Source organism: Microtus oregoni, unplaced genomic scaffold (genome assembly GCF_018167655.1).
Source record: "Microtus oregoni isolate MIOR12 unplaced genomic scaffold, Mior012 000008F_ref0000371, whole genome shotgun sequence".
NCBI lineage: Eukaryota > Metazoa > Chordata > Mammalia > Rodentia > Cricetidae > Microtus > Microtus oregoni.
Genome location: NW_024543067.1, coordinates 31,936,743 through 32,080,921, shown reverse-complemented (window position 1 = coordinate 32,080,921; position 144,179 = coordinate 31,936,743). Strand labels below are relative to the sequence as shown.

General features: G+C 44.1%; 4 protein-coding genes across 7 annotated transcripts; 2 read left to right on the top strand and 2 right to left on the bottom strand.

The window, feature by feature from the left end:
- Positions 1-3,089: 3,089 nt before the first annotated feature.
- Positions 3,090-14,632, bottom strand: Gpr83 (G protein-coupled receptor 83). Its single transcript, XM_041656731.1, has 4 exons — positions 13,484-14,632; positions 8,742-8,867; positions 6,988-7,121; positions 3,090-5,657 (listed from the first exon to the last, which is right to left on the bottom strand). The coding sequence occupies exons 1-4, from the start codon at positions 13,865-13,867 to the stop codon at positions 5,033-5,035; spliced, it is 1,269 nt and encodes a 422-aa protein (XP_041512665.1). The 5' UTR covers positions 13,868-14,632; the 3' UTR covers positions 3,090-5,032.
- Positions 14,633-49,302: 34,670 nt separating this feature from the next.
- Mre11 (MRE11 homolog, double strand break repair nuclease) lies at positions 49,303-105,486 on the bottom strand. Of its 3 annotated transcripts, none has more exons than XM_041657716.1 (20): positions 105,357-105,486; positions 104,622-104,734; positions 103,078-103,210; positions 99,306-99,466; positions 94,219-94,306; positions 92,869-93,010; positions 90,091-90,205; positions 86,574-86,759; positions 85,280-85,451; positions 82,006-82,086; positions 81,285-81,411; positions 79,163-79,266; positions 77,885-78,058; positions 75,711-75,773; positions 68,861-69,080; positions 67,510-67,575; positions 64,812-64,870; positions 63,110-63,174; positions 53,338-53,413; positions 49,303-50,328 (listed from the first exon to the last, which is right to left on the bottom strand). In XM_041657716.1, exons 2-20 carry the CDS (start codon positions 104,639-104,641, stop codon positions 50,272-50,274), a joined length of 2,109 nt encoding a protein of 702 aa, XP_041513650.1. In that variant the 5' UTR covers positions 104,642-104,734; positions 105,357-105,486; the 3' UTR covers positions 49,303-50,271. The 3 variants fall into 3 exon arrangements, with proteins under 3 accessions (XP_041513650.1, XP_041513649.1, XP_041513651.1); XM_041657715.1 differs by having other exon boundaries at positions 105,351-105,483; XM_041657717.1 differs by lacking the exons at positions 104,622-104,734; positions 105,357-105,486 and having other exon boundaries at positions 99,306-99,447.
- A 120-nt stretch (positions 105,487-105,606) lies between these two features.
- Ankrd49 (ankyrin repeat domain 49) lies at positions 105,607-110,756 on the top strand. 2 transcript variants are annotated; one of them, XM_041657269.1, is made up of 3 exons: positions 105,607-105,641; positions 107,271-107,617; positions 108,587-110,756. In XM_041657269.1, exons 2-3 carry the CDS (start codon positions 107,360-107,362, stop codon positions 109,046-109,048), a joined length of 720 nt encoding a protein of 239 aa, XP_041513203.1. In that variant the 5' UTR covers positions 105,607-105,641; positions 107,271-107,359; the 3' UTR covers positions 109,049-110,756. The 2 variants fall into 2 exon arrangements, with proteins under 2 accessions (XP_041513203.1, XP_041513204.1); XM_041657270.1 differs by lacking the exon at positions 105,607-105,641 and adding an exon at positions 105,695-105,994.
- Positions 110,757-120,001: 9,245 nt separating this feature from the next.
- Positions 120,002-137,552, top strand: CUNH11orf97 (chromosome unknown C11orf97 homolog). Its single transcript, XM_041657864.1, has 4 exons — positions 120,002-120,185; positions 123,828-123,932; positions 135,136-135,261; positions 137,368-137,552. The coding sequence occupies exons 1-4, from the start codon at positions 120,062-120,064 to the stop codon at positions 137,370-137,372; spliced, it is 360 nt and encodes a 119-aa protein (XP_041513798.1). The 5' UTR covers positions 120,002-120,061; the 3' UTR covers positions 137,373-137,552.
- Positions 137,553-144,179: the final 6,627 nt, after the last annotated feature.

Sequence of the window (144,179 nt, the reverse complement as noted above, 5' to 3'; positions counted from 1 at the left end):
GGCACAACATAGGCCGGGGGGGAGACTTGGCATAACTCTCATGAAGCTCACATCACACAGTGGGATTTTAACATTGTGAAAGTTTGGGGGAGAGTTAGCCACAGTGGCACAGAAGTCAAGAGCAGAGGCAAACTTCAACTCCAAGTGAGGAGGCTGCCCTGAGAAGAAAAAGATGATTGCCTATCCTTGTCGTCCTGACAGCGAGCTCTCCTTGCCTATGAAAAACAGTTTTACTAATTCTCCCTACACCTCCCTCTAACTTTTTCTGTAAACCATCGAATCCAGTTTGTAGTTCCCAGGTACTCCCGGATACGGGGCCATGCCTGGAGCAGGATCGACCAACAAGGGCTCACTCTCCCTCACCAGCTGTCAGTCACCAACAACTTCTCAGCTAGGGGTGGGACTCCCTGACTCCCTCCTCCTCCTCACGGGGATTCTGTCTGGCCAGGTCCTGCACAGGGCTTGTGCAGAATTTCATCTGAACAGCTGCCCCACTGAGCCTGTTCCTATGCAGCCCTCTGCCACCTCCGCCTCTTCCAACCTCTCAGGCTTCTCTTCTGAGGAGATCCCTGGGCTTTAGGAGAAAGGGCGAGGTTGATCTAAATATTGTAATGATCCAGATATGGGTGTAACCTGATTGGAAAGAACAGGGTAGAAAAGTGAAGGCCTGGGCTGTTGGAGGAGGAGGCTGCTTGTTAGTTCCCAGCCACACAGCTAGCTTAGACCTGAAATAATCACACAGAAACTATATTAATTAAATCACTGCTTGGTCCATTAGCTCTAGATTCTTATTGGCTAACTCTTACATTTTAATTTAACCCATTTCTATTAATTGGTGTATTGCCACGTGGCAGTGGCTTACCAGGCAAAGTTTCAGCATGTCTGTCTCCTGCAGCTCCATGGCATCTCCCTGGCTCTGCCCTCTTTCTCCCAGCATACAGCCTAGCTTTCCCTGCCTAGTTCTGTTCGTCCCTGCCATAGGCTCAAAGCAGTTCTTTATCCATTAACCAATAAAAGCAACACATAGACAGAAGTACCTCCCACACCACTGGGCCTCTAACTCTCCATTTTCATCAGCTTGCTGTTTGGGCCTTTTATTGGTGGGTGGGTTTAATGGTGTGCAAGCCGCAGGGTCCTAACTAGATTTATTGCAGTCCTTGGTCTACAGCACACTCTAAGCAGGAGTCCAGTGTGATCTGCTCTTGGCTATCTGGTAAATGATTTAATTAATTACTTTTAATACTATGATACCCTACTACCCTAAACCAGTGCAAAAACCTGTAGAAGAACCCGTATCTAACACCTGACATCAGCTCTTCACCCCAACTGTGATACTCAATGTCATGAGTCTCGTGTCTCTAGTGCCTTTACTGTCTCCTCATATGCAAACGGAGCATCTTAATTCTTGACCAGTCTGACAATGATCCCTGTTGGACTGGAAGCAGGCGTATTGTAGAGGTTGTTGAAACCAACCACTTTGTCCCTTCATAGCTGTCTGTGAGACTGTTTCCAACAACCCAGAAAGAGACTCAGCCCAGGCTTTTCTCATATTAAATACCACTGCTTTGCACCATTTTTCCTCTCTTCCCTAACTACTGCTTGAAATTGGCCCCAGAGGGTACATGGAGATGCTAAAGATGTTAATGACTGGTCTCTGATAGTATGAGTCTGCTACCTTCAGGCTCACTCTGAGACAGGCCTGCATCCTCAGTGAGCCTTCTTCTCAGATTCCTGGGGGCCAGGCAGCCATGGTGGACTCTGCATCAGTTACTTGGTTACTTTGCTTGTTGATGTTGCCAGATGCTTGAGGAAGGGTTTGTTTGGCTTCATGGTTTCAGGATACAGCCCACCATGCAGAGAAGGCAGGGTGGCATATCACTCCATATGGTGGTGAGAGGGGCTTGCTCATATCTCAGCGGACCAGGAAGCAGAGAAGCGGATGCTGGCCCTCCACTAGCTTCCCCTTTCTTCTCTTTAATTGGTCCAGCCCACCCTCCCCGGCCCACACAATGGATTACACTGCTCACCTCAGAGTGAGTTTTCCTTCCACGGTAAATTCTCTCTGAAAGACCCTCATAGACACACCGAGAGATCCAGGATGGTTATTGACCTTGGCAGCTTACCAGAGTCTTATGGGTACCGGCAGCATGGGGATGACTTTTGCCAGGTCTGTGCCCTAGAGGCAGCCATGCCATGTTGCCTGACCCCTGACCCAATGACCCCTGATCCGTGGAGGCTTTAGCCTCACTCAAGTATTTCCCAAACCATGTAAATCAAGCCCTAGTTTTTAGGGATGCTAACATATTTTGCACCCCACCCCCGGATAAAACCTTGCCATTAAAACACTGGGGAATATGAGATCAAAATAAAAACACAGGCTTCTTTGCTATACTTTCACAGAACTTGACCTCCTAGATGGTGATACTTTTCAGTTTAGACTGTTGTCTTCAGAAAGTTATCTACGTTTGCTGGGCCTCAGTTTCTTCTCTGAGACACAGAAATACTGATGCCCAGCCCATAGAATGCAGGGAGCGAGCAACCATGAGTTTAAAGTCCCTGCCATCCGCTGCCTGAGAAAGCATCCACACATCCAAGTTCCTATCTCTTTTTTCTTTGGCTTTTCTTTTCTAGGTCATCAGGTCCCCGTCATTGACCTCTGTCTTTAAAACTGACCGTAACAGTCACATGAGATGGCACCAGGGTGTTTCTCTATAGTGGAACCCCAGGCCTAGTACAGCGTCAGTCACAGCACGCCCAGGGGAGGCAGTCTACTGGTGCTGCCACTGGGAGCAGGCTCCTGCAGCAGCTCTGTGTCCTTCTCAGTTACCAGAGACAAACGTTGCTTGGGGTCCAAGCGTACATCACAGATGTGTCACCCCCAAAGAGGGCAGGGCAGCTCCTGCCAAAGAGTCAGAGTCTCTCTACTCTCTCCGCTGTCTCTGGGCCCAGACTTCCTAAGCTAAAGGTCTGCGCTTTGCATTGAGAATCTCCTTGTACTCTTCATGTAATCCATGCCGATCCCTGTTTTTAAGGTCACCAACTGTTGTGACACGGTCACCCATCCAAGAAACACAGCCAGCACACGGAGGAGAGATTTTACTGAGCCTAGAGATTTACAATGAAGCACACTTTACAGCAGATTGGAAAAACTCAGGCTTCACAAAGACAGCGCTCACGATTACCAGGCACATTTGCTCAGAAGCACGCAGGGGCCGAGGACAGGGAGCAGATGGGTGCCAAGAGGAGACCCAGACCTCAGGGCTGACTCTGCGACGTGGCGCTAGCTCTAACTGCCTGCAGGGAGGTGTGACTAAAGTTTTTCCCACAGTTCCCAGGGGAAGACACACTGTACGTCCCTGCAATCTGTCCTCTCCTGACTCTCTAAGCTCACAGTTACTAGATGACATCACAGGGATCAGGACAGACATGGAAGCTGTAGCCCCCTAACCCACTTTAAATTTAGAAGTCTTTTGCTGCCCTCCCCAAGTCATTTAAAAAAACTGTGTGTATATATATATATATATATATATATATATATATATATATATATAATCTTGGAAATTTTCTAGCATTCTCATGAATAGACTAGTTTAAAAAATTCCCCTCACTCACTACAGGGAAGCAGCTACAACCAAGTTGTGCTTCAGTTAGCAACTGAGAGATCTAAATGAGTCTTGGATGAGACCCTCCTCCCTCAGACCTCAGTCCCCCACTCAGCGCCACAAAGGTGGAGCTTTCGCTTGTCTCTGAGACCTCTCTGAAATGAGACAAGAATCTGAACTAAGCACAGATGCCACAAAGCTGCCCTGAGCCTGGGGGGCGGGGTAGATTCTGTCCCACCCGACACGTCACTCTCTGGGTGACGCTGAGAGCCACTGAGAACACATGCAAGATGAGAAAACTGGCTCTCTGGAATGAGATTTCTCTGACAAATGGGCCCTTAAGGAATAGAGCCGCTTTAAGAAGCCTGTAGGTTTGGGAAAATGACACATGAATTTTTCAGGTGCTGTTGACAGGGAATCTTGTTTCAGGAATTGGTGTGAAAAAAATCTCATCTTTCAGACAACAAAGAGAAATGTCCTGTCTAGACGGCTCGGGCAGACGAGGTGTCAAAGCACAATTATTCCAGCTCATTGGAAAGCAGGTTCCCTCACTGCCCGTGAAAGCGGAACCCTCTCTCATTTCCGGGGGCTGGGGGAGGGGGGGTCGTACCTCCCAGCCCCTTGTACTGCTCCTTTTGATGGCTACCGCCTAGGGGAGGACCAGGCCCCACCCACCATTGGCTGCAAGATGGAGCCAGCCTTTAACTTGCCCTCCCCACTTCTCTTCGGTTATGCTGAGGGACCCCACTGATGATTATGGGGGGTTCAGGAGTACTGTGACGTACCTCCATTTCTTGCTAATTATTACAATCTAAATGAACACATGGAATTCAGAATTTTAAAGCTACAAACATGTACACACACACAGTGGTCAAAGTTACAAATTCACGGCACACTAATAGGCATTTTACAGATTGATGGGCTAACAGGGTGATCTTAATTCATTTCTGTACTTTTCTGAAAATTTTTTCCTGAAAATAGTAATGATAAATAATTTCTCTTTATTTTAAGAAGCCAAAATGGGTCCTGTCTGGTCATGGATAGAGTCACAGCCATAGAAGATGTGTGATTACGCTTGGTCCAGTGACTTCTGAAAGCTTTTGTGCCGTTCTTTCTGGCTAGTGAAGCTGTTTTCTGGGCACGTGGTCGCCTGTGGGTGTTCAGTAGTGGCAGGGCAAGGTGGCAGGTGCCGGGCACCTGGGGGTGGACTGAGTCAGCTCCCATTGGAGCTGAGGGGGCTCTCAAAGATCTGGGCACAACACCTGTGGCACCTTCTAGGTGGTTTGCATATCAGATTGCAGGGGAGCAGGGGGGCACTGGACAGGTTTCTAGGAACCCGAGCATCTCACTGCTTCTGTAGGACTTTCCAACACTGAGTATCAAGTCAGTTGTGAGCGGACAGAGCCCTTCCCCACCTCATCCTGCTTCCCCTAACTCATGGCCACAATGGGCTCCACGGAGGACAGATCTGTCTTCTCAGACTGGATCTGGGTAGAGGGCAGGTGGTGACTGGCTAGCGGAGCCCTCCGGCCCTGGCTCTTCTCTGTCCATGCCACCCTGAAGGAAGGAACTGGGGAGGGCAGTCTCTCTTCCTGAGGCTTGGGTGGCCTCTGGCACATGCTCAGCAGGGCCTTGAGCTCCACCCGGAAGTTTTCATTGAGCCAGCAGTAGATGAAGGGGTTGTAGCAAGTGCTGCTCATGGCAAACCAGTGGAAGGCAAAGTATAGGGCGTTGTTGGTGTGGATGGCCTTGCTGGAGAGCAGGAGGACGTAGCAGTTGAGGGGGAACCAGCAGAGGGCAAAGAGGACCACCACGAGCACCAGCATCTTCACGGTTGTCTTCTTCTTGCGCCGCAGGGCCAGGTACTGCTCTGTGGTCACGTCGCCAATGGTGTTGCACAGCCACAGCTTCTTGGCCACACGGGCATAGGCCACCGAGATGATGAAGAGGGGGAGGAGGTAGAGCAAGATGAAGGTGGCCAGGTCCAGGTACTTCCAGAAGAGGTCAGCCGGCTCTGGGAAGTCCGGCAGGCAGAGGGAGCGCACAATGTCCTCGCTGGACCAAGAGGGAGGGAAAGCATAAGACGGGGTTGGGGCAGACTGTGAGTGGGGAAACCAGTATTTCCACTTTGTCCCTACCCTGGGCTGAGCACATCTGCTACAGATGTTTTGACACTGTGGTCTAATCATCCCATCATGCTTCGGTCTCCCCACAAAGTAGGGCCTTTAATAGAGGTAGGAAGACTCCAGACTCCACATTTCCTGAACCTAACATCATGCCTTGCACACAGTGGGCCCCGCAGAATGAATGAATGAATCAATCAATCAATCAATGGATGCAGAAGGCAGGAAGGCAGGAAGGCAGGAAGGCAGGAAGGAAGGAAGGAAGGGAGGGAGGGAGGGAGGGAACAGTGTTTCTGCACAGAAAGTCAGCTCTTTCTTGAGGAAATCTTAGAGTCCCCTTTGTACTCAGTTCTCATCCCAAAGGGAAACCCATGAATCTTTAAAACAGATGGAGGTAGGGAGACAATGTGGGAAGCAGGCCTCTAGCATCTCTGTGACTTCTTAGTTTTTCACATAGGCTAGGAAGAAACTGAAGGAGGGAGCAGCTGATTCCCAGGGAACTAGCTGAGTCCAATCAAAGCCCCACCCCACCCCACCCCACCCCTGAGCTCCCGGTCTGCGCCTATGAACTGCAGGGGTGCGGTGTGGAGGTAGTGAGTTAGGTGTTCAACTCAGATCTCAAATGCTAGCTCCCTTCCACTGAGTCTGCATGGAGGAAGTAGATCGTAGTTTTTAGAGAGTATGGGAAAGAAGGAGTTTCTGGTGAGGACCAAGCTGGGTCTTGGCGGAGACACTTGTCTCAGAATCCTGCCTTAGAAGCTGATGCTCGTGCTTGTTTTGTTTCTAAGTTCTGTGAGACTTGGAATCTTGCTCATTTAAAACAAGGCAGAAGGAGACCCATCTCTGCCTTTGTGAGCCCGTGCTTCCTGGTGACAGAGTGGAGACCATCTCTGTCTGTGTGAACCAATGCCTCCTGGTGACAGAGTGGAAACCATCTCTGCCTGTGTGAACCAGTGCCTCCTGTTGGCAGAAGCTGATAACAGCTGCCTTCTCCTCACAAACAGGCTAAAGAGTAAGGCAGAGCTAAAGTTGAAAAGAGCACAGGGAAAACAACAGAGAGACTAGGCATGGGCTGAGAGATGGTAAGAACGATTCAGTGAGGCCGTAGGCAGTGAGGAGGTGTACCTATAGCTACCAGGAAGAGTCATATCCAAGGGGGTTCCAGCTGACTCCCTGTGACTGTGGTCTAGGTCCATTCTGGAGAAGGTCAGTAGGTTACAACCTCCCCTGAGCCCCAGGCTGGTCCCACTGACACGTCTCACCTGTACTTGAAGGTAAACAGTTTCTGGCAGATGGCATGTGGCAGTGAAAAGAAGGTGGCCATGACCCAGATGACAGCAATATAGATGACACCCTTGGTGATGGAGATCCGAGGCTTCAGGGGATGCATGATGACCTGGAACACAAGCAAAGGGTGTCTTCACTGAAGTCGGAAGCAGGTAAGAATCCAGGCGGCCCCTGAGCTGCACTCGGCAGCTGAGCATCGAAGGGAGCGCACCCTGACCTCAGCTCAGCTCCAGAGGGTCACGTGGACTCTGTGACTGCTGGCAGTCCCAGGGCCTCTTGTGAGTGAGGAGAGCATGGTAGGGGTGAGAAGAGGGTACAAACCTGGTAGAAGGTTCTAACCATGAGGGGTAATCTCCTGTCACCCACTGCAGAAGTGGATTTGACAGAACCTATTAAAGCCATTACTAAATTCCAACACAGACTGGCTTCCATGCATCTTGGAACTGATATTGTGTGGCAGCCAATCAACTCTTCGAAGAGGCTTAAATAAAAATAGATGTTAACAGCGTTTCCATTTGTGATTGGGCCCTGTGGCAGAGGTACCCCAGTGCTCTGATGGAATTAGTAGGGGTTGACTAGAGGTAGCTGTGTGCAGACTTTTCTCAGCTGACTTTGATGCCTTTGTACTGCATGAAGATTTGATTCTATCATGATCATGGCATTTTGGAAATAGAGATATCTCAAATTTGGACAGTCCGTGTCTCTTCTGATGTGCAAACCTCTTCAAGAACATCCTTATAAAGCTGTCATCCAGAGGCACTTAGATGTGGCTGGTGACATGAGACACTGTGGGCCATTTATTCCTCTGAGACAATCATTTTTCACAGCGTACGATGCTTTTAGTGTGGGTCTTTGAAATCATTTTTCTGTTGGCCCTTATGCTTCTCAGACCATCTCAAAACAAACCCTGATTATCTGTGTCCTAAAGATACTTGTCTCGTGAGTCTGCTTAAATTATCACAGAGCAGGACAGTCTAGCGGTCAGAGCATGGCTTGGAGCCAGACAGATGTTGATTCTCATTTTAGTTTTGTCATATGATCATGGGAAAGCTGTGTATGTGCATTTAACATGAAGAAGAAGAAGAAAGAGGGGGAGGAAAAGTAGAAGAGGCAGCAAAAAATAATTTGATGGTTGGGGTCACCACGACAGGAGGAACAGCATTAGGAAGGTTGAGAACCACTGAATAGTCAGCAATATGTGCTCATGAATCGCAGAGTTAACAAGTACCTGGCCCTTCCTAAATGGATGTCCTTAGGTCCTCTTTGAGTGCCTACCACCCGTGGGTATTACCCCACATGCTCACTCCTGTGCTACTACATCCAACCTGCTCCTGCCATCGGGACACCCTGGCTTGTGTTCCTCCTACACAGTCTGGGCCAGAGACTCCATCTCCCACTTGAAAGCTTTCTCCGACCTGTAGTTGCTTGCTTCTTCCTTTCCATCTGTAATTTTCTGGGTTTGATTTTCTACCATCAAAATAATTCATTAAATTTAGAGATGGGAAATGCCAGCAGTGAGTCTTCACTTTGACAACAAAGGGGAAATAACCTTTTGCAACTACCAAAGGGTTTAGTATCCCTTGTGTCCTTGCCGGAATTGATCAACAAGGAGACAAGTGCACAGGCTGACAGCTGGGCTGAATGAGTCACTGTCGTGAGAGCTTTCCCTACAGACACCAGGCAGGCATAGTCAGAGAGGGAGGATGGTGCCAGGAGTGGGTGCCCTCACCTGGTGACGGTCCACAGCAATGGCTGTCAGTGTCAGTGCTGAGACATGCAGAGAACAGTACTGGGCAAAGCGGCTGACATGGCACATTCCCTTCCCAAACACCCATGTGCTGTTTACAAAGCGAACCTGTGGATAGAATACCGACATCAGGGGTGAATAGGGTGGATATAGGCATCAGGGGTGGGCAGGATGGATACAGGCATCAGGGGTGGACAGGGTGGATACAGGCAGTAGGGGTGGGCAGGATGGGTACAGGCAGCAGGGGTGGGCAGGACGGTTACAGATGTCAGGGGTGAACAGGATGGATACAGGCAGCAGGGATGGACAGGATGGATAGAACACAGACGTCAGGGATAGACAGAGTGGATAAAATACAGATGTTGAGGTGGACAGGATGGGTAGATTACAGACATTAGAAGTGGACAGGATGGATAGGATACAGATGTCAGGGGAGGACAGGGTGGATACAGGCATCAGGGATGGACAGGATTCATACAGACATCAGGGACAGACAGGATGGACACAGACATCAGGGATGGACAGGATTCATACAGACATAAGGGACAGACAGGATGAGTACAGATGTCAGGGGTGGACAGGATGGGTACAGTTGTCGGAGTGGACAGGATAGATACAGACATCGGGGTGAACAGGGTAGATACAGGCATCAGGGATGGACAGGACGGTTACAGATGTCAGGGGTGGACAGGATGGATAAGACAGGTGTCAGGGATAGACAGAGTGGATAGAATACAGATATTGAGGTGGACAGGATGGGTAGATTACAGACATTCAGACGTTAGAGGTGGAAAGGATGGATAGGATATAGATGTCAGGGGTGGACAGAGTGGATAGAATACAAATGTTGAGGTGGACAGGATGGGTACAGACGTCAGGGACAGACAGGATTCATACAAACATCAGGGCTGGACATGATGGATACAGACATCAGGGGTGGACAGGTTGGGTAGGATACAGATGTCAGGGATGAACAGGATGGATAGAATGCAGGCATCAAGGATGGACAGATTAGCTGCAGATGCCAGGATGGATAGATCTTGACTGATACCCAGCTCGAATTCTCAGTGGTCTCTGAAGAGCATCTCTTCTGGAGGCCTCTTAGCTCTCCCAGTCAAGGAATCTTCCAGCTACTGTGCTGTAGCACACAGCACATGGCTTTCCCCAACATAACCCATTCTTGGTCATTGAGTTGACCAAACCCCAATCATGGCCCTGGACCATCAGGATCAGAAGAGCTTGGGAAAAGTGCGGGCTCGGGAGGCTAACCTTTCCACAACTATTCATTGCTGTGCAGCCTTAGCCGATAAACTCTGTTAACCTCAGTTTTCCCTTTTGCAAAAAAAAAAAAAAAAATGGCTTCAGAATACTTACCTGAAAGGCTTATTGCAAAATCTGTAAAGATGGGAGAAATTGCCCAGCAAATTGTTAGGAGGTGATGATGAGAAATTGGAAGCTGACATTTTGAAGTGTAATAAAATTCTTGGCTGAATGGAAGCTGGTCTAACAGGGAAACATCTCCAAAAAGTCACAATATAGCATTTTGACTGTGCTTAGAAGGGGTGTGTGCATGCGCACATGTGTGTGTGTGTGTATGTGTGTGTGTAAAGGATCCAACACAGAGTAACACAGTGTGCAAGCGATCCACCACTGAGCTACATTCAGCCTCATGTGCCTGACGATCTTGCAGCTGACCACCTGAGCAGAGACACTGGAAAGGTGAAGGTTAGGGTGGGGAGAAATGGGACCCTGGGGGGAGACAAGGTCCTCCTTCTGCAGCATGGAAGGCTGTGTGCTCACTCAGGCCTGGAGCAGCTCCTGTGAGGAGGAATGTCTTGTCCAGGAGAGATGGAGCATCAGTTCTGACCAAGGCACACCTGATCTGGGAGGGGACTGAATGTAGAGTGTACCCCATAAAGGGTCAGACACAGCACAAATGGGTCACTCGGTGGGAGTGGAGTGGGCAAGGGAAGAGATCGACAGCAGAGACAGGCGTTCTCTCACGACTTGGATTGACAGAGTGTACCACTTGCTGCGGTCACCTTAGTGGACTGGTAGGTGTAAGGCAGATCCGAGAATGGGCCAACCTTGACAGATACACAGGTATGCCTCTAATTGGTATCTGAGGAGCATCCTCTCCGGAGGCTTCTTAGCCCTCCCAGCCAAGGAATATTACAGGCACTGTGCTGAAGTATGGGCCACTGGGCTTTCCCCAGCATAGCTGATTCGTTCCCACTCTGGGGTCTCCGAGTATTCTCTCCTGCACCTGTGAAGCAGGCTCATGCTTTCTCATATGGTTATGAAAATCATGCTTGGTAGCAAGCAGGTGTAGAGTGTGTACAACATGCCATACTTAGCCAGCACCTTAGCCTCTGAACTGCCGTTCGGACTACACAGGACTACATAGGTGAGCGAGGACTCACACACGTGGAGCCTAGGACAGCAGCCAACAACTCTGGATCCGGGTCTGTTGGGAAATGAGGAGTGGGGTGTTTGCCTGGCCTGTGTACAGGACAGTAGGGTCGAGTTTGGCTACCTCTCCTCAGGGAGACAGAAGGCCCAAGGCTTTGCCCTATGCCCTGGAGGAGCCATTGAGGTTACAAAGCAGGCCATCTTCAGCCCCTCTGCCTCCCACCCACAATCAGTAAGTGAGCAAACCTAAACTTCTGGTGGGACACCACCCCTTCCCAGCTCCCAGAAACTCCCCGCTCTTGACCTTGCCCCCATGGATTCAGGCGGAACACGGCTGCTGGCATGTGGGACTCATCCAGACGAAGACAGATGCTTCAGGAGGCCCCAGGCCTGACACACTTGGCCCAGCCTCTCTTTCTGGCCCACCCCACCTTCCCCGGCCCACTCTGATGTGTCTTTGGTTTCTGCACCTCCACCTTCACTCAGTCACTCGGCGTTCTCGCAGCACAAGGTGCGCTTCGGTGGCTCCTCCTTCCGGCTTTTCCTGCTCCCTCTGCACTGTGTGCTGGTCATTCATTTCCACCCAGGAGACCGGGCTCTTGTACAGCTGTTGAATTGTCACAGCCTTTGCAGAGTCTCCTTTGACCTCTGCTGAATCAGGATGAAGGCCCACCTCCTCCAGACCCCACTGCACTGTCTGCATGCCTCTATCTTGGGAATTACAAGCAAATGTTTATTATTGTCTCAGTATCAGAGAACCAGTCTTCATGCTGGCTGCAGTAAAACAGGGGCAGGGAAGAGGGGCCCAGGAGGAGGTTACTGTCACCAAGCAGTCAAAGGCGATGCTTCCATCCAGTGAGAAGGCAGAGGGATTTGAACAACAGCGACGAGGCCCTGGAACCTTGCAGCTCTCATCCGAGACCCACCCCAGCTTGCCCTTTCTCTGATAAGAAGGCAAGGGAGGAACCACAGAGAGCCAAGGTGCAGGGTTTCTAAGAATCAGCAAGGCACAGAGCATTATTGGGATGCCTTCATGTCCTTGGTCAGTGCCTAGGGGACCCTGAGTGGCCACCAATCAAGCGACTGGTTAGTATAGGCTGAGGGAAGTTGGTGTCTTGGAGCAGTGGAAGCAGAACATGAGTCAGGAGCCCCCACTCCCACTGGCGACTTAGTGCACACACCAGAGAACGTGAGTGAAAGGAATCAGTTCTCCTGGCTCTGCAGGTGGCCGGGGACAAGACTTGGGTTTCTGTGCCTTAGTTTCCTTTTCATATTATGCCAATATGCTCTCAGAAGGGAGAGTGGGAGAGAGAATGGGAATGTTTTGAAGATGGAAAATTTGGAAGGACATCACATGGACCAGTGGCTGCAAAGATCCATCATTTTCTGTCTTCTTTTGTATGTGAGGTAATAGATAGATAGATAGATAGATAGATAGATAGATAGATAGATAGATAGATAGATATTCTGCTGCTTGGCTAATAACCCTAATAACACATTATTCCATACACTGAAAGGGACGCAGCTCTGCTGTAGAGATGAGCTGTCTGTCACTGGGATTGCTCAGCCACACCCTCACTATTTCAAACCGTCCATAAACTCCCTGGTCACTAAGGGACAGAGCAGCACCTCTGCTGAAGAGCAGAGGCTCAGAGAGGGAGCCGCTTGCTTACCCTGTGCAAACGTCCCACACCCCAGGCTCCAGGCCACCTCCATGCTATTCCCTCCCAGAACAAGCGTCCAACAGGGCCTCCCCATCAGCCACCAGCATCCAGAAAGATGCTTCGGACTCCATCAGCAATCGACAGCTGCTGTTCAGACAACCCACCCAGCAGCACTGGGAATGGGTAGGAGGCAGGCTCTGCACAGACTGACTTGAGGGACAAGAAGTGACCGAATAGCCTCTGCTAACATTTCAGGGACCCGATTTACTGTTCGCTCATTTCCAAACGCCTGTGACCAGGGAAGTCACACAGTGAATGGGCAATCCTTTAGAGCCAGCTGCAGACACTCGGCTCATCAAATCAGCGCTAACAGCTGCAGAAACTCTGGCCTGGAAAGGAAGAGGGAAAAGAAAGAAGGGGAGACAGAGGAGAAAGGAATATTGAGGAGTGACAAGAAAGAAAGGACTCTCAAAGATTAGGACATGAAGACAAAATAAAATAGGTGACCGAGGCTAGGAGGTGGAAGGAGGAGGGTGAGGACTTGGAGGTGGTGAGGACCTGGAAGAGACAGAGAGATAGGAGGAGAGAGAGGAGAGAAAATAGACCCATGTGTCAGGAAGAGAGAAGCCCGGGAGGGCCTATCCTTACCAAAGTGAATGGCGTGTTGAGCAACGTGATCATGATGTCTGCCACTGCCAGGTTGACGATGAAGAGGCTGGTGGCAGAATGCATGCGCTGGTTCTTGAAGATGACATGACAGACTAGGACATTGCCGAAGAGCGAGAAGATGATGATGAACGAGTAAGCCACGATGAGAAGGGCTTTCACCGTGGGGTTCTGGGACTCGGCCCCGTAGCGTCTCCTGCCCACGAAGTTCTGCCAGTCAGAGAAAGTGTAGTTGGTCCAGAAGTGCGAAGCATTGGTCCCGGTCAGGGATGCCTCCATACTCGGATGCTCAGTGACGACCGGCGGCTGCTCGGTGCCTAGCACCGAGGACAGGAGAAAGAGCAGCAGAACAGGAGGGACCATCATGCCCAGCCACTGCGGTTCTGGATGCAAGGGTTAGACTCCCCGCCGGCTCGGTGCGTGAAGGCTGGGCGCGGGGTGCTCAGCACACCGGGCTACAGGGGTGCGCAAGGCAGAAGGAACCAGGGCGCGATGGGGCGCGGAGCACAGAAGGAGCCCCGACCTCGGAGAAACCTGGACCACGCCGGAGAAACCTGGACCACGCCGGGTCCCGACTGGAAAGGCCACCGAGATCCGCAGGGAGTCGGGACCGCAGAGGGAACTCCGGAATGCAGAGGGACTCGGATCCTGCTGACTGCCAGCCGCCTCTGTCACCCCAGCCCTTGGTGGCGCTCGCCCGTTCTCGCAGCACTTTTATACCTCTGCTCCCGCAGCGGCCAGTGCGCCTCCGCCTATAAGGCTGTGCAGCGTCTCTTCACTCCCGTGACGCGCTCAGCTCCAGCCGCCTCTCTCCAGGCTTGCGGCACCGCAGTCCCCAGCGCAGCCTGCGCCGGCCCCTGAGCACTGCAGCCCGGACTCGGACCGCCCCCACTCACGCTCGCCAGCTTTCTTTCTGTACAGTAAATCAGGGAACAGGTGTAAGCAGCCTTGGAGACTATTTGGGGTCACACTGCAAGGCCGGGTTTGTACAGTCCAAGGATCTACCACGTTGATTTCCACCTGATCTGTAACCTTGGCACATTCCCAATACTGAGGTTGTTCCTGAACCAGGTGGATCCTGGGATGCAGCAAATCCTGAAATAGACCTGGAATATTTCCTCTCTAGCTAAACCTTAGACTCACTGCGGGCCTAGTCAAGGCCTGTTGGGAATGTGATATGCTGATGTCTTTAAAGGAAACTTCAAACACTTCTTGATACACCCAAGAAGCAGAAGGAATAGCGTTTGGCTCTATGTCCACTCCTCTCGAAAATAGTTGCTTCGCTACCGTAGAGTTCCGGAAGCTGCCCTCTCTCAACCACCTTCCTGCTTCTCCAGTGAGATTTTTTAAATTTTGTTAAAAAAAATTATAGTTAGCACACAAAGTAGCAGTTCGCTGTGTGGTTCGCGTGGGTATACATTGTTATACTTCAGTCCTATTCTTTTCCTGGCTTCTCACCCCTTTCCAGTCCCCTTCCTCTGGCAAAATACTTCTTCCCGCTTTCAGGCTACACATGCTTTGATTGGCTCTCTTGTTCCTCACTGTCCCTCCATGAGCTACCCAAACTTGATAGACAACCCTTAGTTCCTCATTCTGTCAGTGAACCCCTGGAGATTTTATAGTGTTGTCTAACTCTGGTGAGCAACCTTCAGGTTGAGACTGGAATACAGATTTCTCCAACACAGGCGCCCTCGGGGTTTTCACTTGGACCTGAAAAGCAGGCCCCTCCCACCAAGACTTCAGCCTCTTTTGGGTGGATCTTTTCCAGGGGCAGTGAGGGTTACCCTGTGCACTCACTGCGGCTGCAGGGACACAGACCAAACTCTCTTGCTGAAAAGCAATTTGAAATGGGTCTATTAAATGTCACCATCGTAAAATACAAGACGCACTTCCCTGGGTTGGAGAGAGTCCGGGAAGTCTTTCCGTGGTGACCAACACCTAGGAGACAGTGGCAGCAGAGACAGAAGTGGCAGGATGGAGTTCTCCATGGGAACCATGCCCTCCCAGACATGGAGGAGATCAGCACTGTGATACAGGTGACTGCAGCAACTAAGAGAGGGCAGGGACCCAGACTTAAGGGTGTGCTAGGACAGGGACAATTTTCTTGAGAGTGATCGCAACAAGTATAGAACGTGACATGATCTGATCGCATTTTGTAAAGGGCACTTCAGCAAGTGGGGCATGCGTGTGGCTTGAAGCAAGTCTGGAAGTTGTCCAAGTGACCTGGGAGTGGAGTCATCATTTGGCCCCCAAGGTGCTGGCAGGGGGACAAAAAAGGATGACAGATTGAGGGAGGAATCAGGATGACTGTCAGATTTTCAATTTGGTTGAAGCCCAACACAAAACCCATCAAGGAGGGGTAGAAAGATGGCTTAGTGGTTAAGAGCTTTATTCCAGAGGACTTGAGTTCAATTCCCAGCAACCACATGGTAGCTCACACCACCTATAATGGGACTCAATGCCCTCTTCCGGCACAAAGTCGAACATGCAGATAGAGTACCCATATACATAAGCTGATAAATAAATCTTTAAAGAAAAAATAGTAAAGATGTTTAAAAGAAAATAAAGACGCCTCCTTTGATCTCAGGCTTCCTTGGAATTTTAGCCCACATTTCTCCATTATTTTATCAGAAAGTTCCAGAAAATGTCCTCATTTTCACACTGCATTCACCTTTTAAGCCACTGCATTTGGGAGTAGCATGGTGAGAAGAGGGGTCTCCCAGCTCTGCTGATGAAGATTGTAGGTCCTACAGGGTTAGCAGGTTAGAACAGGGGGATTGTGTATTTGATCACAAGGGAAAGCATCAGACAGAATAAGTAACAAATGCTTGGTCAAGGGGGTTTGAGAAGCAGAAGGCCCTGGGTAAGTCAGTTTGGGTGCTGGGAGCCAGAAGCTGCACTCTTGTGCTCCAGAGAGATAGGACATATTGAGGATGCCAAGAGCAGGCGTGCAGTCCAAGCCATTTCCTCTTCCTTAAGTAGACAGTCTGCACACAGGTAGGCGGGGACTCGGAGCACTCCAGGGTCCCTAGCACAGCAGCACACTTTACCCTGGCCTTTACCAAAGTGAGAGCTTCCCTCGCCTAACTCCACACTAAGGCTGAATTACTCCATCTTTCTTCAAAGGCTTATTTGCTAATCTGTAAATTACCATCATATTGAGATTAGGGGGAGACAGGAACTGTTCTTACAGAAGGAGCCAACTCTGTGCATTCTGAATAAAGAAAGTCGAGGATGTGTGTGTGTGTGCAGTCATAATGTGAAAAGGGCCCTTAGACTGTTACGTCTCTAGTCATAATTACGCAATCAAACATGCCCAAGTGCAGAGTCTAGGGTTTATTTCAAGCTGTCTTGAAGAGTCATAGCCATCACTTTGCACGCATGTTTCAACAAAAACTTATATGACACCATACAATGGTTCAAAGAGGTGTTTCTAAATTATAACAATAAAAACATTAGAAAGTGAAAATAATAAAAAAATTTAAAAAATATGGTTTCTGGAGAATCACATTGTGGTGGTTTGAATAAGAATGGCCCCCAATTCAAAATATGTTTGAATAGCTGGTCATCAGCTGGTACTGCTTGAGAGGGATTAGGAGGTGTGGCCTTGTTGGAATAGGTATGTCACTGTTGAAGGAAGAATGTTGCTAAGGGTGGGCTTTGAGGTTTCAAAAGCCCAAGCCAACCCCAGTGTCTCTCTTCCTGCTGTTTGCAGGCCCAGATGTAGAACTCTCAGCTCCTGCTCCAGAACCATGTCTCCACCACGATGGCAATGAACTAAATGTCTGAAACTGTAAACATGAACCAAGTAAATGCTCCCCTTTGTATGAATTACTGTGTTCATAGTGTCTCTTCACAGCAATATAACCTGAAGACTAAAGTTGGTATTAGGAGTGGGGCTGGCAAGCTTGCTGTGACAAGCTTGACCATGCTGCTTGTTGGTAGAATGTGGACTTTGGATTAGGAAAGCTATTGGAAGCTTTAAGCAGAGCTAAATGGGCCACACTAGTAGGAGTGTGGAAGATAGTGGTGCTGAGAGAAATGTGGATTATGATGATCCACATAACTCAAGGGGTTCCAGAGAATACTAGGAAGTGGTTTGCAGACTATTCTTATAATATTTTGGCAAAGAAAATGGCTGTTTCTCTCTCTTGTCCTAAAAATCTTCCTGAGTCTAAACTGAGAAGTTTTGGGTTATTGATATTGGTAGAGGAGATTTCAAGACAGCCTAGCATTGGCTCTTTCATGTGGTTATTAGTGATCTGTTATGCAGATGTATAATGACAAGGAGCAAGCCGAGCAAGGAAAAATACAAAATACACAGTTTGGGGAGAAAAGAAGCACCAGGAAATGTAATAGAGCTAAGTCTAGAGCTCAAAGAGGTAAAGTTTAAAGAAAAGCCTGATACCAAATGGAATAAAGAGAGTGGTAACCTCAGGGCAAGACTCCACCCAGTTGGTTTCCCACTTCCAAAAGGAATTTTAAAAAGCTTAAACACTGAGGGAAATGATTAACAACAGAAAACTTATGCTGATGAAATTCACAGAGTGGGGGCCACATTCCAGCCCCAGCAAGCACCAGAACTTGTCAGCTTCAGACGTGTAGTTCTGGCTTTTAGAATCAAGAATACAAGGAAGGGACTGTGGAATCTCCCTTTAAGGCTAAGGAAAGCTACTGAGGCCAGGCATCTGTCAGGGGTGCCCCTGCACAAAGGCCTAGAGAGGCCATTGCCTGAAGCTGGGAAAGTGAAGCCTGGATTGTGTTGGAGACTCCAGGATGTTGGAGATGCCAGAGCTGTGAATGCCTGCCAAAGAGAGCTGCCAGCAGGGAGCAGAACGAGCCCAGGAGAAGCATGCTGTATCCAGCACAGTTGAAAGGAGTTAGAGACCCAAAGATCTCTTTGGCATCAGATATGAGATGCAGACTTTGGAGTTTGCGTGACTGGTTTTCAGTCTTGTTTTTGTTCATTATTCCCTCACTATGCTCCCTTTTGGAATGGTAATATATATTCTATACCATTGTATGTCAAAGTATGTGATTTTTTTATTTTGACTTTATTGGGAGTTACAGTTAAGAGATTGCCATGAGCCTCAGAAAAGACTTTGAACTTCAAACTTTTAAACAGTGTTGAGACAGTTATAGACTAGGGGGACTTCTGAAGTTGGACTGAATATATTTTTGCATAACGATATGGTTACAAGCCTATGGAGAACAGGGGGAAGAATGTGGTAGTTTGAATAAGAATGGCCATCATAGGCTCATATGTTTGAATGCTTCGTCATCAGGAAGTGATACTACTTGAGAGGGATTAGGAGGTGGGGCTTGTTGGAGTAGATGTGGAGTAGGTGTGGCCTTGTTGGAGGAAGTATGTCACTGAGGGAGGCTTGAGGGTTTTAAAAGCCCATGTCAGATCCAGTGACTCTTTCCTCCTGATGTAGAACTCTCAGCTATTTTCCAACACCATGCCTGCCTACACACCACCATGTTCCCCGTCATAATAACAGTGGACTAAATCTCTGAAATTGTAAGCAAGCCCCAATTGAATGCTTTCCTTTATAAGAATTGCATAATGTCTTTTCACTGACTAAGACACACATCAGTACCCCCAAGGATATCATGATACCTCTTCAACATCAATGCCTTACTAAAAAACTCAGGTTTAAACTAATAACACTATTTCCAGATCTATCCCATATCAATTGGTGGCAGAGGAAAGAACAAACAATCAGCATGGTTCTAGGTGTGTGACAGTGACTTGGTTTGTCTGTGTTGATGGATTAGAATCCACTAGAGGGACAAAATCATCATGGTGTCTGTGTCTTTGTACATATGTGTGGATATGAAAGGATATGTCTTAGGTACTTGTCTATTGCTGTGATAAAGCATTACGGCCAAGGCGATTTATGTAAGAAACTTTTAATTTGGCTTCATTTCAGAGGGTTAGAGTCCATGATGGTGGAGCAATAGCTGGAGCTCACATCTTGATGCACAGCCACAAGGCAGAGAAACATACTTCAATGCCTGCCCCAGTGATACACCCATTTCTTCCCAAACAGTTCCACCAACTGGAGACTAATTATTCAAATATATGAGTCTATAGGAATCATTCACACCCAAACCACCACAGGAGACTTACTGTATTGGCTCCCATGACTAGAGGTGAAGCAAGAACCTAAATAGCTGCTTAGTCCAAGAAGCTAGACGCCTCAAAATACAGGAACCAATGGTATAGCTCAGTACGAAGCTGAAGACCTAGGACGGTCTGAAGATGTACTGTCTGGAGTCTGCAGTGAAAGGCTGAAGGAGTCTGATGGCTGTGAACCAGACACACTCACTCAGGAAGAGTCGAGTTACACCTGCTGCCTGAGATCTTATTGTAGTTCTATCCATCTGGGTGGTCCAGCCTAATGAATGGCCCAACTCACATGCAGGCCTTTCCACATCAGGTCAGCGGCCATTTCAGTCTTCCCTGGAAACACCACCACAGATACACTCACCAGTGTGCATCTTCTGATCCAATCAAGCTGACAATCATGATTACCCGCCACAGGTGATAACATTCTTGAAAAGGAACCAAATAAGCCTGAAATACCAAGTTCTGCTGATTAAATGCTCAAATATATGCAAAAAAGTTAAATAACCCCCTGACAAGCAAGACACTGGGGCAAGATTATAAGAGTATACCTAGCATATGGAAAAGGAGCTAGACCTAAGGCCTGCCTATAGTTTGTGAATCCAAACTGAACTGGTTGTGGTTAGAACATTTCACTTGGGGTGAGTCTTAATTGGCATGGAGATTGCTCCACAGACCAAACTGGTCTCACACGTGTGGGGGATGCTTCTGCCTCGGCCTCCTGAGTGTTATAATTACATATGTGTGCCATCACACTCAGCATTAATCTGTGATATAGTAATATGTAAAACGTTGTAGGTGTATGAATGGTGCATGTGGGAGGGGGTTCAGGGTGCCGTGGCATATGTGTACAGGGCAAAGGACAACCCTGAAGAGTTGGTGCCATCCTTCCACCTTTACTTGGGTCCTAGGGATAGCACTCAAATCACCAGGGTTGCATGACAGGCATCTTTACACACTCAGTCACCTCACAAGCCCACTCTCCACTTGTATGTGTAAGTTTTATAAATGGTGGCACGACTCCTGGGCCAACTTCCATCAAACTACCTACTCGGTAAAGGAGCATAAGCTGTATACATCCACAGCATGGGCTGGTAGTTTCCAGGGTACCATCATCCATGACCTGTAGTAGGAGTCTGCTTGTTCATTCCCGGCTGTTCAGCCCCAAAATAATCACACAGGAACCATATTATTTGCAATACTGTTTGGCCAATAGCTTAAGCTTATTTCTGGCTAACTCATATCTTAAATTAATCCATCTCTATTAATCTGTGTATCACCACGAGGCTGTGGCTTACTGAGTAAAATTCTGGTGTCTGTCTCTGGCGGGGCTACATGGTGTCCCACTAACTCTGTCTTCTTTCTCCCAGCATTTAGCTTAGTTTTCCCCATCTAGCCTAAGTTCTGCCTTGCTATAGGTCCAAAGCATTTCTTATTAATCAATGGTAATCACAGAATACAGAGGAGAATCCCACATGATTGACTTCTCTTGATTCAAACCTATCTTTGGGTAACCCCAGGCACCTCTATTGATTTAGCATTCCACCACTCACCAAGACTCAAAACCTGTATCTCATTGGCCATCTCTGCAAAGCCCAGACCTGTATTTCACACTGATGGCTGACTGGCCATTTTCCCCTGAAATACTTGTTCTCTTAGCAAGAAGCTGCAAACTAGACTCATCCTCTCCATCCTTCCCTTACTTTCTAATAACTCTCTCTTCTCCAATCTAACCGAGTGAGAATTTAGGGTGAATGGCGTCTCATCTGTTTCCTCATGTACTTGAAAATGCCGTTTCTACCCCATGACCATTGCCTCTGACACTCAAGAGACAGAAACAACCTTGTTCATTTTGCATGTGTGCAAGCGTGTGTGCATATTTGTATACATATGAGCACATGTATGGGGGCCAGAAGACAACCTTAGGTGTCATTCTTCTGGCTCTATTCACCTTGGTTTTTGAGACGACCATCTTTCTCTGGGACCTGGAACTCACCAAATGGGCTACTTGGACAACAAGTCTCCAGGTCTCCTGTGGTGAGAATCAAACCAACCTTTCTATGTGAGTTCTGGGGCGCTCACGTCCCCACACTTCCATGAGCACTTTGCCAACTGAGTCATCTCTGTGACCCAATTCCTCTCTTCTTCAAGACCAATTCTAATGTGGCCTCTTCACTGAAACCCCTTTCCCACCAGATCCGAAGGATAGTAGGGGAGGGCCCCCAATCACCCTGTATGATAATGCTAACACAAGATCGTCTCTTAGTTCCTTCCCTGTTGTTATCTTGCTGTTGCTACACATCTGTCTTCCCACTACACAGTTAGTTTCCTGAGGACAAGAACTGCCTTATTCCTAATACCACATTCAGTGCAGAACCCAGGTGGAGCATATCCTGAGGCAGGGTGGGTACCAGGATGCAAACTATCATTTCTGATACTTCGTCTGTCATGAAGGATCCTGTACATTAAGGACTCAGTAGTTAAGAGAACTTGCTGCCTATGTAAGAGGAGCAGAATTCAAATCAAGCACCTATAAAAGCTATGGATGTCTGGCACCCCAGAATGGGAGGATGGAGACAGGAGGATGGCTGGGAAGCTGGGAATTACTGGCTGCCAGCTTAGCCAAAACAAACAAACAATCAAACAAGAAGTTAACCATGGGGGGCTGGAGAGATGGCTTAGTGGTTAAGAGCATTGCCTGCCCTTCCAAAGGTCCTGAGTTCAATTCCCAGCAACCACATGGTGGCTTACAACCATATGTAATGAGGTCTGGTGCCCTCTTCTGGCCTGCAGGCATACACACAGACAGAATATTGTATACATAATAAATAAATAAATAAATATTTTTTTTTTTTAAAAAAAGAAGTTAACCATGAGTTCCAGGTTCAGTGAAAGACACTGCTTCAAAGGAGTAAGGTAGAATGGCAGAGGACGTCTGGCTTCCTGTTGAAGCCTCCATGATTATGTATGAATGTGCGCATTTGCCATATACATGTACACTCCATACATGCATACACCACATGCATATACCTCACAATACATCATAAACACACACACACTTGTACATAAAAAAGTTAAGAGCTCATAAACTTCCACTTTCTATAAATGACAATTTTCGGATTTTGTTGCTAGCTAATGCTGGGCATGTCTTCACTAGATCTTGGATGGAGCAAAGACACAGTCCCTCTAAGGCCATGAAACTGGGGTTGCAGGGAACTAGAAATTTCAAGCTGACTGAATATTTTTTCAGCATACGCTTTAATTTTATGCTAATTGCCACTGAGCTATTTTTCTGCTTCAGTTATTCCTGCTGTGTGCTTTGTTTCAAATAAAACCTTCTGAGTGTGAAAGAGGATAATTAACCAGGATTTTTAAGCTACTTGAGTAATATTGCGTTTTTCAGAGGAAGAATAGCGATTAAAGTGTTTTTAAAAATGCCAAATCAAAATTTTGTTAAAGCTCTTTCTAGGTGGGGCTAGGATGAGTCAGTGGGTAAAGTCAGTTGCTATCAATTCCAAGACCTATGTTCAGCCAGGGGTTCTATTCCTACAAGTTGTTATCTGACCTTCCTGTGGCGATCTCTCTCTCTCTCTCTCTCTCTCTCTCACACACACACACACACACACACACACACTGAACAAACGGAATTTTAAAAATAAAACGTTTTAAGAAGATGTTCTAGAAATCACCAGTGGATTGGGAGACGTGCAGCCACCCCTGAAGATGAAGCTATAACTGTCATCCAAACGTTGCTTTTGAAAAAATGCTTTAATAAGATTTTTAAAAACTACCATTTGGGGGCATTAATTCTGAGTTCCAGGGAGCAAAACTTGTCTTTTTTTCACATTCATTTTTATAAGACTCATGCTATGACAAAGACTAATTCCAACAATTAGAACCCTGCTCGCAGGCAGTGGACTGGCAGTGGCCACTATGGGCTTGGAGTCTAATGACCGTGGTTCAGAGTTAGGAAAGGCTCACCACACAGCAAACGTGCAGATCAGAATGTGAGTCAGATTCTGGCCCACCAGACAGACTATTCCAAAAATTCACTTGACATTTTGAAATACTGTGATTAAGGGTAGAGTAATGAAATATAATTTAAATTATGTGAGAAAAACAACAATACCATTTATATGACACCTAGTGGCTTAATTGCTAAATAAAAATTCTGAACATCAAGTGAGTTCCACAAAGCTCCTGGACCTCGGGCTGGGCTCACCCCACCCTCTGGGACCCGGCTGGATGCACTCTGCCCTCTCCTCCTGGACCCCCGGCTGGGTTCACCCTGCCCTCTCCTCCTGGACCCCCAGCTGGACTTACCCTGCCCTCTCCTCCTGGATCCAGCTGGGCTCACCCTGCCCTCTCCTCCTGGACCCGGCTGGGCTCACCCTGCCCTCTCCTCCTGGATCCAGCTGGGCGCACCCTGCCCTCTCCTCCTGGACCGGCTGGATTCACTCTGCCCTCTCCTGGACCCGGCTGGGCTCACCCTGCCCTCTCCTCCTGGACCCGGCTGGGCTCACCCTGCCCTCTCCTCCACACCAGCCTTGTTACATAGTGTAGCAGCTGGCTCTATGTGGCTTCTCTCACAGCTTTCTTAAGGGCAGGCACCCGCTCCTGCCTTTTATACCATAACTTGGCTTGATGCCCGGCACGGAGTCAGCTCTCACTAAACACTTAATGTAAGAATACAAGAAAACACAGATGCTGTTAAAAGAAAAGCAAGCAAAGTGTCCAGAGAAACTCAGCAGAGCCGCTAACTTCACTCTCCCTTGAGAGCAGACGGTGTTCAGCAGGAAGTACTGGAATAGACTAGAATCCTCTCTGCAAGCCTCTGTTGTCTGTGTACTAAAAGCCTCTTTTTCCTACATATAAATGGAATTTATGAAAAAAAGAAAACCCCAAGAAATACCACCAAAGTTCATAAAACAATCCCAGGGTTGGAGAGATGGCCCAGTGGCTGCACTGGGGAAGTCAAGTCCACTCTCCAGCATCCATTCCTCTGTAACTCAGCTCCAGGGGACAGTGATGCCCCCTTGTGTCCTCCGCAGGCACCTACACTCAGGCGCATACTTTATTTCTTTAAGTCACCAGTCTTATCACTAATATCTGGTGCTCTTTTCATGTTTTTTTTTTACATATACTAGAAATGTAATTTTATCAGTTTTCTATCAGAGTTAAATTATTCTTAAGCATTCTCCCCATTATCAAGTTTCTCTCAAAGGTTTTAATTAAAAAATTAAAAGAAATTAAAATTTTCTTTTAAATGGCTGGATAAGCAGGCAGTGCACACCTCTAATCCCAGCACTTGGGAGGTAGAGGTAGGTGTATCTTTGCAAGTTCAAGGCCAGTCTGGTCTACAGGGCTAGCTCCAGGACAGCCAAGGCTACTCAGGGAAACCCTGTGTCAAAAAAAAAAAAAATGGCTAGACAGTATTTTTATCTTATGAAATACTGCAGCATAATGTAGTTGTCACTGTAATGAATAATCACTGGTAATGTTTCTATATATCTCTCTAGACTGGTTATATGAAGACATACATTTTTCTTCCAGTTTCATTGATTCTAGATTAGAGGACGGGATAAAGTCCAAAACACAGAATTCTAGGTAAGGGAAATGAAATGTTCTACAGCTATGATAACTTGTTCAGTTGCCTGGTAGGAGGATATATATTTCCTTTCATACTCCCAGCAATAGCAGTGTAGGAAGGGGGAGGCTGCTCACCCACGAAATAACCACACAGAAACTGTATTAATTAAATCACTGCTTGGCCCGTTAGCTCTAGCTTCTTATTGACTAACTCTTACATATTTAACCCATCTCCATTATTTTATTATGAGACTCATGGCCTACTGGCAAGATTTCAGCATGTCTGTCTCTGGTAGCAGCTCCATGGCTTCTCCTTTGACTCTGCCTTCTTTCTCCCAGCATTCAATTTAGTTTTCCCTGCCTACCTAAGTTTTGCCCTATCACAGGCTCAAGACAGTTTCTTTATTAACCAATGGTATTCACAGCATACAGAGGGGAATCCCACGTCATTCACTTACCCTACCCAATACTTCATCATTGCCTGATTCAGCGAAATGCATTGTAACAGGATGCTTTTATTGATTCCAGGCTCTAAAATCCTTCCGCACCCATAAGCTGATGGTGAGATAGCTAGTCAGTGAGACCTGGGTGTTCGCCTTCCGGTAATTAGAGTTGTGTGATTCATCCAAGTCAGTTTTGGAGTACTATTTCCCCTTAGTCAATAAAAATATCCACCTTAGTGAGCTTTGTGGTGATCTAGGGCAGGCCTGGCTCAGAGGAAAAACACAGAAAGGGTTTTAATTGTTTAGACTAAAAGCTGAGGCTCACTGATGGGTATTTTCCTAGTGCTTGGGGCACAGCTGGTATTCAATACTGAAGAACAAAACTGTACATTCATTTTTCTTAGTCACAGTTTCTATTGCTGTGAAGAGACACCATTGACCATGGCAACTCTTATAAAAGAAAACATTTCATTAGGGCTGGCTTATACTTCAGAGTTGTAATTCATACTCATCATAGTGGAATACGATGGCATTTAGGCAGACTTGGTGCTACAGAAGGAGCTCAGAGCTCTGCATGATTCTCAGGCAACAGGAAGTAAACTATTACATTGGGCATAGCTTGAACATAGAAGACCTCAAAGCCCAGCCTACAGTGACTGACACACTTCCTCCAATGAGGCTATACCTACTCCAACAAAGCACACCTCCAAATACTGCCACTCATTTCGGGGGTCATTTTCTTTCAAACTACCACATTCATGCTATGGTTTGCATGTGAAATGCCTCCCAGAAGAAGCTCCTGTGTGGAAGGCACACAGTAATGCAACATGTGACCCAAGGTGAGTTTCTAGGGATTGGGAGAGATCCATCTTCATCAATGGAATAACCACTGGTGGCTTCAGATCTCCATGAGAGATGGTAGAAATTCTAAGAGGTGGGGCTTGGTTACAGGAGGCAGGCCCCTGAGGGACAGGCCCCTGGAGGATATATTTTGTCCCTAGCCTTTTCAGTCACCATGAAATAAGAATTTCCCTATCATACAAATGTCCATGTTTTGCCTCTAAAGAGGCCTAAAACTATGGGGCCAATGGGTTACAGGCTCTGAAACTATGAGGGAAAATAAACTTTTCTTCCTTCATATTTTGTCAGTGGTGGGATGCTCACAGACAAGCAAAGCTGATGTGCTAAAGTTGAATTTCACTGCTGACAAAGTCCTAGGCTGGTTAGCTATTTGCATTTCCAGTCTTGTTTCACCTTCATACCCTTTTGTTATTCAGCCAAGCAATGTGACAAGTTGTTACTAAGTCTTTGAATAGAACCTCAAACCAAGACTAATACTTCATATCCAAGAGTTTGATCTAAAGGAATGAGGTAGCCCTCTACAAACACACACATTTACTGTTAATCCCAAAGATAGGAGGGAAAGGAGCACTGACCCAAATCATCATGGCCAAACTAATTTGAGCAAGTGATTAATTAAAGCAAGCCTTTAATTAATGTGCACAGGCTTCCTCGCCCTAAGGTAGGGTTCAAGAGGTCAGCACTGGATATGAGGAAGACAAGGTTTTTATAGCTCAGGGATAAAGGGGTTTCCAATGGAAGATTTGGTGGGCAAAACAAGTGAGGTTACAGGAGCAGAATCACAATAATTAGTTAGTCCTAATGATCTCCTGAAACAAAGACATAGGTGCAAGATGGGCATAACAAGGTAGTCATAACAACAGGTAGTCATAGCAACCTTTTGAAACTAAGGTATGATTGCAAAATGATTATAAACAACTTTTTGAAACAAAGACATGTTTGCCATTTCTGGAACAGGCAGTTCAGAACCATTTGTGGTTAAGGTTACAGGTGGGAGATAGGCCAATTCTTGAGAAACAGAGGTTTAACATATACAATAATGAACCTAGTTTGTCTTTACTTGAAGATGGCTTTTAAGCCTAAGATGGAGACAGGCTGGTTCTTCAGAATCCTACATGCTTCTAGCTCTTTTTAGGTCATGTAGAATATCACACATTTTTAATATTTAGGGGAAAACCAATAAATGTAATTTCAGGAGAACAAATCACAGAAATATCCTGTGGAAAAATTACCATTAAATACATTTTTAGTGGACAAGCACATGAAGTAATCTCAAGAATCTCTCAGACCTTACCAATTACATACTCTAAACCAGCTGGACACTGCTTACATCTTCAACGCTTGTAAGAACTCGAAGAGATAACCAGTGGTTCCAGTTCAGTGTTTAATATGAAGCCCATCTGAAACATCTGAAACACCTCTCTCCAAGTCACAGCCCTCTCCTTATTCACCTTAAATGGGCCAGGCTCTGCCTTTAGACAGGACTCAAAGGAGCTTTGATTTTCTTTTCTGTTCAAATTTACTTTTGGATTTGAGGCTAATGTTTTCTGTTATAAGTCATGATAGGTTATGGTACAAACCTCAGTGGACTGGAGGAAGTGCAGCCATATGGGAAGAATGGAACTGGTGTGGTAGCTTATGTCTGTAGCAAAGTTTTTGGTCTAAGGCTGGCCTGGGCTGCACCATGAGACTTTGTTCCAAAAGTGGGATGGGGATATGGAAAAAGTGAGCTGAGGAGCAGCATGCATCTGAGTCCTGACTACACAAACAATGTGACCATCAGCCTCTAGTTCTTGCCCTTATGCTTCTTCTGCCATGATGGACTGTAGATACTCTCAAAAATGGGTCACACTAAACCCTTCCATCTTCAAGATGCCTTGAGTCAGGTATTTGATCAGAGATAAAAGTAACTGATATATCAAAGTCTCAAAAGAACAGGGGAGGATGCAATGCTTCACACAAATGGAGGGAGGGAAGGAGAGCAATGCTTCACACAGCTGGAGGGAGGGAAGGACAGCAATGCTTCACACAGCTGGAGGGAGGGAAGAACAGCAATGCTTCGCACAGCTGGAGGGGAGGATGCAATGCTTCACACAGCTGGAGGGGAGGATGCAATGCTTCACACAGCTGGAGGGGGCGAAGAACAGCAATGCTTCGCACAGCTGGAGGGAAGGGCAGCAATGCTTCACACAGCTGGAGGGGAGGGAAGATGCAGTGCTTCACACAGCTGGAGGGGAGGACAGCAATGCTTCACACAGCTGGAGGGAGGGAAGATGCAATGTTTCACACAGATGGAGGGAGGGGAGATGCAATGCTTCACACAGCTGGAGGGAGGGAGGATGCAATGCTTCACACAGCTGGAGGGAGGGAAGATGCAATGTTTCACACAGATGGAGGGAGGGGAGATGCAATGCTTCACACAGCTGGAGGGAGAGAGGATGCAATGCTTCACACAGCTGGAGGGGGGAGAATGCAATGTTTCACACAGCTGGAGGGAGGGAAGCCAGGCAAGATGTGGCTATGAGAAACTACATAATTCTCTCACCTGGGCTGTGTTGCTAACAAGCAAATGAACATTCGCTGGTCATGGGCCAGGCATAACCAGGCAGCGTTTCAGAGGGAAATGGATAGAGCTCAGTCGGGAAGGAATGCTGCTAAGCCCACATTGTCAGCTTTAGCCCTGAAAACACACTATGTTCTCTGTCAAAAGAGATGTCTAGTAAACCCTGGGAACAAAACCAAGGCTTAAATTAAGCCAACTGCAATTGTCAATAGCTATGAACCATAATAAAACTGAAATACATGAGATTTTGTTAAAACCTTGTATTCGGTCACAGTAGCACAGTAATTATTAAATGTATTTGAAAATGTAATGTCTAGAAGTCCCAAAGTAGCTTTTAAGAATAAAAACAAAAGTAGCAAAGAGTAGTCTGTTGCGGGAGGTCCTCCCGCTCCTCCAACCTATAGCTGCTGAGATACCAGCCCATTGGGGCATGGTCTCTCTCCCTTTAAAAAAGCGGCCACTTCCCTCTCCTCTCTCTCTTCACTTCCTGCTCCGATGGCGACTAGACTCCCTTCCTGGTTGCGCAGAGGGCTGACGGTGATCTGTAAGTTTTTTCCCCTTTAAATAAATACCACCCTATTAATCATAATTCCAAACTGGTGTGTCATTGTTTATGACTTACGCCTTCAGTTGGCACCCACCGTTTGGTGTTAGGACCTCTCCTTCCCCCGCTCGGCTGCCGGCCGCGAGTTCGGCTTGGTGCGAGCCTCCCTTCCTCAGCCGCGGCCTGTTGGCGGCGGCCTTGTGGCCTGTGTCTTGTGCGTGGAGCCGCACCCTACCGTCTGCCTCCCCACGTGGATTTAAACTCCACAGGCCTGCGTAGTCTCCGCCCGCGTGGTTTGCTCTTTTCTGAGTCATTTTTAAATCTCCCTTGCAAGCACAGCTCTTAAGTGGCGCGAACCAGAGCACGCGGTTGCTGAAAGTTGCAACCCCTCAGGGTGACTCTGTCACATGGAGGCATAAGCGGCTTCCAGGTTGCTCTTCTCTATCTCTGGATTCTGGGTTTCTGGTTCCGTCTCTGGAATTGATTTAATTACATTTACTTTGTTGAGCAACTTACATTTTCCAGTATTTAACAAATACTAGGCAGACTCTGAAACAGGACCCTGTTTTCGTAGCGACTTGGCAAGAGCGCCACCTGCTGGATAATAGGTAATATGGCAGTTTTCGTTTCCAACGCGAGTTACCAATACAATGGGTTATACCATGCAAGGTTTATATGACTATGGGGATAACTTAATTTACTGGTTACTAGGTTTCAGTATTCTTTTGCATATTCTATCATTTAGGAAGAATATGGCACTCCTAAGAACCATACAATCTTTACTAGAAACTCATGCAGGTCAGGAGATTCAGGATTCAAAAGAGACAATAATAAAGACAATAATAAAAAGACTTGAAATGATTGAAGAAATGATTGGAGCTGGTGAACAGAATAATAAGGCAAAAGGACAGGATACAATGCCAACACCAGCTATTAGAACCGGCTTACCCAAGGTTTTAGCGACATACCCTAAATTCTGACAAAGCGTCAACTTCTAAAGGCTCAAAGGGAGTCAGAGAAGCTAGATGGACGCCAATAGCAATGAATGATCTAAAAGAAATTAAGCAAGCTATTGTTAATTTTGGCTTGCACTCTGCATATGTAAAGGAAATGATAAGGACTTGGGCTTATAATGCTAGAGCTACCCCCCATGATTTCCATCAGTTAGTGTCTGCGGTTTTAGATAATGGACCTTCCTTGATGTTTGGAATTTATTTCAGAGAAGAATACAAACATATGGAACAGCAAGGAAGAGCAAAAGGTGTCGAGGTTTCCCAAGATCAAATTCTTGGTGCAGGAGAATATGCTGATCCACAGGTCCAAGCTCTTTATGACGATGAAGTATTGTGTCTATGTCACCAAGCAGCTTTAAATGCTTGGAATAGGATACAAGATCCAGCAAAAAGGGTTGAATCATATACCAGAATTAGGCAGGGACAGAGAGAACCCTTTATTGACTTTTTGCAAAGATTAATTAAGGCTCTGGACATAGGGGTAACAGACCCAGAAGCTAAACGAATACTTCTTGAATCTCTAGCTTTTGAGAATGCAAACATAGAATACAAAAAGATAATTGGGCCTATAGATCAGCACCTATGGATGAATGGATTCAGCATACGATGAAAGTTGAGACGTTTAGCTATACAGATGAATCTTGGGTAGGAGAAGCGATTTCCACAGCAATGAGGAGACATCAAACTGCCAGATGTTTTAATTGTGGTAAATCAGGACATCTGAAAAGGGATTGCAGGCACAGAATTTCTAGGAATAATATCTCCTCTGGGAATGACAAAAATAGGAGACCTAGGACTTCCGGTATATGTAGGAGATGCGGTAAAGGCCGACATTGGTCCAACAAATGCAGGTCAACAACAGACAAACAAGGCAACCCGATACCGTCAGGAAACTCCTTGAGGGGCCTCTTGCAGGCCCCCAAGCCAACAGTGGCAAAGTCATTCCCAGTCACAGTGGAGAACGTGCCTCACCAAGAAAATTAAAAGCTCCAGTTTCTGCTGTAAAAAGTAATACTGCTCTAAATGATGAATTACGTGTGGAGGATGAGTCAAAAAACCCAGTAGGACAGAGTAAACATATATTTTGGCAGACTTCTATTAACGATCAAAGACCAAAGCTAAGAGTCTGTATAAATGGCACTTTTATTAAAGGCTTATTAGACACAGGTGCGGAAGTAAGTATCATTACCCCAGAATCTTGGCATCCAAATTGGCCTCTTCAAGAGGTAGATGTTCAGTTCCTGGGAATTGGAACCCTATCTCGTGTAAAACAAAGCACAAGATGGGTTGAATGCATAGGGCCCTAAGGACAAATAGGAAGACTAAGGCCATATATAGCCAATATTGCCATAAATTTATGGGGCCGTGACCTGCTACAGCAATGGAATACCAGATTAACATCCCTGTAGTTCCAGGAACTCATAATACTGGGAAGGATATGATGAGGTATTATGGAAAAAGGTCACCAGCCATTCAGGCTGTACAATAACATATCAAATACCAAACCTTTAGAGGTACCAACAGCCCTACCTTTAAAATGGCTAACTGAGAAGCCAATATGGATCAAACAGTGGCCTCTAGCTAAAGATAAACTACAGGCATTAGAACAGCTGGTGCAAGAGCAACTAGATGCTCACCATATTGAAGAATCAACCAGCCCTTGGAATTCTCCTGTGTTTGTTGTAAAAAAGAAATCTGGTAAATGGAGAATGGTGACAGATCTAAGAGCTATCAACAAAGTAATTCAACCTATGGGCCCACTACAATCTGGAATTCCTTTGCCTTCTCTGTTACCAAAAGGATGGCCTCTTATAGTTATTGATTTGAAAGACTGTTTTTTCACTATACCGTTACAAGAAAAGGATAGAGAAAAATTTGCCTTCACAGTGCCTACTTATAATAATTCTCAGCCTAATAGGAGATATCAATAGACTGTCCTCCCACAGGATATGCTCAATAGTCCTACATTGTGCCAATATTTTGTAAGTAAGCCATTGGAAATAATCCGTAAACAATTCCCCAAGTCCATCATTTATCATTACATGGATGACATCTTGTTATCTGATTCAAATAAAGATACTTTAAAAAGGATGTTTGAATAAGTAAAGAAAGTCTTGCCTAGGTGGGGATTACAAATTGCCCCTGAAAAGATTCAAAGAGAAAATTCTATTAATTACCTAGGTTACAGAATAGGGTTAGAGAAAATTAAAACGCAAAAGGCACAGATTAGGAGAGACCGGTTAAAGACTCTTAATGACTTCCAAAGATTGTTAGGAGACATTTCCAGTCTACGACCAGCTGTTGGGATAACACCTGATCTAATAGTTCATTTAAACAAAACCTTAGATGGTGATAAAGATTTGAATAGTCCAAGAGAACTGACAGCTGAAGCAGAAAAGGAACTGACAATGATTGAGGAAAAATTACAGGAGGCACATGTGGATAGGGTGAACCCAAATCTTAGCTGCATCCTAGTCATATTGCCTTCCAGAATTTCTCCTACAGGGATTCTAATGCAGAGGGAAGATATTATTTTAGAGTGGATATTTATACCTAATAAACCAAGTAAAAAATTAAAAACTTATGTGGAAAAAGTCTCTGAATTAATTATAAAAGGTAAGCTGAGACTTTGTCAACTAGCAGGTATAGACCCAGCAGAAATTATAGTGCCTTTTACTACTGAAGAAATAAAAAAGTTATGGGAAGACAATGAACCGTGGCAAAGAGCTTGTGCTAATTTTTTGGGAGAAATTAATAGCAACTACCCCAAAAGTGGTAGACTTAAACTCATAAAAAGAACTTCTTGGATTCTTCCTATAATTGTACATGATGCTCCAATAACTGGAGCCCGTACATTCTATACTGATGCAAATAAATCAGGGAAAGCAGGTTACAAGTCAGATGAATTGAGTAAGGTGGAACAAAGCCCTTATAATTCTATCCAGAAGGCAGAATTATATGCCATTCTTATGGTGCTAAGGGATTTTAAAGAACCTCTTAACATAGTTACAGATTCACAATATGCAGAAAGAGTTATCTTGCATATTGAAACCGCTAAATTTATACCAGATGACACAGAGTTGACTTCATTGTTTATCCAGGTACAAGACATAATCAGGAACAGGCTTTGTCCGATGTACATAACACACATCCGGTCCCATACAGGTCTGCCTGGTCCTCTAGCCGAAGGCAACGCTGAGATTGATCAATTATTGATTGGAAGTGTTTTGCAGGCCTCAGAATTTCATAAGAAGCATCATGTCAATAGTAAAGGCCTAAAGAAAGAATTTTCCATTACTTGGCAACAAGCTAAGGACATTATAAAGAGATGTCCTACTTGTTCTTTCTATAATCAAACACCGTTGCCTGCAGGGAGTAACCCAAAGGGTACTAAGAGAAATGAAATCTGGCACATGGATGTGTTCCACCTTATGGAATTTGGTAAATTAAAATATGTACACCATACCATAGACACGTATTCAGGTTTTCAATGGGCTACTGCCCAGAGCTCAGAAAAGGCTGATTCAGTAATCACACATTTATTGGAAGTTATGGCCATCATGGCTATACCTGCACAAATAAAGACAGATAATGGTCCAGCATATGTATCTAAGAAAATGAAACGCTTTTTTGATTATTATAATATAAAACACATTACAGGTATACCAAATAATCCTACAGGTCAGGCAGTTATAGAAAGATCAAATCGTACTATAAAGGATATGCTGAACAAACAGAAAGGGACTGAAAATACCCCCAGAAATAGATTACATAATGCTTTATTAACCTTGAATTTTCTTAACGCTAATGAGAAAGGAACGACAGCAGCAGAAAGACATTGGATAATGGAAAAGTCTGCTGAACTAAATCAACCGATTTATTTCAAAGATGTGCTGACCTCTCAGTGGAAGCCAGGAGATGTGCTACGTTGGGAAAGGGGTTTTGCTCTTGTTTCCACAGGAGAAGAAAAATTGTGGATACCATCAAATTTAATAAAGTTTCGATTTAAAGAGGAGAAACCTCTTGGAAAGGAGAAATGACAACTCATCCACAATGATGATATTCATACAGGTGGTAAGAAAAACATATAGAATGGGGGCAGGGTTCTGTTCTTATCTCCACAGGAAAACACTCATCTTTGAAAAATTCAAGAGATCCTGGATGTTTGGATACTGACAGATGGAAAAATACCTGCCCAATAGGAAATATCAAGAAAACTGAATGGGTTGTGTAAGTAATATTAAACCATATTTCTAAATTTATAAAGCTGGTTTTGAAGTTGGACTCTGGCTCAGTCCCTCTCCAATTCCAAGCCTGTTAGTAAGAGAAAAACCCAGAGTTTCTGGAGTTTCTGTCTCATGTCAAGAGCCATGATATGGGACAGAAAGAAATATGAGTTTAGAAAACATCTTTGCTTTTCTTCATATCTATCATACTTTTCATTGAATATATCTATCATGCCTTTCAGTGAATATATACATATATGTCGATATGATTAATGTTTAAGTTTTTCACAATGAACAAAGAGTTTTTCCTGAAGTGACATTTGAAGTTTCCAGGAAGAAGATGGGGCCCCATAAGAACAACTCCACCTGGTTGATATGACGTCATGATACTGATAGCACTACTACAAGACCTGCTTTGGGTACCAGCTGCACAAGACATTGATCTTGAAATTTAACCATCATTTTACTTTCACAGGATCCCCCAAAAAGAACGTCGCCCCCATGACAGCTGGAAGTAATTCTAGAGGACGACGTCCCCTCTCCCAGTAAAGTTTCCCCTTGGGTTTAGGGACATCATTTAGGGGTTGATTATAATTAGTATACGATTGAGGGTTGGGGGAGGAATTTTATAAGCTCAGGGATCATTTTGAAAAAAAAAAAGAGGAATGATGGGATAATAGATTTGTAATTGTGAGTTACTGTTTTAAACAAATATATTTCTATCGATTCTTGTATATTGATACAAAGTTAAATTATACTGACTATTGTATGAATGCATGTTTCTATCTCTGTTTAAAGCATTTTTTATGTATTGACATATATTGTATTGATATATATATATTGTATATATTTACCATATTGCAGTGTACATTTCTACCTCTGATTAAGATACTTATATATTGTTTGTGTATTGATATATATTTACCATACTGCAATGTATATTTGAACATTGTTTATAATGGAGGTCATTGTCCTCATTTTTCACACAGTTGTTTATTGTCTTAGTCTTTAAGTTAGACAGGTATTAAGAATTATATAGATCAATAGTATTCTAAGTTTGTCATTTATAATTAGACTAATCACGTTCTTTAGATACATAGAGATTATATTCAGTATAGATAGATAATCTTCAACCTCTTCAAAGAGCTGTAGAAAATGTCCTTTAATCTAACTCAGAGTTTTGTGGTAGTGAGACACAATTGCTCCTGGCAACAACACTCTATTCCCGAGAGAACGTTGAGCACCAAAGACACTCCACCTGGAGCCTTTCTTTTTGGCAGAACTGGCCTTGGGGCAAAGAAATGCCCATACCTCAACCACTGACAAAGATACAGAGCGTGCATCAATGGATAAAACAGGACTGTCATATCCTGCCAAGACAGGGTAAGATAGTTTTGAAAAGTTGCTTGCCTTTGAAAATGGTATATCAGTTATGTTAGGCCTTAGCCAAAGTTGGTTGCTTCAACGCTGCTAACGTGACTTTGGGTGATTGCCCAGGTAGCTAGTTGTCTCTGTGATTTGTTGCATGTTTTGGAAGTTGTTTTACTGAACTTCCTAATTACCCAGGTAACATTATTTCCCTTCTCAGATCTTTGATGGGGTTGAAAACTATATACATGTAGTTACTTTCTCTCATGACTTGGCCAAGTTATTTATTATATAAGACCTAAGCTTGTTAGAATAGGATATTTGTAATTATTGTATATAATTTCATAGTAGGTTTAGAACTCTCTTATTTAAACAAAAGGGGGAGGTGTTGCGGGAGGTCCTCCCGCTCCTCCAACCTATAGCTGCTGAGATACCAGCCCACTGGGGCGTGGTCTCTCTCCCTTTAAAAAAGCGGCCACTTCCCTCTCCTCTCTCTCTTCACTTCCTGCTCCGATGGCGACTAGACTCCCTTCCTGGTTGCGCAGAGGGCTGACGGTGATCTGTAAGTTTTTTCCCCTTTAAATAAATACCACTCTATTAATCATAATTCCAAACTGGTGTGGCATTGTTTATGACTTACGCCTTCAGTAGTCTTTCAGTTAAGCACTCATTATAAAACCACATCAGTTAAATGTAATTAATTTCCAACAGCCTGTGAAGAAGGAATAGCATTTCCAAGCATCAGTGTATATAGGCACTCAATAATAACTGAGACAGGCCAGGAGCACACAGGAAAGTGTGGCCCTCTCAACACACGGCGCCGGTGACCCATCTCTATGTGGAATAGAATGAATGAAACAAGATCCCTACTTCACACCACACATAAAAACCAATTCCCAGTTAAACAACAGAATGTAAAAAGCAAACTTTAGATAGACTCCTAGAAGGCAAATAAAAGAATCATGGCTTTATGGCAGGGAGGGTCTCCTAAAATAGAATGTAACAACATCATTAATAAACTAAAATGCAACTATGAAGTTAAATTGTAAAGAAGTAGGAACAAGAGATAAATCTGATTATATTAAACATGAATTATTAGGGGCTGCTGAGATGGGTCGCCAGGTAACAAGCCTGGGTTCAATGTCCAGGACTGTCACGTAGGAGAACCAACCCCTGAAAGTTGTGCTCGGTGAAAGACCCCCACTCACTAAGCAGCAGTAACGCCATTTTGCAAGGCTTAAACTTTGGAGCAACGCAAGTAATTAGAGCAGGGAAGTTCGACTTGAAAACAAGGGCGGAGAAGCCAGGCAAGATATCTGCGGTCAGCCGGTCAGCCATCTGGCCCCAAGCGATAACCCGCAGCTGGCCTGCTCTAATGAGAACATCCCGTTTGCTTAGGGAAACGGGATGCCTATAGTCAGCACATGTGCCCAACTTAGAATATCAGTAATTCACAGAAGAGACAACTCCCCCTATGAAAGATCCCAGCTTATCTGCTGTAACGTCATTTCACAAAGCTTTTGACGAACGACTGTAAGTGCAGAGTAAGGTCAGGGTCCCTGGCTGCAAAACAGGATCTTTATATCCATAGATTAGGACAGGACATCAATTAACAGGATATCTGTTCCCATACATCTGTGCTGGGAGAGGAAAAACCACCTGTGCCCCTTGCCCCATTCCAACTGACCACTAACGATGCATTTGCTTCTGTAATCTGCTTCTGCTGCCCTCTTTCCTATAAAAAGACCTTCCCCCAGTCTGCAGGCGCGCTTGTCTTCCGAAAGACTAAGTCGCCCCAGGTACCTGTGTACTTAAGTACTTAATAAAGCCTCTTGCTATTTGCATCCGAAGAGTGACTCGCTGCTCCTTGGGAGGGTCTCCTCAGCCTGAAAGACTGCCCACCACTGGGGTCTTTCACTCGGCCTTCTGTGCACATAGGGATAGGCCAGAGCTTTCTGAAAAGGCTCTTAGAGCATAGCCTGAGATATTCCCAAGACTCATAAATGTGATTATAAGAAAATGTAATACTTTAAAACATGTTTGGCATCTTTAGCCATCAAGGAAATACAGACTAAAAGGGCCTTCTGATTCCATCTCAACCAGTCACAACGGCCACTACCAAGACAAGAAACGTGGATGAGCCTGTGGGAAAGGGAGCCCTCGCTCATGGCTGGCGGAGTGCGGACTGCGGACTGCGGCACTGCAGTGCTCACGGCTGGCGGAGTGCGGACTGCGGCACTGCAGCGCTCACAGCTGGCTGAGTGCGGACTGCGGCACTGCAGCGCTCATGGCTGGCGGAGTGCGGACTGCGGCACTGCAGCGCTCATGGCTGGCGGAGTGCGGACTGCGGCACTGCAGCGCTCACAGCTGGCTGAGTGCGGACTGCGGCACTGCAGCGCTCACGGCTGCGGAGTGCGGACTGCGGCACTGCAGCGCTCAGCGGACGACTCTCAAGAACTGAAATCCAAATATTGCATGGCCAGCTGTGGTCTAGAGCCTCCTGAACATTAGTGTCCATTGGTCCAGTGATAGTAACCAGGGAAGAAATCAGCCCGGGGTCTATCAGCAGATGAACAGAAAACAAAATATTTTATCAGCTGTAATTTTTTCAGCTGTAAAAAAAAAAAACGATTATGACATTTATAGAAAAATGATGTAACTGGAAACTACTGTTGAGTGAAATAGGTCAGAAAGACAGCTGCATTTTCTCTCATGATGAAGCTATATTGAAAGGTGTGAGGCACGGGCATATTTGCGTATCTGTTTATACATGTGTGTATGCATGTGTGTAGACCATGCCTAGACAGGATATTAGAAGGGAGGAAGAAATCTTCAGGGAAGAGAAATCGGGCAATGCAATACACATGCTAAGAAGGCTTTAGGGACTAAACAGGGAAGGAGGGGAACAGTGGGGAAGAACAAATGAGAATGCAGGCTAACAACATATATGAAATGCCATGATGAAATTCCTTACCCTGCAATCTAGAAAAAACAATAAACTATAGAGTAAGCAGAGTGTGGAGCTCAGGGACAGAGCAGCTGCATGGCACGCACGGCCTAGGGTCCGCACTGAAGAGAAGCGGCCGACACTGATGACACCTTCACTCCTTTAGAGTCAAGTGAGGTGGGGGGCTGACATACAGACTCACTGAAACATACACCCTTGCAATTGGCAACTCTGTGAGGGGAATTCAAGAGACATCAAAAGCTCTTGGACTACTGCCATTTCAAAAAATAAATATGAAAAATCAGGAAAACATAAGATGATCAACAATATTAATACACTTTGATATCAAATGGAAACTAAGATCTCCCCTAAATGGACAAAAATATGACTGAGCAAACTCCTAAGAAAAGCAGAAATGGGCCAGACACTTAGCATGCTCACTCATGAGAATCAAGACAAGGCTGTACCAAGAGCTGTTCGCCACTGTTAGATAGGTTAGGAACTAAGAACATTGTTAAAGACTGGGAAGCAAAGTGCACACACAGCCGCACACAGCTGCTGTAGCCTCTGTAATGGGAATTTGGCAATACGGGGCGAAACAGTACCTGCATTTATTCTTCGATTAAGGGACCGAATTTCTAAGAACTTTCGCTAAAGAAGTAACTTCAAAACCTGTGGATACGCTAACACAACACTGAGAATCAGAGCTATCAAAAAGCACAAACCGAGGACAATAAAATAAACTAGTGGTATTTAAAACTAAGTGTATAGCCAAAGCTATAAAAGTAAGGAAGATCTGTATAAGATAAGAAGCAATTTTCAGGGCACAATACTCAGACCAAAAAAAGGTTTCGGTTATAGCAAAAATCTTCTGTGTACCAAAGGAAAAAAAATAAAATGACTCTAATTATTTTGGAAAAAATACAGAAAAGGCAAACTATAATGGAGCTAGTTAATGACAGGTCACAGGTCAGCAGAAAGGGGTGAGGAAGACCTGAGTATATATTCAGTGGTTCAGAAGTTGAGAAGTATGCTAATGTTTTATAAAGCCAAAAAATAAAATGAAACCATAGAGAGAAGTACGCTGTGAGGGAGCTACAGGGGGCAGCTGCTATGAGCAGTGTGCAGACTGTAGAGCCCATGCCACTGTCACACAGGGGAGAAAGCCTTGCTTCCTGAGAGAACCCCAATGGAGGGGACCGGAAAGTAAGTGGAGAGCTACAACCAACTCCGCAAATATCAAAGTCCACACACATGGATCTACCTGTAGATAAATCATACACGCACCTGTGTAAGAATATATCTGTAACACTCACATAGATAATAAAATAAAAAATTTAAATTAAACCTCAATGAGGGATTAAATCCATAATTCTCACCAACTTTTTATAAAATAAATATTTCAAAAAATTTTAGGGGGATAAAGTATAACTCAGTGGTAGTCTGTAGCAGACCCTGAGCTCCAACCTGAACAAAACCACAGTATTAATGTTTTAAAACTATCGTGTGGCAGGGCTGGAGAGATGGCTCAGGGGTTAAGAGCATTTCCTGCTCTTCCAAAGGTCCTGAGTTCAATTCCCAGCAACCACATGGTGGCTCACAACCATCTGTAATGGGGTCTGGTGCCCTCTTCTGGCATACACACAGACAGAATATTGTATACATAATAAATAAATAAATATTTTTTAAAATATTAAAAAAAACAAAACTATCGTGTGGGATTAAGCACAGAACAGAGAAGAAGTGGAAAAAATTGACTTTATGAAAGCAATAGAGTCCCTTAAACCACATGTGAATAAATGCCCTTATAGAAATGGATGAGAAGTATAACCAAAAATTTGAAGAAATGAGTAAAAACGTACATAATACCCTGGAAAACCAAGAAAGAACAATCAAACAGGTAATGGTAACAGTTCAAGAATTGAAAACTGAAATGGAAGCAAGGAAGAAAACACAAACTGAGGACCAGCTGGATATGGAAAATCTAGGTCAACGAGCAGAGCCTACAGAAACAAGCATAATCAATAGAATACAAGAAATAGAAGAAAGAATCTCAGATTCTGAGGACACCATAGAGAAAATAAACGCACTGATCAAAGAAAACTGCAAAGCCAACAAATTCTCATCACAAAACATTCAGGAATTATGGGACACAATAAAAAGACCAAACATAAGAATAATAGGAATAGAAGAAGGAGAAGAGTCACAGCTCAAAGGCCCAGAAAATATTTTTAACAAAATTATGGAAGAAAACTTTCCCAACATAAAGAAAGATATTCCTTTGAATATTCAAGAAGCATACAGAACACCAAACAGACTGGATAAAGAAAAACATCCCCTCGCCATATAATAATCAAAACACAAAATATACAGGTTAAAGAAAGAACACAAAGAGCTGCAAAGGAAAAAGGCCAAGTAACTTATAAAGGTAAACCAATCAGACTTACACCTGATTTCTCTATGGAAACAATGAAAGCCAGAAGGTCCTGGATAGAAGTACTGCAGAAGCTAAGAGACCATGGATGCAAGCCCTGACTACTATACCCAGCCAAGCTTTCGTTCACTATAAATAAAGAAAACAAGACATTCCAGGATAAAAACAAATTTAAACAATACGTAGCCACAAATACAGCCCTACAGAAAGTAATAGATGGAAAATCGCAACCGAAGGAATCCAACATTGCCAACACTGCCTACAATAATTGAGGCATCTAGCGACCCTTCACTAGCACAACTCAAAGAAGGGAGACACACAAATTCTACTTCCAAAAACAGTAAGAATATCCGGAGTAAACAACCACTGGTCATTAATATCACCTAATATTAATGGTCTCAATTCACCTATAAAAAGGCACAGGCTAAGAGATTGGATACGAAAACAGGATCCAACATTCTGCTGTTTGCAAGAAACACACCTCAACCACAAAGACAGGCATCTACTCAGAGTAAAGGGTTGGGAAAAGGTCTTTCAAGCAAATGGTCCTAAGAAAAAAGCAGGTGTGGCCATATTAATTTCTAACAAAACTGACTTCAAACTAAAATCAATCAGAAGAGATCGAGATGGACACTTTATACTCATAACAGGAACAATTCATCAGGATGACGTCTCAATCCTGAATATTTACGCCCCTAATATAAAAGCACCCACTTATGTAAAAGAAATATTACTAAAACTCAAGGCAGACATCAAACCACACACACTAGTAGTAGGAGACTTCAATACACCTCTCTCAGCAATGGACAGGTCAATCAGACAGAAAACTAATAGACAAGTAAGAGAACTGCTGGAGGTAATGAATCAAATGGACTTAACAGACATCTATAGAACATTCCACCCAAATAGGAAAGAATATACCTTCTTCTCTGCAGCTCATGGAACTTTCTCGAAAATTGACCACATACTCGGAAACAAAGGAAACCTCCACAGATACAAAAAAATATCAGTGTCCTCCTATGTCAGATCACCATGGATTAAAGTTAGAATTCAACAACAATCCTACCTCTAGAAAGCCGACAAACTCATGGAAACTGAACAGTCAACTACTGAACCACAACTGGGTCAAGGAAGAAATCAAGAAAGAAATTAAAGTCTTCCTTGAATTTAATGAAAATAAAGAGACAACATACTCAAACCTATGGGACACTATGAAAGCAGTGCTAAGAGGAAAGTTCATATCATTAAGCGCCCACTTAAAGAAAACAGAGAAAGCATACATCAGAGACTTAACAGCACACCTGAAAGCTTTAGAAAAAAAAAGAAGCAGACGCGCCCAGGAGGAGTAGAAGACTGGAAATAATCAAACTGAGGGCAGAAATCAACAAAATAGAAACACAGAAAACAGTCCAAAGAATCAATGAAACAAAAGTTGGTTCTTGGAGAAAATCAACAAGATCGACAAACCCCTATCCAAACTAATTAAACGACAGAGAGAGAACACGCAAATAAATAAGATCAGAAATGAAAAGGGGGACATAAAACCACAGACACAGAGGAAATTCAGAGACTCATTAGATCTTACTACAAAAGCCTGTATGCCACAAAACTAGAAAATGCAAAAGAAATGGACATTTTTTTAGATAAGTATCATATACCAAAGCTAAACCAAGACCAGGTGAACGATCTAAATAGACCTGTTAGTCGCGAAGAACTAGAAACCATTATCAAAAATCTCCCTTCCAAAAAAAACCCAGGACCAGATGGTTTCAATGCAGAATTCTACCAGAACTTCCAAGAAGAGCTAATACCTATACTCCTTAATGTATTTCACAATATAGAAACAGAAGAGTCATTGCCAAATTCCTTTTATGAAGCTACAGTTACCCTGATACCAAAACCACACAAAGACCCAACCAAGAAAGAGAATTACAGGCCTATCTCACTCATGAATATTGATGCAAAAATTCTCAATAAAATACTGGCAAACCGAATCCAAGAACACATTAGAAAAATTATCCATCATGATCAAGTAGGCTTCATCCCAGAGATGCAGGGCTGGTTCAACATACGCAAATCTATCAATGTAATCCACCATATAAATAAACTGAAAGAAAAAAAAAACATATGATCATTTCATTAGATGCTGAAAAAGCATTTGACAAAATTCAACACCCCTTTATGATAAAAGTCTTGGAGAGATTAGGGATACAAGGGTCATACCTAAATATAATAAAAGCTATTTACAGCAAGCCGACAGCTAACATTAAATTAAACGGAGAAAAACTCAAAGCCATCCCACTAAAATCAGGAACACGACAAGGATGTCCACTCTCTCCATACCTCTTCAATATAGTGCTTGAAGTTCTAGCAATAAGACAACATAAGGGGATCAAGGGGATTCGTATTGGAAAGGAAGAAGTTAAGCTTTCGTTATTTGCAGATGATATGATAGTATACATAAGCGACCCCAAAAACTGTACCAAAGAACTCCTACAGCTGATAAACACCTTTAGTAATGTGGCAGGATACAAGATCAACTCCAAAAAATCAGTGGCCTTCCTATACACTAAGGATAAGGAAACAGAGAGGGAAATTAGAGAAGCATCACCTTTCACGATAGCCACAAATAGCATAAAATATCTTGGGGTAACACTGACCAAGGATGTGAAAGATCTATTTAACAAGAACTTTAAGTCTTTGAAGAAAGAAATTGAAGAGGACACCAGAAAATGGAAGGATTTCCCTTGCTCCTGGATTGGGAGGATCAACATAGTAAAAATGGCAATTCTACCAAAAGCAATCTATAGATTCAATGCAATCCCCATCAAAATCCCATCAAAATTCTTCACAGATCTGGAGAGGACAATAATCAACTTTATATGGAAAAACAAAAAACCCAGGATAGCCAAAACAATCTCATACAACAAAGTATCATCTGGAGGCATTACCGTCCCTGACTTCAAACTCTACTACAGAGCTACAGTATTGAAAACAGCTTGGTATTGGCATAAAAACAGAGAAGTCGACCAATGGAATCGAATAGAAGACCCTGACATTAACCCACAAACCTATGAATACCTGATTTTCGATAAAGGAGCTAAAAGTATACAATGGAAAAAAGAGAGCATCTTCAACAAATTGTGCTGGCAAAACTGGATGTCAACCTGTAGAAGAATGAAAATAGATCCATATCTATCACCATGCACAAAACTCCAGTCCAAATGGATTAAAGACCTCAATAGCAGTCCGAACACACTGAACCTGATAGAAGAGAAAGTGGGAAGTACTCTACAACACATGGGCACAGGAGACCACTTCCTATGTATAACCCCAGCAGCACAGACATTAAGGACCTCATTGAATAAATGGGACCTCCTGAGACTGAGAAGCTTCTCTAAAGCAAAGGACACTGCCGCTAAGACACAAAGGCAACCCACTGACTGGGAGAAGATCTTCACCAACCCCGCAACTGACAAAGGTCTGATCTCCAAAATATATAAAGATCTCAAGAAACTAGACCGTAAAAGGCTAATCAACCCAATTATAAAATGGGGCACTGAGCTTAACAGAGAATTCTCAACAGAAGAAGTTCAAATGGCCAAAACACACTTAAGGTCATGCTCAACTTCCTTAGTGATCAGGGAAATGCAAATCAAGACAACTTTAAGATACCATCTTACACCTGTCAGAATGGCTAAAATCAAAAACACCAATGATAGCCTTTGCTGGAGAGGTTGTGGAGAAAGGGGTACACTCATCCATTGCTGGTGGGAATGCAAACTTGTGCAACCACTTTGGAAAGCAGTGTGGCGGTTTCTCAGGAAATTCGGGATCAACTTACCCCTGGACCCAGCAATACCACTCTTGGGAATATACCCAAGAGAGGCCTTATCATACAACAAAAGTATATGCTCTACTATGTTCATAGCAGCATTGTTTGTAATAGCCAGAACCTGGAAACAACCTAGATGCCCTTCAATGGAAGAATGGATGAAGAAAGTATGGAATATATACATATTAGAGTACTACTCAGCAGTAAAAAACAAGGACTTCTTGAATTTTGCATGCAAATGGATGGAAATAGAAAACACTATCCTGAGTGAGGTAAGCCAGACCCAAAAAGAGGAGCATGAAATGTACTCACTCATATTTGGTTTCTAGCCATAAACAAAGGACATTGAGCCTATAATTAGTGATCCTACAGAAGCTAAATAAGGAGAACCCAAAGAAAAACATATAGGCATCCTCCTGAATATTAACCTTCAGTAGGCGATGAAAGGAGACAGAGACAGAGACCCACATTGGAGCACCGGACTGAAATCTCAAGGTCCAAATCTGGAGCAGAAGGAGAGAGAGCACGAGCAAGGAACTCAGGACCGCGAGGGGTGCACCCACACACTGAGACAATGGGGATGTTCTATTGGGAACTCACCAGGGCCAGCTGGCCTGGGTCTGAAAAAGCCTGGGATAAAACCGGATTCTCTGAACATAGGGGACAATGAGGACTACCGAGAACTCAAGAACAATGGCAATGGGCTTCTGATCCTACTGCACGTACTGGCTTTGTGGGAGCCTAGGCAGTTTGGATGCTCAACTTACTAGACCTGGACGGAGGTGGGGGTTCCTTGGACTTCCCACAGGGTAGGGAACCCTGATTGCTCTTCGGGCTGGGGGGGGGGGGACTTAATTGGGGGAGAGGGAGGGAAATGGGAGGCGGTGGCGGGGAAGAGACAGAAATCTTTAACAAATAAATAAATTTTAAAAAAAAGAAGAAAAGACCAATGTTAAAAAGTAAGTAGAATTCTACAATTATCTTTAAAGAAATGCTTCAATAAAATCACTACCAAGAAAAAAAATTAAAAAAAAACTATCGTGCAGGATTAAGCACAGTGCAAAGCTTAGGGATCAACATGAGAAGCCACTGGAGTTTCCAGGGGTGAGGGGCAGGCTAATTTGTTTCAGGTAAGCACTTAGTGTAGAAGACATGCTTGAATCATATTCAAGAGAGAAGCAGTTGTAAGTCTCACCCTACTAGCTATGCCAGTCCTTGTTTGTATTTCCTGACTCTAGGAAACGTGCTGAGTCAGATATCCGCCACCTGCACTTCTAAGGAATTCGCAAGGAGGGGACACTAAAGACTGTGCCATGGGAAATACTCCCTTTCAAATAGGCTGGAGCAAGTGTGAAAGCAAACAGGCCCTGTGACAGTTCAGTTGTATTAGAGCTACACAGGAGCTGACAGAACGAAGCGTGGTCTGGGCCACCCCATGAGAGAAGTGACGCCCCACTGTGGCTACCTGACTGCAGTGCCCAGGGCCCATCAGAAACTGCCTTCACCTCTGACCCTCAGGTGCCACACATCACACACTTTCACTTGACACACACTGGACAGCAGCCCTGAAATCACCTGCTGGAAATAGTGTGGCTCGTCCTTAAAGCAGGCGATGGTATAGAGGTCAACAAGGCGGATGTGGAAAAACCAGGACTCCAGGGTGAGCCGTAGCTTGGCAGGAGGTCTCTAGAACATCTGGCTGAAAGGTGGGTGCATGTGACAAGGAGTCAGAACCAAGTGCCTAATGCCAACAGGTGGTAGCTGAAGGGAGGGACAGACTGAAACATACATTTTGGTGTGATTTCAATGTCTGCACATCAGAGAGTGTAATGAGATCTAGTAAGCCGCAAGGACACTCCTAATAGCAACAACCAGTTATGCGCCCGACTTCACAAAGAGCAAACTAAAATTGTGGAGGTATCAGGTCCAACACACATTAAGTTCAAAATGACTGAAAGGAAGACAAACAAGGGTGAAATGTCGGTACTTTTCATTCAATAAAAATAAATCTTTATTATATAATTCTTTTTGTAATTTTTGTTTGTTTTTCCAGACAGGATTTCTTGGTATAACAACCCTGACTGTCCAAGAACTCTCTCTGTAGACCAGGCTGGCCTTGTACTCACAGAGATCCACCTGCCTTGTCCCTTCCCAAGTGCTGGGATTAAAGGCATGCACCATCACCACCCAGCTTCTTTTGTAATATTTTAATGTTACTCTTAAAGGCCTCAAAACACAACCTGTACTTAAATGTCTGACAGATACAAAAAAAGGCTCAATTTAGAGGAAATGTTCTTTCTAAATAGTCTACCTTAGAAACTTCTTTATCATGCCAGGAAACCATTTTTACTCAATTTTTCCAGTGAAGGATTTTTTTTCCTTTATGAAGGCATCCATTCTTCTTAAACCTTTACATATAATTATCAAATGAGCCATTCTATGTAATGGGTGGAAACAGGTAAAATCCAGCCTGCACACACAATCAAGGATAATCACAGCTTTACTGCATAGGCTCCCAATCACTGCAAAACTTGGAGATTCGCTGTGGAAACACCTAAGTGCACCGACAGCAGAAGCATCCCCTGCAGCTGGAGTGCTCTGCCCTGCAGCCCCGCTTCCCACCGGCTTGGGCAGCAGTTCCTCCAAGGTCTCACTTCATAGTTTAAGGCACAGTTTTTCTATAATTTTCTCATCAGCAATTTTAAAAGTTCATGAAAATAAGTTTTCTATGTTTCTGAACTGAACCTTACCTGCCTAGAGGTTTGACTTGTCAGTAGCTAGAGGCACTGTGCACTCTCCACAGGTACCCACAGGAAACACTGCCAGGGAGAGATGGACTCTTTGGTTAGCATGAAGGACACAAGTCTTCCTTCATCGAGTGCCTATCGCATCCTACAAGAGCAAATGGAGTACTCAAAAATCATCTGGAAGTCTGTTGGGAGCCAGGCGGTTCCAAGACGTCCTCAAAGGAAGCGGCAAGCCTTGCTGTGTGTCCTTGCCCAGGGGCAGACTTGGCAAGGACAAGGCTGGGGCTGGGACTAGGTCCATGAAGGAATCAAGGTTTCAGTTCCTGGGAACTTATCTTTTCCCTCTGAAGAGCGAGGAGTATCCACTCCAAGGCTGCTGCTCCTCAGTCTGAGGCACCTGAGCTAGCCTGTGCTCCCCTCGTGCAATGTGGCTTCATTAGCTTCTTGCTGATTCAGCTCATCGTATGATAGGCTTTGAGCAAACTGGACAGAAGATGCACTTCTTAATAAACTTGCTTGGCATAAAGACACAGCTTTGCAAGACTTCCTGAGTCCAACTGTCCTATCACCTTTATTTTCTGAACCCCTTTGTACTTAATATACTGCTAGGGTGTGATACATGCTGCTATATGAACAGTGTCCAGGATTCTACCTACCGGGGCCTCACTTCCCCTAGCAGCTATCAACATCATTTCACACCCTAACCAAGTTTGTCAATAGCAGAAAAGCCTCACTAAACTTGTCTGCAGGAAGTTTCATGAGCAAATCCTCATGGTCACTCACCTAGAAACATCTCACTGGCACAGGAGACAAGCCAGCAGCTGCCCACTCAGTGTGAGGCAGTACCACCTCCCCATTAGTGGCCCCCACACAGCCCCACACTCCTCTCCACTCAAATCCCGGAACACCTTGCATTTAAAGTGATGGAGATGTAGGATCTCACAGGCCAGGCCTTTGACTGTGAAGGCTGTGCTGGCAATCCCAGCAGGACCCACATGTTCTCAGGGAGTGCTTGAACACACTAGCCTTATGAAACTAAAAGGACCAGCAGCGGTCTTTAGCGTGTGGTTGAGGGAATGAGACTATTTAACTCAACTCTGAAGGGGAAATGTTTTTATTTCCTTCCTAAAACAAATATGAATATATAAACTTGACATAAGCTGTTTCAGTCAGTTTTTGAATTGTCTATTAGGAGATGTTTTGTAGCAACCAAAGCCACAATAAGGCATTGCCAGTGAGACAGCCTGGCACTGGCACTGGGCGGCTGTATTTCAGTATGTCAGCCTGACCCAACCACAAAGGTCAGCTGGCTGTCCTGCCTTAAAAAAAAGCTTTTCAATATTTTTAAGACAGAACATTCTCTAACCCTCTTCTACCTGATGGGTACATGAGAGAGGAGGAAAACAGCACAGATCAGTACTGCTCAATGGGAACAGAACCTGAATCTGCGCTACAGTGTGAATTAGAAATAAATGTACTTAACAAAGACCTTATACCAACCATTGAAACACAAAGCCCTCTAGCCCGATTCTTAGTGGCTGATCCTCTATGCAGAATTCCACACGCGGTGACAAACACGGACTTAGGCTGCTCCATAAAAGGCCTTGCTTCAGAGATCCAAGAAATAGTTAGGACACGAAGGGGCCAGGTCTGTGAGCTCTCTCATCAACTCTGCTAGCTGTGGCACAGTCTCTGATCATGAGGCAGCACAGAAGAATGGAAGGTTTGTCTCTAATCTGCACTCCAGAAGAACATCTTAGCAAAACTCTTACAAGCAGTAAACAGTTCTGTCAGCAAGTTAAGGTTCTAGTCACGGCAACACATCCCCAGACAGCACCAGCAGCCAGATTAAAGACGACAGAGAGCAACATCTCCTTACCACTGAGCTAGGAAATGCCCTAATGGACTCCCATTGAGGAAGCAATTTAAAGTATAAACCCGATACGCTAGCATCCCGGTCAGCAGACTTTTCAGACTCCTTGTGGTTAAAGCATCTTCAGCTGTAGTGACGGCATGCAGGGCTTTGATTTCTTCCTGGATCATGATGTTCATGTTCCACTGAAAACATTATCTGCGGTTTCTTCTCAGAAAACTACTGCTCATGAAAGGGTCATCATCATCGTCCTGAAATGACACAAATGTTATGCTATGCCAGCGACCATTCATCCTCTGTTGAGCCAAGAGAGAAATTCTTATAACGCAAAATAGCATCAGGGAAAGCCGGGCGGTGGTGGCGCACGCCTTTAATCCCAGCACTCGGGAGGCAGAGGCAGGCGGATCTCTGTGAGTTCAAGGCCAGCCTGGTCTACAAGAGCTAGTTCCAGGACAGGCTCCAAAACCACAGAGAAACCCTGTCTCGAAAAACCAAAAAAAAAAAAAAAAAAAAAAATAGCATCAGGGAATCACATTTATTTCACCTATTTCCTCTGACACTGTAAAATGTAAATGCTCAAGCCAATTCTCTGTGCATTATAATAAAAATCTACCGGCTCTTGTGTGAGAAGGCATGTATCTATAAAACACAGTACATACAGTTCTCCCAGTCACAAACCTTAATAAAGGCAAACAAGGTATAGGAACCAGGGCAGACACTATTCAAGTCATTTCTATTCCATCTGTAAAGTTTTCTCATGCACATGATTTTGTTCTTACTGTTATGTGTATTCACATGCAAACACATGCATGGTTGCGTCCTGTCAGGACAACTTCATGGAACTGGGTTTCTCCACCCACCCTTTGTGGGCTCCAGGGCTCACACTCAGCTGCCAGGCTTGCACAGCAGCAGCTCCGTCCACTGAATATCTTGCTGGCCTCAATTACACTCATCACCATGTTTGCCTTCTTGGATATTCAACCAAGAAACAAGGAAGTCCCACGGAAAAGCCCCAAGTCTGAAGGACCATGATTCCTGTTTCCTGTCACCCACTTCATGACAGAGTACACTGCTTTCAGCCCAATGGAGAAAAGAGCTGAGCAAAGCGGTCTTTCTACTTTTGCAGGAAAAAGTATGTGATATATTTCCGGTGTTCCCAGGCCAATAGGACATAGGCTACAAGCATGGTAAGAATAAATATAAATATCAAACATTAACTAAGAATTTAATGAGAATGAAAAAACCTGGAAAGATGGAGTTGGAAAAATGGCTCAGAGGTTGAGAGCACTGGCTGTTCTTTCAGAGGTACTAAGTTCATTTCTCAGCAACCACATGGTGGCTCAGAACCATCTAGAAAGAGACTTAGTGCCCTCTTCTGTCATGCAGACATACATGCATGCAGAATAGTGCATACATAATAAATAAATCAATCTTAAAAACAAGGAAAGAACTAGCTGGATCTGGTGGCACAGATGTGCCATCCCAGCTGCTAGGGAGGCTGAGGTGGGAGAGTCACATGTTCAAGGCCTGTCTAAGCTACAGAGAGAGTTCAAAGCCTTGGTAACTGTGTGAGGCTCTGTCTCAAGGGAAAGAGAAAAAAAATGCTACAGTTATAGCTCAGTGGTTGAGAGCTTGCCTAGCATATGCCAGACCCAGGGTTCAAATTCAGTCATAAGGCAAAAACAACTAGCAAGCCTTACATAAAGCCTGATTATATAATCTGATGAAAGATATCAGTAGATGGATTGTACTCTATAGCTACGTATTCGAAAGATAAGTGTTTATAAATTTGTTTCCATTAGAATGTTAGGAAAAGCAAGTGGTTATTTAGTATTAGACTTATGACATCAACAAATCCATGTCTTATGAAGTTCTCTAGTGAGAAACGGGTACCTTGAGAATCACAAATTTAACTGTTTTGATGATTCACTTTCTCTACTATCAAAGGCAGGCCTTGTTAAAGACACAGAAATGAAAGCTGGCAACGTGTCTCCAGTTCGTCTCCTTAGTTAGATGCAAAAGAATACACATACATTTTCTTTTCTTCTGTGTGTATGTATTCTTGTGCTCATAAGCCCTGGAGTTCACACATCCCCACAGCCCAGGACTGGGATTACAGGCACGTAAGTATGGGAATCAGGTCTCAGGTCCTTGTGCCTGGGCAGCAGGCCAGGGGGCCATCCTCTCACCCTTGGCATACTCACTTCCAACTGCTACCCACGGACAGCAGATGTGTGTCTGCTTCATAGGAAGTCTGAACTCACAGCCGAGGTGCAGCAAGCCTAACAAGCAATTGCAAACTCACAGCTGAGACACAAGGAACACGACAGCAGCAGCAGAGCGGATGCTTGGAACACAAAGTCAAGGCACAAACATACATCATGGACGAACACTAAGACCGGTTTGCAAGTGGGATATAGCAACCACACAAAATTCACTGGGAAGTCCATGACACAGGGATGTACAGCAGACACAGTCATAGAAGAGAGAGCACAGTAGTGAATGCCAGGGGCTAGGGACAGAAGTAAGGACACTGGGACGTGTTTAAGGGACACACGGTTTTGCAAAAAAAAGTTCTTCAGGTCTGTTTTACAACACAAATCTAACACTACCAAGCTTCATTTAAAATGGCTAAGATGTGATTTTTATGTGTTCTCACTAAATTATATTTAAAAAAAAATAAATGAAAGTGAAGAGAGGCTCAACAAAAACATCTTCTACAAAGCCTACAGAGGTTCAGTGGCAGCTGTGTGGGAACGAGAAAGGCCAGGGTCTGTGTTTCACAGCTATGCCCCTCTGCATTAAATAACAGACGAACACAGGAGAGGCACATGCACTTCCTCTCACTCCTTGTGAGTTAAAGCCGTGAGAGCTGGGTAGAGACCAACACTGTCCTTGCTGAGTACCTGTGCCGAGGTAGCATCTGTCCAGGGTATGAAGCACGGTGGACGCAGGGCATTTCACCAGCGTAACCTGAAAAGCCCTACACCAGCATCACCCCACTCTCCAAACACGAACAGCAGAAGCTAAAAGAAAAAACCACCCAGCTCTGATCCATTAATGGGACAAATGAGAGCAGAGAGAACTTTGTGCTTTATAGGTAATTACACCTACGGCCACTTATGATTTCCAGCATGACAGGTCCTGGCTACCATAGCTATCACGGAGTCTAAAAATAGAACCTGCAATGTTTAGTGAGTGCCCGCCACTTACGTCTCTACACGGTTAAGGTAAGAAAATGCCAATGACATGACTATTACCTCATCTGATTCAAAGTCAACCCCCTTGGCAGTCTGGCTCTGGGACATCCGTTTGCTGGATGTTGTGCCTGGCCACCTGAGGAAGAGAGAAACACCAAGTGTGAATGCGAACATTAGAAAACTGCACTCCTAGTTACGTGTTCAAGCCCACAGCAACCGCCGAGTACAAACACGACACGCTCCCTTCCCTCTGATGTCAATAGTAATTGTATCTGTGAGCACTAAGGGAGGATACACTACATATAAAAACTGTGCGTGTTTGCATCCTACAAGCTCTGTTTCTCTGAGAACAGCACTGTTTCTCTACAGTAAACATTGTTTAATAAAGAAACAAAACCTTAATGGTAAGAAAACCAATTCCTAGGTATATTACCCCCGTTGCACCTAAATTTCCTCATCTGTCAAATCAGGAAATGTTTATTTTCTTAAAGAGCTATACGCTTACCACCAGCCCACGGTCTGACATGTTACACCACCCAGGCGCTGACGCACGTCACTGCTGTGGGACCAGCTCCCCTCCACAGCTGCAGTGCGACATGTTCCCTCCACAGCCACACAGAGGATCTCAGGACAAGCCCACCGCTCCACAGAGTGTCTCCACCTCAGCCCACGACACTTGCTCTTTTCCAGAAGCACTCACAATCAAGGGGCTGAATCACAACTGTCACACAAAATTATGAACTAATTCAATCATCCTTAATGCAGCTGTAGGTGTTCAATCCCTTTCAGGACAATTTAAGTCACCTAAGTCTGCAGCCTTATCAAAATTTGCAATGTCCCATCAGACCTAACAGAATGTGAAAACAGTAAGTGTTAACATACAAAAGAAAAAAAATAATACATGATGTATGTGCACCAAGTACACACAGTGCCCAGAAGCCACAGGGATCCTCTTGGAAGTAAAGTTACAAATGACTCAAGAGCGAGCCAGCATGTAGATACGAGGCTGTCGGCAAGGGCGCCAAGGACACTCAACTGTTGAGCTATCTTTCTAGCCCCTTAATCATCTTAAGTAGAAATTTTTATTTATTAATTAAGTTTTAACTAAACAGTATTTGCCCAAAATGTTAATACATAAAAAAAGCAATGTTTAAAAATAGTTTAATAAATATTCCAAGTGAGTCAATCAGGGACTCCAGAACTGAGTAAGTCTACATCAGCCACTTAAGTATGCTAGAGTAAGTTCATGCCAGTTAGGTCTATGTCAGCACATATGTATTCAGAATAGGTCCAGCCACATCAGTAATACAGAGGAAGTCCTGCCAGACACAAAACACTCCAGAGTGAGTCCAGTCAAACACACAAGTATTCCAGAGTAATTCCGCAACACCAACATGAGCACTAGAAGTCCAGCCAGACACAAAAGTACTCCAGAGGAAGTCCATATATAGAAGAACTTTAGAGCAGTGGTTCTCAACCTTACTTCTTTAATATAGTTCCTCATGTGTGGTGACCTCCAAAGAATAAATCTCCCATTGTTATGTCATAACTATAATTATGCTACTGTTATTAATCATAAAATAAATATTTGATATGAACCCAAAGAGGTTGTGATTCACAGGTTGAGAACCACTACTCTATAGGCAGTGTAGCCAGGCATACAAGTACTCTAGAGGAAGTCCAGTATGACACATAGTACTCTAGAGGAAGTCCAGTCAGACATAAAGTACTCTAGAGGAAGTCCAGTCGGACACATAGTACTCTAGAGGAAGTCCAGTCAGACACAAAGTACTCTAGAGGAAGTCCAGTCAGACGCATAGTACTCTAAAGGAAGTCCAGTCGGACACATAGTACTCTAGAGGAAGTGTAGCCAGACATAAAGTACTCTAGAGGAAGTCCAGTCAGACACATAGTACTCTAGAGGAAGTCCAGTCAGACACATAGTACTCTAGAGGAAGTCCAGTCAGACATAAAGTACTCTAGAGGAAGTCCAGTCAGACATAAAGTACTCTAGAGGAAGTCCAGTCAGACACATAGTACTCTAGAGGAAGTCCAGTCGGACACATAGTACTCTAGAGGAAGTCCAGTCGGACACATAGTACTCTAGAGGAAGTCCAGTCAGATGCATAGTACTCTAGAGGAAGTCCAGTCAGACACAAAGTACTCTAGAGGAAGTCCAGTCGGACACATAGTACTCTATAGGAAGTCCAGTCGGACACATAGTACTCTATAGGAAGTCCAGTCAGACGCAGAGTACTCTAGAGGAAGTCCAGTCAGACACAAAGTACTCTAGAGGAAGTCCAGTCAGACACAAAGTACTCTAGAGGAAGTCCAGTCAGACACAAAGTACTCTAGAGGAAGTCCAGTCAGACACAGAGTACTCTAGAGGAAGTCCAGTCAGACGCATAGTACTCTAGAGGAAGTCCAGTCAGACACATAGTACTCTAGAGGAAGTCCAGTCGGACACATAGTACTCTAGAGGAAGTCCAGTCGGACACATAGTACTCTAGAGGAAGTGTAGTCAGACATAAAGTACTCTAGAGGAAGTCCAGTCAGACACAGAGTACTCTAGAGAAAGTCCAGTCAGACATAAAGTACTCTAGAGGAAGTCCAGTCAGACACATAGTACTCTAGAGGAAGTCCAGTCGGACACATAGTACTCTAGAGGAAGTCCAGTCAGACACATAGTACTCTAGAGGAAGTCCAGTGAGACGCATAGGACTCTAGAGGAAGTCCAGTCGGACACATAGTACTCTAGAGGAAGTCCAGTCAGACGCATAGTACTCTAGAGGAAGTCCAGTCGGACACATAGTACTCTAGAGGAAGTCCAGTCAGACACATAGTACTCTAGAGGAAGTCCAGTCAGACGCATAGTACTCTAGAGGAAGTCCAGTCGGACACAGGTACTCTAGAGGAAGTCCAGTCGGACACATAGTACTCTAGAGGAAGTCCAGTCAGACACATAGTACTCTAGAGGAAGTCCAGTCGGACACATAGTACTCTAGAGGAAGTCCAGTCAGACGCATAGTACTCTAGAGGAAGTCCAGTCAGACACATAGTACTCTAGAGGAAGTCCAGTCAGACATAAAGTACTCTAGAGGAAGTCCAGTCGGACACATAGTACTCTAGAGGAAGTCCAGTCGGACACATAGTACTCTAGAGGAAGTCCAGTCAGACACATAGTACTCTAGAGGAAGTCCAGTCGGACACATAGTACTCTAGAGGAAGTCCAGTCGGACACATAGTACTCTAGAGGAAGTCCAGTCGGACACATAGTACTCTAGAGGAAGTCCAGTCGGACACATAGTACTCTAGAGGAAGTCCAGTCGGACACATAGTACTCTAGAGGAAGTTCAGTCGGACACATAGTCCTCTAGAGGAAGTGTAGTCAGACATAAAGTACTCTAGAGGAAGTGTAGTCAGACATAAAGTACTCTAGAGGAAGTCCAGTCAGACATAAAGTACTCTAGAGCAAGTCCAGTCAGACACATAGTACTCTAGAGGAAGTCCAGTCAGACATAAAGTACTCTAGAGGAAGTCCAGTCAGACATAAAGTACTCTAGAGGAAGTCCAGTCGGACACATAGTACTCTAGAGGAAGTCCAGTCAGACATAAAGTACTCTAGAGGAAGTCCAGTCAGACATAAAGTACTCTAGAGGAAGTCCAGTCAGACATAAAGTACTCTAGAGGAAGTCCAGTCAGACATAAAGTACTCTAGAGGAAGTCCAGTCGGACACATAGTACTCTAGAGGAAGTCCAGTCAGACATAAAGTACTCTAGAGGAAGTCCAGTCAGAAACATAGTACTCTAGAGGAAGTCCAGTCAGACATAAAGTACTCTAGAGGAAGTCCAGTCAGACACAAAGTACTCTAGAGGAAGTCCAGTCAGACGCATAGTACTCTAAAGGAAGTCCAGTCGGACACATAGTACTCTAGAGGAAGTGTAGCCAGACATAAAGTACTCTAGAGGAAGTCCAGTCAGACACATAGTACTCTAGAGGAAGTCCAGTCAGACACATAGTACTCTAGAGGAAGTCCAGTCAGACATAAAGTACTCTAGAGGAAGTCCAGTCAGATAAAGTACTCTAGAGGAAGTCCAGTCAGACACATAGTACTCTAGAGGAAGTCCAGTCGGACACATAGTACTCTAGAGGAAGTCCAGTCGGACACATAGTACTCTAGAGGAAGTCCAGTCAGATGCATAGTACTCTAGAGGAAGTCCAGTCAGACACAAAGTACTCTAGAGGAAGTCCAGTCGGACACATAGTACTCTATAGGAAGTCCAGTCGGACACATAGTACTCTATAGGAAGTCCAGTCAGACGCAGAGTACTCTAGAGGAAGTCCAGTCAGACACAAAGTACTCTAGAGGAAGTCCAGTCAGACACAAAGTACTCTAGAGGAAGTCCAGTCAGACACAAAGTACTCTAGAGGAAGTCCAGTCAGACACAGAGTACTCTAGAGGAAGTCCAGTCAGACGCATAGTACTCTAGAGGAAGTCCAGTCAGACACATAGTACTCTAGAGGAAGTCCAGTCGGACACATAGTACTCTAGAGGAAGTCCAGTCGGACACATAGTACTCTAGAGGAAGTGTAGTCAGACATAAAGTACTCTAGAGGAAGTCCAGTCAGACACAGAGTACTCTAGAGAAAGTCCAGTCAGACATAAAGTACTCTAGAGGAAGTCCAGTCAGACACATAGTACTCTAGAGGAAGTCCAGTCGGACACATAGTACTCTAGAGGAAGTCCAGTCAGACACATAGTACTCTAGAGGAAGTCCAGTGAGACGCATAGGACTCTAGAGGAAGTCCAGTCGGACACATAGTACTCTAGAGGAAGTCCAGTCAGACGCATAGTACTCTAGAGGAAGTCCAGTCGGACACATAGTACTCTAGAGGAAGTCCAGTCAGACACATAGTACTCTAGAGGAAGTCCAGTCAGACGCATAGTACTCTAGAGGAAGTCCAGTCGGACACAGGTACTCTAGAGGAAGTCCAGTCGGACACATAGTACTCTAGAGGAAGTCCAGTCAGACACATAGTACTCTAGAGGAAGTCCAGTCGGACACATAGTACTCTAGAGGAAGTCCAGTCAGACGCATAGTACTCTAGAGGAAGTCCAGTCAGACACATAGTACTCTAGAGGAAGTCCAGTCAGACATAAAGTACTCTAGAGGAAGTCCAGTCGGACACATAGTACTCTAGAGGAAGTCCAGTCGGACACATAGTACTCTAGAGGAAGTCCAGTCAGACACATAGTACTCTAGAGGAAGTCCAGTCGGACACATAGTACTCTAGAGGAAGTCCAGTCGGACACATAGTACTCTAGAGGAAGTCCAGTCGGACACATAGTACTCTAGAGGAAGTCCAGTCGGACACATAGTACTCTAGAGGAAGTCCAGTCGGACACATAGTACTCTAGAGGAAGTTCAGTCGGACACATAGTCCTCTAGAGGAAGTGTAGTCAGACATAAAGTACTCTAGAGGAAGTGTAGTCAGACATAAAGTACTCTAGAGGAAGTCCAGTCAGACATAAAGTACTCTAGAGCAAGTCCAGTCAGACACATAGTACTCTAGAGGAAGTCCAGTCAGACATAAAGTACTCTAGAGGAAGTCCAGTCAGACATAAAGTACTCTAGAGGAAGTCCAGTCGGACACATAGTACTCTAGAGGAAGTCCAGTCAGACATAAAGTACTCTAGAGGAAGTCCAGTCAGACATAAAGTACTCTAGAGGAAGTCCAGTCAGACATAAAGTACTCTAGAGGAAGTCCAGTCAGACATAAAGTACTCTAGAGGAAGTCCAGTCGGACACATAGTACTCTAGAGGAAGTCCAGTCAGACATAAAGTACTCTAGAGGAAGTCCAGTCAGAAACATAGTACTCTAGAGGAAGTCCAGTCAGACATAAAGTACTCTAGAGGAAGTCTAGTCGGACATAAAGTACTCTACAGGAAGTGTAGTCAGACATAAAGTACTCTAGAGGAAGTCCAGTCAGACACATAGTACTCTAGAGGAAGTCCAGTCAGACATAAAGTACTCTAGAGGAAGTCCAGTCAGACATAAAGTACTCTAGAGCAAGTCCAGTCAGACATAAAGTACTCTAGAGGAAGTCCAGTCAGACATAAAGTACTCTAGAGGAAGTCCAGTCAGACATAAAGTACTCTAGAGGAAGTCCAGTCGGACACATAGTACTCTAGAGGAAGTCCAGTCAGACGCATAGTACTCTAGAGGAAGTCCAGTCAGACACATAGTACTCTAGAGGAAGTCCAGTCAGAAACATAGTACTCTAGAGGAAGTCCAGTCGGACACATAGTACTCTAGAGGAAGTCCAGTCGAACACATAGTACTCTAGAGGAAGTGTAGTCAGACATAAAGTACTCTAGAGGAAGTGTAGTCAGACATAAAGTACTCTAGAGGAAGTCCAGTCAGACATAAAGTACTCTAGAGGAAGTCCAGTCGGACACATAGTACTCTAGAGGAAGTCCAGTCAGACATAAAGTACTCTAGAGGAAGTCCAGTCAGACGCATAGTACTCTAGAGGAAGTCCAGTCAGACATAAAGTACTCTAGAGGAAGTCCAGTCAGACATAAAGTACTCTAGAGGAAGTCCAGTCGGACACATAGTACTCTAGAGGAAGTCCAGTCAGACATAAAGTACTCTAGAGGAAGTCCAATCAGACATAAAGTACTCTAGAGGAAGTCCAGTCGGACACATAGTACTCTAGAGGAAGTCCAGTCAGACATAAAGTACTCTAGAGGAAGTCCAGTCAGACACATAGTACTCTAGAGGAAGTCCAGTCAGACATAAAGTACTCTAGAGGAAGTCTAGTCGGACATAAAGTACTCTAGAGGAAGTGTAGTCAGACATAAAGTACTCTAGAGGAAGTCCAGTCAGACACATAGTACTCTAGAGGAAGTCCAGTCAGACATTAAGTACTCTAGAGGAAGTCCAGTCAGACATAAAGTACTCTAGAGGAAGTCCAGTCAGACATAAAGTACTCTAGAGGAAGTCCAGTCAGACATAAAGTACACTAGAGGAAGTCCAGTCAGACATAAAGTACTCTAGAGGAAGTCCAGTCGGACACATAGTACTCTAGAGGAAGTCCAGTCAGACATAAAGTACTCTAGAGGAAGTCCAGTCAGACATAAAGTACTCTAGAGCAAGTCCAGTCAGACATAAAGTACTCTAGAGCAAGTCCAGTCAGACATAAAGTACTCTAGAGGAAGTCCAGTCAGACATAAAGTACTCTAGAGGAAGTGTAGTCAGACATAAAGTACTCTAGAGGAAGTCCAGTCAGACATATAGTACTCTAGAGGAAGTCCAGTCAGACATTAAGTACTATAGAGGAAGTCCAGTCAGACAAAAAGTACTCTAGAGGAAGTCCAGTCAGACATAAAGTACTCTAGAGGAAGTCCAGTCAGACATAAAGTACTCTAGAGGAAGTCCAGTCAGACATAAAGTACTCTAGAGGAAGTCCAGTCGGACACATAGTACTCTAGAGGAAGTCCAGTCAGACATAAAGTACTCTAGAGGAAGTCCAGTCAGACATAAAGTACTCTAGAGCAAGTCCAGTCAGACATAAAGTACTCTAGAGCAAGTCCAGTCAGACATAAAGTACTCTAGAGGAAGTCCAGTCAGACACATAGTACTCTAGAGGAAGTGTAGTCAGACATAAAGTACTCTAGAGGAAGTCCAGTCAGACACATAGTACTCTAGAGGAAGTCCAGTCAGACATTAAGTACTATAGAGGAAGTCCAGTCAGACAAAAAGTACTCTAGAGGAAGTCCAGTCAGACATAAAGTACTCTAGAGGAAGTCCAGTCAGACATAAAGTACTCTAGAGCAAGTCCAGTCAGACATAAAGTACTCTAGAGCAAGTCCAGTCAGACATAAAGTACTCTAGAGGAAGTCCAGTCAGACATAAAGTACTCTAGAGGAAGTCCAGTCAGACATAAAGTACTCTAGAGGAAGTCCAGTCGGACACATAGTACTCTAGAGGAAGTCCAGTCAGACGCATAGTACTCTAGAGGAAGTCCAGTCAGACACATAGTACTCTAGAGGAAGTCCAGTCAGAAACATAGTACTCTAGAGGAAGTCCAGTCGGACACATAGTACTCTAGAGGAAGTCCAGTCGAACACATAGTACTCTAGAGGAAGTGTAGTCAGACATAAAGTACTCTAGAGGAAGTGTAGTCAGACATAAAGTACTCTAGAGGAAGTCCAGTCAGACATAAAGTACTCTAGAGGAAGTCCAGTCGGACACATAGTACTCTAGAGGAAGTCCAGTCAGACATAAAGTACTCTAGAGGAAGTCCAGTCAGACGCATAGTACTCTAGAGGAAGTCCAGTCAGACATAAAGTACTCTAGAGGAAGTCCAGTCAGACATAAAGTACTCTAGAGGAAGTCCAGTCGGACACATAGTACTCTAGAGGAAGTCCAGTCAGACATAAAGTACTCTAGAGGAAGTCCAATCAGACATAAAGTACTCTAGAGGAAGTCCAGTCGGACACATAGTACTCTAGAGGAAGTCCAGTCAGACATAAAGTACTCTAGAGGAAGTCCAGTCAGACACATAGTACTCTAGAGGAAGTCCAGTCAGACATAAAGTACTCTAGAGGAAGTCTAGTCGGACATAAAGTACTCTAGAGGAAGTGTAGTCAGACATAAAGTACTCTAGAGGAAGTCCAGTCAGACACATAGTACTCTAGAGGAAGTCCAGTCAGACATTAAGTACTCTAGAGGAAGTCCAGTCAGACATAAAGTACTCTAGAGGAAGTCCAGTCAGACATAAAGTACTCTAGAGGAAGTCCAGTCAGACATAAAGTACTCTAGAGGAAGTCCAGTCAGACATAAAGTACTCTAGAGGAAGTCCAGTCGGACACATAGTACTCTAGAGGAAGTCCAGTCAGACATAAAGTACTCTAGAGGAAGTCCAGTCAGACATAAAGTACTCTAGAGCAAGTCCAGTCAGACATAAAGTACTCTAGAGCAAGTCCAGTCAGACATAAAGTACTCTAGAGGAAGTCCAGTCAGACATAAAGTACTCTAGAGGAAGTCCAGTCAGACATAAAGTACTCTAGAGGAAGTCCAGTCGGACACATAGTACTCTAGAGGAAGTCCAGTCAGACATAAAGTACTCTAGAGGAAGTCCAGTCAGACACATAGTACTCTAGAGGAAGTGTAGTCAGACATAAAGTACTCTAGAGGAAGTCCAGTCAGACACATAGTACTCTAGAGGAAGTGTAGTCAGACATAAAGTACTCTAGAGGAAGTCCAGTCAGACACATAGTACTCTAGAGGAAGTGTAGTCAGACATAAAGTACTCTAGAGGAAGTGTAGTCAGACACATAGTACTCTCGAGGAAGTCCAGTCAGACATAAAGTACTCTAGAGGAAGTCCAGTCAGACACATAGTACTCTAGAGGAAGTGTAGTCAGACATAAAGTACTCTAGAGGAAGTGTAGTCAGACACAAAAGTACTCCAAAGTTCCTACTACCGTCTTCACGTTTGGCACAGCCCTGTGTACAGAAAGCACAGAAAAATTTTTATAGTGAAAAACAAAGCCAAAATCTAGAATTAACAAAAGCATTCTCTATTACCGAGGAGACAATCTTTCAAGAAGAAAAGAGCTGGGTAATACAGACAAGGGGACATGAATCACAGGCTTTTTTTCTGAAGAAATACAGCAATTCTGAATCATTCTATTTTTCATTTCTACATACTTTGCTAGATGAAAAGAATAATATTCATCCTCTCTGGCATAGAAATATGTATTGCCATAGAACTCTGGATCGTTGTTGCTTTTTTTCTGAAGGAGGTAGGTCCCAGGCTTACCTTTGATCAGCCTTGGAACTGGTAGGAAAAATGTCATCTTCATCAGACTCATCCACCTCAATAGTCTACAGAAGGGCGGAAACAAAGCAACAGGTTCATCCCAACATCTAAATTAAGTAATGGAATATGAAGACACATATGTAGATATGTGTACAGGCATACTACATAAACACTCGCAATTACCACAAACTCAGCCATGTGTGCGGCTCAGCAGTAGAGCAACTGTCTAGCCATGGGGTCTGATCTCCAGGTCTGGGAGAAAAAGGTAAGCCCAGGCTGACTTCCACCAAGATCCCACTCCCTTCACGAAAGGTATTCACTGCTCCAAGCCTAATCTCTTCTGGCAGTTACCGAGCCAGGGCCCCTAAAGGACACAGGATGCTGAATTACATGCACCCCTGCCCAGCAGCCTTCTTCCTAGGTTCTGAAAACTGATGGACCTTCAGTGTTTCAGCTCTAAGCTTTTCCTAAGTAGCCCAGGCTAATTTCAAACATGCAAACTTCTGGTTTCTGTCTGTTGAGTGCCAAGATTACTGATTTGTGCTACCAAGTCCTCCTTTCAGCTCCAACCTTAAATAAGGCATCAGATCAGGAAGTAGCACATAGGTAGGTATTGAGTGTTAAGAGCCAACAAAGCTGCACGTCATCCTATCATGTTCTGTGAAGTGAAGTCATCCTATCATGTTCTGTGAAGTAATAAGGGCGGCGGGGCTGCGTCCCCAACACCCCAGCCGCCTGCCCGGCTAGCTTATGCCCTGGAATAATTACACAGACACTGTATTCTTTTAAGCACTGCTTGGCCCTTTAGCTCTAGCACTTACAGGCTAATTCTCACATCCCGATCAACCCATCTCTAATAATCTGTGAGAACCGGTCTTACCGGGAAGATTCTAGCCTAGTCCATCCTGGGTCAGAGCTTCATGCCGGGAGCATGAAGCTCTCAGGCGTCTGCTCCCTAGAGGAGAGCTGTCAAGTCTCTGACCTCACTTCCTCTTCCTCCCAGCGTTCTGTTCTGTTTACTCCTCCCACCTATCCTCTAACCAATAAAATGGGCCAGGGCAGTGCCTTTATTAGCCAATGACCTTCCTCCATCATTTCTGTGTTATTGTGACACTTGACAGGCATGTGCTGTGCTTTCCTCTAACTAAAGTCAGACGAGGAAGGAGCCCAGGACCACACTCCAGAAGGGCAGCATGCAGTGTCGAGAGCTCTGCTACACCCCGTGCAGTGCACAGGAAGTGCCTTCATCAAGCACAACTACCTGGCATAGGAAGAAGAGTCCTTGCCTGGGTCGTAGGATACATGGACAGTGAGACAGCCATCAGACCCATTCTGAATTCTCTTCCAGAATCCCAGGGGGCAGCAAGGCCATGTTAAATGTGTAACAGGACACAAGGATCCTAACAGTTTGGTCTTTAGCCCACACCGCTATGAAAAGAGCATCTCCATGCCAGGAACACACCTCTGTGTCAGGGTTTAAAAGTCGGGTCTTTTGGTCAGCACTGCTGCCCTTGAAAATGCTACCATACCACACAACTAATGGACTTCTAATAATGTGAACCACTGGACATTGTTGTTGGCTCTAAAAGAGCCTAAATAATAATCACGCTCTCCCCAGAGTTGACTTCACACTTTGTTCCCATTAGGAAGTCCATAACTCAGAAACAGATTATTAAAATCAAATCTCTAGCAGTTTTCTTACCTCTGAGTAATTCTTAGTGGCAATGTTTCTGGAAGGCTGCTGTCGAGTAGATTTGAAAGCTAGCATAAAAAAGATGAAATGCCTGTTACATAGTTCTTAAATAACTCAAAAGCTCTACTCACTTTTCAACTGGAGGACTTTAAAGCCCTATCTAATAAAACCTGGAATGATCGATTAGAAAACCATTTCTACATTCTGGAATCTGAAAAGCTGTGAGACTATATACACTTGAAGCACCCAGAGCCCACCTATTCATCTCCCATTTTCCCAGCATGTTCTAATATAGTAACAAGCAGAATGCGCCCACATGCTTGCATTAGGAATGCTGTATAAGCACACCTGGACGCTGAAGTCTTGTCCCTCAGTCAAGTGGCCTACACCAGCCCTCCCACCCTGCCAGCCTCACAGCTGTGCAGGCTCCAGAGGCTCTCACTCCTCCCCTGTGGCTACACTGGGCACAAGAGAACACACCAGAGGGGAATTCTACAAATCATGTATCTTTGACTGATAAAATCACTGATAAAAACTTTCCTTATACCCTTACATTTTGCTTTATAGAAATCGGAGGTCTGGCTAATCTGTCTCCTTGTCACGTGACATAGAAACACTAGTCCAGCACCTGGCTGAGGTTTGTTGTCTCCTCAGCACCATCACATGCTAACACCAACCACAGTTTCAAGACAACCTCCACTCTAAGAGGGCAAAGGCAGACATTAAAAAGCCAAGGATTCCTTTGAGCAGGGTCTTTCTACACAGCCCAACGTCATTACTGCTCAAGCTTCCCACCTCACATTCCTGTCGGATCCTGTGCTGTCTGAGAGGAAGGTGAAAGGCAGACACCCAGGTTCCATCTGCTCTCTTATTCACACACCCCCCATCCTACTTTCTAAAATGGAAAAATAGGGCAATGAACAGAAAGCCGGCGAGCACAGTGATTTCAGAGAATGCTCTGTCGATACTTACTAACAGTCCCTAAATCCTGAGATCCTGAAATCAAGAAATCTTTCTTTGGATTCCTAGTGGACAGCAAAATGACGACGGAATGCTTATGAAGCCAGGTAGCGTTTATCAGAAGACACACTGCTTTGTAATGAAGGTCATGGGTTTTGGTAATTCAGGGGTCTGGTTTGGGAGCTGGGCCCATTCTGACTATCTAGCTAGCAACCACTGCCAAGTTACTTGGCTTATCCAAGTCTTAATTTCCTCACCTGGAAAACAGTGCCAATATTTCATGCAGAAAACTGCTTAAAGGATAAAAAGTGCTTATGCAAATTGCTTTGGCAAGTGCCTGCAGGAAGCAGCACCCATCCACAGAGCTCTTTAGCATGAAAATTAGTGGCTCAGGGCAGTAAATCACACAGAAAGGCAGTGGCCATCCTCTGCTCACTAACTTCAGTGGAGAAACATCTTGCTGTCAATTCTTATTTATAGCATGTAATCTTTTCCCAACAGTAAACAATCGTGTGTTCTATAGAGCTCACCTAATTTCACCTGCCCACTGCGCTGCCTACCGTGGACATCTAGAAGTACGATTTCAATGATGGATCTCCCTGGGTGCTGACAGTCAGCACCTCCAGGTAAAAACACCATATGCATGTATGTATGTAACAATCCATGGAAAAAGGATTTGAAAGAACATGAAGAGGTATAGGGGAGGGTTTGGAGAGAGGAAAGGAAATGATACAGTTATAACAAAAAATAAAAGAAATAACTGAAAAGACCATGAAAGAGAGAAATATGAAGGGAAAAAACCCTCACCAACTTAATACAATAAAAACGTCCTGTGTATCTATGCTAAAATATCAGTCATGTCTAGAAAACAAAGGAGACTGATGGGAACAAGGAGGTGACAAGGGGGTGGAGGGTGGGGATGTGCTAATCACCCAGACAGGAGTTCCAGAGCACAGCAGAGTAGCTGAGGAGATGACAGCTAAAGCTTTTCTAGACACAATGAAACACCTCTATGAGCTCAGAAAATACTAAACAGGATAGAGAAGAACACCATATTTAGATTTCATCTGGCAAAACTGCACAAGACCAGAGACCTGAGGGAAGAGGACACTTTAGCTTAACTAACAGCCGACACCCTAACAACAGCGGAAACGGCAAGAGTCTGTAATTAATTAAGCTAGCACACACACTCAAGCACTCTTTGTATGTCCCTGTTTCCTTTTTTATAACAGTAACAAATTTTGTAAGAACCTACTGATGCAGCCGGCATTGGGATCTAATTGTTTTATCAGACAGATTTATTACCACAGCTTAGTCCCTCATGTACACCGAGGAAGGTCCCAGCCATTCCATCAGGTAGCTAATTTCTGCCACACGCTTCTCTCATCCTGACCCACCCTCGCTGCCCTCATTTCTCTGTATCTGGGAATCTCTCTGTCAGAAGATAAGTGAAGTTATACTGCAGAAGTTAGCAATTCCTTTAAAAAGTTAGGAAGCGCCAGTAACTCTGATGTATGGAAAGATTTCTCAGTTTTTCGTTTTGCTTTCTCAGTAGTTTGGAGAACTATAGGGTTTGGCACATGCAAGGCCACAACTCTTCTGCAAAGCCGCGTCTGCAGCCCTAAGAAACATCTCTGTGGAGTAATTTACTGACTGCAGGGAATGCAATACAAGTGAGAGTTACTAGTGAGGCACCTCTTGCCTTTCCAGGCTGGGACTCAAATGTGTCCCTACTGCCTGTACTCACCGTCTAGAATGGACATATTCCTAGTCGTTGAGCATCTGCCTCGCGTAGCCGTCTCCAGCCCAGTGTCTGCAAGCAGAATCACAAGGTCAGTAACAGTCCCTTGGCAGCTAAGTGAGCACATGCAGGAAGAAAAGTTCAGCAGTGTAGGGGAAAGAGACCTAGAGTCTAAGGATCAGATTTCAGACTATGCTCGGTCACATTGGTCCTCCATTACGGCTTGAGGACACACACTCTAAACGTAAAAATGATGATGATGATGATGATGATAATAATAATAATAGAAGACAGATTCTTCAGAGCTCTTTCTGCTTGCTTGTTTGTTTTTGAGATGGGTCTCTCTGTGTAGCCCTAGCTGTCTTGGAACTCACTCTGTAGACCAGGCTGACCTCAAACTCACAGAGATCCACCTGCCTCCGCCTCCCAAACACTAGGATTAAAGGTGTGCGCCACCACACCCAGCTCTTCAGAGCTTTTATATAATGCCACAATTTATGTTACCAGCTCATGTTCTCACAGATAAAATATTTTTTTAAAAAATTTCTTTTATATTTATGTATGTATATATATACATATATATACACATATATATATACATATATATATATATATGTATATATATATGTGCTTATGTAAGTTTGTGTATGCAGGATCCTGCAGAGCAGAAAAGGAATAGGATCCCCTGAAACTGTAGTTACAGATAGTTGTGAACTGCCATGCAGGTGTTGGGAACTGAACCCAGGTCATCTAGAAAAGCAGCCAGTGCTCTGAGTCCCTGAGCCATCTCTCCAGTACTGTCCTTATTCCATAAGGACAACTAAGAACTGCTTCTAGTGGCAGCTTTATGGGCCATACCAGAAGTGCCTGGGTAGCTATGTTCTGTCACCTGGCCCATCCCAGAGGAACAGCACCAGCGACGGCAGCTCTGCTGTGACTGCCCTTACACATAAGGGGTTGAGAGCAGCCTTCACTTTCAAACAAGCTCATGGAGACTATGAGCATGTAGGCATTGTGTCTTCTGATGGCCGCAATATTTTTATATATCTTCATGATCTGGAGCTGTGATTTTCCTTCCTTCGTTTACATCTGTGAGCAAATACACACAGGGAAGTCCAAGGTAAGTTTGAGTCACAGCTTACAAATAACTGAAACCCTGCGTCCATGTGGCAGTCACCGTTCACCTGAGTCAAGGGTGCATGTCACAGCTACCTATGACACATCATAAAAAGAAGTCAGCAAAGAATTGTTTTAGAAACAAAAGCTCCGAATTCAATTCAGACCAAAGGACACAAATTGCAACTTTTCTTCTAGCTTTGCAAATCTCAAGTGTTGAGAGGCAAAGATGAGTGCTGACCTCGGCCCCTCTGAGACCTTCCTCTTGGTGCAGTGCTCTGCCCTCTGCCTCCTCTGCGCCCTCGGCCTCGGCCCCGGCCTCTGCTGGGCACTGCTGACAGGCTGTCATCCGAGTCATTTGCTGTCGTCTGTTCCATTATATCAAAACTTTGGTCATCGGCGCTGAAGGCTGAGGCGGAGTTCTCTGACTGCGATCTGAGGGCCCGGGCCCTGCTCATGGCCTGTGCAGCGGGGACAGCACATCAGTGCACATCTGTAGACGCAGCATCCTACCCCCCACTCGTGCAGTCACATGGACAATCACCAACCCACTCATACTGTATGCCAGACAAGTGTAAAAGGGCCGGTCTACCAGTCAAGTTCCTGAACTACAACCTGCAGGAGACCTCGTATTTGGGACACCAAGAAACTCAGTTTTGTGGTCAGCACTTTCAGAACCAGCAGTGCTGAAGATTGCTCCTTACCCTACACAATGTTTATAAAAAAGACAGACACGAGCTTCTTTTTTACAATGAGCTCAGAAGAAGAAAGGGAGGAGGAGGAGGAGAAGGAGGAGGAGGAGGAGGACGAGGAGGAGGAGGAGGAGGAGGAGGAGGAAGAAGAAGAAGAAGAAGAAAAAGAAGAAGAAGAAGAAGAAGAAGAAGAAGAAACTTTCAAAATATCTCTTATCTCTGAGCAATGAAATTTTAGGGTTCATTTATTTTCTTTCTTATTTTTGAGTAACGTTTTCCCTAAAATAATACCTTTATACTCAGAAAAACATGAATAAGTAAGCCTTACAAAAAGGCTTCTAAGAAAGAATTAACATCTTAGAACCAAGAATACATACTTTTTTCATTTTGTAAGAATCATTTAGAAAAGACAAATTTGAGATTTAACCAAACATTCTACCTCTAAAATGAACAGATTTTTCATTAATGATAGAATGAAAGCAAGCGGTGCTCAGGTATCTTCAATGGATCAGACAAAAATGGAAGAAAGGGAACAAACCCCAAACAGGTTTTTAATAAAGTAGCAAATAATTCACACCCACGAACACTGCCTCTGAGGAGTGGTTAGAAATACGGGCATCTACCAGGCAGCTAGAAGCTGCAAGTGCAGAGATGCAGCTCCCACAGTTGCAACAAACTGACTGTCTTACCCAAAAAACATACGAGCCTAAGAGTAGCAGACCAGAGGATTCTTGTACTCCAATAGGACACCACAGGCAAGGAGAGGAAGGACTAAATGATACGGGCAAAAGCAGGCAGAATAAGAGTGGGTGGTGGGTGAAGCTGCACCCTATCCTATATATGGGATAGGAAGGAAATAGGTTAATTCAGTTTCCAAAAAGTTAAGAAATGACTCAGGAGATGGCTCAGAGTCAAAGTGCCTGTCTCGCAAGCATTAGCATCTGAGTTGAAGCCCCAACAACCATGCAAAGGCCATGCAGTGATTCACACTTAAGAGTCCAGCACTGGGAAGGCCAAGAAGGGACGATCACTAGGGACTCAAGGTCAGCCCAGACTAGGGACTCAAGGTGAGCTCCAGGCCAGCAAGTAGTGCAGTCTTGAGGGGGGCGGGGGTGGGAGGGAGTGGCTAGGGAGATGGCTTGCTTGGTAAAGTACACAGCATGAAGAGCTGAGTTTGGGTCTCCAGAACCCACACAAAAAGCTGGATGCCACTGCAGGTGTCTAGTATCACAGCACTGGGGAAAAGGCAGACAATCTTGGGAGCTTGCTAGCCCAGCAATCAGTGTAATCAGTGAGCTCCAGGTTCAGTAAGAGACCCTGTCTCAAAACATCAGTCAGAGACTCATAAAGAACACTCTATGTTGAGCTCTGGCTTCCACATGCAGCACCGAGAAAAGACATCCACGACTGTCTTCTGCCCACATGTCCACAGGTGCACACACAATGCCAAGATAAAGAGGTGACTCGTAATGCAAGTCTTAGAAACAACCTAAAGAGACCCAAGAAAAGACAAACAGTGTCAACAGTCTAATTATCCAAAAAAGTTTTGAGAAAATTATTTGAAAACACCATCCAGAAGCTGGAAAGATGGTTCAGAGGTTAAGTGTGCTAGCTGCTGTTGAGGACCTGGGTTAGATTCTCAGCACCCACAAGGTAATTCACAACTGTCATTAGCTCCATTTTCAGGTAGCAAAACTCCCTCTTGTGGCTTACCTGGATACCAGACAAGATTGTGAGTCACAGACATACATGCAGGCCAAACTCCCATACACAAAGTTAAAAAGACAAACAAAATACCACCATCCAGACACCAAGAAAGTTTAACAGGTGAGCCAGTCAAATTTCCAAACAACACTATAGTGATGTTTTATTTATGCTTCAACAAATAAACTTGCCTAAAGATTAGAAGGGCAAAGCTAACCCACTAGAGGTCAGACAGTAGTGGCACACACCTTTAATTTGGGAGACAGAGGCAGGTAGCACTCTGTGAGTTCAAGGCCACCCTGGGCTACACAAGATCAACGCTAAAATAAATCCAGGTGGTGGTGGCTGACAGACACCTTTAATCCTAGTACTAGGGAGTCACACCTTTAATCCCAGCACTAGATGAAATATAAAATGGGAGGAGAGAGAGGTTCAGGCTGCTTAGTCTGCTAAGTCTGTGGTTGTAGAGGCAAGACTTCTCTTGGCTGCTTTGCTTTTCTGGTTTTTGGGTTGAACCCCAATATCTGACTCTGGGCTTTTATTATTTATGCTACAGAACAGAACTCATTGGTATTTCAGCAGTGCTGAAGCACAGAACAAGTGCCCAGTTCTCCCAAAGCCAGCCCAACAGGATGCAGACACAGCACTGAACATATAAAGAGAAAACAACAGAACCGTGCTTATGAAAACAGCAGAGTCCAGGAATACCTGCAAGATTGGCCATATAACTAGCAGGATTTACAGAATCAGTAGGACTGCCAACATAGGGCATACATTAATACAACTCACATGAACAGAGGGCAAAGAGGAGGCCTCATATTGTCCTCCCTAGATGCCAAAAGGCTTTAACTTTCCACTAGTGCTGATTTAAGCCAACAGTCTTCAGAACAGGTGAATATTTATTCTACATGTCAAAAAGTACTAAGTACAAAAGGGGAAGGAGAGAGGAAGAAGAGAGAGAGAGAAAAGAGGAGAGGAGAGGGAGTTACCCTCCACCCCACTATAAGCAGGTGCTCCATATGAATACTCTAAAAACATTAAAAAACTGCTCACTGGGGATTTAGGTCAGTGGTATAGCACTTGCCTAGCATGTGTGAGGACCCAGGTTCAATACTCAGCTCCAGGAAAGGGGGTGGGGAATGCTCACTGTTAAGAAAGGAAGCATGAATCAAACACAGTATCAAGAAAGAAGGCCTTGCCCCTGAGATGCGCAAATACCAAATCTATAGTAAGACAACATGAGAGGGCCCCAGGGAACATACACTCAAGGATATCAGTGATTAGAAGGCAAGCTAGCACCACACCTCTAAAGTAGCAGCGATGGCCAACAGCATCTAAAAGCCTGAAGTCTGACTGTGAAGCTTATTTTTGAGTGACGACCTATCTTTTCCAAATTTTCTTTCTTTTTCTAAATACCATCTTTATTTTCATTTTCTTAAATATTACAGTCAGTGTTCTAGTTTAACATTTCTGTGCAACAGCTTGGAATTTACTGACTCTAGGATTTATTTTTCAGCTCAAACTCGACCCATTTTGTACCCTCAAGTCCCTGGGGTCCCCTGTTCTGCTCCATTCCTGACTAAATAGCACAGTACGGCACACAGATGAAATACTACACTGTCCATTTGAATTGGCTCTTTCCCACTCAGTGTGCATTCAGACTTCATGCATATTGAACATGTGTTAGACTGTAATGATATGCTAATGTTCCCTTGCAGGAGGATATGTATCCATGGGCTATTGATAGACACCTGCTGTGTCTAACTTGGCTACTGTCAATCATACTCTAAAAGCACTGGCATATGAGCATCCACTTGATATTCTACTTCCGATCCCTTGGCTGTATACTTAAGCTGGACTGTACGAGGACCAGACAGTAATCCTGAGTCTCCTCTCTCTCAGGAGAGGTCACATTGCTCTCTTCCCCAGGGGCACCAGGTCCTCCTACCAGGAGGTACAGGGTTCCAAGCTTTTCACATAGGTGCCAACCCGCACACCTGTTCTTTCCTGTATGTACCCCATTCTCTGTCCCTGGGCTTTATTCTTGCTTCTCCAATGTGTGTTCCATGGTTCTGCATCATGAATACTTGGAATCCTAAGTGCTGATGGAGCACTTGAAAACCTTTAAAAAGATGTATCCAAGGCTTTTATCCATTTTCAAGTTGCTGTTATTGTTGAATTTTTAGAAGCCTTTTTAACGCAATGTAGACACCAACTCCTTGAATGTAAATTCATAAGTATTTCCTCCCACCCCGTGAATCCTCCGTTCACTCTGGATGGGGCTCAGCATCACGTTTTGAAAGGGTGTACCCATCCCGTCTAAATTCAGACAGGACCTAAGATTTTATAAGCCAGAGAATCAAGTACTGTGTGCAGATTAAGAATAGCCTTATATTTTTAAAGGATTGCAGTGTGTAGGATGGAGATCATGGCAGCCTTAAACCTGATCTTTACTGGTCCTGGTCATGTATTTCCAAGTCAGCTTGTGCCTACAGAAATACCTGAGTTTTTCCCTCGTGAACAAGAAGCTCTACAGGATGTATTTTTTTCCCCTCTAAATGAAAGAACTTCCATTTGTCTGTTAAAATAACTGAAGCATGGTACCACAATTCATATTTTGAGCCCAGAGATTCTGACAAAGCTGTGAATTACATCTTGAGAAAGTGTCAACTCTATTACTCAAGTCCTAAGTAGGATGCTGAGGCTGAAAACCCTGTGAGAACCCTACAGAATTCTGGAAGTGCTTACTGCTGTGGTTTAATATGCTTTTCAGATTTCATCCACAAAGTCACACATATCGACAGTGTGGTCATTGTATCATGAGGTCAGGCCCTCATGAACCGATTCGGATTGATGGGTTCCTAAACTACACGGGAAGTGGCTGTTAGGAAAGAAAGCCAGCACACTGACTGCCTGTGCCGTGCCATCTGACACAGAGCACTACAGGAAGACTCTCATTACATGCTGGTTCCAGCCTGCCCAGCTTCCGGTACAATGAGCTCAAAATTTCTATCCTTTCTAAACTATCTGGTCTCAGGCATTTTGATACAGTAACTGGAAACAGACTAAAAAGCCCAGGAAATCTTGTTACCTGTAAATGTTGTAAAAATATAGCTAAGTTTTAAGTTTATTCCTCTGAAGGACTCCCATTTGACACGTTACATTCCCATATAAAAATTCACAATCCCTTTTATTTACTGATTTTTGATGGTGATAGGGATGAATCCCACACCCTAACACGTGTTAGGCAGGTACTCAACCACCGACCTACGCCCTCAGCCTCAGCTCTTATAAGAAACTAAGGTTAGTGGCTTCAATCCCAAAGGACTCAATGTAAAAAGTATTTTTATTATATGTTCAGTTAAAAGGGCTAACCAAAATTAGTATGATGATCTACGAACTTTTCTAAGAATCTTTCTAGCACGTTCTTTTCTATTTTAAAAGCACCTTGTAAGATGAATGTTGGAAGCTGTGAACCCCAGATCCTGAATTTCTGGTAAACAACTTGTAATGCTTGCAGCTGCTCTGAGCACGAGACCCTCAGGAGTCTGATGGCAGGGAAGTGGTTTCTGGTGGGTTTGGTTGGGGTGTGGCTATCAGTTAAGGATCCCTACATAAGCTGCTGCTGGACACAATAAAGGGGCATTCCTGTTTCAAGGATGGCCCGTGTCGCTGTCTGTGTGTCCTTGTGTATTTAAATCTCCAGCCCCTTGCCCGAGGCTCGCGAATGGTCCTGTAGTGCAGGCTTCGCAATACAGGCGTAGTACCGTAGTACACATAGTCCAGGCAGGAGCTACAGATGAATACAATGAGATAAATCTAAGTGAACCAACCCTAATCAGTCGTTTTTTCCCTTAAATTTCAGAACACAGCCCACAAAAGCACAGCAGGTGCATGTAGGCACATGACTCACGCTGGTTTTGATGGGCTCAGAAGTTTTCTGGTTTCAGCTATTCAGTGGCTATGAATAATCTTATGGAACCCTGAGAAGACACTGGCTAGCACCAAGTCAAGACTTCGAGGCAGAAACATGTTCAAATTCCAGTACCACCATATGACCCCGAGTCCAGTCTCAGTGTCCTCAATTTGTAAAATAGGACCTGATAGTGCATGCACAGAAGCTATCAAAATAATTTAATAAATACCTTCTCCACACACCTCACCTACTGCTCAGGAAACTCTTGGGGCCACACACCAGACCTCTTTCATACATGTACTCCTAGTAAAATGCATGATGTTTGCCACAACAGCTTCAGAAACTGCCAACTGAAAGTAATCTAGATAAAACCTCAGGAGTCACACGTGAGACAATCACAAAACGACAGTAACACACACACCCAGAAAACAAGAATGTGCATTTCAATCACAACTTCAGCAAGCAAGCAGAGGACTGGAGCTTCAATATGCAGTTTCAAATCTTCCCTTCCTCACATCTAGGAGACTAAGGATTTCAGCATTCTAACTCAGAAATAATTCTAGATGTTATTTTCATTACTGAGGACTCTCTGTGAGTCTGCCCCACCACATTTACAACTATATTTCAACAAGAAGGGAGGCAGAACAGCAATAACAGCCACACGCTTATAGTCACTCACAAGAGCTGGGCTCAAATTAACCACTGTCCATATACACCCACTGGCTATTCTGGTTCACAAACCAAACTACAGACACAGCACACTATAGCCGAAAAATTACCTCTCGAACTTCATCGTCTTCTTCATTGGTGTTTTTCTGTCTGCTCTCTCTGAAACGCCGGACCTAGACCACAATAAAGAAAGTCAGACACCATGTACGTTCTCACAGTAGAGCCACCCAGAGTACTGGTGGCAGAAGAAGAGAGTCATAGTAATGTGATGGTTTTGTGGTCTGTGCCACCCAAAGACTGAAGCATTCATTAGAACTCTACTGGGAGAGCAGCACAGGGAATGGGTGCTTTGCCTGGGAGATCTGTTCACCATACACAGGGAAAAGACAGCAAGGAGAGGAAAAGGCTTGGGAGAGACTTGTAAAAAGTCACCACCAAAGCCAAGAAGCTGGATGAAATTAGAAGGTGGGTAGGTAGATGTAGGGGCCCAAGGACTGAGCCCTGGAGAGTCCAGCTTAAGAGGATGGAGAGATGAAAGTTACCAGGAAAGAAAATTCTCCATTAAGGACGGAAGAAAGCAGGCCTCAGGTATGGAATCATGTAAGACCTGTAAGTTTAAAATGTCTCAGGAGCAGACAAAACATCACAGGAGACTTTGACGAGGGCAGCTTCACTTCACTAGAACCTTGGTTCAAAACCAGCATGGGAGCCAGGCATGGTGGCACACATCTTTAATCTCAGCACTTGGGAGGAGGCAGAAGCAAGTGGATACCTATGAATTCTAGGCCAGTCTGGTCTACATAGTGAGTTCTAGGACAGCCAAGGCCACATAGAGAGACCCTGTCTTTAGGGAAAAAAAAAGAGAGAGTAAGGCATAGTGCTCTGGGTACCAAAACACTGTTATTCACAGATAACAACAGGTGGAGAAGGCAAACTAAGGGGCAATGAGGCAAATGCCAGATGCGTTTTAATCCTCACAACGGTGGAGATTCTGTTTTTCATCCATTTTACAGTTAAGGCACAAAGAGCCTAGAGAATGCAAGGGCCAGCACACGAATGATAAGGCTTTTGACTCTGAGCACAGACAATGCTCTTGGCTCTTGGCTACCATGACACAGAGACACACACGGTGCAGCTAAGGAGTCAGTGTCACTGAAGACAAAACAACAACTCCAGCACATTCCAACGTGCGGCTCTGCATCCTTACAGTCCTGTAACATTATACTGAAAATACTTTTCCACATCTTTCAAACACACTTTTTGCTTGTTTGAGACAGGGTCTATGCAGCCTAGGCTGGACTGAAAATCATTATGTACTGAGGATGACCTCCAACTCCTGATCTTCCTACATCTACCTTCTAAACACTGGGGTTATGAGCATGCATAGACCTGACCAAAATCCTAATAATTATTAGCTATAAAAACGTCTAGGTTGTCTACATGACAGTGCTCAATGAAACTGAGTTTCCCAACTACTGCGCACTGAGGACAGCACTAGCAGGACCTACTCTGTGCACTAGTTTTCATCTGACTGCTGTCTTAGGACACACCCTGGGGCTGCACTAAGGAAAGGACCTCTTCAGACCCTGCAGTGCCCACAGCCGTGCTGCTTGCATGAAGCTCCTCCAGCAGGGCACTTACTACCAGCTTTCTTAAGTCAAATTTGACAAATAAAATCCATGTAATATTAATGGTCTTGGTTAACTGTGATTAAATACTGTGGTCTCAAGCTTGCTACACATTTATACTTCCTTGTGAATTCCCTTTTCATGTCTTTTGTTCATGGCTCTACTGAAATGTTTAATGTTTTCTAAAGCTCACGTTTTATTTGAGTCTTTTAATATCATATTGAAAGTGTTAGTCTTTTCTTTTGTACATTCATAAATATTTTCTCCACATTCATACCCTTTAATTTTGCTTTTTGACACACCAACATTTAAATTTCAATGTGGTCCAATGGAAGCTTTTTCTCTGTCGCTCCTTGATATGCAGAGGGAAAACATGCTCCAGGTAAGACTCAAAACTCAATCAAAATGAATGAAAAACACGAGACAGCAGCAATTCTTATGCTGCAAGCGTCACTCTGCAGTGCTCTCAGGAGCTCAGAAAGACGCTTTCTCAGGACAGAACAACCTTTACTCAGCACCCGCCACATGTAAACTCCTCCGGGTGCTGCTAGACACTGTCTAATTTACTCCTCATTTTATCTCCTCAATTTTATAGATGAGGAAACCAAACTAATCAGTTAATCAAAACCAAACAAAACACAACATCGGCAGCTCACCTCTTCGTCAATCTTGTCTTCCAGAGCATCGATGTGGCGTTCCTTCAGAAAGCGCTGTGTTTTCTCCAGCTGGTACTTCACTAATTCTTCAATCGCATCCTTCTCTTCCTTATCCACAAACTCCTGAACTGCTTCCCCCATCCCTCTTTCTGTCAGCAGTGAGAGCTGAACATTCTGCAGGAGGAAACACACGCTGTTAGGTGCACAAGTGCTGTGTTCCTCAGCCAGGAACTCCCCAAGAAGGAAAACACAGTCTCTTATGGAAAAGGAAGTGCTGGGGTCAGCAGGCAGCACTTAGCCAAGGGCCAGAAAAATGGGGGAGGAGTCAAAGAGAGTTGTAACTTCAGGGGTCTGAAAGGCTGTGACAGTCCCCAGAAAAAGCCATGAAGGATGACTAGAAATGAGGTGAGGCTTTGTGGGAGGGGAGATAACGGTTGTAAAAATTTTGCCATCTCACTCTAGGCCTTGTGACTGTTTTATGGTGAAGAAGTCTGAGGCTACAGATGGTATTGAGGCTCCTCATCACCTGCTATAAACTATGGAGATTGCTGGGGGTGCTCCAGGCAGAAGAAGGAGGCCCAGCTGGAAAATGGACCGGGATGCAACACTGCTGGCTGTGTGCATGGACAAGGAGACCCAGCCAGGATATTTGAGAACTGCAAGAAACTGAGGAAGGTTAAGAAACAGACTCTCCCTACATGGCCCTCCGACACCTGGTTTTCAGGCCAGAGAGACCAGCGCCATTTCTGACCTACACAGTTGCCAGGTAGCAGATTTGTGTGTGGGGTTTTTTGTTTTGTTTTGTTTGTTTTGTTCTTTGAGACAGGGTTTCTCTGTAGCTTTGGAGCCTGTCCTGGAACTAGCTCTTGTAGACCAGGCTGGTCTCGAACTCACAGAGATCCGCCTGCCTCTGCCTCCCAAGTGCTGGGATTAAAGGCTTACAACCACCGCTGCCTGGCTCAGATTTGTGTTTTTTAAAATAAATGCAACTAAAAAAGTCCAAGTAGTTTTACTAGCATATGATTGTTTAGGTTTTTAAAAAAAGTAACTAAATTAAAAATTACATTCAAACATAAGCTAAAATCTCAGATCAAGACTTACAACAAAGACAAGGAAGCCACACACCAGTGAGTCCTTGCAATGACAGCAGCAGTGACCAGAGAACACTCTGGTGTACTGGCTACTGCAGAGCCACCGGGGAGTCACTTCACATACAAACTACGCACACACTAAAGTCTGCTGTTGGCTGTTCTTAAAGCCTAAGCGGTAAGGAACTACCTTCTCTGCGGTCTGGAAATACTGCTTCACCAAGTCTTCTACGCGGAGTGTCGTTCCTTCTGAAGCAGGTTTTGTGATGAGCTTCCCAAAGTTGATCTCCTCACCTACAGAAAGGGGCCAGGAAGAAACAGTGCTCTTCATAACACACTAAAACAGCTAGGCTCTCACCAACACTTCGGGGGCGCCACATAAATTTTGAAGCAAAAAAAGGGCCTCAAATTTGCTAATAGCCTTACTGTCATTTGGAGTTCATTTCTTTTTCCACATGGTCCATATGCATTTTTCCCATCTTTAAGGACCATGGCTACTGCCACTGTTCTAAGACTGTCCTCAGACCCCACATAACCCTTTCAGGAAGTACGAATCAAAACACCCCCAAGAACAGAGATATTACTCGCATCTTCCACCAATGACAGAAAAGTGGTAGGCAGAGCTTCCCGGGCCCACAATAAAGCACAGCAGTACCCAAAAGAGCCACTGGTGTCACCACCACACACCCACCCGTTTCAGCGACAGTGCCTCTTACAGACTGGTAAGATACTCTCAGCCCTGAGCACCTGTCAGCACTCTGTGAGAACAGTAACAGGAAGTATGATTAACGCATTTCTGCTGACTTCCTGCGAGGGCAGTCAACAGAACGCAGCAGAAATACAGCAGTGCCACTGATGGTAGAGACACCGCCAGTTCACGGCATCTCCTGCCGCGGGACAAACACCCCTGGGAGCTCCAAGGACACTAACGCTACCTCCTTTAATTACCATGACTGCTCTGCACTGGCCAGACCCTGTGTGAAGGCCATTACAGAACAATTCCAGCTTTGGAAAGGAGCAATCTCAACAGTGGAGAATTATTAATTTATACAGTGTCACATACGTAATAAGTGGCCAAAATAAGAGACTTTCCGTTAAGACATATCCAGGTGGCATCATAGCTACCAAACAACTCAAATTTAAATTAAAAGTATTCCCAGGCCATTCTACTGGGGATAAAACTCAAACAGGGTGAGGTTCTTGTCAAGGAATCAATAAGAAGTGACAAATGAAAGTTCACATCCAGAACCCAGCTCTTGCCCGTGCCTTTCCGAGCCCGACGGCAGCATGATGAGGACTACACGTCAATATCTGAAAGATGGCTTCAGGCTAAAGTCACAACATTTATAAATTACTTTTTAAAAAATTTTGCTGATTTTTTTTTCTCAATGTGTATGAACGTTTGTGTGAATTTATACTATGTACCATGCATTAGCAGTGCTTGGAGGCCAGATGAGGACACTGGATCTCCTGGAACTGAAGTTATAGACAATTGTGAGTCACCGTGTGGGTGCTGGGAATTGAACCTGTGTCCTCTAGAAGAACAGCCAGTGCTCTTAACCGCCGTGTCATCTCTCCCAATCCATCATTCTTATTTTCTTTCGCTGCTGGAAATCTTACTAGATATAAAGGGTGGGGCCTCTATAAAGATTACGGCTGATATTTCTTATGAAATAGCATTATTTAGTTGATGATTTTGTTTTATAGTTAACAGGACACTAAGTGTCTATAAAATTTAACTGGAAATGAACTACTCAATCATCAAAAATACCAAACTACAGGACACTTTTGACTTCAAGTCTGGTCTTCCTGAAGCACTGCATACACTAAGTCAAAATACTTAAAGCTGCAAAAGTTGAATGCATGTTCTGTTCTGTCAACCCATGGCAGGAAAGATGTGCTGGGATTGGCAGATGCCTGGCGCCTGTGAGTGCTGTGACTAGCACCACAGTTGAAAGGCTGTGTTTGCAAACAAAGCCTTCCTCCCAGCCTTCATTCATCCCCACTGCTTTACAGACTGAACACAGCTGGGTGGGACAGTTCAAGTCTGCAGACCCAGCTCTCAGGTCGCTGGGGCAGGATCTAGAGTGTGAAGCCACACTGGGCTACAGAGCAAGACCTTGTCTCCAGAAGGAAATAAAACAAATAATCGGAAAATACCCCAAATGCTTATTTTGAGAAGATAAAATATTCCCTTACCATTTTTTGTCTAACACTACAAATACTAAAATGTCTACTACTATCTTCATTTATTTTACCAAAGACTGATTTACACAAATCCCGCTAAAGCATTCTTTAAGTAAGCAGCTTACCTGTCTTTCCCTTTTGTTCCCTGTGCCTGAAAAAGTGGATGACATCTTTGGGGTTAGCAACCCGATCTACAAACTTCTGGCTAAAGCGAAGAACATTGAAAGGTTCAAAGCCTCCACTGTAGTCCACCTGGAAAGACAGAAAACAGTGCCAATTTTTGAGAAATACAGGGGTTTTTTGGCATCTAAAGTATTTATATCAATCTAAAAGCTCGATGCTTTGACATTTGCAAACTCATGTTCTATGTTTAATGATCATGATGATGTTAAACCATTTGTCCTATTGACAGACTAACACCAGAAGGTGAGGTTTACACAAACACACTTCCTGTTCAAGAGAATAGAGCAATGCCATCCCGACGCTGAAATGTTCTCTATCTCCTGTGACAGCCTAGGTGCACAGCATGGGTACTATTTGAAACAAAGGTGGGACTTCCAATGTTCTCTGCTTTAGCCAGAAGTTTGTGGATGGGGTGCCCAGAGTGGAGCAAGGGGGCCGAGCAAGAACAGATCAGAAAGATCATTTAGGAAATGACAGCAACTATGAATAAAGTAGCAAACCTACCAAACTCACCTGAGATGGGATCGAGCCTCAGGCTTTCTCACTTTTGCCTCTGCTGGTGCCGACTCTACGCTAAGCATTTAACTTACTACTTTTCAGAGAAGTATGTGAAGTCTGTGTTTCTATTAAAACTGGTATGGTTTAATTAGCACAAGGACCTACCCGTAGTCGGACGAGAGGCTTCTCTGGCTGTAGAGAATTCCCCAGCCGCTCCCGCTCAGCATTTTCAAGCATTTCTTCAATCTCAAAATAAAAGCGGCAAGTGTTCAATTTTGTGTAAATTGGCTAATATAGTTTACATTACTGCTGCTGACTGACCAGCCTAACTCCATCTTACGGATGAAAGCCATTCTGTTATAAGGTCAGAACAAGTTCGTTATTATTTGCTGCAAAATTCAAGTTGTCCATGCTTTAACCTGTTTCTGGAATTTGCCACGCTTCCCACCCTATGGAGTTGACTCATACCTTGAATGTACCCTGATTAAGATCAGATGTTCTGTCAAATAATTTTAAAATATTCCACCAAGTTCCTACATAACCAAACCTCTGGAAATCCTCCATCCCTTGAAAAACCCCTCCTATTTTGGGGACTATATAAACCCTACCCTTCTGTGTTCAATTCTGATTTTCAAACCCCACTTTAGGGAGATAGCCCTATCTGGCATAAAATAAATCTTGCTTAATTTGGCCAAGAAATTTGGGTAATGGTCTTTATTCTCGTGGGTGGGATTAGCAGCACAGAATTCTGCACAGCAGCTCCACAGCTGCCTTGACTTCCCATCTCACCGACAACATCTTTTAAACACACCTTGTGGTGCCAACACCATCCCTTAATATTTTTCTTTTGCAAACATTCTCAGCAATTTTTCCATCTCCAATGTAACTCCTTCACAAGAAAATCTATAACACTGATTCTGTTCCAATTTCTAATCATGTTTCAACACGGGTTCCCTTGCCTTAACTTTAAACCAAATAAATCAAGGTTTCCAGTGGTATCATATAGGCTCTCCAGAAAGCTTGGAATGTTTACTTGGAAAAGTTCAAGTAAACAAGATGAGTGTTTCCAATATCTGAAGTTGCCTCATGCTATACCAGGTCAAGCTTATAAAATCTCAGAGATCCAAAAGCAAAAACACTTGTCCTACATTGCTCCAGAGAGCACAAAGGTGCAAGAGGGTAATTTTAATTCCAACACATCTTCCTAACGGCTGCAGCTAGTTGTCAGCCTTAGCTCTTCTCTGAGTCGGAGATTTTCTAATGCTGCCCTGCTCTCCCTGCCTTCACCTGCCACATCCTGGGATTACAGGCTTGCAGCACCATGCTCGGCTCCTCAGCAAGAATATCTGGTGCTGCTGCCATAGCACACACAGACACAGGGACTTGAAAAGTGGTAGCACAACCAAGAAAGTGGCATTGAATGTCTTACAGTCTACAGTCACCTGTGCTGGTGACTACGCTACTGGACACAGAGACCTTCAAGAAGATCTGCTCCGCCGAGTCTCAGTTCAGCGAGCATGCACGGAGCACCCACCAGACAGACAGCAGCACAGAAAAGCTGGGAAGATGGGCATGGCGGCACAAGTGGGTCCCCACATTCCAGAGGCTCAAAGACTGAGAGTTTGAGTTATCGGTGTGAGCTCCAGGCCAGCTTAAAAACAGAACAAGGCTGTCTCAAAAGACAACAAAACTTAACAAGTGGCTCTGTCCTCACAGTGTGACGATAACAATGTAACTATGGTCCATATCAGAATGCCCAGGATGCGCACGGCTTGATTTCCTGCTGCTAGCAACCACTCTCCTCTCTGGATTCTTATAACTCTCCTTAAGGGTGGGGCATGCTGGAAACCTGGCACCTGAGAGGGACAGGCAGGAAGTTCACAGCAGAACCACGTTCCATAATACCCAGGCCTCATGCCAAGAACCTGTCTCAAAGAAAAGCAAAGAAAAACGACAGGAAAAACTTGGAATTTAGGAGGAGGGGTTGCAGTGCAGCTCAACCAGAGGTGAGTTAAACCCTCAGAGAACATTTCACAACCTTTTATCACAACTGTAGAGAAAGGGATTGTGATTTTATATCAACTTGACATGAAAAGAGGGAACCTCAAACAGAGAAGCCTACACTCCTACTCAGCCGAGTCTGAGAAGCCAGTCACCGTGGAACCTGCACACTAAAGCTTTTCAGGCCACACTCAAGCCACACACGTTGCTCCTACAGCTGTGACACTGGCCAGTTGCCTAATCGGAGGTACCAGGCTAGCCCACTCAATGGTAGAAACAACTGCATAAAGAATACCATCTGCATAGCCCTGAAGTCAATTCCTGAAAATAACAAGGAAGAGGGGGAAACAAAGGAAGAAAGAGCAAATGGGAGACAGAGCCTAACCACACACAGCACTGTGAATAGATTAATGACAGCCTTCGACACAGCACACAGCAGCAGTCGGTACGGATCATGACCATCATTATCTCCATTTCCGACCTTACACAAGACTACAAAGTAAAGCCAAAGCTGACAGAATATGGACTGAGCATGTCAGCATGTGAGGCTAGCAAGCTGCCCGTTTACATGTGATAAAATGTGCAGCCCAACTACAGCAGGGCACCCAGAACCTCCACAGAGGCTGAGAAAGGGAGGCTGAGTTTTATTTGAAGTAGTTTTCAGGGTGGAAGGTGTGCTATGGAGATGAGAGGCGTGGGACCGTAGCGTCCTCCCAGCTCCAAAGTCAGGGTCTTCACAAGGAAGATGAACCAACTGTAACAAGGATGAAAGTGAGGAAACTGGATGTGTATGCTCAAAAGAAGTTCTGGGAGAGGTAACTAGCTTCTCTATAGCTAACACCCTTCTATGTTAAAAAAAAAAAAAAAAAAAGTCTTTGCAACTAAATATTCAGCCCCAAAAATCCATTTGTACTTCCCTCTCTAAGGCCCGGGAACACTGATAAAGAGGTGCAGAGACCTGTGAGGGCCAGAAGATAAGAATGGCTGCAAGACTTCACCTGTGGGCACAACACTGCAATCAAGAACTCAACTGCAGTCGCATCTGGCTGCACAAGACCAACTACTGGATACCGAAGGGTTCTGGAGAAGGGGTAGTCATCTTCAATTATGTACTCACTGATGCCGGGCCCACCAGGCACCAAGGTAAGGGAGCCAGCCCCGTTTAAACTCAATGACTCAAAAAACAGACACAAAAGTGGAAAAGATGTCTTCGTGGGGGAGAGGGGGGCTTCAACGGTGCAAGGGAGAGAAGGGGACGTTATATACATGTATGAACTTGTCAAAGAACAAATTTAATCTAAATAATTACACTTAAGAAACAAGAAGACTTTGGCCTCATTTCCCAAGCGCCAGTGGTGTTGCAGCTTCATAGGTCCCGCTGCTCTGCCCAGCGATTTCTCAGACAACACAGACCTCACAGCTGTGCTCAGAAAGTTACCTTCTCCAAGCAGAAGCTCTGGATGGCTTGGGTCACTTTAGGGTTGTCAGGGTTGAACAGGCTTGGGTGGTTAGCCAGAACCACATCCTCCATGAAGAACTGCCGAACTGTGCGGAGAGGTAGCTTCTGCATGTTCATCTTCCTCCCTTTAACGCGCAGCAAGCCTACGTGTCTATACAGAGGAACCAAGAGCTCAGGCATAGACATCCTCAGGAAGATGGATGCACCAAAGCTAGCAACCAGGTTTGGGGCACATGCCTGTGATCCCAGAACCCAGGAGACTAAGACAGGAAGATAACAGGTTAGAGGCTAGCTGTGATCCCTTCACAGACGAAAGGCTCCATTTTTCACTTAGTAATTATAAAAAAATACTCTTAAAAATACATGTTTCTGTTAATTTAATTTTTTATAGTAGAAAATGGCAAACATTCTTCTTTATAAGAATAAAATATACTCTTCCATCATCTCCTGTCTGAGCAGATACAACTTCATAATGAAACAAACCTGACAAAAGTATAATAAAATGCTAACCAGATCATGACAGAGCCACAGGGAAAACCACAAGTACACACTCCACTGCCATGCTCCTTATACCACATTACCATAACCATCAGAATCTCAGTGGAACCACTGGGTGAGACCTTCTACAGAAGCTCAGTTTAAGTTGTTGGCATTTTGTGAACTTACAGAAAAAACCATTTCCCCATTTTATTGTGGGTAAAGAAACGCATGCACAGCAAAGTTAGAACTCTGGTAGGGAGCCCATTTTACCCAATTCTTGGATTCTACTGTGAGGCATTTTATTAAATTAATTAAAGTATCTACCGAGCTACCTATTTTTTAGATGTCAAGGTAAACTACAGATATCTGTACTACTTCTCTTAAAGCAGCAAGCGCTTGTTTGTTTGATTTTTTTTTTCACTTTTTTATTTACCTAGGAATAAATAAGACGAGGTGGGGAGGGACCTTCAAAACCAAGAAAACAGTGCAACTACAATACCCAACCTTCACACACAAAGTGCCCTTCAGGGAAAGAGAGACGGCTCAGTGAGTTAAGCACTTGTCTGCAAAAGCCTGAGATCTGAGTTTGGTCCTCGAACACAAGCCAACTGGAAGAGAACGGGTTCCATGACATATGTGCATCCTCACACCTCCCTCCATCACTCACACACAGAGTAATGAATGAAATCTAAAAATTAAGCAAGCTATTCTCTGCTGTCAAACCATGAATGTGGGGTAACCAACCTACAGCACGGATTTCTTAAGGACTGATTTGGAATATGAAAGTACTCACTTCTTCACAGCTTCTCCAGGGGAAAGGGAAGTCACCACTGAGCTTCCAGGCTGAGACACATAGAAGAGCTGCTGCTCATTTTTGGTTGGGCCAATTTTACACTCGTGTTCATGGCCCCAGATAACGAGGTCAATGAAGTCATCCAAAAACTGCTCTGGGATGAAGTTGGTACTCCCGTGTTTACTCCTACACCAAGATTTAAGAGCAGAACATAAGTTCAGAGCAGTAAGGGAGCATTTCATCTTAGGTCTACACAGATCTACGTATATCTTGTCAGAAACTGCCCAAGGGATGGGTATTCCATTGAATTTCAGAGCACAGGTTTATAAATTTGTAGGATATGATCAAACCAGAGGCCTGACTGGAAGCATGAGGAAGCCAGGTCTGCACTGGAAGGAGACGGCAGAGTTTACAGAGAGAATATTCTACTTTGGGCAAGTCAGGAAAACCAGCTCTGTTTATCGCAAACCCACAAGTGGTCCTGACTGCACACCCCACGAAGCAGACAGATTTTAAAAACTGAGTTAAATCTAAACTTGTGATAAAGAACACACTCCTAAGTGTGTTCAGTGATGCTTAACTTCTACTGGCTATAGAAAGAAGGAATAGGGACCAGAGAGATAGCTTAGTGGTTAAAAGCACTGGCTGCTCTTCCAGAGGACCCAGGTCCAATTCCCAGCACACACATGGCAGCTCACGACTGTCTGTAAATCCAGTTCCAGGGGATCTGATGCCAATGTACATAAAATAAAGTTAAATAAATTTTTAAAAAAGGAAGGAATGCGGTGGTTATTTTAGCAGAAGACACTGCAGTGCAATGACCTCATCTGAAAGCTGTGCTTTTAGAATGAGCAGGCCTCTGTGAGGAAGGATCCACCTGAGAGAACAGAGCGCCCTGCAGGGAAGAGCAGGCAGTGAGGGTGCTACAAAGAGAACGGCAGGGAAACTGCAGCTACACTCAGGGAAGATGGAAAGCAAAGTTAAGAAAGCCGTGGGCCTTTGTGTTTCGTATGTCTTTGTGTGAGTCAAGTATGCAGGGTGTGAGGAAAAGCAGGACACACGCAAACATAGCACAATGCCATGGTGCCTTCATAGAGCACACAACCCAGCCTGTGAGAGACTGCAAAGTCTCCTGCTAGCTTCAGTATCCCTCCTTCTGCAGCAAGAACCGAGCTGGTCACTATAAAGTGGAAATAAGTCAAATACAAAGGGTGCCTAGCACACGCCCAGCTGAGCAATCCTGTTTCCCAGATGTAGCAGCAGCAAATGTGTCTAAGAATGAAAAGGGGAGAAACGAATCACACCCAGTGGTGAGAAAGAAGGCAGGAATGATGAAGCAGGGCAACTCTGGGAACCTGGCATCCTGACTAGCTGTGGCAGGCCACGGACTGAAGTCCACGGACACTGTATTCTAGAGGGAAATGTGCTCCTCACAGAGACACAGGTGTGCACTTTAGCTAAGCAACAGAAACAAATAGGACAAAAATGTGTTCAGAGGTGGAGCACTTGCTAAGCAATGCGAGGGCTGGGTTGGATCCTCAGACACACACATGCATGCACTTATAATCTGGGCTTCTTTCAGGAAAAAAGTCACGAATATGCAAAAGACAAGACACAAATGGACTACGCGGCTCTGGATTAGATTGGAATCAGCATGAACTTGTGGTTGTGTTTCTGTGCGCACACATACAGTTGTTTACATGTGTTACTATTATTAACTCTGTTCAACTGAGATGGCCGAGAGGTTCAGCATCAACAAGCACACCTAGAGTTCACACAAATCCTAGCTCTAAACACTGCCAACAAAAGCAGTCAGAATTCCTTGGTGAAATGGTTGAGGGAGGGCAGGAAAATACAAGATTGAATTACAGCATCTTGTGACGTCAAGAACCTAAGGCTATGCTCAACAAATAAACTAATAAACAAAAACAGATAGCTGCCCTCTCTCTTGTTCTTCCTCTCCCTCCTTTCCCCCTGCTCCAAGTCCTTGATATAAAAAGATAAATAGGAAAATAAATGAGAAAGGGTCTGGTCTTTCCTACAAGGAATCCCAATGATCAAATATGGCAAGAATGGAGGTCAACAAACAGCACAAGTCTTACACCACAGTGCTAACTACTAGATACAATCACCCTGCGGGCGATCAGTCCATAGCAGTACCATGGGAAACAAGGTATTCATGTGGTCAGAAAGCATCTTCCCCCAACACTAACTTCAAAGGAGAAAGTGGGAACTGCATTGAGGAGCAAGCTGTTGTCTTCTTGATCACACGTGAGTATCACCATCTTCTGCAGTGAGCTGTCACACAACCCTCAGCAGGGCTTTCCACCTTCTTAAGGCTTAATCTTTTGGAATAATGGGTTTTCCTCCACCTTTCCCTGTGCAGTGCAAGGTGAGGCAGAAAAGGGAATGCTCGGCAGTGGTGTAAAGGTTCAAGGAACCCTCGCATACCAAAACACACTTGAGACCGTTTCAGACTCCTAAATCTACCTCCTGAAGCCTTGCACTGACCCAGCACTCAACCTAAATGCGCTCAAATACACTGCATGGTCAGGCCCAAATCCTGGAGTCTTCTTCAGAGACTTCCCAGCTCTGTCTCTCTCCCCTTCCAGCTTCCTGCACTCATTCCTACCACCTCACCTTACTTTTACACTGTAGCGATCACAGGACAAACCACGCTTCCTCTGGTTTCTCTTCCTCCCGATCCATCGTGGACTCTACCAACAGAATAAACTACCTACAACCATTAGCAAAAGACAACTGATCTAGGCTAGGTGTGGTGGTGCACGCCTTTAATCACAACACTCAGGAGGCAGAGGCAAGAGGATCTATCTCAGAGAGTTGGAGGCCAGCCTGGTCTACAGAGCGAGTGCCAGGACAGCCAGAGCTGCTATAAAGAGACACCCTGCCTTGTAAAAACAAACAACAAACAAAGCAAACAGCCGCTCTAGCTATGTTTCTGGAAAGGCATTCACACACACTGAGATGTCTAGAGAAAGTACTTACTGCATCAAACTTTATAAAGCAAAAAATGTGAAATAAAATGTTCACTGACAGAAGAAAACTACAACTACAGATTAGTAACAGAAAAGATGAAATTCAGTAATGTAATATTAAACACTTACTCACTGTCCGTGACACAAAGCGATTCCTAATATACTAAGTATCTTCTATGGATGATACAATATCCATAATAAAGCACATGGAATGATTAATTCACAACCCAAACAATGTTTCCTAAGGGATATGAGGAAGCAGATGGGATGCTACAGGAATGACACTGGTCCACGCTTCGCTGCATCAGTGTCTGTTATGGTCACTCTGTGTCTCCCCTATTCGGGGCACACACTCTTTCCTGGTTATTAATCCTCATGAACTGGCTTCAGCCTGAAGTCGCACAAAGCAGTGTGACTTCTCCTGAACCCACGCTGGTGATGGTGAAGCAGTCAGGCTTGTACTAAAGTCCTGCACAAACAGATCCTGAGAACCTCAGTGCTTTATTTCAGAGTACCTTTACCTGTTCTGATGAATCACAAATAAGTTAAACCACGAGTTCTCGTCTTCCTTCGGTCTCAGCATGGTCACTTTTTTATTGACAAACATCCGATAGAGCCTTTCGTCTGGAATGGACCCTGGGGAGGACACAACACTATTTCAAACGTGTTTTCCTACTGTGGACTTCAATGATGAACAGGCTTTTCTTCTAAATTATGCATTTCTCACAGGACTACACTTCTCTGTTCAGATGTGTATCTGAATTCTGGAATCGCATGTATAAATGGTATTACTAACAAGTGCCCCAGGACAACAGCACTCAAAGAACACTTTCTACTTTGGAATTAGGGTAATATGTACAGAGAGATGAATGAATTTCCTATGCTTACATTCCCACCAGGATGTCTAGTGACACCATGTGCCTTCCCTTCACTATGAATGTAAAGTAAACGTGCTTTTCAGCTATGATATACCATACAGCATGCACAGAAATGAACACTAAAAGGGATGAGATTTTCTAAAACATGTTTTAAAGTGTAATACTACTATATATACTGAGTTTGTGCTTTTTAATAATTTAATAATTTTAAGTAATCCTTCCCATACGCAGAGGTTTGTCTTGGTCTGGGTAGAAGACACCAAGAAAACAGGTAAGAAAACAGTACTAAGTTGTCATCATTATGTTAAGAGGAAAGGCCAAGACATGAACACAGAGAATAACTGTGGAGCTGGAGAGAGTTAACCAAGGCTGCTAGTTCACATTAACTAGAGAAACAGAGCCAGTGACCGGACGCACAGAGACATCTGATGTACAGAGGAGACAGAGTGGACACAGGTCAGGCAAGCCCAGCACACAAGGCTGTGCTGGCAGTAACAGCTGCACGTAAAGCACTACATGTTGGTAAAACCTGAAGACACAGGCTGAGGGAAGGGTAACTGGTGAGTATGTTTTCAGTGCGAGGGAACGGGGACCCCACTTCTGCTCCAACACCCACAGGTGTAAGAACTGTGGGGGCGCACAGGTGCATCACTGAAGGGAGAAGGTGGAGGTGGGACTCTGAGAACTTGAGCACAAAGCTCTTCTTTAGGTTTAGGATGGAGCAGACACCAGTTAAGGAGGACAGAAGAGGATGGCTAACTCGGGGGAAAATGGATCACTGAAGGGGCTGCCCCAGATAACAGTGAAGACACAGTTCAATGTAAGAGCAAGCCACTTTTCTGGAGATACAATGCCCAATACTGCAGACACGAAAACTGCTAATGGCTTTTTCAAATTGTCTATCCTCTCCGTGTTCTATCTCAGATTCAGACATAAAGCACAAAAAATGGATTTTACACATTATTTCTAGCTTCAAAAATACTTGAGATACAGGGGCTGGTGAAACGGATCAGCAGTTAAGAGCACTGACTGCTCTTCCAGAAGACCCGGGGCTCAATTCCCAGCAGCCAACATGGCAGCTCACAACTGTTTGTAACTCCAGTTCCAGAGACTCTAGCACCATTATACCAATGCATATAAAATGAAATAAATTTTAAAAAATAAAAACATATTTGAAATATAAAATATACAGAAACTTTTAAATGTGTTCCTTGAAAACAGAGTTTATTTTTTCATTCATGTATAATAAAGTCTAGCAAAAAAGGCGTTCCTATAGAACACTAAAGAAAAGGAAAACAGAAGCTAGGAGTAGTCATGCACATTTTCAATCCCAGCACTCAGGAGGCACAGGCAGGTAGATCTCTGAGTCTGAGACCAGCCTGGTCTACAGAGTGATTCCAGGACAGCTAGCGCTACATAGTGAGACCCTGCCTTGAAGAAACCAAAACAAACAAAAAGACAAATTAAAAAGAAAAAAAAAAGAAAAAGAAATGGAAAACAATGAAATTAACAAAGCAAAGTGTGTGTGTGTGTGTGTGTGTGTGTGTGTGTGTGTGTGTCTGAGAGAGAGCATTGAGCATGCCCATGAGATGTGCAGGCTGAGACAGAGGTCAACCTTGAGTGTCATTCTTCAGGTGCCATCCACCTTACTTTGAGGACAGAGCCTCCAACTGGTCTATAGTTTCCTGATCTGGAACTTTCAGCTGCCCAGTGAGCCAAAAGGATTTTCCCTTCTTCACTTTCCCAGTGCTTGGATTACAAGCACATAATAGCACACCCAGGGTAAAGCAGATTTCTGAATCTGCTTTAATAATAAAACGTCAGTTGTAGAATAGAAGCATATGTGAGCCACTAATGCATGAGATATATAAATAATTTTCTACCAGTCACATTGAAACAAAATAGCAAAATTAATTTTAATGTATATAATCTGTTACTACTGGGTCTTCCTATCTCTTATGTCTAGTGTATTACAACTCAGAGTAGCCAGATTTCAGTCTCACAAACCAAAAAGGCCAGTGCCACTGTATAGACAGGATGCTCTGATCTCTCGTAGACTTCGATGATACCAAAATGCAGTTCTGCTAAAGAGCGTGCCCTTCTATCATCCAGCTTTATAAAAAAGAGTCCAAAACAATAAATAGGACGGAAGCAGAGATTTTGTTTGTTTGTTGTTGTTTTCTGCCAAAACTGCCATTAAGTATAAATAGCTCCTGTCCTTAGAAATACCAAAACTATTTTCACCAGAGCATTCCACTATCTTTTAGAGGTACCAATAAAGAATAATCACAATTGTCTGACTTCTCCCCCTTTAGAAGTCCCTTGGGTCCACACCAGCTCTGAAACTGTATTTGCCGACTGTTCACAATTATCGACTGAAGGGGACAATGGAATCCCATCTGACCTAAGGCCATTACCTACCTAGGCCGTACAGAGCGAGTTTCGTGCTTCCTTTCTGCAGCAGAACTGGACTAATGTCAATCTTCTCCACAGACATTGACCGTCCAAAGTGATTCACAAACCCAGCACAGCTTAAAATATCGAGGGCACAGAGGGCATCTGCCTATACAAAAGTTTCAAAGAGCATTGAGTTTGACCACAGAAAAGGATGGTCTGGGTGAGAACCATCCTACCGGTCTACGGTCTGAGGAGCACCACACTCCCACATCAAAAGCACACTCTGTAGACTATAGGATAAGTGTGTCTTACTCACAAAACTTGGGATCAAAGTGCTTTCAGATTTAGGGTTTTCTTGACTTTAGAATGTTTGTGCAGATCTTACACCAGGTGAAAATTCCAAGGTGAAAATCCAAAACCTAAAATGATCTAAAACCAAAAACCTCTGCATCTCAACTTTGAGGTTTTCTTTTTGTGGCACTTTTAGCTTAATACTTTTTGAATTAAGGACACTCAACCCTTAATTACAAAAACAAATTGCAGCAATGTCCTCTGAAAACAAAGTCCCAATGTTAAGCAGCTGCTATTCTTCCAGCCACAGACCACCAACAGCAGCTGAAAGTGTACAGCAGAGGCAACGCTAGTGTCTCATCGGTATCATGATGCCCTGGCCACTCAATCCCAAATCAGCTGTGAATCAAATCAGCCTTGGAATCAAATGAAGTTTTGTTTTTTGGGGGGTACATATATGACCATAGACTAATGACTTCCAGTGACAGGAGAAAACACAAAGGAACTTTGGATTGGGATGGCCAGTCTTTCATATCAAGCAGGGAATAAAATAATTGAATCTAGATTTAAAATACTAAAGAAAAAGATCATTTTTTATAGTGAGAATCCAGGAGATCAAGGATGCTGAGGAGCTCTAGGTAGGTAGCCACCCCTACTCCCAGCTAGGCACTGTTAGCAAACTCCGAAGAAACAAAAGCAAGGCCCCAGCAGGCCCTGGATCAGTGGCTACGATTCCAGCTACTTATAGGCTGAGACGGGATCACAAAGTCAAGGCCAGCTTGGGTAACTTATGAGATCTTGTCTCGAAAAACAGTAAAAAGAGGGCTGGGGATGGTAGAGTTGCCACCTGGCATGTGTCAGGCCCTGGTTTCCACCCTCAGTACTGCAAAGAGAAAAACAGTACGGCTCTCTCCTACAACAATTCTTACTCCAATTCAAAATCAAACAAAGAAGTCTAAAAACATAAACAATAATAAACTGACTTCATTGCTCAATCTGACTGCAGTTTATTAGGGAAAAAAGGGATGATGCTTTGCACTAATCCAATGTCATTCTGAAGATTCCAACAAAGTGTATAGTTACCCCTGTAGGATCATCATGGTTGCCATGGATACTAAACACCGGAATGGAAATGTTGAGATTGCCATCTTGATAGTTCACCCATGGAAACCTCGAAAGAAAACAAAGTGAAAGTCTCTATAAGGGATAAAGCAGTTTCCCTAAAACATTCCTTCCAAGCAGTTGCGCACTAGGCAACTACAAACACTTATCTGCAGACAATCCTAGTCAGTGTAGGAAATAAACTGCTAGATTAAAAAGTTTGAAAGTATAAAGTGTACGAATATCTAAGAACAGACAGCTGATAACTGGGAAGCTAACAGGCCTCTAAAATGTCTAACCGTTTGTATAAGGCTTCTCCTGATAGCTCGGAGGAGGGGAGAAAACAATCCGGGCTCATATAGCAGTGTTGCTGCTCAGGGTTTTGGAATCCAAAACAACAAGAACATAGCCTATCACCAGCTCCACTGCCTCTTCAGTTGCAATTTAGGCCCTACCCATCCCTTCCCCCAGCCATCAGGCTCCTCTTCTCTGTGACAGTAGGGTGAGCCACTTCTATTATGGCTCTCAAAAATTTTATCTACGTATAAAAAAGTACATTTTTCCTTCTTACATGGTAGGACAATATGGCTTTCTGTCCCTGCTTAACCTACTTTGAACTCTTTCTACAGAAATCTTGTATGCAAAGAACTCCCTTCAGTTTTTGCCAGCTGCATGGCTTACTGCCCATAGCTGAAGCAGGTCCTCACACTTAGACTCTTGTCTGGTATTATTTTTGAAGTGATACACAGGGAATGTGCACCAGGGATTGCTCCTCAACCTCAGCCACATGATTATCATCAACCCTTTCAGTCTACACCAGCGGGTCTGAGCTCTGCCATAGTTCTAATTAGCCAAGGATCTTTTTTTTTTTTTTAAATATTTATTTATTATGTATACAATATTCTGTCTACATGCATGCCTGCAGGCCAGAAGAGGGCACCAGACCTGATTACAGATGGTTGTGAGCCACCATGTGGTTGCTGGGAATTGAACTCAGGACCTTTGGAAGAGCAGGCAATGCTCTTAACCGCTGAGCCATCTCTCCAAGATCATCACTCATACCACACTCCAAGAGACTCAGCAGTTGGCATGGACACTGGAATGAGTACCTGGGAATCCTAGGTAACTGCAATGTGCACTGAGGACCGAGAACTGTCTACCTATCCAGTGTCCATGAGAAAACTCTTCAGCCAGTTCATCTGATGCCTTAGAAATGAGACAGCTGCTCTCGGACAGGCATTAGCGCTGTTCCCATTTCTGTGTAGTATGTATACTCTCTGTCTACATTTTATAAACTAATGGACTTTCTTAATCAACAGAAGGAAATATTCGTTTAAAAATCAGCCTTAATTTCTGTTGAGTTGCAAGTATTCTTCCTTCGTGAACTATGACATTTAAGTTTGCTCTGAAATTCTTTTGGTATAAATATATTTATTTTTAAGAAGACAAACGTATCAATCTCTTTTTTTCTATCTCCTGTGATTTTTACATGACATCTCAAATAAATTCAAACCACAAACGGTATGAATTGTATGAAAGAGTGGGTAGTTGATTAGTGGGAAGTTAACAGGTCTCTAAGGTTTAAAATCTTTGTAGAAGTCAATTTTTATAGCAAGGAAAGAGATGCTTTTACAAAATCCTCTACCTAAAGACTTTCTTTCATACTTAATAATTCCTCATTAAACTTTCACTGAATAACAGGTCTGTCCCCAAGTGTGAGCTCTCACCTCCATCAAAAACTGCCTGTCTTTTACACGAGGCTCTTTCTGGAGTTCCTAGTCTGTGCCACCTCTCTCTCTCTGCCAGTTCATGAGTCACATGTTTTATTACTTATAACCTGATCAGGCTACTCAATCTTTCCTTATTTCAGAATTTCCCTTCTGTGTCTGTCCATTTTTCCCATATGACATAAGAAAACTGGAACAGGAAAGTAACCAGAATGCAATGGAAAGAGATGAAGTAAAGTTAGTGTTCATATCAAAATAGAGAGTAAAAGATGAAAGCATTGAGGAAAAGAAAATGGGAAACTATTGTTTGACAAAGAAACAGAGTCTAGCAGGGGTGGCGTAGGCCTTTAATCCCAGCACTCAGGAGGAGAGGCAGGCAGATCTCTGAGTTCAAGACCAACCAGCCTGTTTACAGAGTGAGTTCCAGGACAGGCTCCAAACAGGCTCCTGTCTCAGAAAAAAAAAAAAAGAAAAAAAAAAAAGAAAAGTAACAGAGTTTCTGAAAATAAGACAGGTGGGGGGGGGGGGGCACACACTTTGAATCCCCAGCACTTGGAAGCAGAGGAAGTCAGATCTCTGTGAGTTCAAATCCAGCCTGGTCTACATAGTGAGATCCAGGCCAGCCAAAAGTATATAGCGAGACCCTGTCTCAAACGGGGGTGGGAGGGGGGAGAATTTCCTGAAATTACTAAAAAAAACAATTCTTAGATTAAAACAGAGGAGGAAGGACTGGGGACACGGCTCAGCAGTAAAGTGAGCCTGGCATGGGAGGTCGTGGACCAACCCCAGCACCACTGCAGGAACAAGTGGACAGTAAGGCATATGATGAAACCCAAGCAGATAAAGAATTCAACCCGCAGCTAATGGCTGAGGTAACAAACGCCTCAGTCCCCCGAGTGCAGACTACTCTAGGCAGTTTTCTCGCTAGCTCAATCTCCATAACTTATGTACCTAGCACGAGTAAGGAAACGACGTAGTCGTGTGACCATTAAATGGCAAAGCCATGCTCTAAACTGACACCATCCAGAATTTATGCTCTTTGGGAACTGGGGAGACAGGCCAGACAGTGCCTAGGTTGATGCATGCCCACACAATCCTCCTGCCTGTCTCCAAGGTGATGAAATTATGTGCGATCATAACCACATCCAAAGAACCCATGTTCTTAACCACATGCTTCACTGGCTTCCCAACAATTAAACTAACAACAGATTCAACAGCAGTATAAATTAATTAATTAATACGTAGGAACTCATCACTCACATATGTCTAAAGAGAAACGACTTCAGGCTGGGCAGTGGTGGCACACGCCTTTAATCCCAGCAATCGGGAGGCAGAGGCAGGCGGATCTGTGAGTTCGAGGCCAGCCTGGTCTATAAGACCTAGTTCCAGGACAGGCCTCAAAGCTACAGAAACCCTGTCTCGAAAAGCCAAAAAAAAAAAAAAAAAAAAAAAAAAAGGAGGGAGAGAGAGAAATGACTTCAGACTTCAGAGAGCAGGTGGTCATGCACGGTAGTGCACACCTGTAATCATAGCTAGCAGAGACAATGAGGCAAGAAATCATAAGTCTGAGGCCAACAGGGATATGTAGAAAGAAGCTATGGAAAATAAAGGGGCTACGGAAGGAGGTCAGTGACAAATACCCGTGAATACTCGGACATTCCTCTCTCTAGAGGTAGATTTTAACCCTCTCCCATCGAGTATGGGCTGGCTTAGGGACCCACTCCTAACCAAGGGCAATGGAAAGAAAAACAGCTTTGCATCGGAGAAACTTGAAGACATCTTAGCCTAATGACCAAGGTCAACAACATCAGTGAAGTCTTGGAGAGATCACGTACATCTAACACAAGGCTATCAGAAAAGCCCTTCGCTTCAGTGATAGTCTTCCCTAGCCCACAATCCCTGTCCAAAAGAAACAAGAGAGACAAGCAAATGAGAGGTGGTCTACAAACACTAGCCAGTCGGTACCAGGGCCATCAAAGACAAGGAAAGAAGAGAATCTAGCACCATGGTGACAAAGAACACATTTCACTAAAATATACTGTGGTGTCCGTACAGTACCGAAAAGAAGACAATGGCTTGGGCTGGGGACATAGCTCAGAGGTAGAGTATTTGCTTAATACACACAAGACCTGGCGTTCCAGCCCCAACGTAGGCAAGTTAAAAAAAAAAAAACAAAAGATATCTTTACTATATAATGTTGTAGATTAATATAAGGCCTACATCAAAACTGTATCTGGCCACAACAACAAACCATAAGCACAGCCAAAAGAAAATGACTGAGGAAAAGCCTAAGCCTTTTACTAAGCCAAAAAAATGGCTTAGTAGCTAGCATATATAACTAACTTTCACAAATCATGTCAAAAAAGATTTAAAAAAAAAAAAACACTACGGGGCAGTGGTGGCACACACCTTAAAATAAATTTCAGCACCTGGGACTCTTCAAGTTCAAGGCCAGCCTGATCTACAAAACAAGTTTAGGACAGCCTGGGCTATTCCAGAGAAACTTGTCTGGGAGGGAGGAAGGGAGGAGGGAGGGAGGGAAAGAAGGAGGGAGGGAAAGAAAGAGGGAGGGAGAGAACCAAGTTTTAAAGTAGACAAAAACAAAAGCAAACAAACTCCAGAAGAAAACAAAGAGGATGAGAGATCTAAGATAAAATGAGGTCCAACATTAGTTCCAAAATACAAATCGCCAGGCGGTGGTGGCGCACGCCTTTAATCCCAGCACTCGGGAGGCAGAGGCAGGCAGATCTCTGTGAGTTTGAGGCCAGCCTGGTCTACAAGAGTTAGTTCCAGGACAGGCTCCAAAGCTACACAGAGAAACCCTGTCTCAAAAAAAAGAAAGAAAGAAAGAAAGAAAGAAAGAAAGAAAGAGAAAGAAATACAAATTAATGATATACAGAAAATTCAAAGAACTGCATTTGCTATGAAAACTTGCTAGAATAATGGCAAAAGAGCTAATTAACAGATAATGTGTTGGTTTCCTCAACATGACACAATCTAGAGTCACCCGGGAAGTCTCAGTTGAAGGACTGTCTACTGGCCTATGAGCATAAACAAGGAAATGTTCTTGTTCATGGTAACTGATAAGGGAAGCCAGACCACTCTGACTAGCTGAGCAGTAAGCACGCATGTATTCATTCTCTCTCTGCTCTTGATTGTGGAAGTTCCTGCCTTGGTGTTCCCAGAACGGTTGGCTGTAACCTGGAATTGTAAGTCAAATAAACCCTTTTCTAGTTTCTTTGTGGGGTATTCTGTCACAGCAATAAGAAAGAGAAAACAGACTTATCTATTACACAGAAACCATGCCCAAGGAAACCTTTCCTCAAACGTAAGTGTACTTACCTACTGAAACCAAAGTTGACTGATTGGTCACTGATGATCTCAAACTGCACGGGCCGATCACCCATACAATACTTCCTAAGCAACTCTAAGCAGCTGTGCAGGGTTTTCCTCGAGGGCTTGTTTTCATGGAAAAGATCACCACCTAACAAAATAAAATCCACCTAATCAACAGAAAACGATGTTATAATTGGTAAGTTTAAGGTAAAAATTGTTTAAAGCACAGAAGATATAGAAAAACAGATTTCATAGCCTGATGTGGTCACTTAAGGCCTCTCCTTTCAGAGACCAGCCTTGGCAACATAACTGCTCGATTTTTAAAAACGGGAGAGAACAGCCTAGTGGTGTAGTCTGGCCTGCCACAGATGACACCCATGGTTCAATCACAGCACAAAGACATGGAGACAAACAGAAAGGAACAAAGATTGTTAGCTTTTAATAATTCAAAAGAATTATTAAAGAAACATAGATCTCTATGGCTGCACTAGTCAAGGAACTTTATTAAATCAGATTCAGGTTCAGGTTTAATGAGAGACTCTCAAAAAATAGGGTGGAAAGAACTGAGAAAGACATCCAACATCAACTGCTGGCCTCTGCATGCACACATGAACACATATACCAACATGCAATGTGCCTTGGCATGTGTGAGCACACACCTCCCAAGCCTTTCTCCCCCCCCCACCCCCCCCCACAGAGCTTTAAAATATCAAAGAATGTCAGGCAGTGGTGGCCTGTGCCTCTAATCCCAGCACTCAGGAGGCAGATCTGAGTTCAAGGCCAGCCTGGTCTACGGAATAAATTCCAGGACAGCCAGGCCTACTTAGAGAAACCCTGTCTTGAGGGGTGGGAGAGGTGGGGAATCAAGGAACAAAGAAACAAAATAAAAATAGCTGGATAACAAGGGTCCGTATACAATAAAACTTAAAAGTCAAGAATTTAGATTTTAAAATAAATAGTAAATACAGAAAAAAATCTGAAAGACAAATATAATACACACTTGGACAGGCCTCCAGAAGTTTCTCTCACCTCAGGGAAAGAATCAGCTAAAACCAGCACATTCATCCAATTTCTAAGAGTCCCACAGCTGTCTATATCCTTTCAAGGAGCAAATTACAGAGTTTGAATCCACTGGGGAAGACCAAAGACTTAATCTAAACTTAGATTAAAATGCAATGAATTTCTTAACTGCTAGCAGGACGACTGACGACCTTAGAACCAAACTGAGAGCATGTCACAGCATAAAAGGTTAGAGAAAGGGCACCTAATGGTGGGCATTACATCACCTCTCTTCAGTGGGCTTAAAGGTGGGCATTACATCACCTCTCTTCAGTGGAATTAAAGGTGAGCATTACATTACCACCTCTCTTCAGTGGACTTAAAGGTGGGCATTACATCACCTCTCTTCAGTGGACTTAAAGGTGGGCATTACATCACCTCTCTTCAGTGGACTTAAAGGTGGGCATTACATCACCTCTCTTCAGTGGACTTAAAGGTGGGCATTACATCACCTCTCTGCAGCAGGCTCCAAAGCTGCTTGGAACAACTGCTTTCCTCCCCTTCACTGTCTCTCACTCCCATCACACAGGACAGAGGACACTGCTTTGCCCCCTTTTCCAGCAGTGAGTGGCTTACAAAAGCCGGAGCAAGCACGCGATTATCTCGGCAGGAACACTGCTCTTTCACTCTTACATCACAACTGGAGCATCATTCTGGGGAGGACACAGGCACTAGGAGCCTCTGGGAATTTTAGGGCAAAGATCAACAGCCAGGGGTGACTGGTACAGAGTTCAGCTTTCTTAGATATTACTAAGCAACAGAAAGACTTCACTGTCACAGAATCTCTCCCATAGGGGAACACAAGTAAGCGATGGGTAAACAACTTAATCATTCTACATGAGATCATTACAAAAAAGCAGCATAATGTCACGGAGTGCTCGGAGGTATAAAGGAAAGCCTCTTCAAAAAGGTAAAATATGGTGACAAGTGTCTATAAGTCAGCATTTAGGAGGGGGAGGACCAGAATTTCAAGGCTGCCCTTAGCTACATTATGAGTTCAAAGGCAATATCAGCTATGAGATCACCTCAATAAACCCCCATCCTACTCCTCCCCAAAAAATTAAAATGTGAAGTGAGAAGTCAACCCTGCCCTAATCCAGGTGGTAAACCAGAAAAATTGACCTATAAGGTCCCAGAGAAGAACACACTGGTGTGGACCAGGCAGGGCAACCAAAGATCCTGAACCCTGGGAGGACCAGAGTCAAGTTACAAAGATCCAGACACTTAGGAGGAACCTGCAGCATAAGGATCCAGAGCCCTGGAGGGGCCAAGGTCAAGGTACAGCCTTATATGTGAGTCTGAATCTAGATTCAGAGGAAGGCTGTTAAGATTTTGAGGACAGTGACAGGATCTACTTATGGTATCAAGTTTGCTTTGGCTATGATGCTGACAACACAGGAGGCAAAGTGTGAAGTAGAAAGACCTCTAGGAGCTACTGCACTGCAGGACAACTGAGACAGAAGCTATACGGGTACTGTTATGGGCCTACCAGGACAGCAGAGGGTGGTAGACAGTCAGGGGCTGAAGGGAAACTGCTTGGCAGGCAGGGCACCCTCCTGGACTCTGGGAACACTCCCCCCTCCAATATCCACCTCTATCCTGGTGTTATGTCGGAGTTCAACACCCTCCCACATGACAGACTCCCCTTCAGTAAGGTGGTTTTAGAAATGCCACCATCATCCACCCAGGTTCAACAGATTTGATTCATTTCCAAACCCTGCAAATTAACATATGTACACCTTCTCTTTGTAACTTCTCGTATATTGACTTTGTCTTTTCCAGTTCTTAAAAGCATTAAATGCTCTCCAGTGTCAGCTGCCAGAAGACATTCCACTGCACAGAACAAGAGTCAGACATTTGCAGCTCCCCTCATCAATACAGTTCAAATGCTCAGTTCTAGCCTTTCGACAATATTTTTTAAAAATAAAGTTCTCATTCTCATTCATGTAGTTTAAGCTGGTGTCAAAGTCACTGTAGTAACTGAGAATGACCTTGAACTTCCTGCTCAAGCCTCTCAGTGTTGGGATTAAGATGTGCCACCGCATTCAAGCTTTCTATGCTGCTGGGCTTCAAACCAAGAGCCTTGTGCATGGTACACAGCACTCTACCAACTGAGTTACAGGCTCAGCTCTCTTCAGTGCACACATGGCCCACAAGCGAGCCAAACCAGTCACCTAACATACTCCATGCTATCTTATACCTGTGCCTTCATTTCTGCTTCACACTGAAAGGCCATTCTGTGACCTAGAATTAAAAGCTGCTTCTCCTTCAACACACATTAAATGTCACCTTCTTGACTAAGTTCATGTGACTAGTCTCATCTAAACTCCAATCTCCTCTACCTCTGAAGTCTTAGGAAATGGCGCTTCTATGGGCCTCTTTCCACAAATAATGTTGTACTTGAATGTTTGGGATTTTTGCCTCAAATTCCGGTTGGTTATATGTTCTTTGAACACTAACAGCCATCTTTTTATTAAAGGTAGGAATCACGACAGGTTGGTGCATCGTTAAATACCCCTTGTTTCTAAATTTGAAGGTTATTTGTCAAGGCAATTTCTGCTCAAATTATGAACACAAAGTACTCAAATTTTTAAGTATATTGACATTTAGCCAGAAAATTTGAGTGTATGAAGTTTTGCAATCAACTCTAACTTAACAGAAAAGAGGCTGTTACTCAAGGAAGTACAGAAGAGCACACACAAATGTAACCCAAGCTCACTTCATTTTCCAGGGCAAGTCTTAAAATTTCATCAAACGTCACAAATGTGTCATTTCCTCTAACTGCATCCTTCTCCATAAACCCAAGGTGGATATCAGTGGCAACCAGGATTTTAAACGTGTCTTCATCGTCACTGTATGAAAAAACAAAATTCAATGCTATGCATTAAAAGAATAGTCAAGCAAATGGAGACCTAAACATAAAATAATAACTAATAGCAACTATAAAGCAAATCATTTTCTAGCATCAGACTTGGCATGAAAGTTTGCAGTACTCAACAGATCTTTAACGTCATGGCTCTCCGTTCGATTAAACACAGAGCAAAGGTGAGTGACATTTGTAGGTGTCTCTGAAAATTCGTAGCCTTGATACAAACAGTTTTATACATTCTCAGATCTGTTCCCCACTTTGCTAAACAAAAACCCAAAAGGCTTTGCTCCCTTGCTATTTTATTATATGACTGTACACTTTTCTGAAAAAAATCATTTAAAAGTCTTCCTCTACATTTAGGAGCAGATTTTATACGCATATAGTAAGTAGTTGCTTACATTCCAAACCCTGAAAATATCTGCCTGACTCTGCTCTTTACAGAGTTTTCCAATAATAAATTTGACCAAGTCACAAAACAGAGCTGTTCAAATCCAAATGAAATTTGATAAAGGTGTTTCCATGTGAACCAGTAGCTTAACTGTTATTAACACTCACTAAACTTAGCATTAAGTTTAGTTCTTTACGATACTTTCATAGTTAAGATGTAATCTCAGTCCCCACAGGGGAAAAGGCAGGCAAAGTCACTATCTCTGGAAAACAAGAAGGCCAGACACAGAGATAACCCACTCACCACACTAGCAGGAGAATCAAGACTAGAGGGCATAAAAAAGTCAGGCTCTCTTCGCTGGACCACTAGGAATTCAAAATGTATTCTGTACATAACTGCACAACCCAGAAGCTCCATCAGCTGCATGCATGGGGTCCTGGATGCCCCACAAACTTCTCAGCTCACAGCTACACCCTTCCAGAGTGTGTGTATTTTCACATAAATTCTCTCAGACCTCAAAGGAGCATTATCATTCTAGCTAAGCAAACAAAAAACCAAACAAGGCGAGTCCAGGGAATTGCTGACCTTCCCAACACCACACAGCTAGTTCTGATGGAGAACTTGAAACCAGAATGGAAGATTCCACCCATGTTCAAGCACCCTCACACACGCACACCTAATTTCTAGAGTTCTTTTATTGATTTCCATTTCGTTCAAATTCATTCTAATTTACTCAATATTAAAGCAACTTCCTCTAAAAGATTATTTATAGACTTAACAGTTTAAAACAAATCAGAAGTGAGTTTTCTTGCATGGCCATACAATTGCTTAACACACTCCTCTTCAGCTCCCGACAACCTCTCTGCTAAGAAGCATAGAGGACCAGCTTTTAAGCACGTCAGGCATGTTTTTGGTGACATTCTATTCACTATCAAGTTTTGTTGCTGTTTTTGTTAAAGTGTCCAGTTTTCTCTTAAGATCATCACCGTCAATGAATCAGTCTTACAGTGGATCTGTGGGACTCATTTTTACGGTAGAGCTCTTCTGGGGCCAGGTTCCTCTCCAAGTACGCTGGGGGTCTGTGTTCAGGTATGTCAGAGAAGTCACCCGATCCAAATTCTAAAGATAAATATCAAAACACACATTTTATAAAGGTTGCACATATTTCACCAACGGGAGTTCAGTTGCAGGGTAGGCTTCCTAAACAAGCACTGGCAATTTTGAGAAAGCCTAGTTTTCATCTTACCGTAATTGTTTCAAGACCTAAGGGTAAGTCACATCCTCGAATGAGGCCCTAACTGCACAATTATGACTACTTCTCTCCTGCCTTCCTCATGAGATTGGTGGGTAGTAAATCCCTGGACAGAGAGGATCAGACGTAATTCTTTCCGTGCGTACATTTAAGCTACACTACCTAGGGTTTTGGAGAAGAGGCCACCACATACACTCAACATTAACAGGGCATTAATGGGGTAGCCCACATTTAAAGCCAGAATAAATAACCAAGCACGTGGTCTGCGTGGAACGACTCTCAGAACCAAGGTGACAGAGTGGTGACGGCGAAGGCGGCGCTGCCACCGCGGACAACCCTCCACCCGAGGCACTCCGGGTCGGAACGCAGAGCCCGCACCCCTCCCGGTCCACCCGGCCCACCCGGCCCTTCTTCCTCAACGGGCCCAGGCGCTAGGGGCTTCCGCCGTGACCCCCCAAGCCAAAAAAGTGAGGCCTAGGTTACCCCAACCTGGACTCCTCAGAGCCCACCGGCGAGACCACAGATCACCTCCAGCTCGGGGGGGGGACACAGAGCGGGAGTGCCCAGAACAAGAACACCGCGAACAGAATCCTGAATTAGGCGCGGGACAGCCGCTGTCGTACTTCTCGCGAGATTCACTGGTGACGCCGGCGTCACGTGTCCTCCTTGCTCTCTCATTGACTAAAGAATGGCTCCGCCCCTACACGGAGCCAATCATCGTCAGCGGAGGGGCGAACCCGGAAGCGATGCTCTCGGCGAGGTTCTCGGTGGAAGGTGAGCGTCCGGAGCGGCGGGGCGGGCGACCGTGGGTGGCGGGTCACGTCGTTGGTAACGCCGAGGCAGCCTCTCCGGTGTGGGCATCGGAAGCCCTCCCGCTAGACCGGAGAGAGGCCTTTCTTCCCCTGACGATCGCCCCAGGATCCCCGGTCACCACTTGTGCCTTACTTTGTGTGCTGAGAGAACCGTGAAGAGAGTGGAGTAAAAATAATGTGGAGCGTTGAACTAAATCAGACCCCAGAAGGTCCTGATGCTGATGCAGGGCAACTTGTCTTAAACTGTCAGAGTCTCAGCGCAGTCCTCTGAAATGGGACGTGGAGCTCCATCTCACTGAGATGAGAATTGGAACAGTTCGTATCTCTCTAAAATGGAGTGTTGCCTTTAAGTTAGGGAACGCCCTATTCCTCCATAATGGTGTGCATAAAGTTTTATGCCTTAAATCAGGAGATACATCTGGGTTTTATTTTTAAATATACCAAGACAGTTATATGTAGCTTACATCTGGAACGGTAAAGTCAGAGTTAATATGAGTTTTCATAACGAAAGGTGTGGGAAGGGGGCTGAGATCTGTGCTGTGTTTTGGTATTGACATGTTAAGCGTTTAATGAATTGACGTGACATAGTAATTTTAGAAAATAGTTGTAAGATGAAAGGAAACCTTGAAAACTGCAAGAAAATAGTTCTGATCGCTCTCTTAAAAAATGACAGACCGATCAGACCTTAGAAACGTCAGTGGAATTTTTATATTTTACAATACAGCTATAGGCCCTAGGACGTTGCTGGTCATGATTTTGTTGCTCTTGTCACTAGTAATGAAATTTACTAAGGCAACAGAATGGTGAACACATGAAATTAAGTAGAAAAACACCATGAGGAGTATGTTTAACTGATAAGTTCTTAGAGGCCATTCAAAGCAAAGTTAAATGATAAGTCTTAAATTTAATGATACAAATAGTTCTTAATACAGGTTACATACAAACGGCACAAAAATCTGAGCCGAAGATGGCCTATTCTTCAAAGGTTGATGACAGAACAATGTAAGACATAGCACCAAAAAGAATAGACAGAGAAATATAATCGGCTCAACAGAGAATGAAAGTTGTAACATTTGAAAATAGCAATGAAAAATGGCAAAATTCAAAAAATATTGTTAAGAAACTGATAAATGGTTTTCAACGTAACTTCTCGTTTTCTTAATTGAGTCTTACATTCTGGTTAACTCTTCAAGCTGATGTCAGTTTATAAAGTAATATGGCAGGCTACCGGAGTAAACATCTCTGCTCACAGAAAAACTTTAATCTTTTAGTACTGGGTGAATCACAACCCTTCTGTGTACGGAATGTACCTATACTCCCATCTGTCTTAACATACCTAAATTAATAGATTAAAATTAAGATAGTTATTACCATTTACATAGTAAAAGAAAACATTTTTTATAAAAGATAAAAACTATAAATGATCATAGAGAACAGAAACCTCTGAAGTCCAGTAGTTAATAAATCTAATGGGTTTTAGGAAAGAACACCAAAGACAGTATGGCAATTTATTTGTCTTGTTTGCAAAGTTGGTATCCTGTTGATGATGCCTAGTTACCAATGTCTGACATTGTTGTGTTTGTATTTTCAGATTGGAACGACCAAACAATGCAGATGTAATCTGTCTCTAGAAAGACTGTCCCCTAGTGCTTGAAATGCTTTTTTAGAATAGTAGCAAAAATGGAAAAAGAAAAAGTAAGGGATGATGAAACACCAGACCCAGAAAACTCTTTGGACTTTTCTGAACAGTTTAATCAGCTCGAATTGTTGGAAACCCATGGACACCTGATTCCCACTGGTACTCAGAGTCTCTGGATAGGCGATTCTGATGAAGAGGAGGAGCAAGAAGAAAAACACGAAGAATGGTATCAATTGCAAGAGAAAAAAATGGAAAAAGATCCAAGCAAATTGCTTCTTTGGGCTGCTGAAAAAAATCGGGTAAAAAAAAGAAACCATTATATAGTTGGAAAAGCATTTGGTTTGGAGCCCAGATACCTGGTCCTGACCTCTGTATCTCTGGGCATATTCCATCATTTCTGGTCCTTTTAATTTCTTGTCTTTAAAAATGGGAGCTTAATACTTGTCTCATTTATGTAGGATTGTCAAAATAGTATATATGAAAATGTACGCCACATTATAAACCGACTAGATGTCGGGAGGTTTGGGGGTAATTATAAGCAACCCTCTAATTAAATCATTAGGATCACTCCACAGGTGTGGTAAGATGGAAATTAACTTAGATGACCGGTCCATCAAGTGTCTAACTGCTCTATTTACTCCTCACAAAGTCCTACGAGGAAAGCCAGGCAGATTTGTCATCCAAGCATAGTACCCAAAAATCAATTCTTCCCGCTTGATCCATTTGTGCTTAGTTTACTAAGTCCTCCCATGTGTGTCAGTAAACTGAAAACTGAAAGGGTTTTACACTTTATGATTCTTTTCAATCCCAAAGCACAATGTATTCTGTCAGAGGTCCTTGATGCCTAGCAACATGACATGTCTCTGAGCTTGTCTGGAGGAATTGAGCTCTTTAGTCTCTAGGTTGCTTTAGCATCACTTTATTCTACTGTTAAAAGGGGTTTTTGTTTGTTTTTTGGTTCCTATGCCATGTAGATTGATACAGGTGAAATAGAAAATACAGTTAAACCCTTTGTTCATCTAGGGTCAAAGCACTGGACAATAAGCATTTATTAGAATGGGTTAAATGTGTGGTGTGATATTCAGAGAATCAGATTCTTGAGATGCACCAGAGTGTGATGGGCTGTAACTTGTTCAACGTTAATCAGTTACTGTCTCCTCCTTTAGGGAGAATCTTGAAGTCTAAAGCCACTGGATGATGTAATTGCCTTTGTCGATTGTTTTGCTTTGAGTTGGACTTTTTTAAAGTTCTCTTCCTTTTTTCCTTAGCTTGCTACGGTGCAGAGGCTACTTTCTGAGAAGGCCACTGAAGTGAACACTAGGGACGAAGATGAGTACACCCCTCTTCACCGAGCAGCCTACAGTGGACACTTAGATATTGTTCGTGAGCTGGTGGCTCAGGGGGCAGATGTTCATGCAGTGACTGTGGATGGCTGGACACCACTACACAGTGCTTGTAAGTGGAATAACACCAGGGTGGCCTCCTTCTTACTTCAGCACGATGCAGACATCAATGCCCAAACAAAAGGCCTCTTGACCCCTTTACACCTTGCTGCTGGGAATAGAGACAGCAGGGACACCCTGGAACTCCTCCTGATGAATCGCTACATCAAACCAGGGTTGAAAAACAACTCACAAGAAACCGCTTCCGACATTGCCAGGAGGACAAGCGTCTATCACTACCTCTTTAAAATCGTGGAAGACTGTACCAACTCTTCACCTCCGTCTTAATGGCTCTAGTCATTTTCTTAAGCTTCAAAGTACCAGTGCCTCCTATGTATGAGATGTAAAATATCCCCATATACAGAGAGCAGATGTCTCACTACAGAAATTTTGTTGGATGAATCACAGTTTTCTTTCAAGTGACCTGCCTGACCTTGGTGTCAAAGTGTATTTGAGAGGTGTTTGGATGCAGCTGTGGTGAATGCCACAGACATTGTGATTTTTATCAGAGGTAATTTTAACTGGACATGGGTAATAGAGAAGCTAAGGATATTTTTTGGTGCTGATCCAAGAGAAAAGTATTTTTAAATATCCCATACCCTGGGTCTTTGTTCAGTGTTCAGCATATTGACTTGTATTTTTATAAGCTAAGATAACTCAAAATTTTCATCTTCAACATACTGGTGCAGTTCCGCTGTCTTCTCTGCATCTCCAGTTGCTTTCATTCTTAACAAGAAACACTAACAAATTCGTGACTTACATCTTTGTAAGTTCAAAAAATAGTGAAACATTTAGGTGTATTGTAAGATGTAGCCATTCTGAGGAAAGCAGTTAGGGAGATGTTTAATCCTTGAATGTTTTACACTGCCTCCCCCACCACATTCCTCATAATCCTGTGGACAGTCCTACCTCACCCTGGTCAACCCATGTGACCCTTATTGTTATGGCCAGTCAGTGTCACTTTGACATGCACAAAACTGTACCTTGGTCCAAGAGATTAAAACTGCCCTCCAAAGGGTTCACCCGCCTCTCTCTCCCTGCTGGTTTGGGCACTACTTACCTGGACTCAGTGAGTTCCAGGAAATGTCCACCACTACCCCTCAGCCCTCATTTTCTACAAGCCATGACAAAGGCAAAGGCACACAGAATCCTAACAGTGAGGAGTGATTATCATATGGGACCAGAACAACAAGTGGCTCAGGCTTTCTTACAGAAACCAAACAATAAGAGACAAAATATGGGTAGTGACACAGCATAACTAGAAACAGAGCAGAAACTGACAGTGCAGAAGGTGGGAATTCTTTAACTGGCACAGAACTTCACTGGATCTGTGGCACCTTTGTTCAAGTTCAAGCTGCATTAACTTTTCTCTTCCTGGTGCCTGCAACAGTTTGTGATGGACTCCCTAGCCCCTCTGTATTCCCAAAGGGTCTTCTCACCACGAGAACTCGAGTCCAAGGGAAAGGCCACGAGGGGCTCATTGTCAGTGTCAGCTTAGGCTCACCCAGGAGTTGGCCTCTAGCGTGTCTGGAAGGGAATTAATAGAAAGGTTTAGCTGAAGAGAGACTGTGTGTCCAGATGTGTGTGGCACCGTCGCATGGGCTCAAGTCCCAGATTAAATAAAAAGGAGAAAGCAAGCTAAGAACCAGTGTTTGTGTCTGCTTTCTCACTGGGTACAGTGACAGCTACTTCACACACACTGCCTTGCCTTCCCTACCACAGTGACTGCCTCTTACACCATAACACTCATGTATTTGGTCACAGCGAGAAGAAAAACAGCTGTCCTTTCCAATGTCATTTTTAAATGTCTACCTAATTTCATCTTTTGGGCCAACCCACATAAGTCAGTCGACTGAGATTCAATAGTGGTTTAATCGGGTGTGTGGAGCTGAAGGGAGGAGTCGTGTGAAGAGCATGGCTGCTTTTCCAGAAAATCCAGATTCAGTGTCCAGCACCCACACAGAGACTCACAACCATCTGTAACTCCAGTTTAGGGATTCAAAACCCTGTGCCGGTTTCCGTGGGTATTGCATGTACCATGTGGTACACAGACATGCAGACAAAACACTCATATATATATATATATATATATATAATAATTTTCTTTTAAGTATATGTATATATAACAATTTATTAGAACAATATTAGATTATCTCTTGAAAACTAATAAATGAATTATATGACAGTCTCAAAAATTAGGATAACTTCAAAAGATCTGGGGCTTAAATGTGACCTTTTTCTTAAGTGTTCTGATGCAAGGGCTTTGGAAGGAAGTGGAAGGAAGCTTTCTTTTAAGTCTGTCTGAGAAAGTGATAGAAAGTGACAGAATGAACACATCTCAGTAGACTGTTGAGCAAGGTTGCATAGTTACCTGACAGTCAAGGAGCCTTCGACACTAGGATTATTTGGAAATGGGCTATGTATCTGCCTTTGTGTTGCCTTACTGTGTAAATATGGGGCCAAAGAAGCCTCTGTATTTAAAATGTTTAACGTTGGCTTTTTTTAAATATATGTATTAATTATGTATACAATATTCTGTCTGTGTGTGTGCCTGCAGGCCAGAAGAGGGCACCAGACCTCATTACAGATGGTTGTGAGCCACCATGTGGTTGCTGGGAATTGAACTCAGGACCTTTGGAAGAGCAGGCAATGCTCTTAACCTCTGAGCCATCTCTCCAGCCCTAACGTTGGCTTTTTAAGCTAGAGTTCTGTGTGACCCAACTGGCTGTCGAGCCAGGGATGACAAACTGGGCCTGCCTCCACACTTTCCTTATACCTAATAGGGGCTGGCTTGACTGCTCTTGACAGAGAGCGGTGGCATACAGACGTCCATTCTGCTTGTTATATGCTTAAAAGAGAAGTCACATTGTTATTATTCAGTGGAAGGAATTCATAGGCCCACAGCAAAACTAGCTGAGGTTGCCTGACCAAGTCTGACAGTTCCAGAGAGCCTTCCAGCCCACAGCCTAGTACAGTGATGTGATTTGTGGAGTTCTTTACTAGAGATCTGAGGGCATTACTTGTAGGTGATGGTATCCCACTACCCATGGTAAAGAGGACCAGAAGCAGCCTAGAGGCTGCCTGAGACAGCTCTCTTATCAAAATCAAAGATTGGCAATCACTCATGCACACGAGGAGAGATGATTGATAGTCTGACAGGTAGGCACCCTACCTGAAGTGGCTCTAGGAAATGTGGAGCTGGCAATTCTGTAATATGATCCCCCAACTCATCCGTGGTGCCTTTAGGGAGGGGATCTGCAGGATTCCTAGATGAATGTGTATGACAGAATACCTCCTCTAAATCAACTTGAGATCTGGTAAAGCTCAGCAGACACAAAAGATTCAGTATGGACAATTGGCGATTTTAATTCCTGGAAACTTCTTTAAAACCTCAAAATTTTACCTCTGAGAACCTAAGTAGGGCATCGAAGTCAATGCTATTTGCATAGAAACATAAGCCTCATAAGTAGTTTTAAGATTTTTTTCCCTAAAAGTCATAATAAACTAATGAAAATGACATTAATTTTTAAGAAAATATATATGCAAACCAACACATCTAAAATCTCATTTCAACATGAGGTGCATATTTAAAACCTGATAACTCAGTTGATTAGGGCTTTGCCACCTAAGTCTGGTTCCTGGGACAGATCGGTGACAGGAGAAAACTGACCCCCACGGGCCGTTCTTTGTCCCCCACTTATGCACATGGCAGCACACACATGAATGAATGGATGAAGAGATACAAATGCTGTTTTTAAATTGAGATACTTTGCTTTTCATCGTACATTTTCAAAGCATGGTGTGTTTTATAGCACATCTTGATTCACACTGGCCACACGTGAGTGCTGGCTGCTGCGTGGAACAGACAGGTCTAGGTGCCCGCCAATCCCGAGAGCAATGGCGGTTTGTCACCCCACAGGGGTCACATGTCAGATACTTATGATTCATAACAGTAGCAAAATTACTGTTCTAAAGTAGCAATAAAATAATTTTCTGATTGGGGTCATCACAACGTGAGGGTCACTCATACACACAAAGGGTCACAGCATTGGGGAGGTGGCGAACCACTGCCCTGGTAGCTTTGCAGGTTGTAAATGGACAAACCTGAGATTCAGCCCTGTTGTCACTTACATGTGACTTCAGGTCTCCCTTTACCTGTTGAGATGTCACAAGGAATACATGCTTATTCATGACATTGTAGTTCCTGCTGCCACTATTTCAGGAAGACATGCCCTTCCCATCCTGGGCATTTGTACCCTTGGAGACTGACAGTAGTTGTTCTTTCTTGCTAGAGTTTTCTCTCATACATTTCCAGTAAAATTAGCAACATAGAGCTTTTCTCAATAATTCAAGCAACTGGACATTTAAAAAAATTCTACCCCAGTTTCAAAGGTTCCAGCTATGTATCAAAGGTTTCTTCAACAGAAAAATTGGAATAAGCAAAATAAGAAAAAATTAAAGGAAATAATTACAAGGACTGGAGAGAAATGAGATTCTGAGAGAAAATGCACCTATGGGGAAATGTCAGGTCTTAAACGGGTTATGGCTCATTCAGCTTACATCTTCCTGAAGCACCCCAAATTAGTTGCCTCATTTTCCCCATTTTTTTAGGATGGGTTCCTGTTAATACTGAGCAAATGAGAAAAAAAAATCCATAAAAGCATTCATTTCTGGTTCATCATCTTATCCATTGAAAATTCGGGTTCTTTTAGCGTCCTCATTGTGGACCTAATGACGCGGCGCTTCCTCCAGTCCATCTCATCACTGCAGCAAGTTTTGTAGTTTCGAACCCGGCTTACTGAAAGGACTAGCTCTCACCGTCCAAAAGCAAGCTGCCTTCTCATTTGTTATGCTTTCCTTCCTTTGTAAGTACAACGGGCTGCCTCAGCATTTCATCTGAGAGGCACTGTAGGTGAAACTGGAAACAACGGAGAATTATATTGAGCTCAGGAAGGACCCGGACCCTTTGAGATGCTATGAGCTCCAATTTCACACACAGCTACCCTAACGGGAGTGTTTTATAATAAAAACGGAGGGTCTGGGGAGGTGCTTCAGAGGGCACCCACATCCCGTGCAAGCAAAAGGAGCCGAGTTTGGAGCCCCAGAATCCGCATAAAAGTAGCATAATGGCACACCTGTCACCCCACACTAGTAAGGCAGGGTCAGCAGGGGCCCGGAGCCCTCTGTGGCCAGCCTAGCAGGGGCCCTGGCTCACCGTGGCCAGACTAGCAGAAAAGCTGTCTATAGGTTAAGTGAGACACTGCCTCAAAAAATAAGGTAGAGCATGATACAAGAATATATCCAAACTTGACTAATTGGACAAGGTCACATGCACGCACACATAAAATAAAAAAGAGACCTTTCTTTCCTCAGTTGCTTTTTGTCAGGATATTTTGTCATGGCAACAGAAATAAACTTAGGACAACCATTATATACTTTAAAAATTAGTAATCATTTCTTATATTTCATTGCTGAACTCATTTAAATACATTCAAACACAAAGCTAAAATATATAGGAAAAGAGACCTGCCCAGTATGAGGTGTTATTTGGGAGTAAATATTCCCTACTCCTAATTTTGGTATCTGGAAAATTTAAGTCAAATGAGTTTAGTTTTAGAAAATTCTAATTTCTGTGGTTCAGTGGAGATCATATGATTTTTAATAGTTTGCACGATGGAAATGCAAATTTTACTATACAGCTGAACAAAGTTGCAATGAATTTTCCAGACTTGTCTTTTCAAAAAAAGAAAGCTAGAATATTAACTGGCTGTAAGTATATATTACTAGTTAGTCTGCTAGTACACAGAATGGAATCTATACCCTTTAACATCATCTTACAGTCGGTTGAAGACATAGAAAATCAGGAAAAGTGCATTTACTTCTAAAGGTTTAGTAGGTATATTTTAAGATTTAATTTTATTTCACAATTGCATATGTGTGTGTGAGGGTAAGTGCCCAAAGAGCCAGAAGAAGCCAGAAGAATGTGTCAGATCCCCTGGAGATTTGGCAGTTGTGTCCTGCTGACTGAGGTGAGTGCTGGGGACAGAGCAGCATACATTCTAAACACCGGAGTCCTCTCTCCCGGAACCTAAACTTTAAATATGTATGCCTTGGAACCACATGTGAAATATGCATTTTATGTAGGTCACAAATGTGTTAATTTTATCTCTTCTCTACTTCCGTGTAAAATTCCATGCTATTTATCTTCTATGTAAAAAAATTTCCCTTTTGTCGTAGTTGTTATGAGAAGAACATTTATCATAAGGCTTGTAACTGTTTGCTCAATTTGGAAAATAACCAGGCCAGCTTAAAGACAAACAATTATATTTTTAATAGTTATAAGGGGAAACTCACGCCACAAGAATGAGAAGTCCGAGTTCCGCTGTGTCCCGCGGGAATCACCCAGAGAGAGCGCACCTGGTCCACCCTAGTTTTCTTCCTGGGCTCCAGGTAGCCACGCCTTAACTAGGTTCCACTTTTTAAAGGTGATTGGTTAACAGAGCTTCCCCTCATCAAAGGCTAGCCCTCTTAAAATATCAAGTGCATGAACAGAACAGCGTCTCTACCCACAGGCACAGTGCTGCCCTGAATGCAGACATTTTCATCACCGATGCATGATGCCCAGTGAACGTCTCTCCTCCCCATTCCCCTCTATGTCCCACCCTGGAAAATGCATTCCTACCCCGCACCAATGAGCTTACTTGTTTTAACCACCTCACATAAGTACAAGTACACAATAAGAAGCAATTTTCACTTTGTGGCATAGAAACACAAAGAAGTAAAAATCATTACAGTGAAAAACAGCTGGTGACTTACCGACCTGGTTTCAAGATTAGTAACAGAACAGCAGTGGGGTATTAGTGGGAGGCAGCCATCGACGGAATAAAGTCGGAATACATCCAGATGAGTTAACAAGTTGACTTTTTTCCTTCAAATGACTATTTCTCGGGGTTGGGGGCGGTGGAAGAACTCACTTGTAGACAGCAGGAAAAATCCTTGATTTGCCTAGCGACATGGTCAACAGTTGGGTTGCAGAATGGCTGGACAGGAATCTCAAGTCTGGTTGGAACTTTCTACCTGTTGATGATGGTGGTATTTAGGCAGGCTTGACTTTTGCTTCCACAGTCCTTTGATCAGGATATAAGTCTTGCACAGAAAGCATATTGTAATTACATTTGTTTCTTTAAATGGTTTTGTGAGACAGACCCTCCTATAGGCCAGGTTGGTTTGACCGCATGGTCGTCTGCTTCTGCCCACAGAGAGGGCTGGAATTACAGGTATGGGCCACCAACCCCATTTTCAGTGAGGATGATTTCTGCAGGTAGACATCCAAGAATGACTAATTTTGTCCTTTTATTTTTTTTATAGCAAGTAGGACACATGATGACCTCTTTCAAGTTCTAAAATGTGTATTTTCTTGGAGGCTTTTTGGGATCTTGTAAGTTACCAAATAACTGCATTTTACCAATTCACTGGAGTTTTAAAATACTAGACAAAAAAAAAGCACTTCTAAGGAGAAGTGTCCCCATTAACAGACAGATGAGGACATTAAGACAATTGTCCTCCAAATTTAATCCACTTGGAAACATTCAATAAATTTGATATGATGGCTGCTTACTATAGAAGGAGTATTGGCGGAGTCTGAAACTAACTTAAGACTGTAGGAACTGAGCTGAGACACTGAAGCAAGTATAGGATATACTTCTCTGAAGAAACACAAAAGCAGGAAGTCCCCCCATTACTTCGTCAGTGTTCAGAACCTAAATAAACAGGTAAGAGCTCTTGGGATTTGTTGTAAAACTAAAGAATTAAACATACAATGTTAAATATATCCACCTAGATTTATACTTAATACTACTGTCATGTGATTCAATATATTAACTTTGATAATACAATAGCTTTTTTTTTTTTTTTTGCTGTGCTCTTAAATTAGGTCTTTGGTTCTGTCTCCACCTAGTGGACATTTTGGTCTTTTTCCTTAAACTACAAAGAGGATAAACCAAGTACCCCATTTTTACAATTAAAATAACATATTGTATACTTTTTTTAACCAATAATTTATACACAAAAGAATTTGAAGTGGCATACACATATTGTGATTGGAAATTTTAAGAGACAAAGCCATAGAAGAGAAAAGAAATAAGCTACCTAAATTAATGCAGCTACTGCAACCAAAATTTACCTCCAGGTTTTTGATGTTGGGGAAAAGAGGAAACAAGAATTGTGTGATTCCTTATTATTTAATCAAATAAATGACATTGTTTTTTATGAGTAAAATTTCAAACAAGCTTTTGTTTTATAACTAAAATATAAAATTAAAATATAAAATTATATATAAAATATAAAATGCTTAATTGTTAGCTTGTGGAGATATACCATACACACAACAAAGTTTAGAAACCTTGACAAAATGTACAAACCTTGTAGCTACCCTCAGATCAAGGTGCAGAATACAGCTGGGGTCCCTAAAACCTGCTTTACATCCCTCGGTGTTTCCTTAAAGCTAGCCACTATTTTTACCTCATCGTCTTTATTTTTACTACACCATTGAATAATTTACAATGTCCAACATCATATCTGAGGAATTCTCCCACGTTTCTACATAAAGGAGTTTGTGCTTTTTCCTTGTGAACACATGATTAACAAACAGGTCACCTTGTTTCTGATTCCTTTACGAGTCTTTGGGGCTCTGGTGAATGGTGTCGCTGGGAGCACTCTACTGTGTGGCTTTGGTGCCCTGCTCCACAGTTTAGTACATGTCTGATGTCTGTGATATTAGAACATTCCTCTTTAGTAAAAGCAGGAAAAACAGCTCTTCAAATTAGTCACATAAATTTACACTTCCGTTTTTGACAGACTCGCACTGTGCTGCCCCAGCTGGTCACAAACACTCCTGCCTAAACCTCCCTGGCCAGCTGAGGCGGCACTCAACACTAAAGGATGAGAGCCCAGCTGCCATGTGCCCTCCAACCGTTGCCACTGTTCCAGAAACCGTTTCCTGTTTGTTGGTTTAGCAACCAGGCTAGCGTGGGGGAGGTAACGGCTCCTTGCTGCTTCCATTGCTTGGCCTGGTGACAAATGTGGGGGACAGTGTCTCAGTGTCAGTCAGCTGTTGGGATCTCTTCTGTCGTGTCTGTCTGTCTTCCCCCCATGCTCTACTGAGTTCCATACCCTACTCACACTGATCTGTGAGACTTCTTTATAGGTCCTGATTATTTATTAGCTAATGTGTTTCGAAAATGTTCTCCCAGTCTGTGACTTAACCCCTACATTCTTTTTTTAAATTAATTAATTAATTTATTTATTAATTAAAGATTTCTGCCTCCTCCCCTCCACCGCCTCCCATATCTCTCCCCCTCCCCCAATCAAGTCCCACTCCCTCATCAGCCTGAAGAGCAGTCCGGGTTCCCTGCCTTGTGGGAAGTCCAGGGACCTTCCCACCTCCTTCCAGGTCTAGTAAGGTGAGCATCCAAACTGCCTAGGCTCCCACAAAGCCAGTACGTGTAGTAGGATCAAAACACAGTGTCATTGTTCTTGAGTTCTCAGCAGTCCTCATTGTCTGCTATGTTCAGCGAGTCCAGTTTTATCCCATGCTTTTTCAGACCCAGTCCAGTGACTTTAATCAAGAGATTATCTTAATTTTTATGTTCTCTAACTTAATGTTTTCTTTTGATTTATGCCTTTTATTGCTTACATAGGAAATTGTTCCCAACACCCAGGTTGTGACCATGTTCAATGGATACCACCTAGAAGCCTTGGCCTTCCCTTTATGACTACGACCATCTAATCTGCTGCCTGTGTTTACTATACGCCAGAAGTCAAGGTTCAGGGTTTTCTTCCAGATGCACATCCAATTTATATAATACCCGTGCCCAGAAGGTTCTTCTCTCTCAGTAGCACCCCACACCCACACCCACTTTTGTTTATATCTGGTGCTAGTACATGATTAAGTCAGTTTCGAGACTATTCTAAATCCCACCAATGTGGTTTAATGGTTACAAACACGAAATTAACAACCAAGAATAAAAGCGGGGGCTGGGCGTTGGTGGTGCACAAACTCGGGAGGCAGAGGCAAGTGAATGTCTGGGCGCAAGAAATGGCAGGTATGGGGGGCTGGAGAAATGGCTCATCGGTTAAGAGCATTGCCTGCTCTTCCAGAGGTCCTGAGTTCAATTCCCAGCGACCACATGGTGGCTCACAACCATCTGTAATGAGGTCTGGTGCCCTCTTCTGGCCTTCAGGCATACACACAGACAGAACATTGTATACATAATAAATAAATATTTTTTTAAAAAAAGGAAATGGCAGGTGTGCAGGGCACTCGTGTGCAAAGGTTTGTTCTGGAATTTAAAGATCGAAGACGGCGGGCGTGGTGGCACACGTCCTTAACCCGAGCGCTTGGGAGGTAGGTGGACCTCTTGTGAGTTCAAGGTCAACCTAGTCTACAAAGAGAGTTCCAAGACGGCTAGGGCTACACAGGGAATCCCTGTCTCAAACAAACAGACAAACAAAGAAGAAAACAACAACAAAAACCGGAAGAATAAAAGTGGTTGCAACTGAGATTCAGTGAAGACAGACATATTGGGGTGGGGAGTGGAGGCGGAGCAGGGGGCGGGTGGAGTGTATCCTGAATTTGTTAAAAGCCTTATCGAATTGTTTAACTTTCTAAAAAAGTAATGCAACTTTTTAATGACTTCAAAAAAACAAAAACAAAAAGCGGAGATAACCGCTGCTTCAAACAAACTCGATTTTCTGACTCATTTTCCCAATTCTGTAGGTTCGTCACCTGTAAAATCGGTGACTTTGTGCGCTGACATAGACAGTGGGTATCGAAGTCGTAAACTACAGTCAGTTGTTTGGTAACTTACAGCTCCTAAATTGTGAATTTATAGCAGGGAATCACCGGTCCCGGGCCTGTGGTCCATCCCAGCACTCAGACCTTCCCTGTCCCAGCTGGTGACCAATTCTTGGGGCTTTGGAGCAGACTTTGCTGAGTCATACCCCAGTTTTGTGGCCTTGGACACTTTCCCAAAACTTTGTGACTCTCGGTTTCCCAGTCACACAACGGAAGCACCTCTCTTGAGAAGCTGGGTCCTTTGAGTGGGTCTGTATCTAAGGAGTCGCAGCGCCTGACTGCACGCGGTGTGTCACCGTCACTCGGGTCCTAGGAGAAGTTAGCAGAGCCCTGGAGGCCCGGAGCATCCGCGGTCACTATGGCAACCTCAGACGCCTCGCGTTCCAGAGCAGCCGGTGGCGGAGTTGAGAGGCCTGGTGGGCCTGGGCCAGAGAGACCCCAGTGGCATGAGGAGGCAGGAGGCGCTGGTGGGGACGGCAGGGACCGCAGCGGAGGCGGGCCGCGAAGGGGAGCAGCCTAGGCCCCCAGGGCTGGGTCGTACTGGCGGCCCCCAAGAGCCCCGCCAACCATGTAAGTTCAGCTCCAGTTTCAGGCTGTGGCCGTGGGGCCCTGGGGCTGTGGGGCTGTGGGGATCAGTGACAAGGCTGAGGACCCCAGGGAGGAACTGGATGGAGACCTGAAGATTTCTAGGGAAGGGGTGGAGAGCCGCTGTTTGGCAAAGACAGAGATAAAGGCACTGGCAGAAAGCACCCCTGATCTCTTCAGGCCAAGGGTGTAGAAGGAAGTCTTTTCCCCTTCATCACGGACTCCTGAACCCAAGCACTGGATATCACCTTCACCTGAAGATGGTTCATGAAGGCATTGATTTTTAAAGGGACCGTGAGCGCCCTAACACAGCTGTCAGGAATGATGGGTGAAAACAGGGCCAAGGAGGAATGCGAGCAGTTTCCCAGGTTATGCTCAGAGCCTCTTTGATTGCCTCTCTGGTGAGGGAGCCTCCACCAGATGCTCTATCTAATCCCTAGAGGCAACCAAGGAGGGGGGTGTCATTCCCCAGGTTCCATCCAAGTTTTATTGCTGATCTGAAAGTTTTTCTGCAGGACAGGCTAGACTGGCTGAACGACAGGCTGACTGGCTGGCCAGTGAGCTCCAGGGATCAATATGCATGCCGCCACACCAGGCTTTTCTTAACATAAAACATAAACAGTTATTCTCACCCGCAGGTGACTGTGAGAAAAAGAAACACAAGTAAAATGCTTAGGTTAAAAAAAAAAATCAGTATCAACTGTTGTTAGAGGTCAACAAGCCTGCCAAACCTTACTCCAAAACAAAGCCCAGAGCTACAGAGGTCTCTGCAGCCCTTCCCCCCTGCCCCGCTGTCCTGCACATGACAGCTTGGTAACCAAATCAGTGGAGCAGCTCAGGCAGTGTGTGGACTTCTCTGCCTTTTTCTTCTTTTCTCTGTCTCCTGTCCCTCTCCCTCCCACCTGCCCTTTCTCCTTCCACAGTTTGCTCTGTGGATTCCCTGACTGCCACACTGCAGTCTGCCAAGGGGCAGGCAGTTCTCTCTGTGCCACGGTATCGACTTAGCCTCCTTCCCTGTCAAGCCATTTCCTGTGAAGGTCATGATTATTCAGAGAAAGTCTAAAACAGGATAAAGTAAGGCTGCTTTCTACTCCCATGAACCCCAACCTTTAGGAAACAAGAATAAGAACCCAGACGTGTCTGGTTGTGCCTTTTCTGAGTCTTCACCATCAGAAATGGGGCAGGGTTACTACCCAAAGAGCTTGTCACCTTTGGGCCAGTCTGCACTCAGGACAAGTACACTTCTGCTCTCTGTTGGTAAACTGGGAACAAGAGGAGATGCCTGCCATATCTTTGTGAGATTAACATCAAATCTTAAATATCTAAAGACTTGGCTTGAGTTCTCCATGGCTCCTTGAGTTGTGACAGGAAGCCCTTGTTCTCTGGTGGTTGAAAGGCTGTGTGGACAGACAGGTATGCAGCAGCTGTTCTACCTCAGCACACCTCTGCTGCCCATCCCTTACGCCAAACTCGGCTCTAATATTCCAACGGGTATAAGAGAAGGACTTCTGCCTTTATGTATTGATGGCTGGCTTTAAGAGACAGATGTTAAGCCACCATTAAACAGTAATTGTATGCAAATATGCAAATGAAACATTAAATGAAACAAATGAGGAGAGAAAGGCTACTAGGCAAAAAAGAAAGAAAAAAAAAGAAAGAAAGAAAGAAAGAAAGAAAGAAAGAGACAGTCCTAGGCTGCAGAGCAGGGACTGCTTCTCCAGGAACTGAATGCAGTAAAGCAAGAGGGGCAGTTACTTCAGCAAAAACTCAGGAGAGAGACTGGTCAGGGAGAGGGGACATGCAAAGGTGGGGTCAGGTGGCAATGGGCGCTGAGCACAGAGAAGCCAACAGTGAAGTCAGTCTGAAGACACATCCCAGGTGCTTTTAGGGTTCTGTTCTCTGGAGAGCGCAGAAAGAATGCCGCAAGGCACCGGGGGAAAAAGGCCAGTCCCGGGCTAGGGCAGCAGTGAGAGATGGTGCTAGCTTTAGAGGCCACAGAAAATCCTGGACCTTAATCTGTGGTTAATGTCTATGGATCTAATCTCTTGTTTATTTTCAGATTAATTTTATTATTTGTTAGTGTGTGTGTGTGTGTGTGTGTGTGTGTGTGTGTGTGTGAGAGAGAGAGAGAGAGAGAGAGACCACAGTGTCCAGAAAAGGGTATTGGGTCCTCAGGAGCTGGAGTTCCAGGCTGCTGTAAGCCTCCCTGTTGGTGTCAGAAACAGAATTCCAGTTCTCTGCAGGAGCAGCAAGCACTTGGTTGATGAGTCATCAGTTGTAATCTTAGAGAAGGAAAGCTAGGGATGCCACGGAGGTGAGACTGGGGAGGGTGGCCTAAACACTTGCTGTGCAAGCGTGGGAAGACTGAAATCTGAGTGTGCTCTCACCTCCACATACATGCTGGAGCATATTGATGTTATACACACACGCACGCATGCACGCATGCACACACACACACATATGCACGTGCATGCGCATGCACACAAACACACACGCACACACACATCTGTACTGTACTTGTTTTTTGGGTTTTTATTTTTTATTTTTTTTTTGGTTTTTCGAGACAGGGTTTCTCTGTGGTTTTGGTTCCTGTCTAGGAACTAGCTCTTGTAGACCAGGCTGGTCTCGAACTCACAGAGATCCGCCTGCCTCTGCCTCCCAAGTGCTGGGATTAAAGGCGTGTGCCACCACCGCCCGGCTCACACATCTGTACTGTAAGATCCAGACACAGATCTGTCTTACCCTTTGCTCTTTCCTCATCTGATGGAGGAGGGTCATCTGTCTATGTGTTACTTTCATTGGTTAATAAAGAAACTGCCTTGGCTTTTTGATAGGGCAGGATTTAGATAGGTGGAGTAGACAGAATAGAATGCTGGGAGGAAGAAGGCAATGAGGTAGTCGCCACGATTCTCCAACCTGAGATGGACGTAGGCTAGAATCTTTCCCCGGTAAGCCATCACCTCATGGTGCTATGCTACACAGATTATTAGAAATGGGTTAAGCAAGATATGAGAATTAGCCATTAAGAGGCTGGAACTAATGTGCCAGGCAGTGTTTAAATGAATACAATTTGTGTGTTGTTATTTCGGGTGTAAAGCTAGCTGTGTGAGAGCCAGGACGAAAAGCAGGCCTGCTCGCCTCATCACTACACTCATCCCCAAAGGAAATGTCAGGAACAGAGTAGTCTTTAACCAACAGTCACATGGTGGTGCATGCCTGTAATTGCAACACCAGGAGGCTGAGGCAAGATGGTCTCAGGTTCTACAGCAGGCTGGGAAACACAGGAGGACTTTGTCCCAAAACAAAGCCAACATCCAGCCCCAGACCCTTTCCTTATTGACAATTGAAAGTTCATGGAGGTCATGAGGATGTTTCATATATTTCCTCATCATACCTAAGAGACAGCCCTGAAGCTTACTCTACACCCTCAGGAATTACATGGAAGTATGAAGTCCTCCAAAGCAGAAGTTGTGACAAAAGAGATCATCTCAAGAAAGAGTCTGCAGGGCAAGCTGTCTGCTGTCTTTAAGGGATGACAGGCCAGTTTTCAGAAAGTTATTCATATAGGAATAAGTGCTGGAAGGCTGGGCAGGGTTGGTGATAAGTCAATTGTGAATACCTTTCCAGGGAAGACATTTTTATACTGCGAGCCCCATAAGAGAATCAAGGAGGTTTTGGAAGAAGAACTTTCCATCAAGAGGGATGAGTGCCACGTGAAAAGCCCACCTGCAGGTAATCTTAGCCACAAGGAAGTACATTTGATAAATGACTATGAGTTTGTTTATTTGACGGCAGGATGGTTAATTTATTTGTGATGAAATGATAACTTACATCAAGAGAAGAATGTTCTTGGGAAATCATAAAACTTTTTTTTGCCTTTGTCTGATGGCAGGGTGGTTAATTTATTTGTGATGAAATGATAACTTACATCAAGAGAAGAATGTTCTTGGGAAATCATAAAACTTTTTTTTGCCTTTGTCCAAATATAGCACTATGTAGTGGAAAGTGAATTAGATCTTCAATACATGTTTTGCTGTCCATACTTGTGAAGGGCGTTCTTTCTAATTAATAGTAAGTAAGTAGAACGTTTGCACAAGCCTGAGACACACAGTAACACTTCAGATCATCAACACTGATCTGCAGGGGGAAACAGGGGTTCCCAAATGTTACATTGTTTCGCTTACCCAGGAGCGTGTTAAAGCAGCTTCCTGGCGGGGGAAGCCTTGAGTTCCCAGGTGATTGGCATTACTCCTCAGAGACCCTCCCTGCCAACACTGTTCGGGCAGTGTGAGCCACTGAACTAGGTCAGATCTCTCAGGGATCTCATTTTAGAAAAACACAGTTCATGAGTGACGCAACTGGTCACTGATAGCTCTCGGGATAGTTCATGTGACGCCCACACTTCCTCACAGACATCATTCTCAGATGACTGGCACCTCGTGTCTATGATTCCTTTTCAGCCAGGATCACTGAGAGACTGTTTCCAGTCTTTCAAATAATCAGGCTTTCATTACAATGTTAATGGGGCCCTGAATTTGCTAGAGAAGATACCTAGATCAGCAAGGTGGGGTCAAGCACCTGCTGTGAAAGAAAGCCTATTGTCCTTGGAAGTTCAGTCCCTGGAACCCACAATCCCTAAAGTTCCTGCATGGTCCTGGTATACAAAACCCTGGCAAAAGTGACGTCAGCGGAGGAGGCTTACATAACTCTCAGTTCTGAGTCAGTTCACAGTGAGGACATCAAGGCAGGAACTTGAAGCAGCTAGACACATCCACAGTCAAGAGCAGAGAGAGAAAGAGCATGCATGCATGCCCACTGCTCAGCTTGCCCTCTGTGGTTTAGTCTAGGACCCTAAGCCCAGGGGATGATGTTTTCCAGCGTGTGGCTGGGTCTTAGCATAATCAAGACTATCTTCCACCAACATAAAATCAGGTTAACCTGATTTTAACAGTCCCTCATTGAGACTCTTCTAGGCGATTCTAGGTTTTGTAGAGTTGACAATTAGAGCTAATCATTACACCATATAAAGGTGGAGAGAGAACCAACTCCTCAAAGCTGTCCTGTGCTCCTCATGCTGCAGACATACACCCACCATACACACATACCATACCAATAAAAAGTAAAATAAATGAAAGAATCATGAACCTCGGACTCTAGGGTTCGGAGACCTGCTTGTCTTCTGAGTGGACTGTTCTGGGAGGTGGGGCCCAGTCCCTTTAGGAGTTTCTAAGAAGAGATGCTGGCAACCTCAAGGCATATCATCCAGACTCCAGCCCATTTACGTTTCTAAGTAGCCGTAGTGTTTACTTTGGGACTGACTGTATCACCAATGACACAGTGCATCTTCAAGAAAAGCTTGGCGTCTACTCTCCACGCTGTGAATAGATGTAGAACGACCTGCCCAGCCTATGTGCACTATGTTCTTGGTGATTAAGCAACTTTTTCCCGAGTTATTATAATAGTTTGGAATCAGCTTCATTGTTTTTAAGGACCACATAGAAGCTAAATAACGTATTTGCCATTCTCTGATGAGGAACAAGTGTTGTATCTTTCTTACTGAGTGCATTTGACTGTGAGACAGCCTAAGAGAAAAGGAAATAAATATTCATTTTTCTCAGTATTTTCAAATATTCACTTAGCATTCTGCTGTCTGGGTTGCATTTTTTTTTTTTTTTTTTTTTTTTTGGTTTTTCGAGACAGGGTTTCTCTATGGTTTTGGAGCCTGTCCTGGAACTAGCTCTTGTAGACCAGGCTGGCCTCGAACTCACAGAGATCCGCCTGCCTCTGCCTCCCAAGTGCTGGGATTAAAGGCCTGCGCCACCACTGCCCGGCTGTCTGGGTTGCATTTTTATAGCACCCAACAGAGGGCACCCAAAGGGATTATTTTACCTAGAAAACTTTCTGAATGTTTTAAAGGGTGCCTCCAGGATAGGGAACTAGCACCCAGAGAGGGTGACAAACTCTTCCTGCCTGGCAGCAGTGTGGGCAGCCCCTAACTAGCCACTGGGCCTTCTAGCAGGGAGTGCAGGGTCACTGGTCTTTAAATTTCCGACAACAGCTGTAGCTACTGCTTCCCAAAGACACACATCGTCACAGCAACCCAGATTCTGCATCCAGCTTCCAAGTATGCAGTAGGAGCTCTCTGTGGATGCTAGGAGTGAGTGCACGGGGCAGGTTGCCTCGAGCTGGTACTCATCCTTTGGTCCTCCTCCTCCCTGTTGTCAGTACACTGTGGTCCCCGAGAGTTTGGAAACATTTCCAGATAGCAGATAACTTCTAACGGCCAAGGCCTGTGGCTCCTCACGATGTAGCTGCTTAGTGGTGTGTGGCACATGCGTCTCCTTTTTTCCCCTGAAAGCTTCAAGATGGCCTCAAGGACAACAAGCCCCACTCCCCTGGCTCTGCTTCTTTCTCTTTGGCCACCTTTTCTCCCTAACTTCCTGCCTCCACTTGTCCTCCATAATATTAATAACTCACCCACCCACCCCACTTTTTTCAAGGCAGGCTCTCTATATATAATTCCGGCTGTCCTGGAACTCTCTGTGTAGCCCAGGCCTGGCCTCAAGCTCACTGAGATCCTCCTGCCGCTGCCTCTTGTGTGAGCCACTTCTCTCATCATTCCGGTCTTTTTCTCCGTCTATTACATATGACCCTACAATGATAACCACCCCAAAATGTACCATTTCTAGCTTTTCTCTTGCCCTTCTCATACCTTGGAGCCTCTGTGGCTTTGCAAATGGATGTCTGGTTGCGCTGGTGGGATAGTGGTGAGTGTGACTGCCTTCCAGGTCTGATTGACCTCCCTGAGTTAACACACCCCAAAGAGAGCTCTCATTTTGTACGCAGACATCTTTTTAACCCACTCTTCAGGGGCTTCCCACATCAAGAAATATCTCACAGTCCACCTACCTGATTAGGGCAGCATTTAGAAGCCAGGTCCTCAAGCTCCATTCCAGACAACTGGCTGAGTCTGCTCACTCTGGTGTGAAAGAACCCCAAGTTTCCCCATCTGTGCCCTTCACGCCTCCATCTTCCTCCTCCCCATCTCAAGCTCAGCAACAGCATTTGTAGCTACTTCCACTGTGGTCTCCTCAGTCTGTTTTCCAAGATGAAGCATGTCACGTACACACTCAAACCTCTACAGTGTCTTTTTACTGTTTAAAATTAAATTCTATCAATTGGAAGGTAGAGGCAGGATGATCAGCAGGTGAAGGGCGTCTTTGGCTAAATCACAAGTTCAAGGCCAACCTGGACTACAGAATACCCATCTCAAAAAGCTGAAACAAGCAAACACTGGAGTAAATCACATTCTCCTGCTCACTGGGTCCTGAGAGATTTTTAGAAGGTCTAGATTTATGCAGTGAGTGGCAGACTCAGACTCCAAATTCAAGTCTGACTCCAAACCCCTTGTCTTTCTACTCAGGATGGTGTCTCTGGTGACACACAGTCAAGCCCAGCAGGGATTGGGCCATTCTCACTGACTGAGAGTTCCATGTTTAATGTGCCTGACAGTTCTTCTCCAGACTCCATGATACTAAGCTATTCTGGCTTTCTCCCTGGAACACCTTGTTGTTGTTGTTGTTCCTTAAGAACTCTTGCTCCCCGCTTTGCCCAGCCTTTGAGTTATCCACGATGATGCCCACCATCTTTGAATCTTGTCCCATTAGCATTAGCTCTCTCTGAGTTCCTCCACCGCGATCTTACTAGAACACACCTGACCTTTGTGTCTCTAGGACACACCTGACCTTCATGTCTCTAGGCTCACTGTATCCTGAGTGTCTCTTAAACACTCAGGATCAACCAAGTCTAGAACAAAACTCTTCCCCTTAACCCCACCCCACCTGACCATTTTACTCCTCCCCCTGCATCAGTATTCACCAAATGACAGGGCCGCTCCAAAATCCCCTCTCTCTGCAGGCAGCCATAACTTATATCTAACAAGGCTTAGTTTGGATTAAGATCTCAAATCATTGAACATATGCCAAGTTTACCCTTCAAATATTCTATTTTTCTCTGTAGCATATACTTTATCAGTACCAGTTGTCAACATTAAAAAAAGTCAGGCCCATGCCTGTAATCCAAATACTTTATTTTATTGATATTTATTGAGCTCTACATTTTTTTCTCTGCTCCCCTCCCTGCCTCTCCGCTCCCCCCTTCAATCCTTCCCCAAGGTCCCCATGCTCCCAATTTACTCAGGAGATCTTGTCTTTTCTACTTTCTATTTCCTATGTAGATTAGATCTATATAAGTCTCTCTCAGTGTCCGCATTGTTGTCTAAGTTCTCCGGGATTGTGGTTTGTAGGCTGGCTTTTTTTTTTTTTTGCTTCATGTTTAAAAACCACCTATGAGTGAGTACATGTGGTAATAATTGTTTTTCTGTGTCTGGGTTACCTAACTCAAAATAATGTTTTCTAGCTCCACCATTTTCCTGCAAAATTCAAGCTGTCATTATTTTTTTCTGCTGTGTAGTACTCCATTGTGTAAATGTACCACTTTTTTCTTATCCATACTTCGATCGAGGGGCATTTAGGTTGTTTCCAGATTCTGGCTATGACAAACAAAGCTGCTAAGAACATAGTTAAGCACATGTTCTTGTGGCACTATTGAGCATCCTTTGGATATATACCCAAAAGTGGTATTACTGGGTCATGAGGAAGGTTGTTTACTAATTTTCTGAGAAATCGCCACACTGACATCCAAAGGGGTTGTATCAGCTTGCATTCCCACCAGCAATGCAGAAGTGTTCCCTTTTCCCCACAACCTCTCCAGCATAAGTTGTCATCAGTGTTTTTGATCTTGGCCATTCTTACAGGTGTAAGATGGAATCTCAGAGTTGTTTTGATTTGCATTTCTCTGATGACTAAGGATGTTGAACATTTCCTTAAGTGTCTTTCAGCCATTTTAGATTCCTCTGTTGAGAGTTCTCTGTTTAGGTCTGTACTCCATTTTTTTTTAATTGGATTATGTGATCTTTTGGTGTCCAATTTCTTGAGTTCTTTGTATATTTTGGAGATCAGACCTCTGTCTGATGTGGGGTTAGTAAAGATCTTTTCCCATTCTGTGGCTGTTGTTTTGTTTTGTTGACCGTGTCCTTTGCTTTACAGAAGCTTTTCAGTTTCAGGAGGTCCCATTTATTAATTGTTTCTCTCAGTGTCTGTGTTACTGGGGTTATATTTAGGAAGTGGTTCCCTGTGCCAATGTGTTCAAGTGTACTTCCCACTTTCTCTTCTATGAGGTTCAGTATGGCTGGCTTTATGTTGAGGTCTTTGATCCATTTGGACTTGAGTTTTGTGCATGGTGATAGATATGGGTCTATTTTCATTTTTCTACATGTTGATATGCAGTTATGCCAGCACCACTTGTTAAATATGCTTTCTTTTTTCCATTTGATTTTTTTTTTGCTTCTTTATCAAAGGTAAGGTGTTTGAAGATGTATGGATTGTTATCCGGGTCTTCTATTCAGTTCCATTGGAACCTGTTCATGTTTGAGATGCATTTCTTGTATGCAGAAGAGTGATGGATTCTGTTTTTGTATCCAATCTGTTAGCCTGTGCTTTTTTATAGGTGAGTTGAGTCCATTTACATTAAGGGATATTAATGACCATTGGTTGCTATGTCCTGCTAATTTAGTTTTCATCATTGGTGATGTTAATTTGTGCATTTTTTCTTCTTCAGGATTTGCTGTAATGAGATCATCAATTGTGTGTGTTTTTGTTGGTGTAGCCATCTTCCTTGGGTTGGAGTTTTCCTTCTAGTATTTTGTGTAGGGCTGGGTTTGTGACTAGGTATTGGTGAAATCTAGATTTGTCATGGAATATCTTTTTTGTCCTTCTATGGTGATCGACAGTTTTGCTGGGTATAGTAGTCTGGGCTGGCATCTGTGGTCTTTTAATATCTGCATAATGCTTGACCATGACCCTCTGGCTTTTATTGTCTCCAATGAGAAGTAAGGGGATTTCTGATAGCTCTACTTTTATATGTTACTTGGCCTTTTTCCTTTGCAGTTCTTAATATTCTTCCTTTACTCTATATGTTTAGTGTTTTGATTATTATGTGGCTAAAGGACTTTTTTTTTTTTGGATCCAGTCTCTTTGGTGTTCTGTAAGCTTCTTGCATCTTCATAGGCATATCTTTCTTTAGGTAGGGAAAGTTTTCTTCTATGATTTTGTTTAATTTTCTGTGCCTTTGAGTTGAACTTATCCTTCTTTTATACCTATTATTCTAAGATTTGGCCTTTTTATGGTGTCCCATATTTTATGAACATTTTGGATTAAGCTTTTATTAGATTTGTTTTCTTTAACTGATGAATCCATTTCCTCTATTGTATCTTCAGTGCTTGAGATTCTCTCTTCTATTTCTTGTATTCTGTTGTTCATGCTTGCATTTGTGGTTCCTGATCTTTTTCTCATGATTTCTGTTTCTATAATTCCTTCAGCTTGTGTTTTCTTTATTTTTTCCTATCTCAGTTTTCAAGTCCTGAATAGTTTCTTTTATATGTTTGAGTTCTTTTTCTTGGCTTTCTTTAAGTGATTTGCTGATATCTTCCAATTTTTTGTTTGTTTTTCCCTCCATTTCTTTAAGGGAATTTCTCATTTCATCTTTAAGAATTTCAAACATTCTCTTGAGATTATTTTTTAGATCATTTTCTTCTGGTTCATCCATATTTGGTTGTTCAGGTCTTGCTTTTGTGGGGTCTTTAGGTTATACCGATATTGTGTTGCTCTTTGTGATGTAGCATGTGATCTTACCTTTACTACTCATCTTTTCCTCTAATAGGTGTGGTTGGGGCTGTCTGAGATTCTGTGGAATAATCTTCTAGGTGTCAGTGAATCCAAAGCTCAGATGGGTGTTCCTCATGGAACAGTTCTAGTTACCCCGTTGATGATTCCTGTTCCTGGAGTAGCTCAGTGCTCCTGTGCTTTGGTCTGCTCCCTTGGAGTTTGCTGTCTCAGGCCTACTTTGGCCTAGGCTGCTTGCTTTGATCTGTTTCTGTAAATCTTGGTCTGGATCTCCTCCTGCAGAAGTCCTGGCTTGGAGTTGGACCTGTTGTGGTGGAGATCACTGACTCTGGATCTGGTCGCTGGCTCAGTCCTGATCTGTCCATGTCCTGGGACTGGGTTTGCTCCTGGTGGAGCTTGTTCTAATCCAAGTACTTGAGTGAAAGCCATGCTAATCAAGGAGTTCAAAGTCATTCTTGGCTACACAGAGGGTTTGAGGCAAGCTTGTATTATATTAAACACAATATATATTTTATTGTCTTAAGCAACCAGAAAAGGTGGGCTGGAGAGATGGCTCAGCTGATAAGAGCATTGACTTCTCTTCCTGAAGACCAGGATTCAATTCTCGATACCCACATGGCAGCTCACAGCTGTCTGTCACTCCTGTTCCAGGTAATCTGGACCCAGTAGGCAAAATACCAATACATATGAAGTAAAAATAAATAGTTTTTAAAAAAACAGAAGAAAAAGAACTAAAAAGGGGGCTGGGGATACAACTCAGTCATAGAGAACGTGCCTAAAATACACAAGGTCCTGCCTGGGTTTGATCCTCTGCCTGCCCCCCAAAGTCCTGTCAGATCTGTGTATCTACAATGTATACAATGTAACCCCTTGGGTTATTACATACCAACTGGCAGGCCAAGGGCCTCGAAGTCACTGAGCAGAAATTACAGTCACTTGAAGTTTTGCTTTCCCTGGTCAAAGCTCTGAACATGTTTACACAGGGAAGTATGGCTCCACCGCCTTCCAGGCCCTCCCACTCATCACTCAGTCCACACAGCCAAGAGGATCAAAAACATACTTTTAAAGATAAGTTTAACTTCCCCGTAAAATCAACCTGGAGACTGGCTAGATTCTCTAGGGGTTATGGAAAGCATGTGTGGTCTTATAATGTTTAAATTTAGAATAAAAATGCACAGAAAAAGGTCTCTGAATTGGAATGATCAAGGACCCAAGGAAAGAAAAGATCTCTAGGAGGTTCTAGGACAGGATTTGGGTCTCTAGTGCCTGCTGCTCTTTTCCCTTCCTATCTGGTATGCCAACTCTGAGGCCTTCCTGGCTCTGCCCCTGCCTTGTCATCCTGCTACCTTCTTAAAGGTGCCTGCATGCCGGGAACACAGAGAGGTCACTTCCCCCAAGAGGGGAGCTGCCTCTCAGGCCTTTAGTGCCTTGTTCTTCTCGAGTATTTCAGCTCTGGTAACCTCTTCACTCAAGTGTCTCATCAAATAGACAACAGTGTTGTCAATAGCTTCTCTCTCAGCCCTCATCATTGAAAGCAGTGAGCATTTATGCACAACTGTATTTCACTTTGAGGTTTTAACTACTTCTTAGCATCTGTGTGTATATTCTGAGTGTTTTCTGTTCAGCTGTAACCTTCAGTGCTCCTCTAGGTGGATCAAGAAGACCAGAGCCAAAGCTGGCAGGTGAACACTTTGACATCCAGTTCGCTGTGGCTGTCTGCAGAAGCCTGGCTCTAGAGCCTACACTGCTTTCTACCTGCTAGGGCTTTGCCGTTGCATAGGGCAAATCTCCAGCTGCTTTATTGACCTCTCTACAGGCTGTCTTCACCTGCATTTGGGAGCAGCAGCTGGAAGGAGCAGCTCTCTCTAGACAGGACAGAAGAGGAAACTGACTTGAGAGGGAGGAGAGATTTAGGTTAGATGCGAAGAACCGTTTTAGTTTCGTAAGATCTCAACAGGAGGCGATTGTGAAGTCTTCCTTTAAGGACCTAGAGAAAGGATGACACACTCATCTTGATTGGCGGCTTCAGCTACACACACACACACACACACACACACACACACCCTGCTAACTGATGTAGCACTCAGCTTGGCAAGCTGTCCCGCTGCAGCCCTGGAGTCTGAGGTCTGAGTTCACCCTCAGACAGCAAAGTCACTGTCCTTGTGAAGACGATAGCAACTGTTAATTGAACACAAAGCACTTTGTCCATTTCATCCACATCTGAGAGGAGCCTTCCAAGGTGGGATTATTAGGCCCACTTCAGATCTAAGGAACTAGACACAGTGGGTTAAAACAATTTGCCCAGGGTTTACGGCTGGTGATGGGCGAGCTTGGCCTGAAGCCCCACTCTGTTCTGAGCCCAGAGATTGCACTCCTTCCTAGGCATTACTTAGAGCAGAATCTTTTATGGAGGGACCAAGTGTCATGAGAGTGTCAGTGAGACTGCTCTGGGTGGGAAGCCCTGGGTCTATGAAGAGTATTCAGCAATACAATTCACATGCTCAAAATCAGACCAAGAAGCCATAGCAGCTCACCTGAGCTTACTAACTCAGTCAGCGTGGGTTGCGCCTTCCTCTGTAGTTAAATTGTCTTGCTCAGGGTTGCTGTCACTGTGATAAATTCCATGACCAAAGTAACCTGAGGAGGAAAGGGATATCTATATAACTCTCAGGTCACACTTCATCAGCAGGGGACGTCAGGGCTGGGGTGGGGGGGGGATGGGCTTGCTGGCTTATTCAGTGTGCTTTCCCATAACCCCCAGCCCCACCTGCTCAAGTTTGGCACCACCCACAGTGAGCTGGGCCCTCCCTCACCTATCACCAATCAAGAAAATTCCCCCACAGGCCAACCTAGTGGTGGCACCTTCTCTGCTGAGGTTCCACTTCCCAGATGACAGGCTGTGTCACACTGACATAGAAGCAGCCAGCACAGAGGTTAAGGAAATCCCTAAACAGACAATTTAGTATGGATTCAAGCACAAAAACACTGATAACGCTTCAGCACGTGCTGACGCGCAGACATCCTCCTGCCACCTGCCAGGTGACAGTGCAGACCCCATTTCCCAGGGGCTCAACACTCAAACAGCAGGAGCCAGTGAACGGCCATGGAATTTTAAGACACACCTAGAACTTTAAGACACACCTGGCTCATGGCTTTTAAGAGATTCTTCAGTCTTGTAAATAATTTCTTTCTTTTTTTGGTTTCTCAAGTGGGTTTCTCTGTGTAGCCCTGGCTGTTCCTAGAATTTGCTCTGTAGATCAACCTGGCCTCAAACTCACAGAGATCTGCCTGCCTCTACCTCCCCAGTGCTGGGATTAAAGGTGTGCGCCACTGCCTGGTTGTGAATGGTTTCCTCATCTGTGGAAATATTTCTTCTTATTGAAGGAATTAAATTAGAATCAGATGTGGAAAACCGAATAATATGCAGAATTTGTTTTATTTATTTTTGATTCTTTTCTTTTGCCATATGTATTGTATATGTATTGTATATGTATATGTATTTTTGATTCTTTCTTTTGCCATATGTATTGTATATGTATTGACTTTTTATGTCTTTGTGGAGACTCGAGCTTAACAGTATATTGTGGTTTAATTCCACGCAGTAATAGATGAATGCATGAACTGTATTAAAGATTAAAAAGATGAGAAAGTCCTAGGGTGGCTTGATTAAGTCAAATATACCTTTACCAGATGAATTTGGAAGCATAATCATCAAGGAAAAGACTTTTGAAACGCTTCGTGCTGGGAAGGGAATGCCCCGCTCACTCTCACTGCCTTGTTGTTTTTTTTTTTCAAGTTTTCAAATAGAGATTAATACATTTTAATTTTCCTTCAAACCATTATAGAAGTCACTCTTAACAAAACCCAGATTGAAGGAAATTGGTTGCTGTAACTGTAATGCGTATACATGTAATGTATACATGTAATGTTAAGACAGTTAGGAAACCTCAGACACATTTAAAAGACATAGCTTAAAAGTGCTTTTAACACAAAATAAGTAAAATGCAAATAAAAGGGAATTAGTTGACGAAGCTGCAGTGACAGGCAGGAACATGTACACAGAGGGTGCTTTTAGTGACTTAGAGGCCCACATGTCTTTTTCAGACACCCACAGTTCTGAACCGATCAGACTTACACCTGACTTTTCTATGGAAACCATTATGATTACTGCCTTGTTTTTAACATGTTCACAGTGGCCCTGGATGGAATTTGGAGCATCAAGAGGAACCTGCCTGTGGGAGGCATGATGCCAGGACAGCAGAGCAGAAACAGTTCACTCCCCCAAGCCAAGTACTACTCGAGGCACGGAGGGCTGAGAAGTAAGACCCTGTACCCTGGACTCCCACGGGCACCCCAACAAGTGGCCGAGGGCTAAGAACCTCAGCTGAGTCGGCCTCCCCAGCTTGCTTCTGTCAGGTCACACTTTGTCATCCTGGGACTCAAGCAGTCCGGCTAAGCAGCACACCTCTACAGACACCAGAGAGTTCACACCTAGGCTTATACGTCTATTTTCTTTACTTCTTATGCACAAGAGATTCTTGTACACAGCCAGGCCCTCAGGGAGGAATCATGCGCTTTCCTTTCTTCTAAATGTGATGAAGGGAAGGTGAGGGCAAGTCTCCTGTTTGCATCCCTTAGTGTCTCCTTATTCTTGGCACATGTCGACTGTGGTGTGCTCTTCAGAAGACAAGCCGTGCTCGTCCTCACTTTCCTAGTGTCCATGTGTCACGTATCTGCAGCAGAGTATGGAAGAGACAGGGCTCTTGACACGGGGGCAATGCACAGCTACTGTGGGGACCACGGAGCTGGCATGAGTTCTGAACATCTACACTTGGGAGGGGACCCCGGGTGAAATAGCAGCACATAGAAGCCAAGCATGGTGTCCTTTTCTCCCTTTCTTTTCCTTCTTTTCTTTTCTTTCTTTTAAAAGATATTTTAGAGGTGTGTGTGTGTGTGTTTGCTAAATGCCCACAGAGGTCAGAGGTCAAAACACAATTAGTTGTTTTGGAGCTTGAGTTAAAGGCATTTTATGATGTAGCTATTGGGATCCAGACTTTGGTCCTAGATTAGACTAGTGCACACTCTCTGAGTTGGCCCCAGTGTCTGTGCTCTTAACTAGGATAGGAATTGTCCCAGAAAATGCTCTAAACACCATTGTTTCAGATTCCTAGCATTTTATTTAAGCATTACACCAACCGTAAGGAATAGACACAATCTACCTTTCAGATGAGGACACTGAGGCACAGAAAGGCTGAAGAATTTACCCGGTCTACTTAGCTATTAAGTGGAAGTGCTTGCTTTGAATCCAGGAAGCTCATCTCCAGAACCTGTGCTCTCCACCATAAAGTGCTTCTGTGCCCAGAGCCCAGACACTGGGATATCTACTGATCCTAAGTGAGGTGTGGGCACAGCACAAGCGTCACAAAAGCGGAGGCTGGGGAAGGACTTGTGGGACATGAACGATGCAGGTGCTGAGAACTGAGACATAAGATTAAAGGACGGAAATCAAAGGAGAGAGCCATGGAACATGGAGTGGCAATAATAAAGCAGGTGCCATTGCTTACCACACACGGGGCAGGACAACAGGCAGTTCCCATGGCTGTGGCTGTGCAGCTCACATGTGGAGCAGGACAGCAGGCACGCATAGCTGTACAGTCCACGTGATCAAAAGTTGAGGATAATAAGCTCCACCTCCCTGGTAAAAAAGTTGGTGATAGAAAGGACATGGTGATTCCTGCTCTGAGATCTAGTGGAGTGGAAATCACCAGCCTATGCCCCTCTGACTTCCAAGACTGTGCTGTAACCATTGGCCATCCTTACAGAGATTCTGGTCACTGAACGGCAGGGTGAAACCATCAAATCACACAGTTGTGGTTAGCCTGGCTCAAATGCCAGGGCTGTGGCAAGGCAGTATTAGATTCTGAGAGGTGAGTCCATTTACAACCTGCAGAAAAATCAATGCCTTTAAGCAACCTGATTTAACCTGTAATCCCCGGAGCTCCCTGGCCAGCCAGCCCAGCAAAATCAATGGGCTCTAGGTTCAGGGAGAGACCCTGTCTCAAAGAATAAGGTGGGGTGATATGGGATTCCCCTCTGTATACTATGAATATGTTCTATTACCACTGGTTATTAAAGAAGCTGTTTTGGCCAATGGCTTAGTAGAGTAAAGCTAAGCAGGAAATCTGAACAGAGGTATAGAGAGAAAGTAGGAGGAGTCAGGGAGATGCCAGGTAGCTGGTGAGTGGGCCTCAGGAGCTGTACCATGGTTTCCTGGTTATAAGGACGCATGTGGCTTTCCCATTCTGCTCTGCATGTGAACCACTATGAGAATTCAGTCTACCCAAACTTAGATTAGATGGGGTTGGAATTGAAGATCATCTCCCCAAGTAAACCCATTTGCTCACATGTTCTTTTCCTCACTCTAGGATAAGATGGACACATCCCTCCACGGAGATGGACCTGGCATTCTCCTAATATCCAAAGACAGAAGAATCTCGAGCTTGTTTATCAATTTAAGATGTATGGAAAAAAGTTTCTTACTCTGTAATACCAATATATAAATCAGTCCAAAGCCATAAAATACTATTGGGAAAATGTGCTAAGAAAAATATACTCGTTTTTAGATTTCACAGTTGCGATGTATTAGGCATCTGTTCAGTGTATTCTATTAAATGAATCAAACAAAGGCACAGCTCTTCTTCATTTCAAATTAAACTTTATAAAACTGAAACTTTACCTACAGTGTAATGGTTAACCCGGTTCCTGTTTGGTATAGAAGTGATCCGGACATGGGCGACACGGAGCAGAACACACAGTACCTCCTGAGTAGTTAATGAATGACCAATCAAAGAGCTTAGGCCAAAGACAGTTATTTCTTACAGTTCAGTAGAGGGTATTGTTTCTTTAGAATCTGCTTACTAAATGGTAAGGAGCCAGGCTACCTATCTATTACAGATACATGAATAAGTTATATATATATATATATATATATATATATATATATATATATATATATATTCTTATGAGTTTAAAAAGAGAAAAGAAGAAAACCCTTCCACTCATTTCATAGAGGCACACACAAAGCATGGAGAATTGGAAGATAAATGTGAAGCGGGGCAGGAGAGATGGCTCAGCCGTCGAGAGCACTTGCTGCTCTTACAGACAACCCAGCACTCCCACAGTGGCTCATAACTGAATTCCAGTTCCAGAGAATCTGACACCCTCTTCTGGCCTCTGAGGCTACTACAAGCATGCGATACACAAACATACATGCAGGCATAACATCTACACACATAAAGTAAAAATAAATCTAAAAAACTAAAATAAATGTAAGCTGGGTGGTGATGACACGTGCCTTTAATCCCATAAAGAACTGCAAAGGAGGCCTGGGCTGTAGCTCGGGAGGTAGAGTCCTTGTCTTGCATGTCTGAGGCCCTGGTTTTGTGGAACAGTCCTTGAGAGCTGGAGGCAGGAGAGCCAGAAGCTAAAGGTCACCCTTGCCTACATAGTGGGTTTGAGGACAGCATGAGCTACATGAGATTAACCCAAACCACAACAGCACAAACACAAAGGAAAATGTAATTGAGCTGTCAGGTTATGAGCAGCACGCTGATATATCTTATTCCTTTTCTTCTATGCTTATTTCCTTACTTGTCTGACGTCATTCTGTGCAGCAGTGATTCTCAGCCTGTGGGTCATGACTCCTATGGGGATCGAATGACCCTTCCCCAGGGGTCACACATCAGGTAGCCTGCATGCCAGATACCTACATTATGATTCATTACAGTAGCAAATTTACAGTTATGAAGTAGCAACAAAGATAATTTTATGGTTGGAAGTCATCACAACAGGAGGAACTGTACCAAAGGGCTGCAGTGTTCGGAAGGTTGAGAGTCACGGCACTAGAGCATGATGTTGATTATCCTTAACAATGCAGCCATGCTCAACTTCCAACTCGTTTATGCATCGTGAATAACTGCACAAGAATGCGTATAAGGCTGGATGTGGTTATTTCAGCCTGTAATCTTAGGACTTGGGGGCTAAGGCAGGAGGGCTGCCAAGAACTGGAGGCTTGCTTAGGTTCTGTGGTGAGCTCTAGCCCAGTGCAGCTACTGAGGGAGACCTCTCAAAACAACAGCACATTGTACTTAATTTATTCATGTGTTAGACTGTTTGCTAGGTATTTGGACTTTCCCAGTTTTTAAATCAGGTATCATTGTACTTTGTCTGACAGTAAAGATTCTGTCTCTCTGTTTTCCAGGATTAGCTGTTGTGGTATCTCCCGCCCCTTCCCACCCAAACATAAACTAACTTAAGCCCGCTCGGTTCCAGTTCTCCAGTTCAGCTCTGTTTCTGGTGGAATGAAGTGAACTCACTGGTGTGCCCTGCCCCTGCTGAAAAATCCACACTGTGAAACAGTGTCTCGAGTCAAGAACCAACCTTTCCCAGACTTAATACAAAATTTTCCATTTAGTTAAAACATCCTGAATGAGGTATGTGTGTGAGAGAGACAGGGGGGTGGGTGTGGGTGTGTTTGCAGTCACCACCATGTTCCGGAACTCTCCATCACTCATTACTTCAAAAACAGCACCGTGAGCCAGAAGCTGAAACCCAGAGACTGCACCTTACAGTCAAGAAACCCCAGAAACTGCTTAGACTTAGGGTAAAGCACTGACTAACCCTACAGGTATAAAATCTCCAGCTGCCAACTTTCTTCCCATCCATCTCCCTCTCTGTGAGCGTGTGCACGTAGAGAGAAGACATGCCGACTCAGTCACCCAGTAGGATTGGCACCCTGCTTCTGCTTAGGTTCCCAAAGTGACCTATAAACACCCTCAGAGATTTCCGTTCTCACCGCACACTTACTAATAAACAAGCCACCCCACCTAACCCCACACCATGAGTTTCCAGGTTTGTTGCCTGCCCTGATCTGCCTCTAAAGCTGGCAACCCAGAGCTCCAGGCATTGCCCTCTGTCTTCTGTCCTTATGACTCCAGGACCAGACTGATTTTGCAACCAAATACTGGACTTATGCTACTGTCTCATTTCTCAGGCAGACACACAAGCTTTCCATGTCACCATCATTTCTAATATCAAGTTACAAAGCCACCTCCATACCCAGCACTTGGGTGAGTTTAAGAATTATGATTTGAGCTGGGTGGTGGTGACACACGCATTTAATTCTAGTACTCGGAAGGCAGAGATAGGCGAATCTCTGAGTTTGAGGCCAGAGCAAGTTCCGGGACAGGCTCCAAAGCTACAGAGAGAAACACTGTCTCAAAAAACCAAAAAGAAAAAAAAAAATGATTTGATGCAGGCTGGTTTCTAACACACACACACACCACACAGGGAAGTAGAGGTCAAACAAATGCTTAGTGGACATAATGGTACACGAAACAAGCCCACTCCTGGAGTGACCAGTTTGTCAGGATTCTAGTTCTATTAAGAATTTAAATGGCCAAACACGGAAAAAGAGAATGACATTTGGCTATACCAGGTGCTAGAGGTGGGGGTGGGAGGAGCCTAGCTAATCAACAGGAACTAGGGATATGACTCAGGCAATAAACTGTTTGCTTTGTAAGCACAGGAATCTGACTGAGTTCAGATTCTAGGTACCTACATAAGAACTGGTCGCTGAAGTATGTGTCTGTAACACTAGTGGAGACAGGAGGATTCCGGGGACTCACTGGCTAGTCAGTCTAGTTAATCAATGAGTTCTAGGTCCAGTGGAGAGAGACCCGGGAAGACACTTGTTATGCCCTTTTGTCTCTGCACACTCACACATGTGCACCTGCACACACATGCACAGACCACAGACATACACTGTCACCACCACCAAAGTTAAAACTTTGCGCGTGCAGGGAGAGTTAGCTTTGTAGAGCCATTGAACACAGGTAGCTCCAGACAGCACTATTGTCTCATATGCTTAAAAGCCTGCACAAGTGAAAACTTCTTGTTAAGTGTTCTTACCACAATAAGAATAAACCTGGAAAAAATCACAAGGGACTAAAATCCTGATTCAGCCTCATTGTGTGAGGACAGGGTTCACTGGCTGGTGGACTTGCCTGTGTTTTGAAACTGAAGGACTTCTCAGCTGCCTTTAGCTTTGCCTATTTTAATTACGGTTCTTGCCTACAGCCTGTGCGTAGCCAAAGAGCTTCCTTTTAATTTACAGTTCCTCATTTCGTCTCTGTAACTAAGCAGAGAAAAGGTGGCTCTGGCCTACTGCCTCCTGCATATGGAATTTGCTTTCTTTTATCCCGGAAGTATTGTTTGACCATCTGACAACCCTTGCTGAGACGGTTGGAAAGGAAGATGAGCACACATTGAGACAGGTGCCTAATAAATATCTAGCCAGGCAAAATGGCATGCCGGTACCCCCGCTACATGGGAGGGTGGGGTGAGAGGGTGACTTGGGCAGCAATAGAAAGACACCCCATTTCAAATCAAAACAATATTGATCAGCGTGGAAGTAATGCAAGAGTCAGGGTAACCAAGGAAATTCCCAGGGTGGCAGAGTTACTGAGGAGTAAGCCACGCATGGCTTCTGAGGTCAATCCTTCAGACTCCTACATGGAATTTTCTCTATGAATGAGGCGACACCGTGTGCTGGGAGGGCAGAGATTTCTGTGTTTAGTTACACCCATGTGCTTGGCACCTAGCTGGCTTATGCAAGTTTGCAAGCTGAATGTTCAGAAAACGTTTTTCACCCTTGCCAAGGAGCTGTCTGCACTTATTCTGCCATTTTCTGTATCATACAATACAATTTATAGGTCTGTCATCTTGTTCGCTTTAATCCAACAGGGACTTGTTGATATCTAAGTGACCCGGGCCCCTTTCAGAGGAAGGACCACAGGAGTAGGTGTGATGGAGCCTGAGAGGGATACATTCATCAAAGAGAATTATCTGATTTAGTGGAGGGCATATTGTCCCATTCTCTTCCCTGATGTATGCTCTGGGTCTGTGGGGAGCTGGAGGTCTGATGACAAGAAGAGGAGGCTAGCTGATACCCAAACTCCCATCTGCAGAGTACGAGACAGGTGGTTGTCCAGGTTAGGTGCTAGCCACCTTGTGGGACAATGCAAGATCTGATGAGGGGCAGATACCACAGTAAGACCAAGTCAGGTTGGTCTGCATTCCTGAAATAGAATTTGTGCCAACTCAAGAAGACTTGGGTTGAACGAACACTGCTGATTATTAGAGTTTGCCAGTCATTATCATTTTTATCCATCACGTAGGAGGCACACGTGTAATCTTAGTCAACACCTTATTGTTTAAAGCCTTTCACATATCTGAACACCTGCAGAAATCCAACCACTTAACTAGTACCTCATGCAGTACAAAATTAATAGCAATATTATGCTGGGCAGTGGCAGCTCACGCCTTTAATCCCAGCACTCGGGGGTAGAGGTAGGTAGATCTCCGTGAGTTCAAGGTCAGCATGGTCTAGTTCTAGGACAGGCTCCAAAACTACAGAGAAATCCTGTCTCAAAAAAAAAAAAAAAAAACAAACAAAGAAAGAAAATTAATAGCAATGCTCATTCATTTATTTGAAAAGTATTTGTTAGGGCCAAGCCATGTGCTGTACTGTGTGACAGTAACATGTACACAGTATCCATGGGTGTTTATAATGTTAAAATAATTTTATTTTTTTATTAAGAATTTCATGACATTACATACTACATAGTATATGTTACAGAATTTCATGACATTGCATACTACATAATCTATGTTACAGTTGGCTAACAGAGATAGATGCTCATGATAGAATTACTTTCCCGTCAATCAGGAAAATGCTTCTTAATCTATATTCTCCAAGTCCTTGTATATATCGTGTGCTGTTTTAAATAAAATGTCTCTCCAAAGGCTCATGGATTTGAACACTCGAGTCCCAGTTGGTGGCACTGTTTGGAGAGGTTTAGGAGGTGTGACTTGCTGGAGAAGTATGTCTCTGAAGGTGACTTTGACAATTTAAAGGCTCTGGTCATTTCCGGTTTTCTCCCTCCTTCACACTTGTGCTTGAAGGTGTGAGCTGTCAGCCTCCACTCCTGCTGCCACACCCATTCCTGCCGCCACACCCACTCCTGCTGCCACACCCACTCCTGCTGCCACACCCACTCCTGCTGCCACGACGAGCTCTTCTCCCTCTGGATCCTAAATCCATAGAAGCCCTTCTTTTAAAGGATGCTTTTTAAAAGTTTTCACAAAAAAGTGACTAAGATTCCCAGTAGTGATGAGCTTCAGAGATATTCCCATCTGTCCCCACCAAAGTGCACTGACGTGGAAGGTATACCCCCTTTCTCCTTGCCCTGCCATCACTGAACTCGAGGGTGTATACACCAGGCATGGGCAAAACAGGCCCACCTTGCTGAGTCCAGGGAGAATCTCAACACATCTCTGTGTGGCGCCTTCCCAGGACTCTGGTTCCTCAAAGATGGCTGGGCTTCTGCTCCCTTCCCAGTCAGAACAACTTTGCTGTGAGTGAGTCCTATATCCCACAACCCATTGTGATTGCAAAGGAGCTGTGTGGAAGAACACAGAGGCAAATGGTTGGGATGGTGAGAACTCTGCAAGTATTTCTGATTTAGCCTCAAATTTCCCTACTCCATTGTTCTGAACACTCTAAATCCTTGCAAGGCTGGTTAGTCAAGAAAGAGTACACTTAGAACATGTGTGCATAAAGCTGGGAACTATGAGTTAAAGGCAACAAATTCTTACATTGACTGTAACAACTTAAAGCTAGTGAAATGGTTCATTTGAATAAAAAAAGAAAAGCACATGTGTTCATTTTATTTTCCTATCAAGAATGTAACGGGGCAGAAGCTAGATGTTCAGTGGATAAGGGCCTGCTACTCAAGTATGCAAAGTTCAGATTGCTGTGTAGGATTACAGGACCCATGTAGAGCCAAAGTAAGTAGATGTATCTGCAATCCCAATATGCACGATTCAAGATAATAGAAGAAGGGCTCCTGGGATCCTTGCAGGTCAGCTGGCCTGATGCATATACGAGGTGGGGAACAAAAGATCCACTTCAAACAAGGTGGAAAGCAAAGGTCTGTACCCAGGGTTGCCCTCTGACCTGTCATAGGCACGCCTGCATACGAACATACACACACATACACCACACTCACATGTGCGCACACACATCATACACACCTATAAACACACATACCACGACCACCACCACCAGCAATAGAGGATTTAATAGGGCAGAGGAGAGTAAGCTGTGGGTCGATGC

Bases quoted from the DNA above. Each gene is read 5' to 3' on its own strand.
- CUNH11orf97 (XM_041657864.1), top strand. From the start codon at position 120,062: ATGAGGAGGCAGGAGGCGCTGGTGGGGACGGCAGGGACCGCAGCGGAG. The intron at 120,186-123,827 runs GTAAGTTCAGCT...ATACCTTTCCAG, and splicing joins CCAAGAGCCCCGCCAACCAT to GGAAGACATTTTTATACTGC. The intron at 123,933-135,135 runs GTAATCTTAGCC...ACATGTTCACAG, and splicing joins CGTGAAAAGCCCACCTGCAG to TGGCCCTGGATGGAATTTGG.
- Gpr83 (XM_041656731.1), bottom strand. From the start codon at position 13,867: ATGATGGTCCCTCCTGTTCTGCTGCTCTTTCTCCTGTCCTCGGTGCTA. The intron at 8,868-13,483 runs GTAAGGATAGGC...TTCTATCCACAG, and splicing joins TCAACACGCCATTCACTTTG to GTTCGCTTTGTAAACAGCAC. The intron at 7,122-8,741 runs GTGAGGGCACCC...CTTGTGTTCCAG, and splicing joins TTGCTGTGGACCGTCACCAG to GTCATCATGCATCCCCTGAA.
- Ankrd49 (XM_041657269.1), top strand. From the start codon at position 107,360: ATGGAAAAAGAAAAAGTAAGGGATGATGAAACACCAGACCCAGAAAAC. The intron at 107,618-108,586 runs GTAAAAAAAAGA...TTTTTTCCTTAG, and splicing joins GGGCTGCTGAAAAAAATCGG to CTTGCTACGGTGCAGAGGCT.
- Mre11 (XM_041657716.1), bottom strand. From the start codon at position 104,641: ATGAGTCCCACAGATCCACT. The intron at 75,774-77,884 runs GTGAGCTGCCGA...ATTGTGGTCTAG, and splicing joins AAGACAAGATTGACGAAGAG to GTCCGGCGTTTCAGAGAGAG. The intron at 53,414-63,109 runs GTAAGCCTGGGA...TCTCTTCCTCAG, and splicing joins AGTTCCAAGGCTGATCAAAG to GTGGCCAGGCACAACATCCA.